At 39.0% G+C, this 144,179-nt stretch overlaps 6 protein-coding genes and 1 pseudogene across 7 annotated transcripts; 1 reads left to right on the forward strand and 6 right to left on the reverse strand.

Moving 5' to 3' along the window:
- Positions 1–709: 709 nt before the first annotated feature.
- LOC138878989 (uncharacterized) lies at positions 710–1,039 on the reverse strand. The gene has a single exon (XM_070158561.1). It carries the CDS (start codon positions 1,037–1,039, stop codon positions 710–712), a length of 330 nt encoding a protein of 109 aa, XP_070014662.1.
- Positions 1,040–2,175: 1,136 nt separating this feature from the next.
- On the reverse strand, positions 2,176–16,034 carry LOC104211172 (uncharacterized). Of its 2 annotated transcripts, none has more exons than XM_070159979.1 (13): positions 15,903–16,034; positions 10,882–11,277; positions 10,606–10,792; positions 9,714–9,948; positions 9,555–9,623; positions 8,549–8,650; positions 8,361–8,401; positions 5,612–5,745; positions 4,936–4,999; positions 4,762–4,858; positions 4,534–4,673; positions 2,775–2,797; positions 2,176–2,667 (listed from the first exon to the last, which is right to left on the reverse strand). In XM_070159979.1, the coding sequence occupies exons 2-13, from the start codon at positions 11,274–11,276 to the stop codon at positions 2,571–2,573; spliced, it is 1,584 nt and encodes a 527-aa protein (XP_070016080.1). In that variant the 5' UTR covers position 11,277; positions 15,903–16,034; the 3' UTR covers positions 2,176–2,570. The 2 variants fall into 2 exon arrangements, with proteins under 2 accessions (XP_070016080.1, XP_070016081.1); XM_070159980.1 differs by lacking the exon at positions 15,903–16,034 and adding an exon at positions 15,480–15,890.
- Positions 16,035–23,674: 7,640 nt separating this feature from the next.
- LOC104211170 (uncharacterized) lies at positions 23,675–28,060 on the reverse strand. The gene is made up of 6 exons (XM_070160814.1): positions 28,027–28,060; positions 26,368–26,431; positions 26,194–26,290; positions 25,945–26,105; positions 24,183–24,205; positions 23,675–24,075 (listed from the first exon to the last, which is right to left on the reverse strand). The coding sequence occupies exons 2-6, from the start codon at positions 26,386–26,388 to the stop codon at positions 23,979–23,981; spliced, it is 399 nt and encodes a 132-aa protein (XP_070016915.1). The 5' UTR covers positions 26,389–26,431; positions 28,027–28,060; the 3' UTR covers positions 23,675–23,978.
- An 879-nt stretch (positions 28,061–28,939) lies between these two features.
- On the reverse strand, positions 28,940–31,252 carry LOC138880435 (uncharacterized). The gene is made up of 5 exons (XM_070160577.1): positions 31,213–31,252; positions 30,321–30,555; positions 30,165–30,233; positions 29,159–29,260; positions 28,940–29,013 (listed from the first exon to the last, which is right to left on the reverse strand). The coding sequence occupies exons 2-5, from the start codon at positions 30,550–30,552 to the stop codon at positions 28,955–28,957; spliced, it is 462 nt and encodes a 153-aa protein (XP_070016678.1). The 5' UTR covers positions 30,553–30,555; positions 31,213–31,252; the 3' UTR covers positions 28,940–28,954.
- A 24,334-nt stretch (positions 31,253–55,586) lies between these two features.
- Positions 55,587–71,122, reverse strand: LOC104219799 (apyrase-like; annotated as a pseudogene).
- A 4,901-nt stretch (positions 71,123–76,023) lies between these two features.
- LOC138878990 (uncharacterized mitochondrial protein AtMg00810-like) lies at positions 76,024–76,554 on the forward strand. The gene has a single exon (XM_070158562.1). The coding sequence runs from the start codon at positions 76,024–76,026 to the stop codon at positions 76,552–76,554; it is 531 nt and encodes a 176-aa protein (XP_070014663.1).
- A 47,180-nt stretch (positions 76,555–123,734) lies between these two features.
- Positions 123,735–124,985, reverse strand: LOC138878991 (uncharacterized). Its single transcript, XM_070158563.1, has one exon. It carries the CDS (start codon positions 124,983–124,985, stop codon positions 123,735–123,737), a length of 1,251 nt encoding a protein of 416 aa, XP_070014664.1.
- Between the last annotated feature and the right edge of the window lie 19,194 nt (positions 124,986–144,179).

Genomic DNA, 144,179 nt, shown 5'->3' on the forward strand with positions numbered 1-144,179 from the left:
CCACTCCAAGCCCGCCCTGTCGCACCCTTCCAAAACAGAATTTTGATTGGCCCCGTCGCTCTTCCCTTGCTCATCTTATGCATAACCCCCTCTACCTCTTCAACTTTTATACGCCTACAATACCCAAAGTCTCGACGACTCTCGGATTGTTCCAAGTCACCCTACTCAATGTTCATATCCCCATCTTCGTACATGATTGCATGGAAGTAAGTCTGTCATCTCTGTCGAATATGTGCCTCATCCAGCAAAACTCTATCTTCCTCGTCTTTGATGCACTTCACTTGGTCCAGGTCACGGGCCTTCCTTTCTCTCGCTTTGGCTGGCCTATACAACTTTTACCCATGCATTTGCCCTAAAGTTCTTCATACAGTTCAAACGTTACAGTCTTCGTCGTCGTAATAACCAGTAACTTTGCTTTCTTTTTAGCCACCTTATACCGCTCCATATTCATTATCTTCTCCTCCTCGTCCACGCTCTCCAAAAACTTCAAATACATCGCTTTCTCGGCTTCCTCTTTACCTTCGACTTCTCCATTCCACCACTAATCCCCCTTGTGACCACTAGAGTAGCCCTTCAAGACCGCTAATACCTCTCTAGCAACCTCTAATGCAATTCGCTTTCGTGGTTCACATACCTCTCGCGCCCCCCTCTACTCCTCCATGCCCCATAGCCAGCAACTTATCTCCCAACTCCTGGGCTTCGTCTTTAGTCAAAGCTCCCCCACTTGATAACTTAAATTAGTTATCACCAAATCAAAAGCTTTAGCAAAATCCAATAGTGAATCCAGTAGCGAAGTTCCTCCTCCGTTTCTAATTCCAAAAGCAAAGTCGCCATGCACATTATCATAACCCCCAAAATCGCCCCAATGTGGCCATTGAAATCTCATCCTATGAAAAGTTTCTGTGTGCGGAACACCAAGCACAACCTCATCCAAATTCTCCCAAAAATGCCTTTTGATCTCCTCGTCCAAGCCCACTTGGGAAGCATACGCACTAACCACATTTAAAGTAAATTCCCCAACAACTAGTTTAATAATCATCAGTCTATTGTTCCCCCTCCTAACCTCCACCACTAGCTCCTTGAGATTCTTATCAACCAAAATACCTACCCCATTCTTGCCCCCACGCGTCTAGAGTACCATAGTCTAAACATGTCTATATCTCGTGCCTTAACTCCCACCTATCTAGTCTCCTCGAGACAAGTTATATTGATCTTCCTCTTATGGAGAATCTTTGCTAACTCTATAGACTTTCCCGTCAAAGTCCTTATGTTCCAAGACCCAACTCTCAGCTTGGGGACTCCCTTACCACCCTTACTCCCCCTTGCCATCGACCCCACCCCCCCTCCTGAGAACATGACCTTACCTACCATCATTCACTACAACCACTATAATCTAAGTCACACTAAGCAAGCACTATCACAAAACTAATGTACTAGAAATGGTAGTTGCAGGTAGATAAGCGAGACAAAATTCACTAATCTAAAGCCCGCAAGCAAATATAGTAACCGCAATTAGATCACAATGACAAATAAAGAACACATTAGGAACAAAAGAAACAGATTGTAACAGAGCATATCGAAAACAGAATATAAAAAAACAAGAATAGAAGAGCCTGGATTTTTAAACAGAGGAATAATAGTCGACGAAGACAATGGAGCTCGCTGGAAATCTATCCGGAGTTGTTGGATCACATCAGAAGTGGCTTGAGATCTAATGGGACATGTCCAGTTGAGGGGGTGTCCACCAATGATGCAAAATCTAACCGGAAACCTAAATGTATTAATGCTCACGCGCCCCGGTGCATGACTGAATCTCGCCGGAGCTCAGTCAGCCTTATTCACTGTACGCAGGCTCGAAAACACGCACCCATACACACGCAAAGAGAGGGAGAACGAAGGGGATAGAGAGAGAGAGGCAGAAAGAGGAGAAAGAAAGCGTCGCCGCTGATGAGGTCGCTGGCGGTGGGAGAAGTGTAAAGAGAAGACATGAAAAGAAGGGGAAGAAAAAGAAAAGAGAGGAAAGGAGAGATGGGGGAAAAGGGAAGAGATGAGAGAGAGGGGACCTACCTTGCGATGGGAGGGTAGTCGGAGGCGGCTTTGTTGGTCGCCGATTGTTTAGGACCGTTAGAAAACGGTAGTTACCCTACAAATAAATTTTGCCCCTATTTCAAGAAATTTCGTACAAATACGCACAGATATAAACCATACATTTTTTGTCGCAGTCATATTTCATAACAAGAAGGTAGTAACACAACAACAAAAAAAGAAAAAGAGAAACATTTCCCTTCTGTCACTAACTTCCTCTCTAACTGGCAGCTCCACCATCCCACTCATCCTACACAAGTAAATTTACTTGAGAAAAGGGCAATTTTATTTCAAATCTAGCACATGGGCTGAAAACTAAATTTGGAAAAGAAGATATGAAACAAAATTTGATTTATATTTTCTACAAATATTAGGCCAAATCAAATAAATCTCCGGTATGTTGAGGGTCCATGAAAACCTTATATTGCTTTAGGCCCCTCATGACCTGCATTGTCAAAGACAGCATTCGGTAAAGTTGCATCTGATCATGAACCACCAGTTCCAGAAGCACCCTCAGTTTGTTTTTTCTCCCGTTGTTTCTCCCGTTTTTTCTTGTTTTTCAATGCATTCTTGCTCAGCTCCCTATATTCATGTGAAATACGGAATGATGTATAGCAACTTAATAGTTTGAACATCCGAAATATTACAAAAGAAAAACAAAAAAAGAGGAAAAGTGCATTGAAGCTTACCCTGAAGAACTTCCTCCAAATAACTGTCAAAATGAAACAGATGCTTACTATTAGCATACTAGTGGCGCAAACTAAAGGAGAAAAATATAACTGGAAATAACGCATGGATGAACTTTCAGATGACATGTATATACAAATTATGACGTTTTGAAAGTAGCTAATAAACCATCACGTTGTTACCACATTGCAAGTTTATCATCAGAATGTGTCCCGTAAAGGTAACTATATCCTTGTGCAGTAAACATATTTTTTCGAAAAGTTCTGCGTTGAGATTAACTTCTGAAGAAATGTTTCAGAGAATATCTATATTATTCTTTGTGAAATCCTATCTCTAAGTATTTTTATCCATATCCTGAAAATAATTATGTTTGTTTTCCAGAACAAAGTCTATTCAGAAAAGCAGTATCTTTTCAGTTCAGGAAACCTTCCAAAGCTTTTTTATATTCAAATGGGGTAGAGATCAGTGAGTGAGAGAACATATTTGCAAAGTTCAGGATCCTCTTGCCCGGGCAAAAAGAAGAGGAATGATCAAGCAAGAAGTGCCAAATGTGTAATTTATTATCAGTTCCATCGCGTTCAGCCCCACCTAAGAGTGGTATCTTTTTTAGTTACATAGAGAAAATGAATTATAATAAAATTCACAACTTGTGTATTTGCTCCCTCCAAATGGTAGACTGTCTAACCTCACCTTTTTTCTTCTCATTTTCTAAGGAAGAGAGTTCTAAAGGAAAATGAGCTGCCAATAAAGATTGGACAGTAATAACTGAAATATCAGATTTGGCTTTAAAATTTCAGGAAATGTTTTACAGAAAAGAAGGAAAGATAAAGATCCATGTAATTACTTGTAGAATAATTAAGCTCAACACATCTAATGCATTATTACACACCTAAGTTCCTTTTATTCTCTACAGGTTGATTGCTATCGAACTAAACCATATGAAATTTATAGAGAACAAGAGCTATTCATATTCGATAAAGGACCTTAATATTCTTTTGGGATTCAGTCACCTACATGTCTTAAGGAGTCAGAAATAGAGTTCATCACAGAAAGGTAGAGAAGGGACGCTTCATTCAAGAAAATTAAACATGCATTTTGGGCTAGCCTTTTTATTTTTTCTTATTATTTACCAGCATTAAATCCAATTCACAATTGACATGGCATTAACCATTATGAGGATAATGTTAAGTCCAAAGATTGGGTATATGGAGTAACCATTCTAGCCAAATTGTGGGAAGAGAATATCTTAACAATAGCAAGAGTATGAAAATCGAACACCTTTACTTTCTTGAAACTTTGTTACAATATAATATTACTGAAGAAGTTTTTTACAAGGGAACCAACTTAATAAATATTCTAGTTGCTGTATACAAGGTCAGTTAACTTCACAAAGGTAATGGCTGTGCAGAAAACCCACTAGTGAGTAATCATCATATTAAAACATACCATATCATTTATGTAATGTAGTTTATACATTGTAATATAGAAGGAAATAACATAGCATATTCATAATGTCAGTGTTCTCCATTGGGAAATTAAAAGTATTAACTCCCCAGGCATGACATTCAAAATGCTCAACAAAGTTATTTTGCTCTAAGAATGTAGTTAAATGCCAAAAAATTCATTGAAATTATTAGATTGAATACCAATTATGGTAAGGTATAAGCACTTTATACACCAGCTTGGTGTGCTATCAATGAATACCTCCGACTTATCAGAAGAAAAAAGATTTAAGTAATCAATAAAGTATCCCTTCCATACCTCTGCTTGAACCGCAGCAGCAACCTTCGCATGAGGTGGACGATAAGCAGCAGGTTTTGCTGCAGGAGGATTGGCAGGTGTAGCCTTCGGAACGGCCTGGGTAGCTTTTGGAATGGCCTGGGTAGCTTTTGATCCTTTCCCTGGAAAGACATTTTGGTTTCAGCTCCCATTATAACAATTACATGGGCATTACATCAAACTTTGTTACAAGATTTAAACAGGAGGAACCTGGCGCTTTAGCTTCATCTATTTTCACCGAGCCAACTGCCTTAACAAGGTCTTCAATGTCACCAAATTTTTCTACTGACTCTGGCTTCCAATCAACCTGTCAGAGGAGTGAACAAAGAAGTAAGCAGGCAGAGCAAGTTTGTTCGCAGAAAAAAAATTAGCAAGGCTATTAACCTGATACAATCTGTCAAACATCTTCTTGAAGTACAATGATCCATTGTGGTGAAAAATTTTAACCCTTCAAAAACATGAAAGAATGAGCATTAGCTATCATGTATTTAATAACAAAATTGCTAAATATATCTGCTTGCATAAACCTGGCACTCCACTTTCTCTCATTCCAAACAAAGGCAACAATTTTTTGATGGTAAAACAAAATTCGGTCTTTTAGCCAATGAACCCATTGCCTCACTCTTCCCACAAAGGCAACATTAGGCATGCTCACTAGCTTCTCATTCTTTAGAATCACCGAAGGCTTCTCAACATAATTATAAGTTCATGCAATTGCATTAGGGCCATAATTCAACAGGTCCATTTTTAGCAAGGAAGATAGATAATAATTGCTATAACAAACCTACAGGTGGATTAACATCAGCATCTGAAAAGTTGACTTGAGATTAAAGATTTAAGACATTATAAAATCAATAGATTGAAAGAAGTCAAGTGGTCCAGACAGCTATCAAGATATTCTGATATGGTATAAAATGGGGCAAAATGCACCAACTGTGATGCATTAAATTGTCTTATCATTGCAAGCTACAAATTGAAAAATTTGTACACTCGGTTCTCAAGTTACCGTTTAGCCAAAGCACATTCTTTTAAAAACAAAATCAGCAAAACATATGCATACCCATTATCAACTTGAAGGCGAGGAGCTGTTGTGGCAGTCATAAAGTACCGACCATCAGGAGACCATTCACTTGTCACTGACAATTCAGCCCTTGTAGTTCCAAGCTGCTTCTTTTCCTTGTAGTCCCAGAATGCCTGAAGTCATGACTAATCGCTTAAAAGCTAAGCTAAATAAGCAGAAGAAACTTGTAATTCAAGATCGCAGGCAAGCATCACTCTATGAATCAACTAAGATTTAGTAGGAACTTTCTCAACCTCCAGGTAGACATGGCAAAATACAGTAGTCTAAATTGTTCAGACAACTACCATAAATGAAGGTCAAGGTGCAGGCAGGCTGCACTTGCCAGAGTGGTTTATTAGCACAAATATGAGTAGAAGCTGCTGAACCAACAACCCAAATAACAAGAATGGAGGACTAAGAGATATAGGCAATAGTTTGCCAATTTGAACAACTAAAACTACAAGCCTAAGACGATTATTTAAGTGCCATATACTAAAGGAGCTCATTTTAATGAGATAAAAGAAACCATCTGACTACACAAATCACCATATCTTCCCTTTCTTTTATAGCGAGGATGTCTAGGCCAGCTTGCGTGCACGTAAACTATTTCATCGGGTACCTATTACCTTCCACTAGCATAGGTACCGGTCAACTCTGTCTATCAAGCTTAGGTAGATGGGAAGAAATTACCTAATGCTTCTTGTCTCGGCTAGAATTTGAACCCTGATCTCTAAGGTTGCACCCACTTAAGGTCACACCCTTGGGTGCTACATAAATCACTATCTCTTATTTTCTTGTGACCAAAATTATCCAATCCCTATGACATAATTGAAGGAGGCCAAAATGTCTGAGGAAATGAAATTGATGAACAGACCAGGGGAAGGAATTGAGCTTGCTGTAAAATTTACCCGAAAAAGCTGTCAGAATGAGATCTTTGAACATCTGTTCGTCATAAAAATCACGGGATATTCTATTCATCGAGAAAATTCACCCAAAAAAACTAGAGAACAATTGAAAATCACTGGAGATTGTCGCAGGTTATAATTGAGGCTTATGGTGCAGGATAATCCTATTGAAAGTGGGTGTACAGTAAGATCTTTGTCAGCAAAAGACACTACCGTCATAAGCTAGGCAAAACCACTGGAAAAATATGAAAGATGGATGGGATGATTCGCAGGTAGTCGACCCCAGTGGGTCGGAATATTAATTAACCTTACAGGAAAAAAAGAGGAAGTAGGAACTTTTTGAGCCATGCTGAATTAGGGTTCAGGTGATCGAAATTAGTTAGGCTGGGAATGGAATCAACTGCCATGAAAGCAAGAAATTCACTGAATTGTCTGAATAGAGTTCACGCGCTGAGCAGATGGAGTGGATCTCCTAATAAAAATCTGCAACCTAGTCAGTGCATTACCTCCACTTAAGACATGGCTTCTCAAATTTTGTTTGCTGAAATATTCTTGGTTTCGTGGTATGTTGGTTGATGCATAACACTCACAAGAAGCAAAGAAGACTCAAATAAACAAGACGGTTTTAGGAATAATATGCAGTGAATGACATTATCTTATCTCGAATATTACTGGTTTCGTGGTATGTTGGTTGATGCATAACACTCACAAGAAGCAAAGAAGACTCAAATAAACAAGACGGTTTTAGGAATAATATGCAGTGAATGACATTATCTTATCTCGAATATTACTGGTAAATGCATAGTAATTTCTAATAAAAGCTTAGATGTCATATGAAATATAAGAGAAACAAGGATAAAAGACCGAGAGAATGAGCGAAGAATAACGACTTACGCATTAATCCCTTTATAGGGACACTTTATGTACATGGTTGTTTTACCCACCTGATACAACATTTTTTTAAGAGTAGATGATACTACATTAATAAGTATATATTTTAGATGAGTATATTATATCACTCCCTCTGTCCCAATTTATGTGATACACTTTCCTTTTTAGTCTTTCCCAAAAAGAATATACATATTTAGAAACAATTTAACTTTAAACTTCCCATTTTACCCTTGATGAGATGATTTATAGCCACACGAATATACGACCTGTTTCAGACCACAAGTTCAAGTCTTTCTTTCTTTCTTACGCTCCACAAGCAATCAAACAACATCACATAAAATGGGACGGAGAGTGTAAATATTATTGTTTGCACTTAACTATCTAACACTAACTATACTAACTATCTGATAATTCCATTGGGTTTTGTTTTGCACAGGGAGAATCAAATGGTCATATACACCAATTATGTTGATCGCTATATGTTCTAAAGAATCTCCTCGAGCATGATTTGCTAAGCAGCAAGCTTAGAATAGTTAAAAGTTTGGCATGCCTCCAATGAAGCTGATCATTTTGTGTTCTATTTAGCACTTAAATCTAGTATTCTACTTCCTTGATCTTATTTTATATGAGATTCTTTTCTTTTTGTTCTATCTCGAAAAGATTGACTCCTTTAACATCCCTATTTTACTCTTAATCACATGAATTAGGATGCTACTTGATATCAAAGCTGATTTTAAATTAGAAAAACTACACATCAAGGGATATGTCGAACTCTTTCCATCTCTCGTTTAATTGTTGGTAATAAGGGAAATGTTGGTACTTTGATTATGTTTAGCCTATGTGTCAAAAGTCTTCTTTTTTTTATAGGTAGTAGCAATCCATGATATTTGAAACAGATAAGAGTTGTGGACATTTCCCACTTCTGAATATAGTAATCATCTAGATATACATACCATGTCTCCTGGTAAGTTACCAAAGCCTGCCAAGCATATAACTGTAGAACAAGGATTAAGGCAAGCAAAAGCAGTAACTGCAGATGGAAATAAACTAGCAGGCTGAACTAGCCCCCTTTTTTCCAATGACCAACTAGAAACAATGATGACAAATTAGAAAAAGAATGTCTTTTCGAAGAAAAGGATACAGTTCCCCAGCGGATTCCATCTGATAGTGTTGTATGGGCCTGTTCCAAGCTCAAGCAGAGGATTGCACTTCTTGTCGAACACCGTGGCCATAGCAGGCATAACTAAGTGATTTAAGGAATAACAGCAGCATCCAGAAAATATATGAAACAATGGATTCAAGAAAAAATATAGGAATTCTAGCTGCATATATTTTTAATAACAGAGGTGTCGAGGCTATTTTGCACCTTCAACCAATCCACCGAGAACCTACTACTTACGACAAGCATAGGTATCAAGTAACTCTACCAGCTAATGCTTAGGCATGGAATAAATTTACCTAGTGTCATTTCTCCTATATTTGAGCCTTGGTTCCCAAGGTTGTTACTCTAACTCCTCGATTGCTGTGGCATTGCTTTGAAGGCGGATACTAGTTGCAAATTAATCTTTGAACAAATCCACTCGAGGGAGGAAATAAAAGCTTCTTTATTAGGACTACATTTAGACCCTATTAATGAACAGAGCGCATGTTCAGTGAGTATATAAAAGCAATGATCTAACGCACTTCACCTTGGACCTCCTCTGTAAGTTGAAGAGCAAAAAGAATATGTGTGCCAGATGTCCTCCACCATTTAACACTTGTCTCACATTTTTTATTGTGTATTACTCCTCTTAAGCGAGAGAGAAGATTTTAAATGAAATAATTAAAGAAAAACAGTAACACCCAGAACCACGAATGAGAGAATACTGGAAGAACCAAGCTCTAAGCTTTAGCAACTAGTTATAAGTGCGCATATATTCAAACTTCTACGGCGTCTAGAAAAAAGTTGCATCCAACTTCAAACTTTGTAACATTTCTTCCAAATATTCTTGTCTTCAACTTATATGGTTTTTCACAACAAGTGTGTAACATTTCCATAGACTCTTTTTACTCTTCTTTTTTTCCCTTTTCTCTAAGGCTTTCTTTTCATTTTTTATAACAATTTCAGAAGCCTTGAGGTTGGGTTTTGGGGTGTTGGTAAAGGATACAACCATAAACAACTGCAAATTCTTTACCCGAATAGGACCATTGAACATCATGAATAGGGCCTTCTTTACCTGCAACATGCCCAAAGGATCAGTAAGTCGCAAATTCACTCATTCAACACATAACTTTGGCTGAAGATTAAGAAGATGAAAACAACATACGGAGAGGAACAAGCCCTTCATGGGTCCCATCAGTAGTCAAGTAGTTCAACTTTGATTCTCCGTAGTAGCTTTGGTTTGTTTTATCAACATCTGATTGGACCACCACTAGAAGCCCTGTAGAACCAGAGTTCCAGCTCAGTTGCACAGTTGAGCAGCGGAAGAAGCTGCGTCGAGCAACAGCTTGACTTTGTAAGTCCTTTCCACATGCATATATCTGAACACTGGCTGGCATTCCCTGCATAAATTAATTTTCCAAAAGGTTAAATGGGAACCCTGAGAACTGGCAGCCTTAAGCACACGATACTTGAAAATTTTTATGTTGTGTTGTAATCTGGTTGCACGAAACTAAGGAAGTATTTTACTCTTCTATTACGCCTATTGGTTTTTGGATATTACTGTGCCGAAAAGAATTCCAAAATATTCAGGCAACTTTTCAGATTCACTTTGTTGCCTACTCTCGAGTAGCTTCCCCTCAGCTTTCACTACAACAAACACATTGTCCTGTGCTGTGCAGAAATACAACTCTTTAAAACCAGCAAGACAGCTTGTGGATATCTGGATTACTATGCACCTCCCCGTATAGAATACGTTATGAAAGCCTGCCATATATTCCCAAAGCCTCAAGTGTATTTTTTATTACATTAAGGAGCAGCTTGAACAACTACTGGAAAAAGCTTTTGAATTTATAGAGAAACTTTTAGGATGGAGTGCACTTCAATGAAACTTGACTGAATGTGCTCGGCATTAGTTTGTGTCAAGTTCTCTAACAACAAGCATACTATGGATTAGTTAAAAAGTCAGGAGGCATATCAAAATGCACATTCATCGTCAAGAGTATAATACATGGATGTTTCAAATTGATAATTTAATGAGTATCCAATAATTTTTAGACCTTGGATTCTGGAACAAATGCAGCCACGTAGGATCCAGGGGCTTTAGAAAGCTCCAATGCAGCAATCGCAGGAACTCGCAGCCGATTAACAAATCCCTTAGAGAAATCCCTAGGATCAAAAAATTGGATCTCATTTGTTGCCAATCGACATGCAACAGTTTCGTCAGAACTGAAACGCACGGAAGGCCTGAAAAAATCAGAGTGCAAGTGAATAAAATACTCTGAAATTCTGAGCATCAATTTCCACATAGACAGCCAAAACACAAGAAAATTTACCATGTAACTTTTGTCATATTTTTCTGGAAGAGTTGGTAAACATATTCACCATTTTCTATCTTCCACAAGACCACGTTCTTATCCTGAGGAGATGAACATTTCTGGAAGGTCTGAAGATAAGTTCCACGAGGAGAGATGACAGCTGCAAGAACGTTTGGGACATTAAAAGACCTAATCTCTTTCAATGTTTTGCAATCAAAGATGCTAATTATGGAGTCTGATTTTGTAACCATGAGTTTGGACCCATCTTCACTGAACTTTGCACTGGTACAAGGAACCCTATCAAGCTTGATACCAGGTTGACCGCTTGGGAAAGGTGGTCCATTCCATATAGCAAAACCCTCTGGTTCTCTTACTAAAATATCCAACGAGGAGGAAGGCTCTACAACCGCCATCCTATAGTGTCAAATATAAAAGCAACGTTAGCCCATACCAGAATTAACATCAGTCAGATTCACGGATGTTGAAACAATTCAGAGTTTGTACTTGCTACATACAATGTCAGTTTACTATCCTCCAAAAGTTTTGGGACTTCATCTAAACGGAAGAAAGTATTTTCCATAAAAAAAGTTTTTTCGTGAAAATATTTCACTATGAGACATCATTTTCTGAATAATTTTCCAGTGTTTAGTTGGGCGTAAAAGTATGTGACATAGTAATGCAACGAGGCCTAGTACTGAACTTTTTTTGTGGATTGTGTCTGCTCCTGCTCCTGCTTCTGTTGTATATTTTTATACAAAGTTTCAAAAAAATTATGGTTAATGTTAATCGTTTGCACTTTTAGTACAGTTCTTTACATTTATATTCTAGTTTGATTGGTAGTTTTCTTTTGTTAAGCGTAAGAATCCATTTCATGTTAAAAAATATATATTTTTAATTGAGTCCTTAAATTATTCATCACTATTTGATTCAATTATCATCAATATATTTTAGTAAATAATAGATTTCTCAAAGGGCAATTGATTTGATAGTGTTACGTTGAAAATGTGATCGCCGGAATATGTGTTTGGTAGTGTATGTCTTATATTTGAGAAAAAACTGAAAAACCGACATAAACCGTATCGAGAAAAAACGACTTAATTGGTTTGGTTTGGTTTGGTTCTAATATTTGAAAAACCGACTTACTTGGTTTGGTTTCTTTTTATAGAAAAACTGATCCAAACCGAACCATGAACACCCTTAACCATGACGGGCTGCAACTGGGGCACGGGCACCAATATATGTGCCAGAATCTTGAGGCCTCTTGGCCTCCCTCTCGTAAAAATAGCACGGTATAGCCAGTTTTCGAACTGGTCATTCAAAAATAGCCATCGTTTACCAAGTCAATGAAAAATAGCCACTATTTTGCTGCAACAGAGACCGGTCTAGCAAAATATACTAGAGTTCGGTGCACCTGTGTATGAACTCCAGCATATTATGCTGGACTGGTATACTTTGTTGGCTCCAGTATAATATACTGGAGCACTGGTGCTCCAAACTCCAGTATATTATGCTGGACCGGTATACTTGCTGGAACTCCAGTATATTATGCTGGAGTTCTAATGTACTTATGCTGGAACTCCATCATATTATGCTGGAGTTTCAACATACTTATCTTGGAACTCCAGTATAATATGCTGGAGTTCAAGTATACTTATGCTGGAACTCCAGCATAATATACTGACGTATTTTTCAGGTTTTGAACAGTGTTTTCGCTCAGTTTTATCTTTAGATGAAAAGTGGCTAAATTTCGATTACTTTTGAAACTGGGCTATTTTTGAACGACCAGTTGTAAATCTGGCTATTTTTGAATTTTCTCCTCTCTCCCAGGCCCATATGCCCTCCAATCTCCTAGCGATGCTGGTATGGGATGTCAATACCTAACTCCCGAGCCATGCTGAATCTAATACTCTTGTTGAGCCTCTCGATTCTGTCAGTGAGACTAAATGTGCTCCACTTTAGCATACTTAAGGAACTAAATATACTCAGGGTTATATTTGAGGGACCAAAATAGACCTAACATCAAACACAAGGGACAATATTGGCCAAAAACTCCTCTTTCTATGATTCAGATTTTCCTTTTCCCTTTATATTAGTTACTGCACCTATGCACTGTCTTTTGCGAGTTAGAAACTTGGAATCCCCAATTACTAATTTCTCTATTCCCTTTTTAGAGGAGTTCTTCCTCTCTCAACATTTCAATAAAATTCCAAAGAAAGAGAAAACAAATGACTAAAATTGCTCTATAGGACAAAAGTAACCCCTTTAGGCTGCAAACTCAAGTTCTCCGTCTCGTCGCCTCCCATTATCAGTCTACACAAAATCGGAAAATAGCTCAAGTGAGCAGACAACAGTGAATACTGTGTTGCGAAGTACACTCGCTCCAACTTTTACTGTATCATCTCAAGTATAATTTCACGGTAAATTGGTTTCATCTTTTGTTTCTGTTATGCACCCCAATGCACATTTAAAGCATCCCTAATATTTGATTTGTGTTGATATTTTCACTTAATTACCTGGTTATTTTAGAGCTCATTGGTCCTTTAAAATCAAGTGGAGAAAGTGAAATCATTTTTCCTTCAGTATACACAGCAAAGAATTGGCTTCTATTTGTTTCCTGTAGGTAATATGTTTTAGAGATTTTCTTTTGTGTATAGTTTTTTATTAGTAGGTCAAAGAATCACGCTTGCGCAAAAACAACAACAACAACAAAACCAATGAGTTCCCACAAGTGGAGTCTGTGGAGGGTAGTGTGCACGCGGACCTTACCTCTAACTTGGGAGGGTAGAGAGTCTAATCATGCTTGCGCAGATACTTAAATTAATCCACTAGAGAAGTCTGCTCTGGTGGATTTGATATTTAACAAGGGTAGTCACCCTTATTAAAAGTTTAGGTTTTGATACTGTGGCTGATACTTTCTCCATCAATGTCATTATTAGTTTCAGGAGTGCTTGAGATTAATAGCTCAGTGAGCCACTCCAAGCCCGCCCTGTCGCACCCTTCCAAAACAGAATTTTGACTGGCCCCGTCGCTCTTCCCTTGCTCATCTTATGCATAACCCCCTCTACCTCCTCAACTTTTATACGCCTACAATACCCAAAGTCTCGACGACTCTCGGATTGTTCCAAGTCACCCTACTCAATGTTCATATCCCCATCTTCGTACATGATTGCATGGAAGTAAGTCTGTCATCTCTGTCGAATATGTGCCTCATCCAGCAAAACTCTATCTTCCTCGTCTTTGATGCACTTCACTTGGTCCAGGTCACGGGCCTTCCTTTCTCTCACCTTGGCTGGCCTATACAACTTTTACCCATGCATTTGCCCTAAAGTTTTTCATACAGTTCAAACGCTACAGTCTTCGTCGTCGTAATAACCGGTAACTTTGCTTCCTTTTTAGCCACCTTATACCGCTCCATATTCATTATCTTCTCCTCCTCGTCCACGCTCTCCAAAAACTTCAAATACATCGCTTTCTCGGCTTCCTCTTTACCTTCGACCTCTCCATTCCACCACTAATCCCCCTTGTGATCACTAGAGTAGCCCTTCAAGACCGCTAATACCTCTCTAGCAACCTCCAATGCAATTCGCTTTCATGGTTCACATACCTCTCGCGCCCCCACTACTCCTCCATGCCCCATAGCCAGCAACTTATCTCCCAACTCCTGGGCTTCGTCTTTAGTCAAAGCTCCCCCACTTGATAACTTAAATTAGTTATCACCAAATCAAAAGCTTTAGCAAAATCCAATAGTGAATCCAGTAGCGAAGTTCCTCCTCCGTTTCTAATTCCAAAAGCAAAGTCGCCATGCACATTATCATAACCCCCAAAATCGCCCCAATGTGGCCATTGAAATCTCATCCTATGAAAAGTTTCTCAGTGTGCGGAACACCAAGCACAACTTCATCCAAATTCTCCCAAAAATGCCTTTTGATCTCCTCGTCCAAGCCCACTTGGGAAGCGTACGCACTAATCACGTTTAAAGTAAATTCCCCAACAACTAGTTTAATAATCATTAGTCTATTGTTCACCCTCCTAACCTCCACCACTAGCTCCTTGAGATCCCTATCAACCAAAATACCTACCCCATTCTTGCCCCCACGCGTCTAGAGTACCATAGTCTAAACATGTCTATATCTCGTGCCTTAACTCCCATCTATCTAGTCTCCTCGAGACAAGTTATATTGATCTTCCTCTTATGGAGAATCTTTGCTAACTCTATAGACTTTCCCGTCAAAGTCCTTATGTTCCGAGACCCAACTCTCAGCTTGGGGACTCCCTTACCACCCTTACTCCCCCTTGCCATCGACCCCACCCCCCCTCCTGAGAACATGACCTTACCTACCATCATTCACTACAACCACTATAATCTAAGTCACACTAAGCAAGCACTATCACAAAACTAATGTACTAGAAATGGTAGTTGCAGGTAGATAAGCGAGACAAAATTCACTAATCTAAAGCCCGCAAGCAAATATAGTAACCGCAATTAGAACACAATGACAAATAAAGAACACATTAGGAACAGAAGAAACAGATTGTAACAGAGCATATCGAAAACAGAATATAACAAAACAAGAATAGAAGAGCCTGGTTTTTTAAACAGAGGAATAATAGTCGACCAAGACAATGGAGCTCGCTGGAAATCTATCCGGAGTTGTTGGATCACGTCAGAAGTGGCTTGAGATCAAATGGGACATGTCCAGTTGAGGGGGTGTCCACCAGTGATGCAAAATCTAGCCGGAAACCTAACTGTATTAATGCTCACGCGCCGGTGCATGACTGAATCTCGCCGGAGCTCAGTCAGCCCTGTTCACTGTACGCAGGCTCGAAAACACGCACCCATACACACGCAAAGAGAGGGAGAACGAAGGGGATAGAGAGAGAGAGGCAGAAAGAGGAGAAAGAAAGCGTCGCCGCTGATGAGGTCGCTGGCGGTGGGAGAAGTGTAAAGAGAAAACGTAAAAAGAAGGGGAAGAAAAAGAAAAGAGAGGAAAGGAGAGAGATGGGGGAAAGAGGGAAGAGATGAGAGAGAGGGGACCTACCTTGCGATGGGAGGGTAGTCGGAGGCGGCTTTGTTGGTCGCCGATTGTTTAGGACCGTTAGAAAACGGTAGTTACCCTACGAATAAATTTTGCCCCTATTTCAAGAAATTTCGTACAAATACGCACAGATATAAGCCATACGTTTTTTGTCGCAGTCATCTATCTATATAGAATAGTAAAGGTAAAACAATAGTAGAATGTCAAATGACACAACCACAATTCAAGAAGTGTTAAATTTTAGGACAAACTTTCAATATATTTGGAAATTCAAAAATAATTTAAAATAGAAAATAATTTGAATTTTTTGAACCTTCCCACTTAACTACAACATGGACTCCCATGTTGGATTCAAACTCCTTTTGGGCATTTTTTTAAAATTATTTACTAAACCTTAAATTAAAAAAAAAATTAATCCAAGTCTAAATCATTAAATTTACTTTTTCAGACGTTGCGAGAATGTAATGAAATACTTTTTAAAAATTAATTTACATATTTGATATTGAATTTTTTAAAATTATTTATTAACCCTGAAAATTTAAGAACATAATAATTACTCCAAGTCTAACTTATTAAATATACTTTTTCAGTCGTTGCGAGAATGTAGTGAAATAGTTATAAAAAATTATTGTACATATTTGATATTGTATCTTATCATCTAAAAGACAACACGGTAATAAGCTTAATAGCCTGTTTGGGGTGTGTGTTCATTTTCCTTTAAAAATTTTTATTTTGTATTACCCCAAAATCTCCCACATTTATAAATGTCCCACGTTTGTTGGAAATGGGAGAAATTTATTCGTTCAGTTACTTTATTTTTTATAAAACTTGGCAATTACGAATAAATAAAAACTTTCTTCCATTGTTGGAATCAACAATTTTTACAATTTATTTACGAAGAAAAAGGAGAAAAATCTATATATTATTAAAATGAGAGGAAAAGTCTTCACAGGTTATTATTACTTCACACAAAATAAAATATTTAATAATGAAATAATCACAACATACACAGTAAAGAACGTAAAAATTAAAACTTTATATTGAAAATAAATACTATATTTTCTATCTATATATAATAGGAGAGGCAAAACAAAGATGGGATGATAAGTGTCATCACTAGAAAAATTCTCATTTTTAAAACCAAAATATATCTACATATCTTCTATCCTCTATATATTATTAAAATGAGAGGAAAAAGCCATCTCCTTAAGCCAAGTGTCATAATCAGAATATGTCACATGGTACTTTAGGACAAGCCTCCAAAAAAATAGGTGCTATAAATAAAATTATTTGAAAAGCAACTACTTCAAAATTAATAGAGTTAGTTAATACACGTTTTTCTGGATAGAATTTGTTAGTTTTGAATCTATGTTTTTGAGTAATGATATAGAAATATGAATATTTTTTCTTGAAACATGACCATTTTGTCTCCTAAATAGTTATTCCAACTATTAAGCACGTATTAGGATATTTCGTTGTTTTTTATTTTTGATATATTTATATATTTTATATAGTATTAAAAGGAAAAATAGACATGTAGTTTAAACTCAAATTCAAATTCAGTTGTTTGGTTATGAGTGCTCCGAAATGTTTGCACCATTTTCTCTCCTGTATAGTTATCCCAACTTTTGAAATGTTTAAAATCCAATAACATAGTTTTTACCTCCTTATTTTCAGGAAAAAGCAGGCTACATGAGTTGCACATTATTCTAACTTAATTGTTTTTAAACAAATTGAAAAGTCCCCCTTACATATTCTCTTAATTAATAATTAATAATTAATAATTAATAGTAATAATAATTACACCCTATTCTTTTTAAAAAAAATTATTTAAAATAAATTCTTGCCCTTTTTTTTTGGGCTAAATTATATAGAGATTCTTTATAGATTAATATTAATTCAAGCTTATCAAGTGTCCTAATAAAAAGTTCTAAATTTGTTTTGAAATATGCAAAGTCTTAACTTAAGATTAACCGTGCAGCCGTAATCTAAGGCACATTTAGGACTCTTTTTTTGAGAAGTTATCAATTTTTTTATATTAACGTTTTAAACTAACTTTTTTAATAAAATAGCGTAGTTGAACTACTCCTTTATAGAGAAAAAATTGCAGATTGTTTACATTAATTTTGTAAACTTAAAATAACTTTTAATTATACTTTTGAATTCAAAGCGGTTACAATTTCTCAGATTTATCCTAAACCCATCCCTTACAATTTTTCTCTCTTCTTTTCAATCTATTTTCTTTTTTTCTCAGTAACCTTATGAATTTTTTCTCTTTCTCTTTTGCTTTCTTTATTCTAAAAATCTTAGTAATGGTCGCAGCCTCGAGAGAATGACTTGATAAGATTCAAGATACATGTGAAGTGAAAGATAATATTGGTGATACCACTTTTTTTATTTATTTATTGAGAAGCTGAAAAATTAATCGATTGCAAAAAGATTAGTGGATCACATCGAATCATTATCAAGTAATGTTCTTCTACAACTTACATTATTGTGCAGTTGTGTAATATTTATTCCCGAACTATATGATCACGATAATATAATTTTTTTTAAACTTTCTAAGAAATGTAAAACTATAATGGCTAATGATTGTAAGGAGGCGGACGAAATTGTTGTAGCAAAAGTGTGTTTTCATAAACATATATATATTTTTTGATGTTGTAATTTATATTTTTTACTTTTCAGCAATTTAATTTTAAGGTTTTTTATTTGAATTTCACAGGAAGATGACGCATCAATTAATGCTAATGGGGATTTTAGTTCTCCTTCCATTACTAAATATTATTTAATGAACATTTGTTGATAATATGTTTGGTTGAGTATTTTTTTATTATTATTTTTTATTGAAAAAGTTATGATTTCAACTTTTTATTTTTATGTTTGTGTTGCAATTTACGAACTTAGAGTCTCATCAAGTATTGATTATGAGGTTAATGACGAAGCCACAACAATTAAGGTATGATTTAGTTAACTTTAAGCTTCTTAAATTGTTTATTTTAGTTCTCCTTCCATTACTAAATATTATTTAATGAACATTTGTTGATAATATGTTTGGTTGAGTATTTTTTTTTATTATTTTGTATTGAAAAAGTTATGATTTCAACTTTTTATTTTTATGTTTGTGTTGCAATTTACGAACTTAGAGTCTCATCAAGTATTGATTATGAGGTTAATGATGAAGCCACAACAATTAAGCATGATTTAGTTAACTTTAAGCTTCTTAAATTGTTTAATATTATGGGTATTACTTTTATGTGTTATCCTGTTAGTTTTTTTTTCTGTGTTAATATTTTTATTAATCCATTTGATTTATTAATTTTAGAAATCTTAAGATAATTTAGTCATGCCATTCAATGAAGATGTGTATAACTATACAAATGCGTTTAGAGGCTAAAATGAGAAATAATATACCAACTACTTTGTAAAATCATGAGCCATCTCAAGTTTATTATTGGGAAGTTAGAAGCAAAAGTTTATTTTCATGTTGCATATGATTTTAATATAATATTTTAAAATATCGATATAATTTATAAAATAATAGTAACTCAAATCTTTGTTTATAAGTTATAAAAAATTCAAGCAATTAAGTAAAATCATGCTAAAAGATTGTTAAATTATTACATTGAGATGCCACCAATATTCATAGGTCTATCTCAAGTTTGGATTGATTTACATTATTTATGCTGATATAATATTTATTTTATAAATTTAAAGAATGAAGCAATCTTGAGTAATAAAATAGAAGTATTAAAATAATTTAGATTTAAGGAATGTAAAATATCTATTTATATTATATTAACAGAGGAATGATAGGCAAGGACATAAGTGAAAAAGTGAAAAATAATCGTACGATAAAGTACTTAAAACTGTAAACACAATATATATACAACAAGAAAAAAATATACAAATAAAAAATCATCTAAAAGTATTATAGTAAAAAATGCATATAAGTACAAAACTGAAAAATAATCGTATGATAAGGTACGCAAAAGTGCAACACAAAATATATGCAACAAGAAAAAAAAGTATACGAATAAAAAATTATAGTGTGGAAATATATAGAAGATAAGGCATATTTGAATTTGCTATGAGAAAGTCTTTGAGTTATGATTCAACAAAACATACTTTATGGATAAGGTTATCTAACTGAAATCTTAATAGATGTTAAATGAAAATAAATATAATTTAAATTCATGTGTAGATAATATCAATAACTAAAACTAAAATTAAATATATCATATTGGAAACAAAATATAAGTAGTTCCAAATAATTATTTATTATAAGTAAAATGCTAAATAAAAAAATCAACTAAAAGTATTATAGTAAAAAATGCATATAAGAGGATGACAGGGATTATGTGAGGAATTTATGATTTTGAATAATTTGTAAAACAAATAAAGTAAATAATTATATAATGTTCAAAGTTATGGTTAACAAATTTAAACAGTGAATAAAGTTTATATATTGATTTTTTTTATTAGTGTTAACTAATATAACCATTCGAGGTGCCAAATATGTTAGCATTCTTTCATGTAAGCTTTACAATATTATTTTATAATATGCTAAATCTTAAAATTATTTAATAAACCTGTATATTCATGATTACATTTATTAATTGCCTGCGCATTGCGCGGGTATGTATACTAGTATCTAATTAAAAGGAGAGGAAAAAAACACCATATTGAACCAAGTGGCACTTCAGCACAAAGCTCCAAAAATTTTGGAGTTTGAAAATATTATATATATATATATATATATATATATATATATATATATATATATATAAAAGTCTGAAACAAATAATGATAAAATAGAGGATAACTAATCTAATCCTCTAACTCACGTTCTCACTTCCCATCCCCCATTTCACTTGCACGTTCACTTGCACAGAACCACCTGCATACATGCACACTGAAATATAGGACATTACACGGCAAAAAAAAGGAGCGAGAACACATATTAAATAATTATCATCTTTGTAAACACATTTACAATGAATCCTTTCATTTTATCTCTACCTGTTTCTTAGAGGATAACTGTCGTAATAGAGAAGAAATTATTACTCTATGCTATGACTAGGATAGAAGAACGAGTTGATTTGGGTAAGGAAACGTCGAACAACCAAGGTTCTAAGAGAACTTTCTTCTACATCGAAAGCAAGCATATAGATAAGGGAACTTTACTTTTTGTAAATAACACTTCTTCACCTCCTTTACATTTTAAATTTTGTTTATTTTGTGTTTATATTTTTGTTTCTACATCAAGATGTTGCCCAGATTCTTATGTGTTTACTAACGTTATTTGGCTTAAAATCTCCTCTTATTTTAACTGCATCTTTTGTGGATCTATCTTCATTCTTCCTCTAAATAAACTAATTTTTTTCTTTTGTTTAATTTTAGGCGCAATATGGGATTATCACCATCGATAAAGTCAAACCATTTAATAAAGAAGATTAAGATTTGCTACAACTGAAAAAGAAAATTATTTCATATGACAAAGAAAATGATTGTGTTCATTCTACTGTCGGTTTTGTGCATCCTTCAATTAACCAATTTTTGCATTTTTCTTCTACATTTTCAAACTTGCATATTAAGTGTTGATTCTTATGCTTATTCTTCATTTGCAGATCTCTAATTGTAAGAAATATTACATAATCACTTTTAATTATAGCATCATACTATCTTCTTATGAATAAGCATTTCTCGAGAATAATAATAATTGAAAAACTTCCAACTTCACAACTAAATGATCAAGATGTTTAGAAATTCTCTTATGAAAAGAGAAACATTCAGTAACATCTATATTTTCATAAAATTTGGCTAGGAGATAATTGTTGTTATTTGAGGATTTAACACTTTGCAAACTATCTTTTAATATGAGTCAAAATTTGATGCAGATGCTCAGGCGAACTTTGCTCATGAGATTAAAAACTTTGTTGTAGACTTGGAGTTGGTCATTTCATGCCATCATCGATGTTTTATCTAACTTCATTTGTTAATATAGATGTTCAAATTCAGGAGGAGATAGAAAAATGAAAAAAGGTACTTGAGAATGACTCATGGAAGAAAAATATCGTGACGGTACAAACAAGAATTTCTACGTGCTAACCACCAAGATTTGTATTCTCTCAAAAAGCTCGAAAGTTCAAAGTTTAAAGAAAATTGTATCAAAACTAGAAGAAGTGTATCACAAAAGATGTTGTTGACACAAATTTTAAAAAGTTGGTTAACCAAACTCATTGATTCGCATAACTTGGTGAAGAAAAAATAGAACGCTGATTAAGAATCTGCAACACAATTATTGACTCTAAATAGCAATTATTTAACCAAATAACTCTAAGACCCCTATAGGGAGTTTAGGACTAAATAAATAAAGGCCATGCACCTATAATAAATTACTCTTTTCAATATATGGGTTACTCAGTATTGTGTGCTCATGTTCCTGATTGATTTATTGGGGAAATAATCTTAGATCCCAACTTTAAAAACACGCAATGAGAGAAAGTGAGTCTTTGATTTAATAGACAAAATTAATGTTTAGCTACTCCTTCCATCCCAGTTAAGTTTATATGAGGGTTGACCTATTTGGAGAGTCAAACAACTCTTTCTTTGACTATGATTTTCTTCAACTCTTTCATACATTGTGAATGATTAATTACGTAGACTTGTAGTACTTTTTATGTAATTTTTAAATATGTAAATTCTATTAAAAATTGCTCAAATAATCTATGCTTGAAATTGAATCAAAGATAAAGATGTTTGACTCCCCAAGTAGGTCAACCCTCATACAAATTGGAACCGAGGGACTATATATTATGTGATATGGATGGTACGAACAAAGGTATGAAGCCATATCTTCCGGTATCACTACTTTGTTGGTATATGTATGTGTGTACGTTCGAATGTTCAATTATAGAGTGCAACAAGATGATTCGCTCGAGAAGATGCAGGTTTATGTCCCCTCTATTCACATTATCATTCTGCCACGATTCACCTTAAACCCATTAATCGGATGCTCCAAACTTTACAATCATTCTATGATAACAGAAATTCATATGGACAAAATTTATGTGTGTGTTTTATGTGTGCGTCTAATTAAGTTTATTAAGCAATTTGTAACTTTATCAAGAGGTGCAAAACTATGCTAAAGATATATGATCGAAACTCGTGCGAGTTTGCCATGACATATGTGGCTGAAAGTTGATGGGAAGACATAGAAATATCAAAAGTATAAACATTGAAAAACTAAAAAACAAATTGTTCATTGCTTTTCTTTTGGAAATTTTCTAAGCAATTTTAGTTTATTTATAATTGATTAGGATACCAAGGGCCTATATGAGTGGAGTTGCTATACTACATAATGTTTTACGCATGACGAAAACTATAACGAGTGTCAGATGCCAGATATTATTAACAAGCAAAATAAAGGATCCATGTTACAACTATTATGCTTTAGATAAGTTCTTCGGTCATAGTTATGTTAAGCTAATTATGCTTTACTATGATGAACGCATAAATAATACTATAAAATAATTTCAACTTTCAATTTTTGTTTTCTTTACTTTACAACATCCGCGTATTAAGCGGGTACTATATAAAAGTAAGAACTTTACGTGTGTCATTGTGCCAACTGTCTCTATTTAACTATATCCGTAAATTTTACATTTATCTAAAAATAAGATTACAATTTTTCTTCTAATATTTTTCACACATCGCGCGGGCACTATACTAGTATTTCATAACCAGAAGGTAGTAACACAACAACAAAAAAAGAAAAAGAGAAACATTTCCCTTCTGTCACTAACTTCCTCTCTAACTGGCAGCTCCACCATCCCACTCATCCAACACAAGTAAATTTACTTGAGAAAAGGGCAATTTTATTTCAAATCTAGCACATGGGCTGAAAACTAAATTTGGAAAGAAGATATGAAACAAAATTTGATTTATATTTTCTACAAATATTAGGCCAAATCAAATAAATCTCCGGTATGTTGAGGGTCCATGAAAACCTTATATTGCTTTAGGCCCCTCATGACCTGCATTGTCAAAGACAGCATTCTGTAAAGTTGCATCTGATCATGAACCACCAGTTCCAGAAGCACCCTCAGTTTGTTTTTTCTCCCGTTGTTTCTCCCGCTTTTTCTTGTTTTTCAATGCATTCTTGCTCAGCTCCCTATATTCATGTGAAATACGGAATGATGTATAGCAACTTAATAGTTTGAACATCCGAAATATTACAAAAGAAAAACAAAAAAAGAGGAAAAGTGCATTGAAGCTTACCCTGAAGAACTTCCTCCAAATAACTGTCAAAATGAAACAGATGCTTACTATTAGCATACTAGTGGCGCAAACTAAAGGAGAAAAATATAACTGGAAATAACGCATGGATGAACTTTCAGATGACATGTATATACAAATTATGACGTTTTGAAAGTAGCTAATAAACCATCATGTTGTTACCACATTGCAAGTTTATCATCAGAATGTGTCCCGTAAAGGTAACTATATCCTAATGCAGTAAACATATTTTTTCGAAAAGTTCTGCGTTGAGATTAACTTCTGAAGAAATGTTTCAGAGAATATCTATATTATTCTTTGTGAAATCCTATCTCTAAGTATTTTTTATCCATATCCTGAAAATAATTATGTTTGTTTTCCAGAACAAAGTCTATTCAGAAAAGCAGTATCTTTTCAGTTCAGGAAACCTTCCAAAGCTTTTTTATAGTCAAATGGGGTGGAGATCAGTGAGTGAGAGAACATATTTGCAAAGTTCAGGATCCTCTTGCCCGGGCAAAAAGAAGAGGAATGATCAAGCAAGAAGTGCCAAATGTGTAATTTATTATCAGTTCCATCGCGTTCAGCCCCACCTAAGAGTGGTATCTTTTTTAGTTACATAGAGAAAATGAATTACAATAAAATTCACAACTTGTGTATTTGCTCCCTCCAAATGGTATACTGTCTAACCTCACCTTTTTTCTTCTCATTTTCTAAGGAAGAGAGTTCTAAAGGAAAATGAGCTGCCAATAAAGATTGGACAGTAATAACTGAAATATCAGATTTGGCTTTAAAATTTCAGGAAATGTTTTACAGAAAAGAAGGAAAGATAAAGATCCATGTAATTACTTGTAGAATAATTAAGCTCAACACATCTAATGCATTATATTACACACCTAAGTTCCTTTTATTCTCTACAGGTTGATTGCTATCGAACTAAACCATATGAAATTTATAGAGAACAAGAGCTATTCATATTCGATAAAGGACCTTAATATTCTTTTGGGATTCAGTCACCTACATGTCTTAAGGAGTCAGAAATAGAGTTCATCACAGAAAGGTAGAGAAGGGATGCTTCATTCAAGAAAATTAAACATGCATTTTGGGCTAGCCTTTTTATTTTTTCTTATTATTTACCAGCATTAAATCCAATTCACAATTGACATGGCATTAACCATTATGAGGATAATGTTAAGTCCAAAGATTGGGTATATGGAGTAACCATTCTAGCCAAATTGTGGGAAGAGAATATCTTAACAATAGCAAGAGTATGAAAATCGAACACCTTTACTTTCTTGAAACTTTGTTACAATATAATATTACTGAAGAAATTTTTTACAAGGGAACCAACTTAATAAATATTCTAGTTGCTGTATACAAGGTCAGTTAACTTCACAAAGGTAATGGCTGTGCAGAAAACCCACTAGTGAGTAATCATCATATTAAAACATACCATATCATTTATGTAATGTAGTTTATACATTGTAATATAGAAGGAAATAACATAGCATATTCATAATGTCAGTGTTCTCCATTGGGAAATTAAAAGTATTAACTCCCCAGGCATGACATTCAAAATGCTCAACAAAGTTATTTTGCTCTAAGAATGTAGTTAAATGCCAAAAAATTCATTGAAATTATTAGATTGAATACCAATTATGGTAAGGTATAAGCACTTTATACACCAGCTTGGTGTGCTATCAATGAATACCTCCGACTTATCAGAAGAAAAAAGTTTTAAGTAATCAATAAAGTATCCCTTCCATACCTCTGCTTGAACCGCAGCAGCAACCTTCGCATGAGGTGGACGATAAGCAGCAGGTTTTGCTGCAGGAGGATTGGCAGGTGTAGCCTTCGGAACGGCCTGGGTAGCTTTTGGAACGGCCTGGGTAGCTTTTGGAACGGCCTGGGTAGCTTTTGATCCTTTCCCTGGAAAGACATTTTGGTTTCAGCTCCCATTATAACAATTACATGGGCATTACATCAAACTTTGTTACAAGATTTAAACAGGAGGAACCTGGCGCTTTAGCTTCATCTATTTTCACCGAGCCAACTGCCTTAACAAGGTCTTCATTGTCACCAAATTTTTCTACTAACTCTGGCTTCCAATCAACCTGTCAGAGGAGTGAACAAAGAAGTAAGCAGGCAGAGCAAGTTGGTTCGCAGAAAAAAAATTAGCAAGGCTATTAACCTTATACAATCTGTCAAACATCTTCTTGAAGTACAATGATCCATTGTGGTGAAAAATTTTAACCCTTCAAAAACATGAAAGAATGAGCATTAGCTATCATGTATTTAATAACAAAATTGCCAAATATATCTGCTTGCATAAACCTGGCACTCCACTTTCTCTCATTCCAAACAAAGGCAACAATTTTTTGATGGTAAAACAAAATTCGGTCTTTTAGCCAATGAACCCATTGCCTCACTCTTCCCACAAAGGCAACATTAGGCATGCTCACTAGCTTCTCATTCTTTAGAATCACCGAAGGCTTCTCAACATAATTATAAGTTCATGCAGTTGCATTAGGGCCATAATTCAACAGGTCCATTTTTAGTAAGGAAGATAGATAATAATTGCTATAACAAACCTACAGGTGGATTAACATCAGCATCTGAAAAGTTGACCACTAGATTAAAGATTTAAGACATTATAAAATCAATAGATTGAAAGAAGTCAAGTGGTCCAGACAGCTATCAAGATATTCTGATATGGTATAAAATGGGGCAAAATGCACCAACTGTGATGCATTAAATTGTCTTATCATTGCAAGCTACAAATTGAAAAATTTGTACACTAGCATAGGTACCGGCCAACTCTGTCTATCAAGCTTAGGTAGATGGGAAGAAATTACCTAATGCTTCTTGTCTCGGCTAGAATTTGAACCCTGATCTCTAAGGTTGCACCCACTTAAGGCCACACCCTTGGGTGCTACATAAATCACTATCTCTTATTTTCTTGTGACCAAATTATCCAATCCCTATGACATAATTGAAGGAGGCCAAAATGTCTGAGGAAATGGTTGGAAATTGATGAACAGACCAGGGGAAGGAATTGAGCTTGCTGTAAAATTTACCCGAAAAAGCTGTCAGAATGAGATCTTTGAACATCTGTTCGTCATAAAAATCACGGGATATTCTATTCATCGAGAAAATTCACCCAAAAAAACTAGAGAATAATTGAAAATCACTGGAGATTGTCGCAGGTTATAATTGAGGCTTATGGTGCAGGATAATCCTATTGAAAGTGGGTGTACAGTAAGATCTTTGTCAGCAAAAGACACTACCGTCATAAGCTAGGCAAAACCACTGGAAAAATATGAAAGATGGATGGGATGATTCGCAGGTAGTCGACCCCAGTGGGTCGGAATATTAATTAACCTTACAGGAAAAAAAGAGGAAGTAGGAACTTTTTGAGCCATGCTGAATTAGGGTTCAGGTGATCGAAATTAGTTAGGCTGGGAATGGAAATCAACTGCCATGAAAGCAAGAAATTCACTGAATTGTCTGAATAGAGTTCACGCGCTGAGCAGATGGAGTGGATCTCCTAATAAAAATCTGCAACCTAGTCAGTGCATTACCTCCACTTAAGACATGGCTTCTCAAATTTTGTTTGCTGAAATATTCTTGGTTTCGTGGTATGTTGGTTGATGCATAACACTCACAAGAAGCAAAGAAGACTCAAATAAACAAGACGGTTTTAGGAATAATATGCAGTGAATGACATTATCTTATCTCGAATATTACTGGTAAATGCATAGTAATTTCTAATAAAAGCTTAGATGTCATATGAAATATAAGAGAAACAAGGATAAAAGACCGAGAGAATGAGCGAAGAATAACGACTTACGCACTAATCCCTTTATAGGGACACTTTATGTACATGGTTGTTTTACCCACCTGATACAACATTTTTTTAAGAGTAGATGATACTACATTAATAAATATATATTTTAGATGAGTATATTATATCACTCCCTCTGTCCCAATTTATGTGATACACTTTCCTTTTTAGTCTTTCCCAAAAAGAATATACATATTTAGAAACAATTTAACTTTAAACTTCCCATTTTACCCTTGATGAGATGATTTATAGCCACACGAATATACGACCTGTTTCAGACCACAAGTTCAAGTCTTTCTTTCTTTCTTACGCTCCACAAGCAATCAAACAACATCACATAAAATGGGACGGAGAGTGTAAATATTATTGTTTGCACTTAACTATCTAACACTAACTATACTAACTATCTGATAATTCCATTGGGTTTTGTTTTGCACAGGGAGAATCAAATGGTCATATACACCAATTATGTTGATCGCTATATGTTCTAAAGAATCTCCTCGAGCATGATTTGCTAAGCAGCAAGCTTAGAATAGTTAAAAGTTTGGCATGCCTCCAATGAAGCTGATCATTTTGTGTTCTATTTAGCACTTAAATCTGGTATTCTACTTCCTTGATCTTATTTTATATGAGATTCTTTTCTTTTTGTTCTATCTCGAAAAGATTGACTCCTTTAACATCCCTATTTTACTCTTAATCACATGAATTAGGATGCTACTTGATATCAAAGCTGATTTTAAATTAGAAAAACTACACATCAAGGGAGTCGAACTCTTTCCATCTCTCGTTTAATTGTTGGTAATAAGGGAAATGTTGGTACTTTGATTATGTTTAGCCTATGTGTCAAAAGTCTTTTTTTTTTATAGGTAGTAGCAATCCATGATATTTGAAACAGATAAGAGTTGTGGACATTTCCCACTTCTGAATATAGTAATCATCTAGATATACATACCATGTCTCCTGGTAAGTTACCAAAGCCTGCCAAGCATATAACTGTAGAACAAGGATTAAGGCAAGCAAAAGCAGTAACTGCAGATGGAAATAAACTAGCAGGCTGAACTAGCCCTTTTTTCCAATGACCAACTAGAAACAATGATGACAAATTAGAAAAAGAATGTCTTTTCGAAGAAAAGGATACAGTTCCCCAGCGGATTCCATTTGATAGTGTTGTATGGGCCTGTTCCAAGCTCAAGCAGAGGATTGCACTTCTTGTCGAACACCGTGGCCATAGCAGGCATAACTAAGTGATTTAAGGAATAACAGCAGCATCCAGAAAATATATGAAACAATGGATTCAAGAAAAAATATAGGAATTCTAGCTGCATATATTTTTAATAACAGAGGTGTCGAGGCTATTTTGCACCTTCAACCAATCCACCGAGAACCTACTACTTACGACAAGCATAGGTATCAAGTAACTCTACCAGCTAATGCTTAGGCATGGAATAAATTTACCTAGTGTCATTTCTCCTATATTTGAGCCTTGGTTCCCAAGGTTGTTACTCTAACTCCTCGATTGCTGTGGCATTGCTTTGAAGGCGGATACTAGTTGCAAATTAATCTTTGAACAAATCCACTCGAGGGAGGAAATAAAAGCTTCTTTATTAGGACTACATTTAGACCCTATTAATGAACAGAGCGCATGTTCAGTGAGTATATAAAAGCAATGATCTAACGCACTTCACCTTGGACCTCCTCTGTAAGTTGAAGAGCAAAAAGAATATGTGTGCCAGATGTCCTCCACCATTTAACACTTGTCTCACATTTTTTATTGTGTATTACTCCTCTTAAGCGAGAGAGAAGATTTTAAACGAAATAATTAAAGAAAAACAGTAACACCCAGAACCACGAATGAGAGAATACTGGAAGAACCAAGCTCTAAGCTTTAGCAACTAGTTATAAGTGTGCATATATTCAAACTTCTACGGCGTCTAGAAAAAAGTTGCATCCAACTTCAAACTTTGTAACATTTCTTCCAAATATTCTTGTCTTCAACTTGTATGGTTTTTCACAACAAGTGTGTAACATTTCCATAGACTCTTTTCACTCTTCTTTTTTTCCCTTTTCTCTAAGGCTTTCTTTTCATTTTTTATAACAATTTCAGAAGCCTTGAGGTTGGGTTTTGGGGTGTTGGTAAAGGATACAACCATAAACAACTGCAAATTCTTTACCCGAATAGGACCATTGAACATCATGAATAGGGCCGTCTTTACCTGCAACATGCCCAAGGATCAGTAAGTCGCAAATTCACTCATTCAACACAACTTTGGCTGAAGATTAAGAAGATGAAAACAACATACGGAGAGGAACAAGCCCTTCATGGGTCCCATCAATAGTCAAGTAGTTCAACTTTGATTCTCCGTAGTAGCTTTGGTTTGTTTTATCAACATCTGATTGGACCACCACTAGAAGCCCTGTAGAACCAGAGTTCCAGCTCAGTTGCACAGTTGAGCAGCGGAAGAAGCTGCGTCGAGCAACAGCTTGACTTTGTAAGTCCTTTCCACATGCATATATCTGAACACTGGCTGGCATTCCCTGCATAAATTAATTTTCCAAAAGGTTAAATGGGAACCTTGAGAACTGGCAGCCTTAAGCACACGATACTTGAAGAATTTTATGTTGTGTTGTAATCTGGTTGCACGAAACTAAGGAAGTATTTTACTCTTCTATTACGCCTATTTGGTTTTTGGATATTACTGTGCCGAAAAGAATTCCAAAATATTCAGGCAACTTTTCAGATTCACTTTGTTGACTACTCTCGAGTAGCTTCCCCTCAGCTTTCACTACAACAAACACATTGTCCTGTGCTGTGCAGAAATACAACTCTTTAAAACCAGCAAGACAGCTTGTGCATATCTGGATTACTATGCACCTCCCGTATAGAATACGTTATGAAAGCCTGCCATATATTCCCAAAGCCTCAAGTGTATTTTTTATTACATTAAGGAGCAGCTTGAACAACTACTGGAAAAAGCTTTTGAATTTATAGAGAAACTTTTAGGATGGAGTGCACTTCAATGAGACTTGACTGAATGTGCTCGGCATTAGTTTGTGTCAAGTTCTCTAACAACAAGCATACTATGGATTAGTTAAAAAGTCAGGAGGCATATCAAAATGCACATTCATCGTCAAGAGTATAATACATGGATGTTTCAAATTGATAATTTAATGAGTATCCAATAATTTTTAGACCTTGGATTCTGGAACAAATGCAGCCACGTAGGATCCAGGGGCTTTAAACCATGGAATTCACACCATAAACTAGGATCTCTCTGACTGGGGTCCGACCGAATTGGTTTTGGAAACCTTGCTTCCTTTATGTTCCTCATGGTAGACACCAACTTGAGGAGCATAAAACACACTATAAAAAAATAAGCTCGTGCTACGTCAAAGATAGTATAGAAAGTATCGTCTCTACAGGAATTGAACTAAATAATGTTCAAGTGATTTTTAGTTAAATGTTATCCAAGATGATTAACACTTTTATTGAAAATGATTATGAACTAAAATTAACTACAAAAACAAAAGTAATTGACAATTGATCACGAAGAACTAGAGATTAGCAGAGTTGGTTTGTTATCGGTGTGAGAATAAGGATCATGACATGATAGGTGCAAAATTATTATCCTAGAATTGATACTGTTAAATTTCACTCTTAATATTCTATTGATTCTCACTAATTCAACAGGTTATTTTCCTATTGTTTTGATTCAGGTTTCTCTCTCGATTAAACCTAAATCGTTCAAATAAGCTAATATGAAGTGCAATGAAACTTGCAAGAATCTATTGGTAGGAATGATATAAAAGAAACTTCTCGCAAATATTTCTCAATCTTAATGAAAATGGTAGATCACAAATCTCTTTCGATTACTTTAAATAAGTACCAAAATAAATTAAGGCATGCGTTGCAACAATATTCCATATTGTGCTCCTATTCAGATAAAACACGATAATGAATAAAATTACAACTAGATTTAAAGCTCCTCCAATAAATTCAAGTAATCAAATCCATAGATAAAAATTAAATCATCAAATCATATCAAACCTTAAGGTAAACTACTCCATAATCATGGAGGAAGTCATCACAAATAGAATTAAAGAAGTAAAAAAATCAATTCAACATTACAATCCAAACTCTAGTATTGAATTGGTGAAAAGATGATGAAATCTTGTGTCTTGAAGCGTCCAATGCTCTCCAAAAGTTCCCTAAGTCAAACGTCCTCTCAAAATCGTATTTTTGGTGTATTTTATATCTTGTAGTAATGGGCCAAAACAAAACTATCCTCTCAAGCCGAATTAGGAAAAGTTGTGCGAAATATTATACAGGTGTGTCATGCCATGCGTTGTGCTAGTGCACTTTTCCAGAGAGTTGATTTTTTTCAAAAGTCTGCCTCTACACTACCATGTCGCACCCCATGTGGCACGGTAGTGCAAATTTCTTAGAGTTCCGCATTTTGTCACTTTTTAAAATCCAGAATTAGTTCTCGACCCCCGAACGTGATTCCGTTTTAGTTTCTTGGGCTTCTACTCAGATTTCAAAGCTCTAATTCATTGATTTAGCTACACAATCGCTTCCTAAAGCGAAACCGCCCTCTACAAAGAATAATACACGTGATAAGTACAAATCTTCGTCATTTAAGCTCAAACACGAATAAAGTTTAGTATTTAGAGTACAAAATATAACTAAAACACATATTCCTAGCCTATCATCAACACCCCACACTTAAACTATTGCTCATCCTCGAGCAATCTCACTATACTTCAGATAAAGACGACTTTTTTTAAACAACTCTCCTAACTCATCATGCCAAGAATATTTAAAGCATACTAAGAACCCTATCGTAACAACTCAGCCTCAAGACTCAACTAAAAAGCACCAAGTATTTCTCAAAACCTGCTTAGCTATTTCTCACGACTCCAGTTTTTTCCGTAGGATGTTGTGATGGCACCTAGTCTCTAAGACTAGGTAAGCCTAACATTCATGCAGAATAACTAAAATAATAATTAAAGTCTCAAAACTCAAAAAATAATATAAGAAAATCTCCACAACTCAACATATATATAATTGCCAAAAACCCCGCGAAATACAAGTTACAAGCTCTATGAAGTGGTACTGAATATCTCTATACATCAGTATTTAATAAAGGATAAGGAAATAAAATAATCTAGGTAGAGGGGGACTCTGAGGCCTGCGGACGGCAACATGTATACCTTGAAGTCTCCGCAGCTGAGCTCCAGCTAATACCTGGGCTGATAAGAGGTACCTGGATCTGAACAAAAAGATGTATAGAAACGTAGCATGAGTACACCATATGGTACCCAGTAAGTATCAAGCCTAACCTAGGTAGAGTAGTGACGAGGTCAGGTCAAGGCCCTACTGAAATATATAAGAAAAAATATACAAGTGTAGGGCCGTGTAGTAATGATAGTAATGAAATTGAAACAACAAATAGCATATCAAGGTTAGCTATGCAGAACTAAAGCAAATAGTGCAACATGGAGAAAAATAAGGAATGATATGCTAAGGAAACAAAACAACCAAAGGCAAGTGCAGCAATAGAAAAATACCAACAAGAGTCACTACCGAGGTACCGCCTCGTAGTTTCATATCACAAAAATAATTCAGAACCTTTCCTTATATCACCGCGGGAGTCTTGCATTTAGTTTTGAAAATTATTTTCCGAAATAGCATCCTGCGCTTTAGCCCACCTTATCATACTGCATGACTTCTAGTAGTTCCCCTACTAGCCATGCGTATCAAGCCCACCTTATCTCACCGCATATGTTTCAACCCCAAAATTTTATATCACCACATGCGTATCAATATTACAATATATCACAAATCGCACCTCAAGTGCCCATATCACAACTTGCCAAATAAATCAACAATAATAGAGTTTTCACAATAAAGAGCCCATAGGCCAACCACAATGTACACAAGAGTCTCAACAATAACAACCGAAAGTGAATAACTCGATAGAATAGTATTTCACAACTTAACACTTTGCCTCAATATAAATCACGGCCATTATGACTCAATACCAGTTTCAACAACAAGATATTCCAAGAATAACAACTTCAAGTAAAGAATACAACGGTTAAATAATGAATATGGAATAAAGGAAACAAGAACCTCAACTAAACATGTAGAGCAATTAACAAGCAAGAGATAAGACAAGTAGAACATGTGAAAATAGGCTAATGATGATGAATGTAACATGACAAGAGAACTCAATTAAGACATGAAGGGAATCTAAATAGCTAAAACCGGTAAATTTTCATATTTAGCCTATGTACACACTCGTCACCTTGCGTACACAGCTTCCACACATCACAATTATCACAAAACCACACCAATCCTAAGGGGTAATTCCCCCACACAAAGTTACGCAAGATACTTACCTCAAAACATGCTACTCAATCCACTAGTAGGCCTTTCCCTCGATAATCCAACTCGGAATGGCTTGAATCTAGCCAAAACAACTTCATACTATAAATATAAACTATAGAAAACTATTTCGAACAACAAATTTACGATCTTTGCAAAGAAATAAAAAGTCAACTCAAAAAGTCAAACTAGGACCGTGCCTCGGAACCCGACAAAAATTAATAAATCCTAACACTTATTGATAATGAGTCCAACCATACAATAGTTACTCAAATTCGACCTCAAATCGCCTTTCAAATCCTCAAATTTCCGCCTAAGAAGTTTCACAAATATTTCCCAAAATTTCCAACTCAAAACACAAATTAAATGATATAAATAATAATATATTCGTGTAATTTAACCAAAATCGAGTTAGGAATTCTTACCCCAATGTTTTCCTTGAAAATCTCCAGAAAAATCGCCTCATACCAAGCTCTCTAAGTCCAAAAAGAGATTATGAAAATCGAACCCCCAACTTAGGCCTTTCTGCCCAGGGATTCCGCATTTGTGGCCTTTTAGTCGCACTTGCAATACCGCACATGTGGAAAAACCATCGCAGATGCAGTTCCCACTAAGGTCAGGGTTTTTTCATTTGCAGACAAGAATCGTGCACCTACGAACGCGCGCCTACGGAAGATCTCCGCTTCTGCGATGCCAGGGCTGGCTAGCCCCTTCTGCTTCTGCGGTGCTTCTCTCGCACCTGCGATCCCAGCTGGGAAAATACATCTTTGATTCTATGATCAATTGCTCGCTTTTGCAAGTCCACACCTGCAGCCAATCCCTTCGCAGGTACAATGACACCAGGTGGCTGAAAACTTCAGCAATGAGATTAAGTCCAAAATTGATCTCTAAATCACACCCGGGGCCCCTGGTGCCTGTCCGAATATACCAACAAGTTCCAAAACACATAACCAAACTACTCGAGGCTAAAAACCACATAAAACAACATCGATTCTACGAATCGCAACCCCAAATCAAGCTGAAACCCCAATTAAAACTATGAACTTCTGAATTCTGAAACCAATGCCGATTTATACCAAAACAACTCCGATTGACTTCAAATTTTGCACACAAGTCATAAATGACATGACAAACCTATTAAAACTTCCGGAATCGAAATCCGACCCCGATATCAAGAAGGTCAAACTCCCAAACCTTTCAAACCTTCAAGTTTCTAACTTTTGCCACTTCACGCCAAAATGATCTACGAACCTTCAAATCAACATCCGGACACGCTCCTAAGTCTAAAGTCACCATACTGAGCTATTGGAACCATCAAAACTCCATTACGGAGTCCTCTACACAAAAGTCAAACTATGGTCAACTCTTTCAACTTAAAGCTCTAACTTAGGGACTATATGTCCCATTTCACTCCGAAACTCACCCGAAATCAAAATCAAACACCTCTGGTAGTCACGTATCCATAATACAACATAGAGGAGGAAATAAATAGGGGATCGGGGCTAAATTACTCAAAACGATCGGTTGGTTTGTTACATCTTCCCCCTCTTAAAACAAACATACGTCCTCGAACGAGTATAGAGACATACCTGAAGTGGTAAAAAGATGAGGATAACGGCTACGCATATCATGATCGGTCTCCCAAGTCGCCTCCTCGACTGGTTGGCCCCTCCACTGAAGTAATATTCTTCGACCTCAACTTTCGGACCTGCCTGTCCAAAATGGCCATCGACTCCTCAACATAAGACAAATCCTTGTCCAACTGAACTGAGCTGAAATCCAACACATGAGACGGATCACCGTGATACTTCCAGAGCATAAAAACATGGAATACTAGATGAACTACAGCTAGACTAGGTGGCAGTGCAAGCTTGTAGGCTACCTCTCTAATCCTTTCAAGAATCTTAAAATGCCTGATATACTTAGGGCTTAACTTGCCCTTCTTCCCAAACCTCATAAAACCCTTCATGGAAGAAACTCAGAGAAAGACTCACTCCCCAACCATGAATGCAATATCGAGAACCTTACGATCTGCATAACTCTTCTGTCGAGATTGGGCTGTGCGAAGCCGATCTTGAATCAATTTAACTTTTTCCAAAGCATCCTGAACCAAGTCTATACCCAATAGCCTAGCCTCTCCCGGCTCAAACCAACCCATCGGAGACCGACATCTCCCCCTATACAAGGCCTCATACTGAGCCATCTGAATGCTCGACTAGTAGCTATTGTTGTAGGCAAACTCCACAAAGCATCGAGAACCGATCCCAAAAACCCCCAAACTCCATCACGCATGCACATAGCATATCCTCCAACATCTGAATAGTGCGCTCAGACTGTCCGTCCATCTGAGGGTGAAATGTTGTACTAAACTTAACCCTCGTGCCTAACTCTCAGTGTACGACCCTCCAAAACCGCGATATAAATTGCGTACCCCGGTTAGAGATGATGGATACTGGCATGCCAAGCAGTTTGACAATCTCACAAATATAGACCTAAGCCATCTACTATGAAGAATAAGTAGTCACCATTGGAATGAAATGAGCCGACTTGGTCAACCACAATCACCCATACTGTATAGAACTTCCTCTGAGTCCATGGGAACGCAACAACAAAATTCATAGTAACCTTCTCTCATTTCCACTATAGAATCTCTAGCTTCTGAAGCAATCCACCTGGCCGTTGATGCGCATACTTCACCTGCTGACAATTTAGGCACCGAGCTACATACTCCATTATATTCTTCTTCATGCTCCTCCACGAATAGCACTGCCTCAAGTCCTGATACATCTTAGCAACACCCAGATGAATGAAGTATTGCGAACTATGGGCCTCTTGAAGAATCGACTAACTCAAACCATCTATATTGGGCACACATAGCCTGCACTGCATCCGTAATACTCTGTCATCCCCAATAGTGACATCCTTGGCATCGGTATGTTGAACCATGTCCTTGAGGACAAGCAGATGTTAATCGTTTGCACTTTTAGTACAGTTCTTTACATTTATATTCTAGTTTGATTGGTAGTTTTATTTTGTTAAGTGTAAGAATCCATTTCATGTTAAAAATATATATATTTTTAATTGAGTCCTTAAATTATTCATCACTATTTGATTCAATTATCATCAATATATTTTAGTAAATAATAGATTTCTCAAAGGGCAATTGATTTGATAGTGTTACGTTGAAAATGTGATCGCCGGAATATGTGTTTGGTAGTGTATGTCTTATATTTGAGAAAAAACCGATAAAAAACCGAAAAACCGACAAAACCCGACATAAACCGTATCGAGAAAAAACCTACTTAATTGGTTTGGTTTGGTTTGGTTCTAATATTTGAAAAAATGACTTACTTGGTTTGGTTTCTTTTTATGGAAAAACTGATCCAAACCGAACCATGAACACCCCTAACCATGACGGGCTGCAACTGGGGCACGGGCACCAATATATGTGCTAGAAACTTGAGGCCTCTTGGCCTCCCTCTCGTAAAAATAGCACGGTATAGCCAGTTTTCGAACTGGTCATTCAAAAATAGCCAGCGTTTACCAAGTCAATGAAAAATAGCCATTATTTTGCTGCAACAGAGACCGGTCCAGCAGAATATACTAGAGTTCAGTGCACCTGTGTATGAACTCCAGCATATTATGCTGGACTGGTATACTTTGTTGGCTCCAGTATAATATACTAGAGCACTGGTGCTCCAAACTCTAGTATATTATGCTGGACCGGTATACTTGCTGGAACTCCAGTATATTATGCTGGAGTTCTAGTGTACTTATGCTGAAACTCCATCATATTATGGTGGAGTTTCAACATACTTATCCTGGAACTCCAGTATAATATGCTGGAGTTCAAGTATACTTATGCTGGAACTCCAGCATAATATACTGGCGTATTTTTCAGGTTTTGAACAGTGTTTTCGCTCAGTTTTATCTTTAGATGAAAAGTGGCTAAATTTTGATTACTTTTGAAACTGGGCTATTTTTGAACGACCAGTTGTAAATCTGGCTATTTTTGAATTTCTCCTCTCTCTCCCAGGCCCATATTCCCTCCAATCTCCTATCGATGCTGGTATGGGATGTCAATACCTAACTCCCGAGCCATGCTGAATCTAATACTCTGGTTGAGCCTCTCGATTCTGTCAGTGAGGCTAAATGTGCTCCACTTTAGCATACTTAAGGAACTAAATATACTCAGGGTTATATTTGAGGGACCAAAATAGACCTAACATCAAACACAAGGGACAATATTGGCCAAAAACTCCTCTTTCTATGATTCAGATTTTCCTTTTCCCTTTATATTAGTTACTGCACCTATGCAATGTCTTTTGCGAGTTAGAAACTTGGAATCCCCAATTACTAATTTCTCTATTCCCTTTTTAGAGGAGTTCTTCCTCTCTCAACATTTCAATAAAATTCCAAAGAAAGAGAAAACAAATGACTAAAATTTCTCTATAGGACAAAAGTAACCCCCTTAGGCTGCAAACTCCAGTTCTCCGTCTCGTCGCCTCCAATTATCAGTCTACACAAAATCGGAAAATAGCTCAAGTGAGCAGACAACAGTGAATACTGTGTTGCGAAGTACACTCGCTCCAACTTTTACTGCATCATCTCAAGTATAATTTCACGGTAAATTGATTTCATCTTTTGTTTCTGTTATGCAAGCCCCAATGCACATTTAAAGCATCCCTAATATTTGATTTGTGTTGATATTTTCACTTAATTACCTGGTTATTTTAGAGCTCATTGGTCCTTTAAAATCAAGTGGAGAAAGTGAAATCATTTTTCCTTCAGTATACACAGCAAAGAATTGGCTTCTATTTGTTTCCTGTAGGTAATATGTTTTAGAGATTTTCTTTTGTGTATAGTTTTTTATTAGTAGGTCAAAGAATCACGCTTGCGCAAAAACAACAACAACAACAAAATCAGTGAGTTCCCACAAATGGAGTCTGTAGAGGGTAGTGTGCACGCGGACCTTACCCCTAACTTGGGAGGGTAGAGAGCCGAATCATGCTTGCGCAGATACTTAAATTAATCCACTAGAGAAGTCTGCTCTGGTGGATTTGATATTTAACAAGGGTAGTCACCCTTATTAAAAGTTTAGGTTTTGATATTGTGGTTGATACTTTCTCCGTCAATGTCATTATTAGTTTCAGGAGTGCTTGAGATTAATAAAAGGTTGGACATTTAATTAGTACTCAATCCGCCCTATTTTTTGTGGCATTGGTTTACTAGGTACAAAGTTTAAGAAAGTAAGATAAGCTTTTGAAACTTGTGGTCTAAAACAAGGCATAGATATTTGTGTGGCTATAGATCATCTCATTAAGGGTAAAATGAGGAAGTTTAAAGTTAATTTTTTTTCTAAATATAGAAAGGTGTCATTATTTATGGGTTACACTAAAAAGAAAATTGCGGCACATAAATTGGGACAGAGGGAGTAGTTTATTGCGTGTTTTAGTTTCAATATTACCTTGAGTTGAGAACCCATGCTTTTCCTGGCATTTGGTTGTTGGGCAAATCTGTGTTTCCTACAGCTTTACCTGAGTTGTGAAAAATGTTTTCTTCCACGGAATATATTTTTAGCTGAAAGGTGGAATTGATTACCTTTTACTTATTGGGTGGAAGTCATCTTCTTTTGCAGATATCCCAGCTTTTACTCCATGTCACTTATTTCAGTCAATACTTAAGACATTATTCGAACATTTAATACTGTCACTACAAGATGATCTTCGTATCTTTTTTTGATGAAGTAAGAGAATTTCATTAAATGGCATATAGAAGATGCATGGCAAAAATATACAACAGAAGCAGGAGCAGGAGCAGACACAATCCACAAAAAAAGTTCAGTACTAGGCCTCGTTGCATTACTATGTCACATACTTTTACGCCCAACTAAACACTGGAAAATTATTCAGAAAATGATGTCTCATAGTGAAATATTTTCACGAAAAAACTTTTTTTATGGAAAATACTTTCTTCCGTTTAGATGAAGTCCCAAAACTTTTGGAGGATAGTAAACTGACATTGTATGTAGCAAGTACAAACTCTGAATTGTTTCAACATCCGTGAATCTGACTGATGTTAATTCTGGTATGGGCTAACGTTGCTTTTATATTTGACACTATTGGATGGCGGTTGTAGAGCCTTCCTCCTCGTTGGATATTTTAGTAAGAGAACCAGAGGGTTTTGTTATATGGAATGGACCACCTTTCCCAAGGGGTCAACCTGGTATCAAGCTTGATAGGGTTCCTTGTACCAGTGCAAAGTTCAGTGAAGATGGGTCCAAACTCATGGTTACAAAATCAGACTCCATAATTAGCATCTTTGATTGCAAAACATTGAAAGAGATTAGGTCTTTTAATGTCCCAAACGTTCTTGTAGCTGTCATCTCTCCTTGTGGAACTTATCTTCAGACCTTCCAGAAATGTTCATCTCCTCAGGATAAGAACGTGGTCTTGTGGAAGATAGAAAATGGTGAATATGTTTACCAACTCTTCCAGAAAAATATGACAAAAGTTACATGGTAAATTTTCTTGTGTTTTGGCTGTCTATGTGGAAATTGATGCTCAGAATTTCAGAGTATTTTATTCACTTGCACTCTGATTTTTTCAGGCCTCCCGTACGTTTCAGTTCTGACGAAACTGTAACCATAATTTTTTTGAAACTTTGTATCAAAATATACATATATATATATATATATATATATATATATATATATATATATATATATGTGTGTGTGTGTGTGTGTGTGTGTGTGTGTGTGTGTAATAATAAATTTAAAATAACTACTCCTATAGTCGGTTTGGTTCGTTTTTTTCGGTTATTTTTTGATTAAAACTAAATCTAAACCAAATTTGATCGGTTTTTAAAATTCAAAACCAAAAAGTATCTATTTTTTTGGTCGGTTTGGTTTGGTTCGATTTTTCGGATTTTTATGAACACCCCTAGTCATGGTAGAAGCTATGTGAGTCTTCTTGTTCATTCATCACTTCCAGCTTCCAGCGGTATTCCAGCTAATCCCAAGCCTCAGGTTGTCCATTATGCATTACCATTATCTAGTGCACCTCCTGCACGGGGTGCTTTCAACAGTTAGTCCAGCCGACTATGCCCGGGCTAATTCCAGCAGTCGCGTCCTCCAAGAGCTTATTTTGAATTTGGTGACACTCGCCATATGGTGAGGAACTGCCCCAGACTCAAGAGGGGTGCACCTCTACAAACTACTCAGGCCCCACGTATTCCACGGGGCCCTCAGGCTTCACAAGCCGTAGTTACCACACCAGTTGCCACTCGACCTGCATAACTAGCTAGAGGTGGAGGCCGAGCAGTTAGAGGTCGCCTTAGAGGGGGAGGCCCGACCAGATGTTATGCTCTTCCTATTAGGACAGAGACGGTTGCATTCGACTCAGTTATCACAGGTATTGTTCCGGTTTGTCATAGAGATGCATCAGTCTTATTTGATCCAGGCTCCACTTATTCCTATGTATCATCACTTTGCTCCATATTTGGGTATATCCCGTGATTCCTTATGTTCTCCTGTCTATGTGTCCATGCCAGTGGGAGATTCCATTATTGTTGGCCGTGTGCATCGGTCGTGTTTAGTTATTCTTGGTGGTTTTGAGACCAACGCTGATCTATTATTGCTCAATATGGTAGATTTTGATGTTATTTGAGCATGGACTGGTTGTCACTCTATCATGCTATTCTTGATTGTCACGCCAAGACGGTGATATTGGCTATGCCAGGTTTACCGCGGTTGGAGTGGAGGGGTACTTTAGATTATGTTCCTAGCAGAGTTATGTCCTTCCTTAAAGCACAGTGGATGGTTGGGAAGGGATGTGATGTATATCTAGACTATGTGAGGGATGTTAGTGTCAATGCTCCTAGCGTTGAGTCAGTTCCGGTAGTAAGGGATTATCTATATGTATTTCTGGCGGATCTTCTAGGCATGCTGCCCAACAAGGATATCGATTTTGGTATTGATTTGTTACCGGGCACTTAGCCCATTTCTTTCCACCATATCGTATGGCCCCATCAGAGCTGAAGGATCAGTTGTAAGAGTTTCTTGATAAGGGCTTCATTTGGCCCAGTGTGTCACCTTGGGTTGCTTTGGTCTTGTTTATAAAGAAGAAAGACGGTTCTATGCGTATGTGTATTGATTATCGCCTGTTGAACAAGGTTACAGTGAAGAACAGGTATCCATTGTCATGCATTGATGACCTATTTGATCAGTTACAGGGTGCCAAAGTGTTCTCAAAGATTTATTTGCGGTCAGGCGATCATCAATTGAAGATTCGGGAGTCGGATATTCTGAAGACTTCCTTCAAGACTCGGTATGGTCATTACGAGTTCCTTGTAATGTCATTTAGGCTGACCAACACCCCAGCAACATTCATGCACTTGATGAATAGTGTATTACAACCCTATCTTGACTCATTCATCATTATGTATATTGATGACATCTTGGTGTACTCCCAGAGCTGGGAGGATCATGAACTGCACCTGAGGACTGTGCTCCAGACCTTGATAGAAAAGAAGTTGTATGCAAAATTTTCAAAATGTGAATTCTGGCTTGAGTCGATGGCATTTTTGGGTCATGCAGTATCGAGTGAGGGGATCAAGGTAGATCCGAAGAAGATTGAAGCAGTGTAGAGCTGGACCAGGTTGTCTTCAGCTACTAAGATCTAGAGTTTTCATGGTTTGGCAGGGTATTACCATTTATTCGTAGAAGGTTTCTTATCTATTGCTGCACTTAGGACCAGATTGACTAAGAAGGGTGGACCGAGGAGTCTAAGGAGAGCTTTCAAAAGCTCAAGACTGTTTTGACTATAGCCCCAGTATTGGTGTTTCATATGGGTTTAGAGTCTTACATTATGTACTGTGATGCGTTGCATTTTAGCCTTGGTGCGGTGTTGATGCAAGACGGTAGGGTGATTGCCTATGCGTCTAGACAAGTAAAGGTACATAAGAAGAATTATCATGTCCACGACCTTGAGTTAGCAGCTATTGTTTATGCCTTGAAGATTTGGCGGCACTATTTGTACAGTGTCCCTTGTGAAGTCTATACTGACCACCGGAGTCTACAACATCTGTTCAAATAGAAGGATCTTAACTTGCGGAAATGGAGATGGTTAGAGTTACTTAAGGACTATGATATCACTATTTTATATCATCCCGAAAAGGCCAATGTGGTGGATGATGCCATGAGTCGAAAGGCGGAAGGCTTGGGCAGTTTAGCATATCTACCGGCAGCGGAAAGGCCATTAGCATTAAATGTTCAGGACTTGGCCAACCAGTTTGTTAGATTGGATGTTTCGGAGTCGAGTCGAGTTTTGGCATGTGTGGTTTCTTGGTCTTCTCTATATGATCGTATCAGAGAACGTCAGTATGAAAACCGCCGTTTCGGCACAGTTTATATACAATTCAAATAATATCAAAGCGGTAAAAGCATCATTTAGCACATTGAGTTAAAACATGTAATAAAATCAGATAATAAATAAAGCCAAATAATAACAATTATTCTAAGCTCGAATTCTTAACCCTGAACCAGTGGTTCTGGGTCAACAATAGTCCCCAGCGGAGTCGCCAGAGCTGTCACACCTCCTTTTTCCGCACCCGAGAGGGTACAAGGGAGTTTTTTCCAATTAAAGGACAATCAAAACGGGATTGGTTTGTTTATTTCAGAGTCGCCACTTGGGAGATTTAGGGTGTCCCAAGTCACCAATTTTAATCCCAAATCGAGGAAAAGAATGACTCCATATTACAGTCTGCGTACCAGAAATCCGGATAAGGAATTCTGTTAACCCGGGAGAAGGTGTTAGGCATTCCCGAGTTCCGTGGTTCTAGCACGGTCGCTCAACTGTTATATTCGGCTTGATTATCTGATTTTATACAAATATGAACTTATGTGCAAATTTTAACCTTTTACCGCTTTCATAATTATTATTATTATTTTTTTACAAGGAATTGCAACGTCGTGAAAACATATCTCGAATCACGTTACATCAATGCACACGCGGTTGTTGACATATCTCGACTCGGTTGAGATTTGGATTTGGGTCACATAAATGTGCACCCGAGTTTAAGAAAATAAATTATTAAAGGCGCGCCTAAAGCAACTAGCGTCTTGTTATTTTGGGGAAGACCGTAAAATTCGCTAAACGGCTTGTCCCGAATTCCAAGTATTTTAATATATACATTTAGAGGGCCCCACAGCTTGTATTTTTATTTGGCGAGGCTCATCTCATTCTTATTTTTAAAAGGATATCCTATAGCAGCTACGTTTCTTGTCGCGTTTGTCTCTACTAATCGAAAGCAGAAATAGCCCTAGTTAATTACATGCTTGCCGGTTATTTATAGCAGGATTCAGAATGCTTTTATATAAGCTGAGTAGTATGCAACAACACAGCAACAGCAGGTAAGCAGCAATCAACAATCAACAACAAACAATCAGCAACAATGTCACCAATAGTCCACAAATAAACAGCAGCAGTCTCAACAACAAGGAAAACCCAATAGGTGGTCGAGCACCAAGTAAACAATCCCAGACGCAGAGTAGCAAAACAGCAGAAACACCCAGAATACTCAATGTAACAGCAACAACAAACCAATGATCACAAACAGCTCGGCAAATAACCAACAACAATTGGCAAAGACAGCTCGACCAACTTAAACTCTTAGGCAATTTTCAGACAGTGTTTGGTTACAGTATTCTGGAATTTTCTTTATGTTTCTTTCAGTTTTTCGAACTTAAAACCTCTCTCAAGACTAAAAAATGTCCAGCCCCTTTTATGTTCTGAAACAGCTTATTTATAAGCTAATAACCCAGTACAGTCAAGCTGCCTGGATCCTGCAAATTGCAGTCTGCCCATACCCCTCAGCTTCTCATGCCCAAAGGCATTTTTCTTGGTAAACTTAATCATCCCCCATGCTTTGTCCTATTGCTCTAATCAAGAGTTATGGGTTTAAAGTATTCATTTAATCCCCATGCTCTTGTGTTTTGTTCCCCATTATCATTAGGCTAATAGTATTTTAATTGACACTTGACAACTCCTTTAATCCTGAACCCTTAATCAATTTCTTCCCTCAACCAAAGCTATCCCACAGACCCTTGATCATTGCTGCCTTGCCCCACCCTTTCATTCTATTGTATCTACCAGTTACTAGTTCGAATCCCCCCTCCCACAGCTAACAAACGACCATTCAACAAAATCAACCAGTAAGAGTTAGGTCGTTTGTTATTCGATGCTGTGAAACTAACGACAACATGTGTCGAGTCGACTTTTCGAGTTATAATGTATACTAACTAGTCACTGATCGACTGAACTCAAAACAGAACAAATGAGTGATTCAGGCATTTTTCCGAACAACGATGGAACTTTACGACACTTAATTATTTGACGACGTTACTCAAATCGACTATACGAACTAATATACGTAACAATTAATCGACAAACAACACAGACTAAACAAGGCACCAATTCATTTCAAAACTCGGGGCATTTAACATGGAGTTTATGAAACTTAACTGGTCGACAACATCAATCGAAGCGACTAAACATCTTATAACACTCAATTAATATTTGAGAAAAGAAATCGACCGAACAAAAGGGTCTTTGAAGATGGACAGAAAATAATCAAAACAAATCTAAAACAAATCCACAAACATATGCATAACACCTAAACAAAAGGCAAGAAAAGACGATTACATCGGAAACTTACCTCAAACGAAAATAGGTTTGGTTTTTTAGGGTTCTTGAACTCAGATTTGGGATTCGACAAGTTCTGCTTGTATTTGATCGGAACCAAAGCTGATTAGGGCCTGAGGGACGTTAGGGGAGTGACTAGGGTGAATTTGGGGCTCATCCGGTGACTTAAGGTTTTGGCTCGAATCTTTGATCGAAGATTCGAGCACCTTGGAGGTGATTCGAAGTTAGGTGATTAGGGATTTGTGTTCAGGGGGGCTCGTAGGTCCAGTGGTGTAACTATGGTAGCCACTGGCACCCTAGCCGCCGGATCTATGCTGAAAGGGCACCAGGGCGGCTGCTAGGGTTTCGGGGGTTTTGGGTCCCTTCTGAGAGAGACGAAGGAGCGGGGTGGGTGCTTGGATAGAGGGCGGGGGTAAAAGGGTTAGGTTTATATATGCATTGAGGGTTTAGATCCTGGCCGTTGGATCAAGTGATATCTAAGGCCAGGATCTATTCACTTGGGAAGAACGACATCGTTTAGGTGTGTGGTGGGTGGGACCGGGTGAGGGACTAGACCGGGTCATGTTAAACGGGTCTGGGGGTGTGATCCTGGCCGTTGATCCATTTGAGATCAACGGCCCAGCTTAACCGGGACAAAACGATGCCGTTTGGACACCTTTAAGGGGACGGACCATTTTGCTCATTGGGCCAGCTTGTTTTGGGCCTATTTTGTTTAATTTTCTGGCCTAAAACTGAGTATCCTCCTTTCTTTTCCACTTTAATTTAAACAAAACTCTTAAATAAAACAAAAATAAAATTGTACACCCACAAATTAACATTTAATGAGAATCAACCAATGACAAAAAACACTTATGCATATATTTTTGATTTTCTTTTTTCTTTTTGGAGTAATTCCCGTGAAGCAAAATTCACGTGCTTACAAGTGCTATCAGGCGACAGTGAGAAGAGAAATGAGAGAGGTCGACTAGCGAAAACCCGCAAAGGGCGCTGTCGGCCGAAAAGATGATTTCACCTCAGAAAGTTCTGGCAAGGTTCCCTGGTTTAGAAACATATATCCGTTTTTGGTTCATGAGGAAATGCAAGTTCATGAGGGTCGGGCATCCAGTCCAAAAAATATGTCATGTCAATTTAAAGTCAGCATATGCCTCAGATAAGTCTTTCTTTTCCCCGAAAGGGACGCTTCTCTTTCAAATTCGTTTCTCCGCTCTTTGTTTACCTTTCCTTGAATCCCTTTCGTTTTAACCCTAAATTCCAAAATGTGTTAGAAAGAAAAGGTGGCAGGACCGGTTTCACAGAGCTCTGTCTAGCAAGAAGTGAAGAAAATACTCAGCCTCAGTGGTGCGTTAGTCCAATCCCGACTGATCATGATGTTGACTACCTCCAAAGTAAAAAAAAAGGAAAAAAAAACAAAAGGGGGTCGCCCCAGTAAAAATTCCCACTGAGTCTTCCCTAGTAAAAATCCCCAAGCGGAATGAGATGGAAGAACCAAAGCCTTACACGGGCGAATCATCACGAAATTCAAAAATCCGAGTCTGATCAGTTCGAAAGGGGGTCGCCTGTGAATCCAATCAATGGCGGAGTTTCTCAACAGAAATGAGGCCGAGACCAAGCAATTGGAACGAGCAAGGCCACCGAACCAACCACCGTTTTCAAACTGACAATTGTTCTTTGTTTGGAGAATTGAAACAGGTGCAATCCAAAGCAATCATGCAAGAAGCACGTGCCACCCAAAGGGAAAAGAAATGCACAAGTGCAAGAAACAGCTTTGCAACAAGGAATCAACCCAAAAGGGAAGTTTCCCCCAAATTCTCTCCTGCATTTTTTACTAAACAAAAAATAAAAAAATTAAAATAATAATAATAAAAAAAAAATATATAAAAAAACGAAAAGAGAAATAAGGAGAAAAATCCAAAAAAAAGGGTTAGTTTAGAAGCCCCAAAATCAATCTTTCACCTGTTGCCAACATTAGGGCTCCAATCCCTAAGTTGAGATTTTAGACATAGGGCATCCATTCCCTAGTCGCCTTTATCAATATTAGGGCTCCAATCCCTAAGTTGAGATTTTAGACATAGGGCCTCCATTCCCTAGTCGCCTTTATCAATATTAGGGCTCCAATCCCTAAGTTGAGATTTTAGACATAGGGCATCCATTCCCCAGTCGCCTTTATCAATATTAGGGCTCCAATCCCTAAGTTGAGATTTTAGACATAGGACCTCCATTCTCTAGTCGCCTTTATCAATATTAGGGCTCCAATCCCTAAATTTTGATTTTAGACATAGGGCATCCATTCCCTAGTCGCCTTTTGCCAACATTAGGGCTCTAATCCCTAAGTTGAAATTTTTAGACATAGGGCCTCCATTCCCTAGTCACCTTTAGCCGACATTAGGGCTCCAATCCCTGAGTTGGGCAATTTTTCTTTTAGCCGACTTAGGGCTCCAATACCTGAGTTGAGCGATTCCCTTTAGCCGACATTAGGGCTACAATCCCTGAGTTGAGCAGTTTTCTTTAGACGACATTAGGGCTCCAATCCCTGAGTTGAGCGATTTTCTTTTAGCCGACATTAGGGCTCCAATCCCTGAGTTGAGCGATTTTCCTTTAGCCGACATTAGGGCTCCAATCCCTGAGTTGAGTGATTTTCTTTTAGCCGACATTAGGGCTCCAATCCCTGAGTTGAGCGATTTTCTTTTAGCCGACATTAGGGCTCCAATCCCTGAGTTGAGCGATTTTCTTTTAGCCGACATTAGGGCTCCAATCCCTGAGTTGAGCGATTTTCTTTTAGCCGACATTAGGGCTCCAATCCCTGAGTTGAGCGATTTTCTTTTAGCCGACATTAGGGCTCCAATCCCTGAGATGAGCGATTTTCTTTTAGCCGACATTAGGGCTCCAATCCCTGAGTTGAGCGATTTTCTTTTAGCCGACATTAGGGCTCCAATCCCTGAGTTGAGCGATTTTCATTTTAGCCGACATTAGGGCTCCAATCCCTGAGTTGAGCGATTTTCTTTTAGCCGACATTAGGGCTCCAATCCCTGAGTTAAGCAATTTTCTTTTAGCCGATATTAGGGCTCCAATCCCTGAGTTGAGCGATTTTCCTTTAGCCGACATTAGGGCTCCAATCCCTGTGTTGAGCGATTTTCTTTTAGCCGACATTAGGGCTCCAATCCCTGAGTTGAGCGATTTTTCTTTTAGCCGACATTAGGGATCCAATCCCTGAGTTGAGCAGTTTTCATTAGCCGACATTAGGGCTCCAATCCCTGAGTTGAGCGATTTTCTTTTAGCCGACATTAGGGCTCCAATCCCTGAGTTGAGCAATTTTCTTTTAGCCGACATTGGGGCTCCAATCCCTGAGTTGAGCGATTTTTCTTTTAGCCGACATTAGGGCTCCAATCCCTGAGTTGAGCGATTTTCTTTTAGCCGACATTAGGGCTCCAATCCCTGAGTTGAGCGATTTTTCTTTTAGCCAACATTAGGGCTCCAATCCCTGAGTTGAGCGATTTTCTTTTAGCCGACATTAGGGCTCCAATCCCTGAGATGAGCGATTCCTTTTAGCCGACATTAGGGCTCCAATCCCTGAGTTGAGTGATTTTTCTTTTTGCCGACATTAGGGCTCCAATCCCTGAGTTGAGCAATTTTCTGTTAGCCGACATTAGGGCTCCAATCCCTGAATTGAGCGTTTTTACCTTTTGCAAACATTAGGGCTCCAATCCCTGAGTTGCGCCTTTTAGACTTGAGGTTTCCAATCCCCTCATCAATTCTGTAGATTTTTATGGCAATTAACACACGAAATTTTCCTAGTGAAACTGGGGCAGAAAATTTCGTTCGTTTGTTTTGTTGTCTCAGCATGTCTGACATCGAGGCGCATGGATCGAGATGACCTACGGAGTGAGTCTCAATTCAGAATAAAGAAAGGAAGTAAAAACAAAAAAAGAAGAAGATGTTCCCAAATACTGGAGCAAATAAAGTGCGGATCGCTCAAAATCTGATTGAAGTCCCGAGCTCCGCCAATCCCGTCTTACTCAATGCTACAGAAATAAACAAGCGCCTACAACTTGCGAGCATCAAGATTTGGATCGAATTCTACAAGCAGAATCAGCTAAGCCCCAAGATCAAGTTGTGAAAGAATTATAGATAGGAATCTTGTTACTAGTGGTTGACAGGCATAAGTAGTTAGTTCAGTTTCAATTTTCTTTGGTTGTAATAAGGAGGTCGGTAAAGCAGTAGCGGCAACAGCAACAACAGTAACAGCAAGCATTGCAATCCCATGGTAGTCCCAGCTACCAAAACTTCCCGAACTACATTAACCTGATTCCTGTTTAGCCCAGGATATGTAGGAAATCTTTGAAGCTAAGATTCGGTCAAATCTTTCAAAAAATGTGCTTCACACGGAGTATTCCAACGGGCAAAAATCGCTCATATCCGCTCACTTTATCTTTGCACGAAAACCTTGCATGTTTTCGAACAAAGAGGGGCAGTTGTGAGCACGTGATTTTTGTTTCCACGACAATTACTCCAAAAGAAATCGAAAAAATAAAACAAATTGTCTTTGTGTATAATTTTGAGTATTTGCATGGCATTTTTGATAGCTATTTGTAGTTTTGTCTTTGATTGTTTGTTTTATTAATTAAAATACAAAAAAAGTGTTGCGTGTAAATTTAGGATCTTATTCTACTATTTGGAATTAACTAAATCATATTGGGTTTTTAAATGAATGAAAATCACAAAAAATATTATTTTTGGTAATTTTGTCATTTTTAGCGTTTAATGATTGATTTTGTTTAATTAATATATGATATTGTGTGTTAATTATTACTAAAAAATCAATTAATGTCTGTATGATATAATTTTAATTTTATAATTTATTTTTAGGATTTTTGTAAATTCAGATTTTTAATTAGAAATTAAAGAAGGAAAAGAAAAGAGTGCAAAAATTGAGAAAAGATTCGGACCTGGGCTCATTTTTAAACCCAAAGAAATCAGGCTCAAACACATTGATCCAATCCGTCCCCCAGATACAAAAAACGACGCCGTTTTGGCACCTTCCATCTGAACCGTTGGTCAAACAGATCCAACGGTTCAGTTCAGGTCTCTCATTAATCCAAACGACGCCGTTTAGGCATGACCAATCAGAGTCATTCATCCCATCCAATCCAACGGCTCCAGGTTTTCCCTAGATACCCGACCCACTGATACCCGGATTGACCCATTCCCAACATTAAACCAAACAACGCCGTCCCTTTAAGATAAAAGATCAAGGCCGTTGATCATCAATGATCCAACGGCCGAAATTCAACTCCCCGTCCCGTATATAAACTTTCCTCTCTTACCCTCATGCCCCCTAAGCCAGACCCCCCTCCCTCATCCTCGTCTCTTTCAGAGACTGAATCCAAACACCGCCTCTCCACCCCTCACCATAAACCAGGCGTCAACGATGCCGGTGACCACCAGATTAACACCCCTAGTGCTCCTCGACCCCCTGGACACGGATCTGCAAACCGTTAGTTTCAAATCTTCCCCCATCGTCTCGAATCTTCATTTGAAGATTCGAGCCAAACCTCAGCCTATGCCGATCCACCCCAACTGTACACCAGTTACTCCCCTGACCTCCCTCGTGACCAAACCAAGCCTGGTTTGGTTCGAATCTAACCAGAAAAGCTCGAACCCCTAATCTGAGCCCCAAGAACCCTAGAAATCCAAAACCTGGGGGTTTGTCCAATTAAATGAAGAGTTGGGATCTAATAGACCTTAATCGAGGTGTTCTCAGTTGAGAACACTTCGATTAAAGTCCGTTCAACCCCAAAATAAGTCCGAGTCAGAATCCAAGACGGGTTCGTCTAACCTTCAATTTCTTAAGGTATTTTTCTTTTCCTTGTTAGTTCCATGTTTTGTCTATGTCTGTTTATGTGTTTAAATGTCAGCTTGAGTTTGTTTTCATTTGTGTCGACTATTCTGTCCACCTCGCCCGGATCTTTTATTTGGTCGAAATTTTCGTCTGTTCATTGATGAGTGTATGTGTTTAAACTATATAATCGATTGGAATGAGTTTGATCGATTAATTAGTTTCCAGGGAAATTCTTTGTTTTTGTCAGTACAACTTGAATCACTTGTTAATACTGTTCGATTCTAATCATTTGCTATTGATTGTATGTGTTGTAATTCGCATAGTCGATTCGATATATGTCGTCGATTAGTTTCAATTTTGAATGGTAATAATCTGACTCATGCTGTTTAATTTTTTTTACTGAGGCATTGTTTGAATCAGCTGTGAATTGATTATAGCTGTTTGTAGTTTGTTAGTTGAATCAAGAATCATTTAAGGATTGGTTATAGCTGCAATTTTTAATGAAGATTTCAGAGTTAAGTTTAAGTAGACTGCCAGTTGAGTATGGGTTGAACCATTAGAGTAATCTATAGTGCAAATACACCCTGGTTGACATCTTTAAAGATGAGAAGTCAGATGTAGGATGAGTTTAATAATAAAAAGCTGAAAATGCACATGAGAATGGTAGTGGAACCTGCTGTACAGTAGGTTATGCACTACATTTTGAACTTCAGAAGATTAAAAATAGAAAAAAACTCCATGCCTAGTCAATCTTAAGTGGAAATGACAGCCATTAAGAGTTATTTTAAGCCATGAGCAGCCTGTCTTTGAGGGGGGGGGGGGTTTCTTCTCTTCTAATAGATATAAAAAGAGAACCAAAAAATAAAAACAGGGGAGACGGAAAAAGATTGAAGGAGACTGAGTAGACTGAGAGGGCAGAGGGATTGAAAAGAAAAAGGGGGCTGGAGAACAAAACTTCAAAAGAGAGGGATAAATTGAAAACACCAACTGGACTTCTGGCCTGTTTGAAAATTGCTCCAAATTGGTTTCTTTCTGGTTGTCTATGTTTTCTGTTTTAGTTACAAATCTTCAAAAAAAATCACAAATCCTTGTATCTGGAAAGAATAGTTTGAGTTTTGGGTATTTGGAAGTTTGGTATAAGCTGCTTTGATCTTGGAGTCCTGTTACTGCTGTTGTTGTTTCGTTGCTGCTTCTTCTCCCGCTGTTGCATTTTTCAGCTCACTTCATTTGTTCCATTTGTTGCAATCAGGTACACATTCGAACCAAGCTGTGATGTAACTTTGAGTTGAAAGATTGAAAAATGGAAGTATTCATGCTTTGGCTTTCACATTTGTGCTTATGTAGTTTACCCCGCATCTGTGTTTTCAAAAATAGACACTAGTTGATGTGTAATTAATCTAAGTTTACTTTTGTTCGATACCGTTTGAGAAGATAAACTGTATAATTTGATTGGGTTTTGGCTTGTCAATGAATTATCTAGTTTTGCTAAATTTTGTTTAGTCAATAACTTTAATAACGCCACTAGTTTAAATGAAAGCTATAACAACAGAATTAACTAGTTTTAGATCCGTTATCTTACAATTAATAGTTAAACAGTTGAGTAGTGGACTAATTTCGATTTCATCTATATTTAGTTTTTGTTTTGTTTTGGGCTGGTGTAATTTGGAATTGGCATTAATACAGCTGCTTAGTATAGTTTAATACGATTCAGGTTCATACAACATTAGATACCTTATTCCTAGACCGTGAGTCGTAATTCAATTCGTGCTTAAAGAAATCCATTAATAACTCACGTAGTTTAGTTTAATTGGCATGAGTTGATTTCGAACAAGGTTTGTTAGAGTTCCTTTAAATGTAATAGATTTTCAAAGTGTCGATTAAGTTTAACAACCCTCGAACGTGTTGGTAGTCAAGGTTGGTTCATTTTCAATTAGTTTCTTTTTTTTTTGAAAAAAAAAATAATTAGTTCCAATGGTTCAATTCGTCTAATAATGTGAAGCCTAAATTAGTTAAAGAATAATTTGTTTGTTTCGACAATAGCCTTTGTCAATTCCATATTTTATTTATAATTTCGTTTCCATTTGGTAATGTTCAATTATAGAATAAGGCACGAAATAATCCCCCGCTTTACAAATTCGAGTGCAATCTCCCGTTAGCATCTTTTGCAGTCTAATAATTAATAAGAGGCCAGAGTTTGCCAAGCATGTAATTTAATTAGCGTATATTTTCTTCTTTCCCCTTTTTTTAGAGACGAACATAATAGAAAAAATGTAGTCACTGTAGGTTTATCCTTTTAAGAATAAAAATGAGACAAGCCTCGCCAAATACAAATGCAAATTGCGGGGCCCTCAATAATTGGTCGTAATAAATATTTAGATTTCTTGGGATGGACTGTTTAGTGAATTTCACTGCCTTTCCCAAAGATAATAACGCGTTAGACTCTTTAGGCGCGATTTAATTAAATTACCTTCTTAAATTCGGGTGCGCATTTATGTGACCCAAATCCAAATCTCAACGGAGTCGGAATGTATTAGCAACCACGGGCGCATCGATTGTGACGTGGTCGAGATGCATTTTCACGACGTTGCAATTCCATAAAAAAATAAATAATAATAAAAGCGGTTTAAACTTAATAAAAGCACACAAGTCATGATTGTATTAAAAATCAGATATTTAGCCATTATAACAATTTAAGCGACCGTGCTAGAACCATGGGATTCGGGGGTGCCTAACACCTTCCCTCGGGTCAACAAAATTCCTTACTTAGAATTTCTGGTTCGCAGACTTCATTTGGAAAGTCGAAAATTTCCTCGATTTGGGATTCAAGATAAACCGGTGACTTGGGACACCAAAAGCCAAACTTTTCCCAAGTGCCGACTCTGAATTAAATAAATAATCTCATTTCGAATATTGTCACTTAAATTGGAAAAACTCTCTCGCGCATTTATCCTTCGGGGCAGATGCGGAAAAATGAGGTGTGACAGCTCTGGCGACTCTGCTGGGGACTTAAAGCCCCGTGGAGGGTTTTTTTTTAAAACAAAAATAAGATAAAATTCCATCAGCAAAAACGGTATATCTGCACCATTTGTGTAATGGTAGGGGCATATTTCTTGAGTTGAGGGCTATATTTACACCTTTGCCCTTTCTTCCTCTTATCTATCAGGAGTTCAGTTCAACAACACCAAATTTTTTTTATTTCATGCGGGCGAATTCTTAACAATATTTACAGAGTTAAAGTCTATAATTAAGAATCTAAGTTTAATCTCTTCTTTTATTCGGTTTTTTCGAGTACTATGGTAATAATATCGAAGAGCTAAGACCAGAAATTGTACATACTTCCTCTTTTTCCCACGTAATCAACAAGGGAAACAGAGAAGATCTAATTTGAATATAGCATGAAATCCTTAGGACTTTGAACTCGTAATATTACAATTCAAATTCGTGACAGCTTGACTATTGGTTGTTCTATTGGAGCCATAAAATGTGCACAATTTGTATGTTGGAAAAGAGATTTTACTTAAGTAAGAAAATCAAAACCATCAAGTTATGCTCATTATAATATCAAGTAACTGAAAGTACAAGATAAAGAACAAAATAAAGGGCATGACATAATTGTTACAATTTATTGAATGGCATAACACTAATATGATGATATTCTAGTCTTCTTTGAAGATGAAGAAACTAAATCAATGGCACATCCCAGCGGCCAAGCTGCTCTAACAAGATAATTTTTGTATTTGACATCACGCATCACTATAATGTCTTTGTATGGATTTAGTCCTGTCCAAAGTTGCTTCAAGAAAAATAAAAGGCAAAGTAAGGGTAAAAAGGACAAGTACCAAATTATTTATGTTAGATTAATAGTGCATTTAACTTAAATACACTAACAGTAAAATAATAACTTACCGAATCCATCGACAAGCAAAGTGTAATCATATACCAAGTCAATGCATAAGTATGGGATATTTCTGTCTTGAGTGTTTGGAAATATTGATTTTATTTCTGCTGCTTTTGTCTTGCAAACAACTTTAGCTGCATTTAGGTACTGAATTGGCTTTGCTATAGCTGATGGAAATTTGCTATCGACAATGCCAACCTACAATGCATATTGAGCCCCATTAGTCGAGCTTAAAAATAAACTGAATTGATTTAATCAAATCACAAGAAGTATAAACATCACATCAACTGCAACTACTATGTTTCAAGACAAAATAAGTTGGAGTCGGCCATGTGCTTATTATCCATGTCGCTCTATGTTGGGCTAAATCACTCCGCAGATACTCTTAACATGTGGTGTGATATCGTCCAATTTGAGCCAAACTCACACGATTTTTTCTCTAAAATGCCTCACACCATTAAGAGATGTATACACCTTATATGTGTTAGGTGTTTGTCTGATTTTCTTACCATATTTAATTTTCCTATCTTTTGAAGGAAACCAACATATTTACCATAATTAATTTTTCCTTTTTCGAAAAGAAACATATAATTCCTCCATGTTTGGCTAGTCTTTTTTCTATTAGGAAAAGGTTTTAGACTTCTATAAATTGAGGATCCTTCTCGTTCAATAGCATCCACAATGTAGCCATACGGGATTTGAGAGCCTTATTTAGTGTGCCACTTGTGTTTGCCTCTTTTTGAGGTTGTTTTCTCGATATTTCGTACTCTCTTTTATATAGCGGATTGCTCATCTCCACCTGTGGACGTATGTCAAATTGACCAAACCACATTAAATATTTATGTCTCTTATTTATCGTCATTTAAGGTTTGCTTTATTAGTTTTCGCATGAAACCTGATTATTTCGGTCCTAATAATATGTAGGCTTCCAATGTTTTCAGCTACTAATATGAGACTTTGTTCGTATACCCAACACACTGTTTATGAACATCAAAACACATAATGTAGTACTTATGTATGATTATTGATTTGGCACTGTCGATTCTAACCTATATTTCTTCCTTTTCTTTTTTATAATTTTGTGGAATTGTTGAATCTAATCACAACTTTTACCTGAGCACCAACACCATAGAAAGCTGATGAAACATGCACAGTCTTGGTTCCAGCACCACCTCCACCATTCCAAACTCCATTGAATGTGCAGTTCTTGTAATTGCATGGTGCTCTAATTTTAAGTGCTTTCCTAGTTAATCTTCTGCATTTTTTCAAGCTAGTACCACTTGGTGGAGCTTTTACTTTGTAGTTCACTCCTCCATATGAGTAGTAGCCTTGAAAAAAGCAAAATGATGCTCTTGTATTAGTGCATTTAATTTGACTAATTACTTATAAGTAGCCTATAAGATACTCCCTCCGGTTCAAAATAAGTGATTTTTTGGATGTTTTCACACAGATTAAGAAATCCACCTTTTAACATTAGTTAGCAATGGAATTGCCCATATTAACCTTTACTATCTCACATAAACACTCCTAACACATATTCCAATACTATTTACTCCAAGGACAATATAGGAAAGAAATAATTAATTCATTCTTGAAATCTGGAAAAATCACTTATTTTGGACAACAAGAAAAAGGCCAAAAAATCACTTATTTTGGACCGGAGGGAGTATATCGTTAGCGCATATAACTTAAATTCTTAGCATATTAGAACAATGTTTCTCGTATTATTGAGAATATTTTCAATTATATTGTTGTAAATGATCATAGGCAAAAATTCATAAGAAATTAGAGATATATATACCATCATATCCTTCCAAGGCACAAGGATTACTTTAGTTTCTTGAAGTCTTGAAAATCTCAGCACGACCAGCTAGTTGTCCATAGTTCAAGTAACTGCGTACAATATATCCTCGTCAGATTTTACGCTCTCAATATATACTCATTTTTAGGTAACATGATTGTGTAAAGTTCTTTACGCTGCTCGTTAATTAGACTTTTTATATAAATGTTTTTATCTCAGTGCTATATTTATTATAGTGAAAAAAAAGTTGATCTTAGATTTATTTTTGTGACATAAGAGGAATACAAACCTGTGGACATAAAGGTTGTAATCTTTTGACATACGACGCATCATTCAAATTTCTGCCCTATCAACTTTCGATGGTAGGATAGTGGCCTACTGTTAGACCCCTGACAAAGCTGATCGGCAAGCGGCACGGCAGTGGCAAGGATTTTGGCATGATGGCCTTGCCATTGGCCTATGTGCGAGGGAAAATCAACATGCAAGACAATGCGGGGGTGTTGTCAATGGCAACAAATTGTTGCTAAGCAAGTGAGACGGACTACACTTGCATTTGAGGGCTAAGGTGCGACGGACTACACCAAAGCAAGAGGGGGCTGCGTACAAGCAAGGCCAAGACCTTGACGGAACTAGGCGGGCTGGATGGGAGCTTGACAAGCCAAAACGGGAAAGACCTCGGCGCTAAAGTGAGGCAGCTTAGTGCCAAGGCAGTGGCATTGGCAATGTGGTGTTGCCATGACTTAGGTGAGCGGACTGGCACCTAAGTTAATTGTGGGCAAATGACTTGGCAAAGGGAAGGGCATCAAGGCTTGGTGACTTGATGTTAAAATCAGCATGGGCAACGGGCAGACTTGATCAAGTAGGGGCGACTTGACAAGGACAAGCAACTGTGGCAGCGGATTGGCGTGCGGCTAAGTCAAGGGTGACGAGCTGTGGCGATGGCATTGAGCGGGAGCAGTGTCAAAGGCTAAGGCTGGGCGCAAAGTCAGCCTTAGACGTGCAGCAGCTGGCCAAGAAACACGCACATGCAGTGCACATGAAGTGGTTTTCAAGTGTGCTGTGCACATGCCAAGCAGTTGGCGGTTACAACCCATGTCCAAGAGTTGCTGATTAAATGGCTGAGTCTTTGCACGGTTTTGGGGGCATGTTAGAGACATGTTCCCCACGTTTTGATCATGGGGATCACTTCCTATCAGTTGGGGGATGTCAACTGAACATAGGAGACTCTTTGGGGCTGACTACACTATAAATATGTGTGTTAGCAGCCTTAAAAACGGGCTAAGTACCTAGGGAGGGAAATGTCTGAAAGATAGACATAGGGTTGTCTATTTTGTGGCTTGAGCATGGCAAATTATGTGCCATTGCCTTGCCAAACGAGTGGCAGCACGAGTAGCCTTAGGCAGGGGCTTTTATAGGGCTAATTCGTGCAAGTGTAGGCCATTTTTGTGAGTTGGTGCCTGCCAAGGGTGGCAGCACCTTGCCTAACTCGAGATTTTCCTTTGTAATTTGATTTATTATAAAAGGTTGGGAAAGAGTTCCCGTAAATCTGTGTTGCCTTTGTTTTTCTTGTTGCCTTTAAATTATTCTAAGTGTTGAACCTCGGAACCGAACGAAAATTGGGTAAGGCTGAGGTCAAGTGGGGACTTGACTGCCGCACATCGGGCAGCATTTTCGGCGGACAGAAATTGCCGGTGTGACAGCATACGCCATTTGGACTGAGCCACCTCCTAGATCAATTGTTGCTGTGGTACTTTTATAGTTTTTACCCAAATTTCCCAATAGATAATTTATTGCCACCTGTATATTAATAAACACCAACAAATCAAAATTAATACTGGAAGATATATTCAAGTATTCAACTTGATAATGGCTTATTACATAAAAGATTTACCATTAACTATTCATAACAAGTCTGATTTGGTACTTTGAAGGAATAAAGTAAATAGAGTAGTTTGATGTAAAATGTTAAATATACTGAATAGTAATATATATCTTTTGAAATATCTTATGTACATAAGTTTAATACTTATTTTTTAACTTTTAAGGTATCATTAAAAGAGTTTAAATCATATATACCAGTTGTGTAAGATTTTTTACATTATTTGGTCATTTTTAACTGTTGTAACAGGTAACTTGTCTTATTTTTAAGATTATAAATCTCACATCTTAAGAAGAATCACTTTAGATAACTTAAAGTGTATAAATATTTTGTTACATTACCTTTTGTTAGTGTATCTAACTTAAACTGAAAAATAAAAACTTATCAAAAAAAAAAAGGAGAAAGAAAAAGAAGAAAAGAAAGTATTTTGCTGTAATTAACTTACCCACATGTAAGAGCCTTCTTGAGTTCCATCAAGAATACTGACCCATTGATCTTTTGTATGGAAGGTGCTTTCATTTTTGACTAAATCTCTCACCTTTTAAAATTGAAGAGGCCAAAAAGTCTTAATTAATAAATTAGTAAAAGAAGGATTAATTTTTTAATTATGAAAAACTAAATAAATTTTATTCAAATAATTATATAATTAAGATCTAATCTTAACATATATATTATATATACCGCTTGTAAAATCTTTTCTGCTGCGTCGCCTTTTAACATCCCCAGTCCTGTTGTTGCCTGAAAATGATAAAGGAAAGTCAAACCTCTCTATAACAACCTCGTTTATTCCGAATATTTTTGAATGTTATAACGAAGTATTGCTATAGAGAACATATATTATAACATAACATAAAAATTGGTTTCGGAAAAGCATGACTTTTATAGTGAAATGTTGTTATAAAGAGGTATAACTGTAATAATTAAACAAGTCACTTTATTCTATGATTCTATTTACGAAAAAGAAAAGTGAAGGGCCATTAGCGTTTTAGATTTAATTTGGACCCATGTACTTTTATTCTATGGTGATAAATTGTACTATATGCTGATAGGATTTAACTTAAAAAGTTGTTATACTATCAATGCACTTTAATTTATTGTAACAAGTCAGTTGACTTATTTTTTCAAATTATTAATTATACTTATATTTATAATTATTTTTAAGTAATCTGATAATATAAAAATTACTTTGCATTGTCACTTTATAGAAGTTTTGATCATACACCGATAACAAGTAAGATCTCATCCCATTTTTCACAAGGTAGGGATAAAGTCTATGTTCACTACATTAAGTGAGGTTATACTGAATTTATTGTCGTTGTTGTTGAAGACAACCATTCATCCCAAAACATAGTACCTATGACTTGGTACAAAATAAGCTTACTTAGCTTTTTAGTACAGTACTCTTTGTCGTAATCAGTTTATAAAAGTTAAACTCGTGTTAATATATGCTAATTAAGTAGTAAATAATACTGACCCCAAGTTCGAGGGGAGTTTCGGACTGCAATTCTTTAGGAACAGCACCTTCAGCTCCCTTTAGAAGTGGTTTTAAGGAGTTGGCTGCAGCCTTAGGATCATCTGCATATGAACTTAGACCTGGATTTGTCTGCGAAAAGGTGAATTAAACTCATATCATAAGATTTTGATGGTAATGAAGGATTGCGTATAGGTGTTCGTAACACGCAGCGGAAGATAATAACAATCCTAGGCAGAACTTTTCGTGTTTAAAATTTATTTACATGTCAAAGATCGGATCAAAGACGTACCTGGTGAAGAGAGTCTCGTTTCAAAATTTCTTCGATAGTGCGAAGATTCTATGCGTATCCACACCGAGACTGATTCTTGCTATCAACTCTTTGATCAATGAAACCCGCGAACAAATTGAACAAAAAAATATTGTGTTGAAATTTTTCTCAAAAATCTCAACTCAATGTTAGAAGAACAAGAAACGCTTTTCTTGTAATTGTATTTTCTCTCTTGGCTTTGTATTGTACTCTTACGTTTTCACAAAACATTTTTCTTCTCAAGAATTTTGTGCGGCTCATGCACCTCCGTTCCATTTTTTTCGTATATCCCCGTGTTTGACAATATATATATATATATATATATATATATATATATATATATATATATATATATATATATATATATATATATATATATATATATATATATATATATATACATGAAGTTGCACCACTTTTCCAATAGGACAAGGAAAGGTTTAGAGGCGTTGGTTATTTTTTTATCCTTCACAAAGTCAATTCCTAAATTGGAATTATGGATGGAAAAATTCAATCCCATTCTAAATAGGATTTGTAGGCCGACACGTCCTTCTAGGACTTATGTTGATCCAATTCAAAATTGGATTCAACTTTCAATCCTTTTATTGATATTTCATATACAATCTTATATGAAACATTAATTATATATATCACATATATATTTCAATTAAGAGATATAATTTATTTTTCTATTTCAAATAGAAAGCTTCAATTTGTTCATAATATTAATTATATCCTCTGTGCTAGCAAAGAATATAATAATATTTCATTTGGACTAACTAACTAAAATTATTTGACTAATTAAATTCTTTAATTTAATTAACAAATAATAAAGTAATTAATCCTTTAGCAAAGATCAGAACACTCGTTAGTGTGCGACCCCATAGGTTCAATACTAAACCGGTAGCAAATTGATCACATCAATATACTAATCAAGGGTGGCGTCTAACAACACTCCTTAACGACCGGATAGCATAAAGTATACAATTTACTCTCAAGAACCCGTAGAAGAATAATGTAGTAATTCCTTCTGTCCTTATAGCTCTGGATCACCATAGGATATGGTTCAACTGTCAAGTCATAATAGGCGACCAACTATGTATTCATGTCAAATATAATCGACCATCGAATGACCTAAGAAACTCTTTTCTTCTTTCATTCAATTGCCCTGACCAAGGTCTTAATTTGGTCGTTTATAATTCATGACAACATGGAGCTTAACTCATTACCAAGAGTTGACAAATTCCATCTTGATCAATCACTAATTCTACAAGTATTCAATCGTACCCAATATCCTTTCAACTATCGCCCTAGGGCCATAGGTGTCTAGTATTAAAGCACAACAAATAACTTGTCAATTACTATGACGATCTCAGGTCAAAGGAAACTCTTACATCACATTCTTCAAGAGAATATCCTACTGACAGTTTATGGTAATTCTAACCATTAGGAATTATCCAATGAGTCAGTTCAATGATCATATCTCTATATGCATTATCTATCTATGTGATTCAGTTAATGAGGTCAACTAATTTTTATCCCATAAAGACAATCACATAAATTTTGATCTAACCGGATTATTACTGTCCAAGTTAATAATCCTACGATCAAGAACAAATTTAGATTAAATTGTAAGAAACTTTGCTCTCATTATCATGATCTCTATCACGATGACAAATCTCAAAATTTAATCAAGGACTTTATCAAATTAATCAAATAATTAATAATAACTATGATAAAAGAATGCCATATATTTTTATATCAAATAACGTTCACAAAAATATGTTCAAATCATCAAATATGAGATTGGATCTAGGGCATATCTACTATATCCCTAACAATCTCCCACTTGCACTAGAGCCAATCGCTCTTGTACTTCATTCCCAATTTTCACTTGTGCTTGTCAAACTCCTTTGCACCAAGAGTTTTAGTGAATGGGTATGGAGCATTTTCCTTTCCATCATTCTTTTGAATCTAGACGTCTCCACGTCCAACGATTTCTCTTATCAAGTGATCCCTTGGCAGAACGTGTTTGGATTTTTGGTGTAATTTTGGTTCTTTTACTTGAGCAATGGCTCCAGTGTTGTCACACAATAATGGAATTGTACATTCTATTTAAGGAACCACACCAAGTTCAGTTAAGAACTTTTTCATCCATACAGCTTTCTTAGCAGCTTCACTAGCTACTATATATTCTGCTTTAGTCACTGAATCAGCTACTGTAGCTTGTTTGAAACTTTTCCAACTCACTGCACCACCATTTAAGGTAAATACATAACCAGAAATAGATTTGCTATTATCTCTATCTGAAGAGAAACTTGCATCAGTATAACCTTCAAGTTTTAACTCAGAATCTCCATAGATGAGGAATTGGTCTTTAGTCCTTCTTAAGTACTTAAGAATGGTCTTCACCACCATCCAATGTTCCTCACTAGGATTTTCCTGATAGCGGCTAGTCACTCCAAGTGCATAAGCCACATCAGGACGTGTACATGTCATGGTATACATGATAGCTCCCACTACACTAGCGTATGTGATCTTACTCATGCGTTCTCTCTGTTCAGGTATTTTAGGACAATCCTCCCTACTTAGAGTAATTCCAGTGCCTATCGGTAGATAGCCTATTTTGGAATTATCTATGTTATACCTCTTTAAGATGGTATCAATGTACAAAGACTGGGAAAGTCCAATCAGCTTCCTAGATCTATCTCTATAGGTCTTTATTCCTAATATATAAGCTGCTTCTCCCAAGTCTTACATTGAGAATTGTTCAGATATCCAAATCTTGGTACTTTGCAATGCCGGTATGTCATTCCCTATGAGCAATATATCATCAACATACAACACTAGGAATATAATTGTGCTCCCGCTAACCTTTTTCTACACACAAGGTTCTTCTTCGCATCTAACAAAATTGAACTTTTCAATTATCTTGTTAAAGCGAATATTCCAACTTCGAGAAGCTTGCTTTAGTCCATAAATAGATCTTTGTAGCTTGCAAATTTTATTATGATCAGACGAAGATGTGAAACCTTCAGGTTGTGTCATGTACACATCCTCTTCTAGCTCACCATTAAGGAAAGCTATTTTCACATCCATTTGCCATATTTCATGATCATAGTATGCTGCTATAGCAAAAAAAATCCGAATAGATTTGAGCATTGCCACGGGAGAGAAAGTCTCGTCATAGTCGACTCCTTCTTTCTGACGATATCCCTTGGCAACAAGACGGGCTTTGTAGGTCTCCACCTTTCTGTCTGCTCCAATCTTTTTTTTAAAAATCCATTTACAACCAATAGGTTTTATATCTTTTGAAGGTTCAACTAAAGTCCATACTTTATTTTCCTTCATGGATTCCATTTCGGATTCCATGGCCTTTTGCCACTTCTCATAATCAGAACTTTGTATAGCCTCTTTATAGGTCTTAGGGTCGTCATCATTATGATCAATCTCATTTGATACATCATCTTGTGCCATTAAATTTAATCTAGTTGGTACATGACGTTCTCGTGTAGACCTTCGAAGAGGTACTTGTACAACTTGTTCACCTTGTGCTGGATTTGGTTGTTGTTCAATCTGGTTTGGAACTGGTTTATTAACCTGTTCTTGAACTTCATTTAGTTCTTGAACTTCAACCGTTGAAGATGACAACTTCCTTGGCAACTTCAAAACATCCAATAAAGGTTCTTCAACTTGGGTCTCATGATCTTTATATTGTGTTGATTCATTAGTTTCTTGATCTTCATCAAGTTCTATTTCTCCATTATAATTTCCTTCTAAAAGAAATTCCCTATCCAAAAAGGTTGCTCTTCTGGCCACAAACACTTTATGGTTAGAAGGGTGATAGAAATAATATCCCATTGTTTCCTTGGGATACCCAATGAACCTACACTTATCAGATCTTGAGTCAAGTTTATCAGACTGTAGTCTCTTAACATAAGCTAGACAACCCCAAACTTTAATATGTTTAAGGTTAGGCTTACATCCTTTCCATTCTCATATGGTGTTGCAGAGACTGACTTAGTGGGAACTTTATTAAGTAAGTATGTTGCTGCTTCCAAACCATATCCCCATAAATTTATTAGAAGATCAGTGAACCCCATCATAGATCTCACCATATCTAATAAGGTTCGATTTCTCCTTTCAGACACCCCATTGTGTTGTGGTGTTCCTGGAGGTGTCCATTGTGAGAGAATCTCATTCTCTTTGAGATATCTGGTAAAATCTTCACTAAGATATTCTCCACCTCTATCAGACCTTAGTACTTTGATACTTTTACCAGTCTGCTTCTCAACTTCACTACGGAACCTTTTGAACATTTCAAAAGATTCAGACTTGTGTTTCATAAGATACACAAATCCATATCTTGACATATCATCAGTGAAGGTGATGAAGTAAGAATATCCACCTCTAGCTTGAATTTTCATGGGCCCACAAACATCTGTATGAATTAGTCCCAATAATTCAGAAGCTCTTTCTCCACTTCCAGTAAATGGAGATTTGGTCATTTTTCCTTTGAGACAAGATTCACAAGTTGGATATGATTCAAAATCATACTTGTCAAGGTACCCTTCCTTGTACAACTTGTTAATTCTCTTCTCTCCAATATGACCAAGCCTACAATGCCAAAAGTATGCCTGATTTACATGATCATCTCTTTTCCTCTTAAGACTTGAAACATGCATAATCAAATTAACATTCACATTAGGTAAGACATAAACATCATGTTGGAGATAGCCTATTCACATATAAATTATCACCATAATAAATAGAGCAAATACCATTGCCTATGTTAATGAGAAAACCACGTTTGTCTAACATAGAAACTGAAATTATGTTCGAAACAAATTTAGGAACGTAATAACAATCATCCAACATAAGTACTTTGCCAGTAGGAATTATTAAAGAAATTGATCCTACAGCTACGACCGCAACTTTTGCACCATTTCCAACTTGTAGATTAACTTCTCCTTTCCTTAGCCTCCTACTTATCTTGAACCCTTGCAACATATTACAGATGTTATAACCACTGCCAGTATCTAATACCCACAGTGAAGAATTAGTAGTTAGCTAAAGAAACCTTGAAAACATTTTTTATTAATGTCTCACCTTGTTTCTTGTCCTTTAGAGTTGCAAGATACTCCTTGCAGTTTCTCTTCCAATGCTCTTTTTTCTTACAGTGAAAACATTCAACATCATATACTGACTGCAAGATCAAATCTTCAGAAAGCTCTTTATCAATCTTGTACCCCAACTTCTCATGTTCTTCGGTAAAAACAATCATATGATTGACAAAGGGTCCAACTGGAGAGTTTTCAATGTCCAACTATGTATCAGCCATCTTCTTAAGATATTCAATGATTGCAGTTGGATCCATATTCTGATGTTTCCTCTGGAGTTCAGAACTCATAGAAGTGAGAATGGTGTGTTTAATAGCAAGGCATTCTTCCAAGTATTTTTGATAAACCAGTGCCTTGAACATCATTCTCTGGTGGGATTATCTTTGCAGGCTTATCGATCACATCGATGAGCTTTTCATGCATGAGAACAATTCTCAAATTTCTATACCAGTCATCAAAGTTTGGTCCTACCAACTTGTTGGTCTCAAGTATTTCGAGCAGTGATATAACAGACATACTGAGAAATCTAAAATATAAAAAAGAAAAGGCAATAATATAAGAACATATTTGCATATATCATAAAGACATGAACTTTTATCTAAATGATATTTCCACTAATTATTTTAAACTATTTACCCTCATTATAGTTTACGAAATCTTTATTTCTATTAGTGGAGTAAAGGAATCCTTTAACAATATGTATGAGCCCCTTGGAAGTCAAGTCGTTTCTCACATATATTTTAAAGGTAGGTACTCTTACCAATTGTATCCCCATACAATTTCCTTAAATAGCTCTATGTCAAATAGTCCCCTGGTAGTCAGGTCGATCCTATTGGTATAGTTGAGTTCAACCATCATGATAGCAAAGAACTTATTAAATTTTATACTCCCTCGGGTGGTCCAGGCGTCTAGTGTAAAATTGAATAATTCTTTCAATCCATACATCTAATGCAATAAATAATTTTAACATATTCTCGAACTATAAGTCTCCTGGTAGTCAGGCCTCTCCTTATAAACAAGAAATAAGTAAAATTATTTACCTTGATGGATAGCTCTATAATAAAATATCTTAATATTTTATTATTTAAGAACTCAAATTTTAGTAAGAGGGAATTGTTACTAAAGCAATTTTTAATAACATGCAGATCAAATCTTTTATAACATGTGAATTTAGTTCAAGTTGTCTACATGCTTAGTCCTAAATTAATTTACATCACATGTAATAAATAATTCAAAATTATGTAATGAACAAGCACGTGACATAAAACAAAATTCAACATTCTTCTAACATGTTTAATCTATATATCACATATATCCCAAAAACTAATTCATGCTATAATATCATTATTAATTAACATCTCATGAACTAATAACAATTAAAATAACAGTAGAATCCAATAACCTATTATAGATTGCCGTCGTATCTAATACAAAATTTCAAATTTAAGTTACGAACTATCTCAATAGTTTAACTAACATGTATACATATTTTATTCACAATAAAATAATATCAATCCATATGCATTCAAACAATTTGACTATAGCTCAAGACACATGTATTATGGTTTGAGCGCTTCAAATATAATTTTAAAATATTTTGTAAATTAATCTTAGACACAATAAACCACAACTCTGATACCACTGAAGGATTGCGTATAGGTGTTCGTAACACGCAGCGGAAGACAATAACAATCCTAGGCAGAACTTTTCGTGTTTAAAATTTATTTACATGTCAAAGATCGGATCTAAGACGTACCTGGTGAAGAGAGTCTTGTTTCAAAATTTTCTCGATAGTGCGAAGACTCTATGCGTATCCACACCGAGACTGATTCTTGCTATCAACTTTTTGATCAATGAAACCCGCGAACAAATTGAACAAAAAAATATTGTGTTAGAAATTTTTCTCAAAAATCTCAACTCAATGTTAGAAGAACAAGAAACACTTTTCTTGTAATTGTATTTTCTCTCTTAGCTTTGTATTGTACTCTTACGTTTTCACAAAGAATTTTTCTTCTCAAGAATTTTGTGCGGCTCATGCAGCTCCGTTCCATTTTTTTCGTATATCCCCGTGTTTGACATTATATATATATATATATATATATATATATATATATACATGAAGTTGCAACACTTTTCCAATAGGATAAGGAAAAGTTTAGAGGCGTTGGTTATTTTTTTATCTTCTCAAAGTCAATTCCAAAATTGGAATTATGGATGGAAAAATTCAATCCCATTCTAAATAGGATTTGTAGGCCGACACGTCCTTTTAGGACTTATGTTGATCCAATTCAAAATTGGATTCAACTTTCAATCCTTTTATTGATATTTCATAGACAATCTTATATGAAACATTAATTATATATATATATATATATATATATATATATATATATATATATATATATATCACATATATATTTCAATTAAGAGATATAATTTATTTTTCTATTCCAAATAGAAAACTTCAATTTGTTCACAATATTAATTATATCCTCTGTGCTAGCAAAGAATATAATAATATTTCATTTGGACTAACTAACTAAAATTATTTGACTAATTAAATTCTTTAATTTAATTAACAAATAATAAAGTAATTAATCCTTTAGCAAAGATCAGAACACTCGTTAGTGTGCGACACCATAGGTTCAATACTAAACCGGTAGCAAATTGATCACATCAATATACTAATCAAGGGTGGCGTCTAGCAACACTCCTTAACGACCGGATAGCATGAAGTATACAATTTACTCTCAAGAACCCGTAGATGAATAATGTAGTAATTCCTTCTGTCCTTATAGCTCTGGATCACCCTAGGATATGGTTAAACCGTCAAGTCCTAATAGACGACCAACTATATGTTCATGTCAAATATAATCGACCATTGAATGACCTAAGAAACTCTTTTCTTCTTTCATTCAATTGCCCTGGCCAAGGTCTTAATTTGATCGTTTATAATTCATGACAACATGGAGCTTAAACTCATTACCAAGAGTTGACAAATTCCATTTTGATCAATCACTAATTCTACAAGTATTCAATCGTACCCAATATCCTTTCAACTATCGCCCTAGGGCCATAGATGTCTAGTATTAAAGCACAACAAATAACTTGTCAATTACTATGACGATCTCAGGTCAAAAGAAACTCTTACATCACATTCTTCAAGAGAATATCCTACTGACAGTTTATGGTAATTCTAACCATTAGGAATTATCTAACGAGTCAGTTCAATGATCATATCTCTATATGCATCATCTATCTATGTGATTCAGTTAATGAGATCAACTAATCTTTATCCCATAAAGATAATCACATAAATATTGATCTAACCGGATTATTACTGTCCAAATTAATAATCCTACGATCAAGAACAAATTTAGATTAAATTGTAAGAGACTTTGCTCTCATTATCATGATCTCTATCACGATGACAAATCTCAAAATTTAATCAAGGACCTTATCAAATTAATCAAATAATTAATAATAACTATGATAAAAGAATGCCATATATTTTTATATCAAATAACGTTCACAAAAATATGTTCAAATCATCAAATATGAGATTGGATCTAGGGCATATCTACTATATCCCTAACAGGTAAAAAGTAAAGAAGAAAAAGAAATTTGTGAGTTAAAACTTCATATATGATAAATTTTAGAAACAATCTTGTAATCCATTTAATTATATGGTGAGCATTTTTTTTGTCAATTGGAATCTACCTTAGGTGGAGTACTTATCAAATAAATTAGAGGGGTGTTTTTCTAAGCTTATATATAAGCTGGTCAAAATGGCTTATAAGCAAATTTTGGCTTATCTATACGTTTGGTAAATATCCAAAGTGCTTATAAGTCTAGTGCTTATAAGCTAAAATCAGCCATAAGATCATAAGTTGGTCAACCCCAACTTAATGTTTTTCTGCTTATAAACACTATTACTTTGACCAAGACTTTTACTAGTTTATCTTTAATAATATTTTTTTAATTCACAAAATACTTTCCTCAAAATAAATTTTCTAACTTTCTCTTTGTTCCATATCCGTTGTTCATCCTTTTCTTTACAAAGAGACTTTTTAATTTATAATCTTTTATTAAAAAAATTAAGGTTTAGTCATTTTAATAAGAGAACAGTTTATCTGCTTATTATCAGCTTCAGTACATCTATCCAAACACGTAAATGCTTAATTAAAAAAAAAATTAATTTTAGCACTTAAAAATATTTTTCAGCACTTCAAGGTTATCAGTAATTCAAGCTCTTAGATGTGAGGCAAGGAAACGTGTTAGTTTAGTGTCTCCAAGTATAGTCTCAACCCAAGTTAAACTCCTAACATTTTATACCTTTTACCTTTTTCTTTAGGATTTACGTTATATATATTATTATCGAATTTTAACTTGTTTTAAACTAACAAAAGCGACTTTCACTACTTAAGATAAGTCAAAAAAAAAAAAAAATACCGGCATGAAAAACTCGATATTGTTGCCAATAGGAAGAAGTTCCAAATTCTCATTGAAACGAAAGACATTAACTCTGCTGCCTGTACTTCCAGCATCAAATATTACTGCATAACTCTCTGATTCATGCTCATCAAAAGATGCCTCCTCAACGGTTTATGGGCATTTGCACTGGAGAAAAAACTAAGGGGCAAAAGCAAAAGTATTGCCAAAGATATAAAAACGAAATGAGTATTTTGGTTCAGCATTTTTCCGTTTGCCCCTTTAATTTGACGATCTTCTGCAAAAGCAAAATACACAAGTTAAAGAGAAAAATATTCAATAGTTGAGTTTTGAGTTCTTGATTTGCCAAGTAATTAACAACCGTTAGGGCATGATGGTGGATTCAGAATTTAGATGATGTGAGATTTGAGCTGAACAAATAAGTATTAAAATCGTATATGTAACTCTATCTATAGTTGTTTCCACACATGCACCGATGCACGCATATAGGAACGTTTGACCTTATATCACTAAATTCTCCATTGCTAGGACTAGTGCATGAGTTTTTACTGTACTTAATGATGATGGAGAGTTCAAACTCTATCAATTCAATAGTTGACTTTTGAGTTCCTGAGATGGTAGGTGTGTAATTTGAGCTAAACAAATAAGTTTTAAAATTGTATATGTAACTCTATCTATATTTGTTTTCGCGCTTGTGCACATATATGAATGTTTGACCTCATAGCACTAAATTTTCTCGAAACAAACACATGAGCCCCTAGTTGGATTCGCCATTGCTAGGGCTAGTGCATGAATTTGTATTGGAGTTAACAATAGTTGAGAGTTTAAACTCCATCAGTACCATAACATTTCTTTCCCTTTTCCCCTCCCTCATTGTAATAAAAAAAAATAAAAAAGTACGAGAAAGAGAAGGGGAGGGGAGTTACCTTTCTATGTTTGTGGGAAGAAGATGATTAAACAAATGGTAGACCTTGTGCTCTTATATAAACTCCTCCATATTATAACACAAAGAAGAATCACTCGTGAAACATGTGATACTACTATTATATTTTATTACAAATAAACATAATGATTTTGACATACCAAGTATTTCTTTTTTCTGCTTAAGATATTGTTAAAGAAAGTATACTTCAAAGTTCGTAAAGGCAGTTCTGTAATATCACCATATTGGTTAGTTATTCTGTTACTACACTGTTAACAGATTTAGTTAGTTAGTTAATTTAGATTAATTAAGTTTAAGCTAATTAGATAGTATAAATAATGTTGTACATTATTATTTTTTAGTAAGTTCAATAATAAAAAATTGATTACTTCTCTCTCTACTATTTTCTCTCTTACTTTCTTCTATCTTCTTCTGCTGCATCTTCTTCTTCACTGTCACTGATTTGTGACTGTCATTCTTCTCCTAATCAGTTCATGGTATCAGAGCACTCAAAGCTAAGTCTATACAGCTTTGATTGGAATAAAGTTTTTGCAAGTTCAATTCAAGTTTGTTGATTCTTGGTTGTATCGAAAAATTCAAGAACTAAGAAATGAGATTAAACAATAATCAAGAGGACGAGTCTCAGCTGAATCAAGACAATTCTCATCCAAATCAAACCACTAGAGGGACTTCTCAACAAGCAGGTATCGATTACAATCATCCTCTATTTCTTCATCCTTCAGATGTCAGTGGAATACAGATTATCTCATTCCAGCTGACTGGAATTGAGAATTACTCTGTGTGGTATTGTTCCATGCGAGTAGCACTGCTAGGAAGGAACAAATTAGGATTGGTGGATGGTTCTTGTAGGAAAGAAAATTTTCCTGCCACTTTGTGGAACCATTGGGAGAGAGTAAATGCTATTGTACTTTCTTGGATCATTTCCGTGAATAGTAGCCTTCTTGGTAGTATAATGTATGCATCTAATGCTCAGACAGTCTGGGATGATCTATATGAACGATTCTATAAAGTAGATGATGCAAGAACTTTTAACTTGCACAAAGAAATTGCCACTCTTACTCAAGGCACTTCATCTGTGTTTGTGTATTATTCAAACTTGAAGGACATGTGGGAGGAGTTTGAAGCATTAATTTCAGTTCCTGGTTGTGATTGTTCAAGGTCTAGAGATTTTGTGGTTTACTTACAGAAACTAAAGGTATACCAGTTTCTTATGGGTCTCAATGAGTCCTACTCTCAAGCGAGGAGTCAAATTCTTATGAGACGCCCACTCCCAACAGTAAATCAAGCATACTTAATGGTTATAAGTGATGAAAGTCAAAAGGCAGTGACTGCTACTTCTGGAATTTTAGGTGCAAATCCAGCTATTACTACAGAGAATTATGATATAGCAATGTATACAAAAAATATGGGGAATCAAAGATATAAAAGGAACTATAATGTTCAATGTGATTTCTGCAAACTTAGAGGTCATAGTAAAGAAAATTGTTTCAAGATAGTTGGCTATCCTCCAGATTTCAAATTTAAAAAGAAAGGGCCAGTATCCTATAACAGTGGAACTAGAGGTACAGGAGGTCCATCAGCTTATAATGTTCTTGCAGAAATTTTACATCACCAGCCTAAAGTGAACTCAATAGAAACTTATCAACAGGCATCTCAGATGACAAATGGTCAAAACATGGGCCACACTGATAATTCACATTCAATGCCTCAGATAGGAGCATTCACAAAAGATCAATATGAGCAGATATTACAAATTCTAAACAAAACTAACACAGAAGGCAACAACAATAACTCTACAGCAAATATAGCAAGTATGAGTACTGCTTTGTTAGTTTCAAATTGTCCAAAAGAATGGATCATTGATACTGGTGCAACTAACCACATGGTGTCTGATATTAACATGTTAAATCAGGACCCTATAGTTGAAAATACTAACCCTAAGAGAGTATGTCTTCCTAATTGTGAAATTTCAAATGTTACTCACACTGGAGCTAGTTCAATATCTGCTAGAAGTACACTTAGCAATATTTTTCATTTGCTTCAATTCAAATTTAATCTAATGTCTGTGTCAAAAATGACTAAGGAACTAGCCTGTGCAGCAACCTTCTACCCTCATTTTTGTATTTTTCAGGATCTCTTCAATGGGAGGGTGAAGTAGATTGGTAAAGAAAGAGATGGCCTATACATTCTACTGAGTCAACTTGCTAATAAAGATATGAATTTCAGCCTTCTTGTAAAGGAAGTGCTTAGTGCAGAAGATATAAGCCCGTGTCATCAAAGATTTGGTCATGTGACTTTGTCTGTTCTTAGAAAAATGGTTCAGAATAAAACTGAGTCTATAGCAGAAGTATTAAATAAATGCAATGTGTGTCCATGTGCAAAACAAGTCAGGTTACCTTTTCAAGCAAGTTGTATTAAAAGTACTGAGTGCTTTGAACTAATTCATATGGATATTTGGGGGTCTTATAAGGTTCCTACATTTGATGGAAATGGGTTTTTCTTGACCATAGTTGATAACTACTCTAGAATGACATGGATTTACTTGTTAAAATTGAAGTCTGATGTGTGTGTTATCATTCAGTATTTTCTAAATTTTGTTCAAACACAATTCAATAAAATAGTTAAAACAATAAGAAAAGACAATGGCACAGAATTTGTTAATACTATCTACAGTAATCTGTTTAAGAAATTAGGCATTATTCATCAGAGAACATGTGCCTATACTCCTCAACAAAATGGAGTAGCTAAGAGAAAACATAGACATATACTAGAAATAACTAGAGCTATTAGATTTCAGGCCAATATACCTATTAAATTATGGGGTCATTGTGTTCTAGCTGTTGTATACATAATTAATAGACTGCCTTCATCAGTTATAGGAGTTTCACCCTTTGAAAAATTATACAAAAAGAAACCTTCACTGATTCATTTAAGAGTTATAGGGTGTCTTTGTTATGCCAAAATTATACAAGAATCAGACAAACTAAAACCAAGAGCTAAGTCTACAATATTAATGGGCTACTCAGAGGTACAAAAAGGTTATGTCTTATATGATTTAGCTACTAATTCTTTCTTTGTAAGCAGTAATGTTATTTTCAGGGAAGATGTATTTTCATTCAGGAATATTACTACATCTTCATCTACTATATTTGTATCCCAACCTAACTTAGAAAACTTGAGGATTACAATCAACAACTTGTTGGTCTTTCTCAGCCTGCAAACACTCAAGTCTATGAAGCAGACTATACAGATATAAATGCAGAAGAGGTTTCTAACTCAAACTCACAAGCCATCCCAGAATCTGCCACTGCAAATCTACAACAGGATCACTCAATAACTAGTCTTCCTACTGCTTCAGTAGATAATCAGCAGAATCAACAAAACAACACTACTAGAAGATCTGGCAGGGAAAAACATCCTCCAATATGGATGAAGGACTTTGTTTCCTTAAATGTGCATCATGATGTCAACTATCCAATATCAAACTATCTATCTTATGAAAATATTTCACCAAAGTATCAAGCCTACATATCTACATTTTCCACAACAACTGAACCAAACTCTTATGCAGAAGCAGTTAGAGATCCTAGATGGGTTGATGCAATAAAATCAGAGATTGAAGCCCTTGAAAACAACAACACCTGGGAAGTTGTCTCTTTGCTAGAAGGAAAAATTATTATAGGGTGCAAGTGGATATACAAAATCAAATATAAGGCTACAGGAGAAATAGAGAGATTCAAAGCTAGACTTGTAGCTAAAGGCTATAGTTAAAGAGAAGGTATAGATTATCAAGGAACCTTCTCTCCAGTAGTTAAAATGGTAATAGTTAGAACTGTATTACCAATTGTAGCCTCTAGAAAATGGCATGTGCATCAGATGGATGTCTACAATGCATTCTTGCAAGGTGATCTCCATGATGTGATATACATGGATCTTCCACAAGGATTTAAGAGTCAGGAGGAGTGTAAACATGTGTGCAGACTCAAAAAATCCTTGTATAAACTTAAACAGGCACCAAGGCAGTGGAACTCAAAACTGACAAAAGCCTTATTGAAGTTTCAATTCAAACAAAGCCCTTATGATCATTCATTATTTGTTAAGAAAACTGAATGGAACTATTGTTGTGGTAGTATATATAGATGATATGCTTCTAGCTGGAAACAATCTGAATCTGATACAAGATACAAAAGAGTTACCTTCAAAATGAAGGATCTAGGAGAACTAAAGTATTTTCTTGGAATAGAATTTGCAAGGTCAAAGCAAGGAATCCTAATGCATCAAAGAAAGTATTCTTTGGAACTAATATCTGAATTTGGATTAGCAGCATCTAAACCTGTCAGCACACCTATGGACACAAACATAAAACTCACTACGAGAGAATTTGATGAACATTTCTGCCAAGACAAACTAACAGAAGATGATGTACTAGCAGATCAAGGTAGTTACCAAAGACTCATAAGTAAACTATTATACTTAACTATTACTAGACCTGACATCTCCTATAGTGTTCAAACTCTTAGTCAGTACCTATACCGGCCAAAAAAGTCTCATATGGAAGCTGCATTACAAATTGTGAAATACATCAAGAGTCAACCAGGACAAGGTATCCTTATGTCTAGCCATAACAATGAAACAATCACAGCTTATTGTGATGCTGATTGGGCAGCCTGCTCACACTCTAGAAAATCAGTTACAGGCTATTTAATCAAGCTAGGAGAATCCCTGATTTCATGAAAATCTAAGAAACAGACTACAATTTCAAGAAGTTCTACTGAAGCAGAATACAAGAGTCTAGCATCTACTGTTGCTGAATTAACATGGCTACTGGAGTTATTAAAAGAAATTGATGTGAAAAATGATCAACCAATTACTATCTTTTGTGATAGTAAAGCTGCCATTCAAATAGCAGCCAACCCAGTCTATCATGAAAGAACAAAATACATAGAAATAGATTGTCACTTTATAAGGGAAAAGATTCAACTAGGAATGGTCAAAATTGAGTACATCTCTACAAAGGAACAACCTGCAGATATATTCACAAAAGGACTGAGCAAATTTCAGCATCAATATCTAATTTCCAAGCTAGGGACATTTAATGTGTTTATGCCCCCTAGCTTGAGGGGGAGTGTTAAAGAAAGTATACTTCAAAGTTCATAAGGGCGGTTCTTTAATATCACTATATTGGTTAGTTATTCTGTTACTACACTGTTAACAGATTTAGTTAGTTAGTTAATTTAGATTATTTAAGTTTAAGCTAGTTAGATAGTATAAATAATGTTGTACATTATTATTTTTCAGTAAGTTCAATAATAAAAAATTGATTACTTCTCTCTCAACTATTTTTTCTCTTACTTTCTTCTATCTTCTTCTGCTGCATCTTCTTCTTCACTCAAGTCATTGATTTGTAACTGTCATTCTTCTCTCGATCAGTTCAGATATTAATATTCCGTCTGTCCGATGAGAATATCAAATTAAAAGGCGATCCACTTTCTGTAATTATTGCATTATGACCCAAAGAAGAGTTACTCATGTAAACATGTGATATTTCTATTACACAATTAAACCTAATGACTTTATAATGTACCAATAAAATATAGGGCGGCCAGTAGCTTTAATTGCCAGTTTCATTTGTAATTTTCCTCCTACCATAGATCACATGGTATGGATTTTTTGTAATGAAAAGTTACATAATATTTTATATTATATATAGAACAACTTAATGTGAAGATATCAAAATCTTATACAATGTTCATCCAAATAGTTAAAACTAATATTCTTATGCCAATACAAGAACATTTTTGTTGTTTCAGCACATTCGATAAATTCGCTCGAGCTAGAGGCGGATCCAGGATTTAAACTATATGGGTTTAACCTTTAAGGTTTTTAGCATTAATCATTATTTTTTAAATTTATGAGTTCATATCTACTATTTATTGTAATTTTAATAAATTATTGACTTCAAATTGTCTTTCATGAACCAAGACCACCTCCTCAAGGCTTGCAATCTTCTGGAATATATCCCCATATGTAGCTCTGCTCCAGGTAGATAGTGCTCGTTTAAGCTTCTTTAACTTGTAGTTAAAAATGCAGAAAGGGTTAGCACTAAAATCAGCATTCCAATTCTCCTTTACTACATCTTTGAAGGTTTCATGCTTTGTCCAGAAGTTAAGAAATCTGAATGACTTCTTAATTGAAGGAGTTTCTATATCACATTTTAACATCATTGGGCAATGGTCAGACCCAATTTTGGATAGGTGAGTAATCTCCAATCTAGGAAAGGTCTGTTGTAATTCATTATTGCCAAGACATCTGTCCAATCTTTTAAAAATGCAGTCCTCCTCTGATCTTCCATTCCAACATGTAAATATGCTTCCTTTAAAACCCAAGTCTGTCTAGTTGCAGGTATTGATGCAGTGTCTGAAGTCGTCTACTTCAATGAGAGAAACTGGCAAGCCCCCAAATTTCTCTTCCTCATCCCATATCACATTAAAGTCGCCTCCGACTAGCCAAGGTACTGTCATATCTGATGCCATTGCATATAATGAATCCCACAGTTCTATTCTTTCAGTGCGATCGCATTTGGCATAGACTAGTGTAAGGATGAGCTCAACATGTATTTCAGAGTGCATTAATCTCAAAGTCAGTTGTTGAGTCATGTTATATAAAATAGTAACCTCAAAAATTTCATCAATAAAAGCCCAAATCTTGTTTGACACATTCACCACAGCCTGTGCCAAACCAATTCTTGCTCTATACCTCTCCATTTTGTGAGACTGTTGCATAGGCTCAAGGATTCCTATGAATTCAAAATGATATTTTCTGTGCATTGTAATCAGCCTTTCAAATGCTTGCATTGTGTTTACTGACCTAACATTCCATATAATGACATCCATTAAATGTTTTGGGATTTGGACAGTGTTCTCCTTGTTTGTACTCCACTAACTGGGACAGTAGAAGTCTCTTTTGACTGTTTCTTTTTTCCTTTTGTTGTAGATTTTACTAGTTCAATAAGCCTTGGCGACAGATCTCCTTGCTTGGCAACATTAAAGAAATTTTGTGCAGTGGAGTCCTCATCCATGTCTCTACCTTTAAGTTCTGCGTGGTTAACTTGATCATGTGCTTCTAGTGCTTCTTTTGATGTAAATATATCCTCTACCTGGTTGATAAGTTCAGCATTTTTTTCAGCATGTTCATTGGTCAAGAGCATTGTATTATTCGATGGAACGATACTTCCTGCTACATCCTGCACGGTGCTCAATGGAACAGTACTTCTTGCATAAACCTGCACTGTCTTAGCTCGGTTCTTGTCTGCATTCTTGTCTTGTTTCTTGTCTGCATTTTCAGCTTCTTTCAAAACATTACTAATAGCATTATGTGAAGTCCCTCCTGGATCTATAATATTAATGTTTCCCTCTTTTGCTGCTGCTGCATTTGTGCATTCACTGATGCTTTGAATATTGATTGCATTGGCATTACCATTAACACTTTGATCCTCATCTTCCACTTCATTTCCTCCAAATTCTTCATCACTATGCATTGTATCTGGAATCTGACCATCTGCTAAGTCTTCCTCTGTTTGGTTGAGCCATAATCTCCCTCCTTCCCATCTTTCTTTTTCATTGGTCCTGAATTTCTCAAAATCTGTATCTTCAACAAATTCATTTTCTTTGTTGTTTGCTAATTTTTGTTCAACTTTGGTGTCCTGTGAAGGAATGTCTTGACATGAAGTATTGACTTGAACTAGATTATTTTTGAATGTCATTTGTACCTAGTGGGCAGTTGACTCATTGTGAAAATGCTGTTCATTCCCCAAATCTTTTTGTACACAACCAGATGTTGATTCCCTATTTGCTGCATGATTTCTTATTGCTGTAGTTGTATTGTTACCAAGAACCATTTCTTCCCTTGTGCAGCAGTACCTTCTACTTGTTTGCCTTTGTTTAGTCCCCTATTGTCGCGAACTTCCTTCCATTGAGGGCCTGCATTACCAACTACCTTACCGTTAGTAAGGATCATCAAAGGAGCATTATGTTTTGCAGGTTTCGTAGTGCCTTGTTTCACATTTTTGACATTTTCCTGCTGCTGGACATTTTTGCTTTCCCTTAAATCAGGATTAATTCTCCAACACTCAAGCATGTCATGGCCTTGTAACTTGCACTCTTTAAAGTACTTTGGCAAATAGTCATAGTTGATGGTTACCCATTCAGTTCTTATATCCCCATTTACTTCATTGACAATGTCCATTCGAACTTTCTTGGGAACGTCAGCTACCGGCTTCACCAACACTTTAACACGAGCACAACTAGGTCTAGTTTTCTTGACAGTAGACAAATCCAAGTGAAGTGGTTTACCTACAGTAGAAGCTAGAGAGAACAATCATTCTTTGACAAAATAGGTAGGCAGTAAATTAGGGAATGAAATCCAAGCCATTACCTTAGGTGTCTCCTCTCCAACTTTAAATTTTGCATAATAGATCAAAGTTCTTAGTTGATATTCATCCCCATGCTTATCCTTAATATAGTACACACCTTTCGATGAGAAATCTATGTAATCTTGCCATAATGAAAATCAAATCAAAATGTGCCTGTCACGAAGATATCCAATGTTGCATTCAGCTTTGATACCACACTGCATTGGAACAATTCGACGTATTTCATTGATATCTGGCCATCCGTATGAAAATTTGCACACAACTTCCTGTTGCAGTCCTTCCATATAGTTCATACGTTCCACTTTTGATTATGTAAAGCATACAGTTGGTTGTCCTTGAAAGAATTGAGCTTGTCTTGGAGGAATTGGATCAACTACTGCTTCTCGATCTTGCTTTGTCGAATTACTGGGTGTAGGTTTTACAGCGTTTGCATAATCCATAGGTTTTGGAACATTAATTGTTGCCGTGCCTTGCTGAGTGAGGTCAAGAGGTTGACTAGATGGCCCAGCCAAAGATGGAAGCTGGCCACTGGCCGCAGTGGCCATGGCAGCACTGTGTTGATTTTTAAGCAAAACAACTAAAAAATTTTCTTCAATAATCCAGTAGAAAGAAGAAAGAAAAACTGGTAATACAGAACTATGAAACTAACCCACCATTTCTGTCCAAGGAAATAGAAAAATCATGGAACAAAATCTGAAAAACTGGGTGCTACAGTGACGCGAGTTTTTAAAATCCAGATTTGTTACCGATGGCTATTGATTTGAGGATGCAACCAACTGGAGATTGTCCACAAGGAGAAGAGGGTTCTTTTGAGACCAATCTTTCTTTCTTTTCCCTTTTTCTTTTCCCTTTTTATCTCTATTTTTCTTTTCTTTTTTTTTTGAATTTTCCTTTTGGTATGAACCTTTTCAAATAAACCTATTGGGACATAAACCGCTTTTTTTTTTCTTTTTTTTATGACTCTAACTTGATTCCAAAAAAGGGAATGTTAAAGAAACTAGTACAGGCTCAAGAGGGTATCAAATGGTATAAGTGTTTGGGTAGCTGAAAGAGGGCCTCCCAATCCCTGAAAATTCCAAGTACAACACATGCAACTTAAAATAAAAATTGAAGATCATGCACAATATTTCTTTTGCGGCTTTGGCGTTGATGTCACTGATATGTCTTCTACTTTCCTTTTGTGCCTTGTCAAGTACAGAACCCTCGTTGGGTGATTCACTTTTCACAATGGATATCCTCCATCAATTCGGAGAAAACTTCCTTGACTTTATCTTGTTACTTGAGGTGCACTTGAACTCAAAGTTGCTTGCTTCAAATCGTCCGGATGCATTTTCCTTTAACGAATTCTTGCCGTCCTATTAACTTCCCAAATTATCTTCTCCAGTTTCACACAGTTCGGGCTTCAAATGATTTCAAAATTATCTACCCCAGTTTCACACAGTTTGGGCATCAAATGATCTCAAAATTAAGTACTTATTTCCTCCAAATGTCCATATCATCTTCAAAATTGTTTCATTGCTTCATGATTAAATTGACTTATAAGACCAGGCCTAGAATTATGTGTGCATGTCATGTCACTAGAGAGAGCAAGAAAAGAACTATAAAAGGAGAAGAGAACTAAACAGAAATGACTAGAAATAACAGAAAACAGAAAATTACATCAGACAAACGATGAAGGGGTTAGAACAACAAAACAAGCACCAACTGGGGTTACAACCCTGGAACAAACCTAGACAACACTAAACAAGTTACTATAACTAAACAAACTAGGAAAAATAAAAGGATAGAAGGGTTTGAGCCACAAGACAATTTCCGGATTACAACCCTGAAATAAACCGGATAACAGAAATGACAACAAAATAAACCACCAAGACTCCTCCCTGGCTAACCAAGAAAGGAACATATTTCCAATCACCAATCTCAGCATCTTATCCACTGAGTTCCGCATCAACATTACTAGGACCTTCACAAGTCTTCATCACATTGAGTTTAGCAAATTGCGTTTGGGTCCCTTTTGCTGGCTCATTCTTAAAATCAATCTCTGATAGCGCTGAAAGCTTCGTAGCATGTGGACCTCCGAGGATCTCAGAAGAATTCTCATATTCCTTTTCAAAATAAATCATACCCACCATATGCGTCTCATTATGAACATGCGATGGACTTTGGCTAGTGTCTGCTGCATCTGGATTTTGCACGACAATGCACCTACATCAATAAGCTTCTGAATTGCTTTTTTCAGGTGCCAACACTCTTCTGTAATGTGACCCGGGGCATTAGAGCAACATGCGCACCTTTGAGAAAAATCAAACTTCTTTGGCAGAGGGTTTGACATTTTTATCTGAATCGGCTTCAACATGTCCAACTGCCTCAACCTTTGGAACAAACTGGCATATGATTTTCCCATAAGGGTGAAAGCCTTTTCTTTTTTCAGTAGTCTTTTCAGTTTATATTCCGGCCTCGGTTGGAACCTTTTGCGGGCAGGTGGCTAATATGCTTGAGGGGGAGGGTAAGACATTTGGGGAAGTGGTGCGGGCCATCGTGGGACTCGGAGATGTGGAGAACGTGGTGGTGCATTGCGGACGGGGTATCGGGGAAGTGATGTACAATTTTGGGGGTTCTGTGAAGAGAAGTAGCAGTGGGGAGGATTACAAGGATATCCACGGGGTCAACATTGAGGCTGAAAGCATTTAGGAAGAACGACCACTGGACCCTGTCGTCGGCGGGGCTCAACAACATCGTTTCTATCAATGGGAGGACTATCTCGATCAACTTGTTCGTTCCATCCGAGCCAAAAATCCCTAAAATTGGGTTTCCTTTCCATCTGAGATAGGGAGGAGCAGTCTGGGATAATGTCTATATTGTACTGAAAGTGTCGCACAAAATCTTGAGCCATGTCACCCAATGTATGCCACTTACCGACATCTTGACGATTATGCCATTCCAAAGCTGCCCCAGTCAAGCTCTCACTGAAATACGCCATCAACAAATCATCTTTCTAGATAACACTTCTCATTTCCCTACAATAAACCCTCAGGTGGGCTACCGGATCTCCATACCCATCATACAAGTTAAATTTTGTCACTTTAAATCCCGCGGGCAGGCGAACGTCAGGGGACACAGACAATTCTTTGTAAGCCATGCTACACTGGTCTCCCATTCCTTGCTTGTTCTTTAAGGGCTGTTCTATGCCTTTCAGCCTCCTGGGTATCCCATCTCTTCCTGTGAACTTTTCATTTTCAACATGAGGCTCATCCCGCAGGCCCTGCTTGTATGAGTTGGGAACCTTGTGGGCAACCTCTGAGGGGTAATATTGGGCATCATGAGCTTTGCGTAGGTGTTCATTGTTGGGGATAGTGGATGTGATAGGAGGGCGCTTTTGGGAAAGGATAGTTGGAGGATGAGTGAGGGAGCTACTAGGGTGGTTGGGAAAGTTGTGATAAGCGGGTGGATCTGGAAAGTATGGAGGATCATCTGGCATTGTGTCCGGAGTTTGTGTAAGGGCAACATCTAGGAAGCTAGGTGGTGGCGGGGTTGGTGCCTTCCCAGTCCTCCAAGCCTGATACATGTTCGCTATGTATTGTCTTAACATCTTTACCTCTTCAATAAACCCATTGTCCTGTTCAACTGACTGCTTTCGAGCACCGGTATCAACTAACTCAGTTCTGTTGTTGTCTGCCATTACCTTTTGACTTTGTGTTGTAGAGAAGAGTTACCACTTTAAAAACCACAAACCAACCACCCTTCTGCTATGAATATAACAAAATAAAGCCATCGCGTTAGCGTTAGGGCATTTAACATAAGATAACCTCACTTTATATGCAATGCACCTAGCCACAGTTATCGGTTCTAAAATGACTTCGAGGGTACAAAGGTCAGTTGGCATCATCCCAATTTGTTCATTTCAACCTCTCTTTTCTTTGTTTTTCTAGCACTTCTTAGATCGCTCATTTTCCTTCTCCTTTTTCTTTCTGATTATCGCTCTTTTTCTTCCTTCTCATTTCTCACATCCCATGACTACACCTTTTTTTTTCTTTTTTTATTTTATTTTAATAATAAAAATAATAATTCTATCGAACCCTATGTAGGTTGCCTACGTATCATGACGCTGCATGAATCAGATCTTTGTGTAGTTCTGGAAGATCGGGAATAAAGTAAACAAACCAATGTTCTCCTTTTCTTTTCCTTTCTTTTTCCTTCTTTTTTTTTACCTTGATGACTACTCTGATGAGAAAAGAGAAATAAAAGAAGGAAAACCCTTTTTTTGAATTGTGTAAACTGAATGCTCTATAACCTATTCTAACCTCATGCTTAACGAGCATGTATTTTTTTTGAAGCAAATACTCTATTAAGGAAAAATCCTAGAAGAGAAAAATATTTTTTGACCCTTTTTTTTGGAAGGAAATCTAAAATATAAACCAAAGAAAAATATTTTGAATTTTCATTTGATATCCTGATACAAGATTTCAAAACAAGCAATGAAAAAGATAAAATAAAATGTTTTTGGATTTCAATTTGATTGCCTAAAGGAAGAAACTTTAAACAAAGATAAAGTATGTTTTTTTTTCTTATATGTATAGTATCCTTAATTTCTTTTTTATTAATTTCCCAAAGAATAATCTCAAAAGAAAATCTTTTTGGATTTTTGGAATTAATATCTTAAAGAAAACTTTTTAAAGAAGTACCAAAAGAAAATTCTTTTTTTTTTTTTGGATTTTTAGTCTTAATGTACTAAAAGGAAATATAAAAGAAATTTTTTATTCTAGATATTTATTTCCTAAGGAAAACCACAAGAGACTTTTTTGAACTTCTAGAGTTAGTATTCTAAAGAAAACATCTAACAGAAACTAAAAACGCAATATCTCTTCTTTTTTTTGGATTTTTGAGTTACAACACACTTTTTCAATTATAAAGTAGGAAGTACAATAATAAAAAACTCGACATTACTGTACAAAACTAAAAAATAAAAGACGACATAAAATGAAGAACAGACTCAAAACATAAAAAATAATAAATAAATAAATCTCCTTAAGCAACTGCTGCATGAGCGATCTTATGAGAAAATCCACACCTGTATGAGAAAATTAAGACCAAATAAAGTTAAAGACCTAGAACGCTATGTGAGACAATAACCTTTCTTGTTGGACACATTCAAGACCCGATAGTGACTATTTTTCTAAAATTAACCTATGTGGCTAAAAGTGGCTAAAAATAAAAAATTTGGCTAAGACCCCACAAAGCCAACAACCTAAGATTTACTAGGAAGACCGGACCCTATGTGGGTTGCCTACGTATCACGCCCCGAAAGGCGAGAATCTGGTATTCGTAGTTCGGGCAGATTGGATAGGGCGAGAATTAAAACAAAACAACTAATTTAGAGAAAAATATATTTTTTGTCTTTTCCTTGAAAATGATGAAACATGCAACATCTTTTGGATTTCTTTTTCCTTCTTTTTTTTTTGATTTTTGATTTTCGAAAAATTATGAAAAAGTGCAAAATCTTTTTGATTTTTTTTTTTGATTTTCTAATTTTCGAAAAATGATGAAAAAGAGCAAAATCTTTTTTTTTTTTTGAATTTTCAAACTCCTTTTTTTCAACAGCATAATTGGGCCCAACTCGCTTTATCTTCACAATTCACTCTCTTTTTTTCGTTCTTTTTTTTTCTTTTTTCTTTTTTTTTCCATTCATTTTTTTCCATTTGCCCTCAACTATCATTGGTCCACCAAATGACTCTTTTACCCTTGAATAAATGCAACTTGTAGCACATAGGATGCATCAAGATGGTTTGTTATTTTGGGTACATCTGTCCTAGACGGACTCAACCCCTGTGTTGAGTCCCCTAAGTCAAATGCACGTGATGCAACAAACGTTCCTACAAGGGATCCGGCATGAGGCTATGTTATTCTGGGTTTAAAACCTGGGTTTATTTGTTCTAGACCTGGCTTACTCGAGCGGACAACTCGAGCCGGGGGGGGGGGGTAGCGTACCTGGAATACAGAAGCTTCACTGACTTTGCAACTTGTCTGAACCTCGTTCTAAAATTGGAATGACTCCAACAGAAGAGAAGTCACAAGAAGTGCATACTTCCTAGATGATTTAGAAGACTCAGAGAGAGGAGGGATTCATAACAATTTATATACACTTCAACCATATCAAAGCGGTAAAAAGCAACATTTAGCACATTAGGCCCAAACATGTAATAAAAGTCAGATAATAAAGCCAAATATAACAATTATTCTAAGCTCGAATTCATGAACCCTGAACCAGAAGTTCTGGATTCTTGTCCCCAACAGAGTCCCAGAGCTTTCATACCTCCTTTTTCACCTACGCTCCTCTTCCGGGGGTGTAAGTGAAAAAGGAGGGGTGACATTCTTTGTCGTGCATGGATGACTTATTTGACCAGCTTCAGGGAGCTTTAGTGATCTTTAAGATTGACTTGAGTTCTGGGTATCACTAGTTGAATATCCGAGACTCAAATATTCTAAAGACAACATTCAGGCATTTGATGAACAGTGTGTTCCACATATCTTGATTTGTTTGTCATAGTATTTATTGATGAAATCCTAGTGTACTCACGTAGCCAGGAAGAGCATGCACAACATCTAAGGATTGTACTACAGAGGTTGAGTGAGCAGAAGCTTTATGAGGGAGCAGGATTGTACTACAGAGGTTGTTCTACAAGTGTATGTTTTGGCTCCGTTCGGTGGAGTTTTTGGGGCACATGGTGTCCAGTAAGGGGATTAAGGTGGATCCGAAGTATGCCATAAAATTTTACCTAAAAACCCAGGATTTTGTGGCACCGAGTTAGATTATATGCTAACTTTTTAGGCTGAGCAATTTGTGGGTGAGCTGAAGAAACTTTTAGAAATGCAGGGCATTTTGTGTGGCCAGCTATGCGTTTGCAGAATTGATCTGCGGATCGCAAATCTGCCGCGGAGTTAAGTAGAAATCTAAGTTAATCTTTGGACCAATATGCGGTCCATTATGTGGTCGCATAATCATTTCACGGGCCCCATAATCCATTGCAAACCCCACACAAAAATTCCTGGTGGGATGTACTGCGACGCATTACGTGACCGCAGACTAGTCGTAGAGTGAAGCTAAAAATGTCAGTTCCGGAGGGCCTATTATGTAGTTGCATATGCGACCACAGATCTGTATCGGGGCTCCTATTTATCTAATTTTTGAACCCGACCCCATCCTAATATAACACCTTTGGGGGTCATTTTACAAGGCAAAGTCTTATATTTCTTGAGAGAGAATGCCATAGAGTGAGAAAGGGAGTTCCTAAAATCATAATTCATCAATTCTTGCTCAAAGTTGAGGAATTTCCAAGAAGAATTGTTCACCTTAAGAGGTAAGATTCTACACCCTAACTCCAAATTTCAAAATTTAACTAGAAGTGGGCAATTAGTAAGATAGTTCATAGGTATGGGAGTTGTTCATCTTGCATGCATATGTTAACAAATGGTGTATGAAGAATGTGAGATAAAAATTGTAAAGAGTGGGTTGTGGGATGATGGGATCCTCCATAAAGGGGACCTTGAAACCTTAATGCACACTTAGTGTTTGATAAAATGCTCAAATGAGCTAGAACGATGATCATGGCCCTAATTTTAGTTCACTTTGTTATATTTCTAAAATAGATTGGTGTTGGTAAGATTCCTAGAACATTTTAGGGTGTACGGGAGCTAAGTTAAGGTATGTACAACTAAACTCTTCTCTTAGAATTGAAACCCACAATATCCTTGTAAGTCCCGAGTTGCTCACTGTGAATTGAATATTCCAAATAAGCTTGTATCAAAAGATATCCATGTTCAATATGTAATTTAAATGCTCTTGTTATGTTGTACTCTTATTGGAAGAATGAGTTCAAAGTAGGGGTTCTATGTCCAAATGCCATGACATGATCAAATGAAAACTTATGGTAATTGTGTAAGAAATCTCGATGTGCGTAGGACTCTTATTTGTTCACATGTGTGCTTAAATTTCATGAATAGAAATGCCATATTGTTGGAAATCTATGATGATTGTTGAAAGTAAAAAGGTCATGCACAAAATACGAAATATGAGATACAAAGCGAGAAATATTAAAAGTGAATATGAAACATGACCAATATGCCATGTGAAATAATATAATTGTGGTTGATTTATCGCATGAGATGGTCTAACCGATCAGGTCGAGATCAGACGCCATGTCGTACACATGGCAGTGACTGTGTTGGAAATTGTAATTATGGTTGATGTCTCATATGAGATGGCCTAGCTGATCGGGTCGTGATCGGACGCCATGCCTTACACATGGTGGTGATGTATCAAAAAATTGTAGTTTAAATTATAAATGTGGTTGATGTCTCATATAATATGGCTGACTTGATCAGGTCATGATCAAACACCATGCCTTACACATGGTGGTGACTATATTGGGAATTGAAATCAAAATTGGGAATAATGGCATATCGGTACTAAAGACTTCCCCAACTTAAAAATATAGGAATTTAACCGAAACCTTATCTTGTCCCTAATTTGATTTTTGGTAATTGTTCAAGTCTTTAACTGATTATTATGATTGTCCTTACTTGCATTATTGTTCGTTCTTTTGAGAGGGTTCTTAGTCATATATACTAGTATTATTCGGCAGTACTAACGTCCCTTTTGCTGAGGGCGCCGCATCTTTAAATGGATGCAGGTGGTTCCATAGCAAGTAGTGCTGAGCAGTGATAGTTGTGCATCCTTTTCGTAGCAAACTTGGTGAGCCCCACTTCATCACGGGGTCATGTGTCTTTTGTTCATTTTATTATCATGTTTTGAGGTACAACTGGAGCCTTTTTCCGGCTCTACTGTTGTGCTCTTTGTAATTATTAGAGGCTCCATATACATAGTATGGGTCGTATGTTGGTGTTTGAAAAAGGCAAACAATTTTATTTTTTGAATCACCGTTCCATTTTAGACTATGGAAATGTATGTATTTTGAGACATGGAAAAAAGGATGTAACTAATGAAACGATTTGGAATTTTATACATGATATCCTTATTGTCTAATTAATGAAAATATGTCATCTCTTGATCATGGGGGAGTTGGTAGAAAATCTCTAACATGCTTGCTTGACAGGGTTCACTCGGTTGAGCGTCGGTCGCGCTCCCCGAGTTTGGGGCGTGAGACAAAGAAGATTGAAGTGGTTCAGTGTTGGCCAAAACCATTTTTAGCTACTAATATTCGGAGTTTTCTCAGCTTGGACGAATATTATCATCGCTTCAGGGATGGTTTCTCGTACATTCTAGCACCTTTGACCAAGTTGACCCAAAAGGGTGCTACATTCAGGTGGTCGGATGAGTGTGAAAAGAGATTTCAGAAGCTCTAGACTGCATTACCACAACTCTAATTCTAGTGTTACATTCAGCATCAGTTCTTATACAGCATATTGTGATGCTTCTCGAATTGGGATTGGATGTTTCTTGATGCAAGAGGGTAGAGAGATTGCTTATGCTTCATGCCAGTTGATGCCTCATGAGAAGAACTACATTGTTCATGATTTGGAGCTGGCAGCCATCTTTCATGCATTAATGATTTGGAAGCATTATCTCTATGATGTGTCTTGGAGGTATTTACAGATCATCCGAGTCTTCAGCACTTGTTCAAACAAAAGGATCTAAATTTGAGGTAGCGGAGATGGTTGGAGCCGCTAAAGGACTGTGATTTTACCATTTTGTATCACCTCGAGAAGGCCAATGTGGTGGCTTATGCCTTGAGTAGAAAGGCGGTGAGTATAGGTAGCTTTGCATAAATTCCTATTGGTGAGAGACCGTTGCATCAGATTTTCATGCCTTGGCCAATTAGTTCGTGAGGTTAGATGTTTAAAGCCTAGTTTGAGTGGTTTTTCGGTCTTCCTTATATGATTGCATTAGAGTGCGCTCGTATGATGACCCCCATTTGCTTGTCCTTAAGGACTCAGTTTAGTACAGTCATGCCAAGGAGGTTTCTATTAGGGATGATGGGGTGTTGCGAATGCAGGGTCAGATTTGTGTACCCAATGTGGATAGGCTACGTGAGATGAGTATTGAGGAGGCCCACAGTTTGAGGTATTCCATTCATCCAGGTGCCGCGAAGATGTATCAAGACTTGAGGCAGTACTATTAGTGGAGGAGAATGAAGAAATATATAATGGGGTTTGTAGCTCGGTGCTTAAATTGTCAATAGGTGAAGTACGAGCACCAACGTACAGGAGGTTTGCTTTAAAGGCTTGAGATTACTTAATGGAAATGGGAGCGTATCACCATGGACTTCGTAGTTGGACTCCCACAGACATTGAGGAAATTTGATGCTATTTGAGTGATTGTGGAACGATTGACGAAGTCCACGCATTTCATTCTAGTTGGTACGTCCTATTCTTCGGAGCGGTTGGATGAGATATATATCTGCAAAAGTGTTTGCCTTCATGGTGTGCCAGTGTCCATTATTTTAGATCGGGGCACACAGTTCACATCTTAATTTTTTAGAGCAGTGCAGCGAGAGTTAGGCACATAGGTAGAGTTGATTACACCATTCCACCCTTAGAAGGACGGACAGTCTGAGTGCACTATTCAGATATTGGAGTATATGCTACGCTCTTATGTCATGTATTTCAGGGGTTCTTGGGATCAGTTTATGTTGCTTGCCGAGTTTTCCAACAACAACGACTACCAATCGGGTATTCAGATGGCTCCGTATGTGGCCATGTATGAGAGGCGGTGCCGGTCTCCGGTTGGTTGGTTTAAGCCTGGTGAGGCTAGTCTATTCGGTATTGACTTGGTTCAGGATGCTTTGGAAAAGGTTAAGTTGATTCAGGATCGACTTTGCACCGCATAGTCTAGACAGAAGAGTTACGCCGATCGGAAGGTTCATAATGTTGCCTACATGTTGGGGGAGAAGGTATTTGCTTACCTTGAAAATGGTAATTACAATTAGATTTGATTTTGTGGTTCTAAAAATACGTGATTTATTTTTATGCTAGTTTTTAGGCAATAGATTCTAAGTGTGAGACTGGAAAATAAGGTAAGAACTCGAAAGTTTTTGATAAAACCGAGTGGTTGAGAATCGGGGCCTCGAGCTAGGTTATACGGGGCCTCGAGGTCGATCTAGGTTCTAAGTTGTGACCGACCGATAAAGGTCTAACAGTTTTGAGAGCTTTGATGGAGGCTCTTTATTGTCAATAATGAGCATTAATGAAGAACAAAATATAGAAAACAATAAATGTAAGCAATAAATGTAAGTAGTGAAATCGAGAGAATATGTTTAAGTTAGAGAGCATAGAGAATATTCTTATTGTTGTATTGAATGTTGTATATAATGTTGTGTGTGCAAAAAATACCAAGGGTCTCCTTTATATAGAAGGGGAAATCCCAACATAGTATATGTGCATTTATTACAAAAATATATGGCTGGTACAACCATTTAATGCCAAGGTACGGGCTTGATCTGGACTAATAGGTCAACTTTAGTCACGTCCCTTGAGAACTTCCCGTTAGTCCATCATAGCCGCCGATTTGCACCGCCCCAATGTCGATTATTGAGAACCCTCAGGGTCGACCCCTGAGTTGAACTTCGATCCTTCTGGGAGCAGTTTTTACGAGGTACCTCAACGGTCACAAAATCGGAACCTCTGATTTTTGCCGTATACAGATAGTCCCCGTGTTTCTTAGATTAAAATGATAAGAAACAATTTTGACACTAATCTCCTCAAGCCTCATGTGATGGAATCATGCTTATGATGTAATCTTTTGTGATAAGTGAGATGTCCCATCGGTACATTTTTCTAGAAGCATTCAATGTAGAGGCGGTTTATTTTCTCAAAGCGATAATATCACCGCCGATCCGTCTCCCAAAAAGCATTGACTACGCCTGTCGATACGTTTCCCAAAGGCATTGATTGCATCATTGGTTACGCTGCCATATTTCTATAAATGGAAGCTTTCCTGAATCAAAATTTCATTCAGTCATTCTTCAACAACCTTTAACTCCCTTATTCTCTTCATCCTCATCCAACTCTATTTCCCATCGGTGGTCGTAAGGTCACACGGAAGTGTTCTCGCCATTTATGTTATGGGTCTTTCTCAGAGCTTTCCCTACTGAGTGGGATTGCCTTGATTTGTTGTTGTTGTTGTTGTTGGGTCGAAATAATGAGAGAGGAATCTCAAATTATATTCATATAAGAGGATATGTGGACCGTAAACTGCTGCTCACCTCTCTTAACTTCCACCTGGTGTGGCGCTTCACTCCTTTTGCTTTCCATGGAGTAAGGTGGTGCCATCTACTAACTTTTGCATCCCACACCGGTGCAATATCTCAAGAAGTGGCTTCCCAATAGTAGTGTTGGCGAGACCCATACTCACCAAAATTTTCACCCAGCCACTTCTTCAGATTTTTCTGCTTCTTCGTCGTTTTCTACTTCTTCATCATTTTCTTCTTCTTCTTCATATTTTTCCGCTTTGGATGAGGTTCTCGAAGATGTAATTTGGAAGGTCGAGATGGGGTCTTCGGGGGAATGGTTATCGCAGAAATCTCCCCCGAGGGTGTACCTCCGAGAGTAGATTAGACTGTTAGCTGTTATTATTATTATTTGCTTCTTTACTTCTGTGTGAGGACCCTCTGCGGGCTTTTGTAATCATCGTTTATTAATACAAAAATATTTCTTCAATTTGTCTCTGATTTATATTGGATTTCCCTTTATTTGTGTTTGTGAAGAATCTGAGCACATGACTCTACCGATTGGGCTAAATACCGGGCCCGGGCGTAGGTATTTCCTCGTTTCCTTATTGGTTAATATGATATTCCTTGGAACCCTTTTCCATTCCTCGGACTGAGCTCGGAGTGAATTGATACAAACTTAGGCCGTCGGGACCCCTAAATTCAAATTGAGTGAGAACAGGGCGTCAAATTTTAGAACGAAATTTAGCTTTTAGGCCCTATTGATAGTCCTCGAGGGAGAATTTGCTCAAACGCCTTAGAATAAAGATAGCCCTAAGACTTTTACATACAGTCCCCCAAGTGGGAGTTAGCTCAAACTCGGGAAGCCTAAAAAACTTGATTTGAACTTAGAGCGATGATAGCCTAAGGCATTATAGATTGACCCCAGATGAGGATACGCCTGGACTCGGATGGCCCCTGGACTAAAGTAATTGAGAGAGCATTTAACTTGATCTGAAGGTGAAAATAACTCTAAGGCTTTATTAGTAATTCTCGAGTGAGAACTGGCTCGGGCTCAGGTAGCTCGAGGGCCGAAGAATCGGGTGGAAAACCCACACTTGTAATAGCATGAACCCTTGAGATAGGGTACCACCTCAAGGTTAGGTTTATAGGGAATAGCTCCTTAGAGCTTATTTTTCATTTTGATAGAGATCCTCGAGATCGGGCACCATCTCAACGCTTGGAATGATATTGATGGTTCCTTAGAGCCTATTCTCATTTTGACAGAGATCCTCGAGATCGGGCACCATCACGAGGCTTAGAGTGATTTTGATGGCTCCTTAGAGCCTATTTTTACGATAGCAAGGATCCTCGAGATCGGGTACCATCTGGTGGCTAGGTTAATGTGGGGTTTTTGATCCCTCGAACGTTGTACGCCAGTGTTAATCATACGACATGGTCATGAAATAATCAAGGTGATCCTGCCGGTACATCTCCACAAAAGTCATAATGGCCTAGTCGGAATTAATTGGCCTTGTAGGGTAGGCTGACAGTCACCGCTTGCTCTATATATGAGTTTATTTCCTTCTTTTATGAGGATTTCTCTACTTTGAGTCGCTATCCCTTTTCATAGAGTTCTTCTTCCTTGTATCAACTTTTCCATCATTTTAATTCAAAGTTTTCACCTGAGTTTTCATTTTCTTTCTCTTGTTTTATTATAGCCATGGCTTCCACGCCTAAATCCGTTCACCAAGAAGAAGAGGGTTTTGTTTCTTCTTCTCGCTCAATCAGTGGTACACCGCCGGTGTCTGGCGAGCCAATCTCAAGATGCTTTGTCTCGAGAAGGGACCTTTCGCTAGAGAGGCCTCCCAATGTCGAGGTCTATTGGGATCATGCATCAAGGTTTACTTCATCAATAGGAGAGGAACACCTCGAGGCAGTGAGGAGAGACAGTGGATGGGGAGAAAAGGTGGTAATGCCGGTACCCTCCCCGGAAGAGAACATTACGGCTCATACAGAGGGATTTTTACATGTATACACGTACCCTTTCACATTGGGTCGTACTTGACTTCTGTCAAAGATATCGTGCTACCCTGGCATAGGTTCACCCATCGTACTGGAGGACAGTGTTGATGATGAGGTTTTTTGCGAAAGAAGCCGGGCTCGAGTTCACCCTTAGCCATCCACCAGATTTTACCAACCCTTTCATTGTCGAGGCCTGATAGCTTTGCGATGCTGATCCGCCAGACCCTTCATTGTTGATGATGAAGAAAATGGGGACCAAGGATAGATGAATCGATTCATCCGAGTAAGGACTGTTTTATATGGTAAAATCGGAGGGGCCGATTTCTCGCCATTAAGGTACGTTCGGCGAGTCATATTGGTGTTCTGAGGCTGCAGGATTGCAGTCAAACTCTCTTCCCCGAGGTTCATTCATGTCCGACCCAACATATATTCCGAGGGTGGGGAACTCCTGAGGCGAGCAACTAGCATCAGCAGAGTCTAGTACCGTGCCAAGCCGTCCCATCCCCGTGCCTTTACACTTAATGCATTATGTACTATATTGTATTCCCCCTCCTATATAAAGGGGATCCCCACCATCTTGTAAAGTGCTGCTATTGCTCTATCCACTCTACACAAGATCAATAATATCTCTCTCTCTCTCTTATCTCTCTAAGTCACTTGCTCGAGGCTACTCTTTCCATTTATTGCTTTCATACTTGTTCTTCATTTATCGCTGTGTATTGGCTATGAAGAGCCTTCTTTAATCATATCTTAACTGTTATCCCTTTCCCGGTTACTCCCAATAGCTTGAGCTCGAGCCAGATATCGACTACGAGGTCTTTCATCGACCACTTCGAAGCCCGGGTAGCAAGCCCCTCGGTTCGATCGCTGCCTCATTTTAACTCGTATTTGATCATTAAACTTCATACGCCTAGCATCAACTACTCTAACAACTAGCATAAAAATAGATCACGTATTTTTAGAGTCCCATTTACAAATTTAATTGTTGTTATCATTTTCACAGTAAACATTTTGGTGCCCACCATGGGGCTAAACATAATAGTGATTATTTTCTTGCTGGTTTCATTACACAAATGCAAGTTATCTTTCACATTTTTTCTTGTCCAAGTTCTTCTGATTTCAGGTCAGAATGTCTGGCTCGGTAAATAGAGTTGATAATGACTACCTCGAAAATCACGATGAGAACGGTGTGGTTGTTCCCGTCGTTGGTGCGCCACCACAGAACATCGATAACGCACCTGAACAAATTCCAGCGGACGCGGGTTCGCAAGACACGCAACAGGTCGACGAAACCTCACACACCAATGGAAGCATACAATATGGCGACCAACAGGAAACCCAAAAGATACCCGCTCGGGAAGTACAGGAAGTTAGTCTTCACAATTTTTTTGAAATGTTGCAGGCACAACAGTTGGCTATCGCTCAGTTGCGAAGCCACCCGAAGACTCCCAATACAATAGCGCCGGAAACTACTCCCCCAGCCGAACAGGTTCCAGAGAGGTCAAGCAACAATCGATCAATAGCCGATCCTGCCATCGTGAAAATGCTGGAGGACCTCACCAAAAGGATCGAGTTGGGCGAGAAAATGATAGCAGCCAACGATAAGAAGGTCGAAACTTATAACTTCAGAGTCGACCAAATCTCGGGTGCGCCCCCGGTCCTGGAAGGTGTAGGTTCGAGGAAGTTTGTGCAATGACCATTCACAGAGGAAGCGGCTCCGAAACTCATTCCAAAGATCTTCAGAATTCCAAAACTCCCAAAATACAATGGGACCTGGTATCCCAACGAACACGTCATTGCCTATACGTGCGTGGTAAAAGGCAATGACATAAAAGACGATGAGATCGAGTCTGTCTTACTGAAGAAGTTTGGAGAAACGCTCTCGAAAGGGGCCATGATGTGGTACCACAGCCTAGCCCCCAATTACATAGATGCGTTTGCCATGCTAGCAGACTCCTTCGTAACGGCGCACGCCAGTGCCATCAAGGTAGCAACAAGGAAGTCCGACGTATTCAAGATTAAGCAGGGGGAGAACGAAATGCTGCGAGAATTCATGTCTTTTTTCTAGATAGAACGAATATAACTACCCCCGGTATCTGATGGCTGGGTAGTCTAGGCCTTCACTCAAGGCCTGAATGAACGAAGCTCAGTGGCCTCAAGGCAGCTGAAAGAGAATCTGATCGAGAATACCACCGTAACCTGGTCGGACGTCCACTATCGATACCAGTCAAAGATTAGGGTCGAGGACGACTAACTAGGAGCCCCTTCGGGCTCAGTATACCCGAGCAGACTCTTAGCAAAGGTGTCAAGATCAAATAAAGAGAGGTACTACCCGTACCCCGATGATAGGAGGAATGCTCCGAAATGAAATCTGCCTCGCAACGACGGATTGGTAAACCGAGGATAGAACGCTCGGGGACCCCTCAACAAAGGTGGCTTCGACGGGAACACGGGGGCATCAGGGGCACCTCGCCTATCAGAGTACAACTTCAACATTGATGTATCAGACATCGTGTTTGCCATTAGCAAAATCAGAGATGCCAGATGGCCTAGGCATGTACACTTAAATCCTTCCCAAAGGAACTACAACTTGATTTGTGAGTTTCACAAATCGCACGGGCACAGGATCGAGGATTGCAGGCAACTCCGAGAGAAAGTGGCCCGACTGCTCGATAACAGGCACCTTCATAAATATTTTTCAACAATCGGGCTAAAAACTAGTCCCGAGAAAGAGAAACAACCAAAAAGAACAAAGAAGACGAGCCTCAACATGTCGTCCACACGATTTTTTGATGCTCGGCCCCAGACGCATTCAAATAGAGAACCACATAGCATCCGCCAAACGAACGCCAAAACCCGAAAGTGCCATCGCCGCCAAGGTATAATCACCTCTACCTTTTTCTATCTTTTACTTCACGGTAACTCTTGCGTAGGCCAGCGACCAAGGCAATCGAGACGCCGCTCCGGCTCGAGGGCCCTGAGGTTTCAAAGCATCCATTGCACTTTTTTCCTTTGATCGGTTTTTTATCCCGAAATGGGTTTTAGCCGACAAGGTTTTAAATGAGGCAACGTCCACGTACTGGACTTTCTTTGTAATCAACCCTGAAAAACAAGGTTCCAATAGGAAATGATGTACCGGGCCAAATGGTTGAATGAACTGTGTCCGCATAAGCCGGGCTTACGGCAACACAACGGCATGTATTCACGCCAAGTAATCAAAGAATATCTTTCACCAAAAACATCTCATACTCCAAAAGAAAGTTCAGCATGCTCAGAGCAAGGATCCCCCCCAAGTACGTCTTGAAATACTCGGAGACTTAGCGTCAACAATTTGGCATTTGCACGACCTCAGGGTCGGAGCTCCGGACTTATAAGGCCCCAACAAGGTAGTTTCGAGCTCACGAGTAATGGTCCTCAGGCCTAATCAAACTCGATGACTCGGAGACTGCCGTCAATCGCCATTACCTGGAAAACCCGAGGCCGTAAAACCTCAAGAGGGCAGACTTGGTCTAGCCAGATCTATTTTACGCAGCAACAAAAACTGTAAGAACTCAATGGCATGAAAATACTGTAAGATCTCAATGGTAAAATCATTTCAAAAAGTCCTTAACGAGAGGAAAACAAAGCCTACATATGCCCACGGGCAAAAGCGTAAATGCCATTGTTGCAAGCCAAACGAGCCTTAGGGCCTCACACTAAAAGGTCGCAACGACCAATAACATAAGAGACACTGTCGCTAGCTTGAAAATTGAAAATTTGAGGATCAAAATGAGCTCGAGTCGTAACCCAATTCGGAGACCGGATCCAATATAGTTAACTACACATGCCTAAGGGCACAGCGTAAGTGCCATCATCGCTAGCTCCACAAGCCTCAGGGCCACATACGTAAAATGTCGCTTCGACCCAACACATAAGACCAATTGTCGCCAGCCCATGCAGACATAAAACTTGAGGGTGGATTGAGCTCGAGTCAAAGCCCGACTCAGAAACGGAACCCAAAAATGTTTAAAATGCGTATGCCCAAGTGCAAAAAAATAAAAGCCGTTGTCGCTGGCCTAACGAACATCAGGGCTATATTATAGGTTCAGAGATTTCTACTAATCCAAAGGTCAAATCGAACCGATTAAGATCTTGACAAACAAGAGTACAGAAGATACAAATTGTGGGGTTCCCCCTCTTATTTTTACGTACTGGCGGAAAAGCGCAAGCTCAGTCTACAACATATTATGAAAGCTATGTACACAAGAAGAAAGCAGGGAATAAACGGTTCCCCCTTTGGCAACTATGGTCCGGTGGCTCCCTCCTAACCGTCTTCAGTATCGGACAGAAGGAACTTGGCATCATACTCCTCTCCTTTGGCTTGCTCGATCTCCCCCGAGAGATCGAAGCCCATGACATGAATCTCCTCAAGGATTTTCCTCCGAGTTATGCACCTCGGATACTCCTTGCTATTGCTTGCACGATCAAGGGCCCTCTTCAGCTCAGCTTTAGCAACGGCAGCACTCCTCGAATAGGCTGCCACATTTTGTCCCGCCCTGGTATCACTCATCACAAACTCAGCCCGGACATTCACCACATCGGTTTTCGCCTTCGAAAGCTCGGACGAAAGCCTTGTGATCATTTTCACCCGAGCAGAATCGTTCGCACGAACGGTCTGAATTTACGCCTCAAGAGCAGAATTTCTAGCATGAGCCCTCTCTCTGGAAACAAGATGGGAACTCGCATGTGCCTGCAACTCGTTGAATTCGCATTTGACTCGGCCAACCTCACTCTAGATCTGTCCCAACTCATCTGCCTTGTCCTTCGACTGAAACATCAAAACATCAAGACGCCAAGATAGAAAGGGAGTGCAAGCCAGCATGAAATACAGGATACCAGTTATTCCAGGCGTATCTCACAGGTCCAGTCCCGGTCCACCTCATGCCGTAAGGAAATGAGCTCGCTTTACTTTGTCGTACAATGAAACTTGAGGGATTTCTCCCTATCCAAAGCCTCCCGCAACGGGGCCTCACTACAAAGCAACTCGGATTTTAGATTGTCGAAGGCTTGTGAAAGATAGCCAGATAAGGAAAAAGAAGAGGGGAAAAGGAGAAGCACGGAGCAGGAACAATCTTACAGCAATCAAAACTCACCATGAGGCCAAAACGCTGAGCCTCGCCGAAGGCCAAAGCAACATCCAATGGCATACCATTTTCAGAAGGTGACCGATCGACCGAATCATTTCTCCTTAACCGCTGAGAGGGAGCCGCCTCACTACAAGACTTTTGGCACCCCGGAATATCTTTCCTTTTATCAACACTCCTTGATCCCGAGCCTAGTAATCGCTCCTCCTCCCCCAGGGGACACGACCTCACTTCGAAATGACCCCCGGCACCTGCGATAGTTAACTCAAATAAACTGGCAAGAAAAGCTCCATTTTTTGAGAGGCAGAGCGCTGGGCACCTACCATGATGCTTCGCCTCCCATCTCCTTTTGGACAGATCTTGCCAGCGGTGCCTATCATAAATCGAGAAAGCTTCCAGCTTACGAGACCACTCAGCTAAATCAGGGACCTCGCTCGGCGACCAATGAGTAGCTACAAATAAAGAATAGGAAGATATCATTACGGAGCCTACCTCCGGTCAAAACGATGATAGTTTGTATGCGGCACTTACGTGTGAAGTTCCATTTCTCAGGAAATTGAAAAAACTCTCCAGGAATGACGTCGGTCGTTCGAATCCGAACGAACCGACTCATCCAATCCCGATCCTCGTCCTCCTTACTGCCGACTACATGAGCTTGGATAGATCGACGCTGAAGAGCAATCAGGCCCCGATAGCGCAATAGCCGATATAACCTCACGAGATGGCTAAGGGTAAACTCTATCCCGGCCTTGTCGGAAAAATATCTCATTGCCTGCACTATTCTCCAAAGGGAGGGATGAACTTGTGCCAGTATTTTCTGATATCTCCAACAAAAATTGAGCACGACCCGGTGTGAAAACATGCATGTATACGCACAAAAATCCCTCAACATATTGCAAAACGCTCTCCTCGGGGGAATGTACTTGTAAAATCACGCCTTCCCCCATCTGCAGTCTTTTCTGATAATCTCGACGATTTCCTCCCCCATTGATAAAATGATCCTCGACACATGCTGCCGATGACCCAGAACATTGGGAGGTTTCCCCAGCGTAACAGCTCTTCTTGAGGCAGGGCATCCTGAGCCTCACTCACCTGACATCGGAGGCAAGTCGCTGGCGCCAACCGAATATGGAACGCAGAAGGGACTCCCCTTTACCCGATGATCGGATGTCGACGTAGCAGCCATGGCCACGAAAAAGTTGGGGGGAGAAATGAGGATCTAAGCAAAATTATTTTGAAATAGGGGAGCGGAAGGACAAACACAAAGCGCCAGGATCTGTGGAAGAGATAGCCTTTTCAAAATAGCAAATTCACCATTGGAGAGACGGATGAACAAATATATATGGGCAAAGCAACAACTGCCCGCCTACCTAAGAGGGCCAATTAATTCTGGCCACATTAACGTCACCCTCTCCTAGGGAAACGTACTGGCAGAATCACCCCGGGACCTTTTTATGGGATAATACAAATATTGTTACCCCACGTAACTCAAAAAACTGTGAGGCCTCGGGGAGTCCCCCGACGTCACAAGCATCAGTCCGAGAGAAGCTGTCGATTTAACCCCGAGACATGGCCAGTTTCAGGGCCCCGACTGCTCAGTTACGAAGCCACCCGAAGACTCCCAGCACAATAGCGCCGGAAACTACTCCCCCAGCAGAACAGGTACCATAGAGGTCAAGCAACAATCTATCAATAGCCGATTCTACCATCGTGAAAATGCTGGAGGACCTCACCAAAAGGATCGAGTTGGGCGAGAAAATGATAGCAGCCAACGATAAAAAGGTCAAAACTTATAACTTCAGAGTCGACCAAATCCCGGGTGCACCCCCGGTCCTGAAAGGTATAGATTCGAGGAAGTTTGTGCAATGACCGTTCACAGAGGAAGCGGCTCCGAAACCCATTCCAAAGAAGTTCAGAATTCCAGAACTCCCAAAATACAATGGGACCTCGTATCCCAACGAACACGTCACTGCCTATACGTGCGTGGTGAAAGGCAACGACATAAAAGACGATGAGATCGAGTCCGTCTTACTGAAGAAGTTTGGAGAAACACTTTCGAAGGGGTCTATGATGTGGTACTACAACCTAGTTCCCAATTCCATAGATATGTTTGCCATGCTAGCAGACTCCTTCGTAATGGCGCACGCCGGCGCCATCAAGGTAGCAACAAGGAAGTCCGACGTATTCAAGATTAAGCAGGGGGAGAACGAAATGCTGCAAGAATTCATGTCTCGTTTCTAGATAGAACGAATAGACCTACCCCTGGTCTCTGATGGCTGGGTAGTGCAGGCCTTCACTCAATGCCTGAATTAACGAAGCTCAGTGGCCTCAAGGCAGCTGAAAGAGAATCTGATCGAGAATCCCACCGTAACCTGGTCGGACGTCCACAATCGATACCATCAAAGATTAAGGTTGAGGACGACCAAATGGGAGCCCCTTCGGGATCAGTATACCCAAGCAGACTCTTAGCGAAGGTGTAAAGATCAAATAAAGAGAGGTACTACACGTACCCCGATGATAGGAGGAACTCTCCGAAATGAAATCCGCCTCGCAACGACGAATTGGTAAACCAAGGATAGAACCCTCGGGTACCCCTCAACAAATGTGTCTTCGACAGGGACACGGGGGCATCAAGGGCACCTCTCCTATCAGAGTACAACTTCAACATTGATGTATTGGACATCATGTTCGCCATTAGCAAAATCAGAGACGCCAGATGGCCTAGGCCTGTACACTCGGATCCTTCCCAAAGGAACTACAACTTGATTTGTGAGTTTCACAACTCGCACGGGCACAGGACCGAGGATTGCAGGCAACTCCGAGAGAAAGTGTCCCGACTACTCGATAACGGGCACCTTCATAAATTTCTCAACAATCGGGCTAAAAACTAGTCCCGAGAAAGAGAAACAACCAAAAAGAACAAAGCAGACGAGCCCCAATATGTCGTCCACACAATTTTTTGATGCTCGGCCCCGGACGTATTCAAATAGAGAACCACATAGCATCCATCAAACGAACGCCAGAACCCGAAAGTGCCATCGCTGCCAAGGTATAATCACCTCTACCTTTTTCTATCTTTTGCTTCACGGTAACTCTTGCGTAGGCCAACAACCAAGGCAATCGAGACGCCGCTCCGGCTCGAGGGCCCTGAGGTTTCAAAGTTTCCATTTCACTCTTTTCCTTTGATCGGTTTTTTATCCCGAAATGGGTTTTAGCCGGCATGGTTTTTAACGAGGCAACGTCCACATACCTCCTAAGAAGGATTCAGTAAGCTTACTGGACTTTCTTTGCAATCAACCCCGTACAGGGAAATGACAAATGAGGTTCCAATAGGAAATGATGTACCAGGCGAAAAGGTTGAATGAACCGTGTCCGCATAAGCCGGGCTTACGGCAACATAACGGCATGTATTCACGCCAAGCAATCAAAGAATATATTTCACCAAAAGCATGTCGTACTCCAAAAGAAAGTTCAGCATGCTCACTGCAATGATCCACCCCCCCAAGTACGTCCTAAAATACTCAGAGACTTAGCGTCAACAATTTGGCACCCACACGACCTCAGAGTCGGAACTCCGGACTCATAAGGCCCCAACGAGGCAGTTTCGAGCTCACGAGTAATGGTCTTCGGGCCTAAGCAAACTCAATGACTCGGAGTCTGCCATCAATCGCCATTTACTGGAAAACCCGAGGCCGTAAAACCCCAAGCGGGCAGACTCGGTCTAGCTCGATCTATTTTACGCAGCAACAAAAACTGTAAGAACTCAACGCCATGAAAACACTGTAAGATCTCAATGGTAAAATCATTTCAAAAAGTCCTTAACGAGAGGAAAACAAAGCCTACATATGCCCACGGGCAAAAGCATAAGTGCCATTGTTGCCAGCCAAACGAACGTTAGGGCCACACACTAAAAGGTCGCAACGACCAACAGCATAAGAGCCACTGTCGCTAGCTTGAAAATTGAAAACTTGAGGATCAAAATGAGCTTGAGTTGTAACCCAATTCGGAGACCGGATCCAATATAGTTAACTACACATGCCTAAGGGCACAGCGTAAGTGCCATCATCGCTAGCTCCGCAAGCCTCAGGGTCACATACATAAAAGGTCGCTTCGACCCAACGCGTAAGAGCCATTGTCGCCAGCCCATGCAGACGTAAAACTTGAGGGTGAATTGAGCTCGATTCAAAGCCCGACTCAGAAACTGAACCCAAAAATGTTTAAAATGCATATGCCCAAGGGCAAAAAATTAAAAGCCGTTGTCGCCGGCCTAACGAACATCTGGGCTATATTATAGGTTCGGAGATTTCTACTAATCCAAAGGTCGAATTGAACCGATTGAGATCTTGACGAACAAGAGTACAAAAGATACAAATTGTGGGGTCCCCCCTCTTATTTTTACGTACTGGAGGAAAAGTGCAAGCTCAGTCTACAACATATTATGAAAGCTATGTACACAAGAAGAAGGCAGGGAATAAACGATTCCCCCTTCGGCAACTATGGTCTGGTAGCTCCCTCCTAACTGTCTTCAGTATGGGACAGAAGGAACTTGGCATCATATTCCTTTCCTTTGGCTAGCTCGATCTCCCCCGAGAGATCGAAGCCCCTGGCATGAATCTCCTCAAGGATTTTCCTCCTAGTTCTGCACCTTGGATACTCCTTGCTATTGCTTGCACAATCAAGGGCCCTCTTCAGCTCAACTTTAGCAACGACAACACTCCTAGAATAGGCTGCCACATTTTGTCCCGCCCTGGTATTACTCATCACAACCTCGGCCCAGACATTCACCACCTCAGTTTTCGCCTTCGAAAGCTCGGACGAAAGCCTTGCGATCATTTTCGCCCAAGTAGAATCATTCGCACGAACGGTCTGGATTTACGCCTCACGAGTAGAAACCCTAGCATGATCCCTCTCTCTGGCCACAAGATGGGCACTCGCATGCGCTTGCAACTCATTGAATTCGCATTTGACTCGGCCAACCTCACTCCAGAGCTGTCACAACTCATCCGCCTTGTCCTTCAACTGAAACATCAAAACATTAAGACGCCAAGATAGAAAGGGAGTTCAAGCCAGCATGAAATACAGGATACAAGTTATTCCAAGCGTATCTCACGGGTCCGGCCCCGGTCCACCTCACGCCGTAAGGAAACGAGCTCGCTTTACTTTGCCGTACAAAGAAGCCTGAGGGATTTCTCCCTATCCAAAGCCTCCCGCAACGGGGCCTCACTATGAAGCAGCTCTGATTTAAGCCTATCGAAGGCTTGTGAAAGAAATCCAGATAAGGAAAACGAAGAGGGGAAAAGGAGAAGCACGGAGCCAGAACAATCTTACAGCAATCAAAACTCACCATGAGGCCAAAACGCTGAGCCTCGCCGAAGGCCGAAGCAACGTCCAATGGCGTACCACTTTCAGAAGGTGACCGATCGACCGAATCGTTTCTCCTTAACCGCTGAGAGGGAGCCACCTCACTACAAGACTTTTGGGACCCTGGAATATCTTTCCTTTTATCAACACTCCTTGATCCTGAGCCTAGTAATCTCTCCTCCTCCCCCGGGGGACACGGCCTCACTTCAAAAGGACCCCTGGCACCTGCGATAGTTAAATCAAATAAACCGTCAAGAAAAGTTTCATTTTTTGAGAGGCAGAGCCCTAGGCACCTACCATGATGCTTCGCCTCCCATCTCCCTTTGGACAGATCTTACCACCGGTGCCTATCATAAATCGAGCAAGCTGCCAGCTTACGAGACCACTCGGTAAATCAGGGACCTCTCTCGACGACAAATGAATTGTTACAAATAAAGAATAGGAAGATATCGTTACGGAGCCTACCTCCGGTCAAAACGATGATAGTTTGTACGAGGCACTTACATGTGAAGTTCCATTTCTTAGGAAATTGAAAAAACTCTCCAGGAATGACATCGGTCGTTCAAATCCGAACGAACTGACTCATCTAATCCCGATCCTCGTCCTCCTCACTGCCGACTACAGGAGCTTGGATAGATTGACGTTGAAGAGCAATCAGGCCCCGGTAGTGCAATAGCCGATATAACCTCACGAGATGGCTAAGGGTAAACTCTATCCTGGCCTTGTCGGAAAAATATCTCATTGCTTGCACTATTCTCCAAAGGGAGGGATGAACCTATGCCAGTATTACCTGATATCTCCAACAGAAATTGAGCACGACCCGGTCGGGGGAACCCGACGCGAAACTATGCATGTATACGCACAAAAATCCCTCAACATATGTCAAAACGCTCTCCTCGGGGGAAGGTACTTGCAATATCACACCTTCCCCCATCCACAATCTTTTCTGATAATCTCGAGGTTTTCCTCCCCCCACTGATAAAATGATCCTCGACACATGCTCTCCATGGCCCGGAACATTGGGAGGTTTCCCCAGCGTAACAACTCTCCTTGAGGCAGTGCATCCCGAGCCTTGCTTACCTGACATTAGAGGCGAGCCACTGGCGCCAACTGAATGCAGAACGCAAGAGGGACTCCCCTTTACCCGATGATCTGACGTCGACGTAGTAGCCATGGCCACTACAAAGTGGGGGGGGGGGAGAAATGAGGATCTGAGCAAAAATTTTCTGAAATAGGGGAGCGGAAGGACTAACACAAAGCACCAGGATCTGTGGAAGAGATAGCCTTTTCAAAACAACAAATTAGCCATTAGAGATACGGATGAACAAATATATAGGGGCAAAGCAACAACTGCCCACCTACCTAAGAGGGCTAATTAATTCTGGCCGTATTAACGTCACCCTCTCCTAGGGAAACGTACTGGCAGAATCACCCCGGGCCCTTTTTATGGGATAATACCAATATTATTACCCCACGTAACTCAAAAAACTGTGAGGCCTCGGGGATTCCACCGACGTAACGAGCATCACTCCGAGAGAAGCTGTCAATTTAACCCCGAGACATGGCCAGTTTCAGGGTCCCGGCTGCTCCGAAAGCAAAGGGGCAAAGAAAGAAGAGACTAAAAAGAAAAAAAGGGATGACGGAATGAAAACCCCCCTTTTACATTGTCAAAAAATATCTTTACACAACCCATCCCCCTAGGGGCCTCATACAAAGGGAAATAAAAGGGATGCAAAATGACTTGGAGACTACTTCTCATTGCTATTATCTTTTCCCTCATCAGGGGCAACTAAAAGCGCTAGTTCTTCCTCCACTTCACGGGCTTCCTTGAGATCAGGTAACAGGTCGATGCCTCTAGCTTCGATTTCCTCTAGGGTTTCTCTCCCCGCCTCTACCTTGGCATGCTTAATAGCTCGGGTTAGTTTCTACTTAGCTACTATTGATATGTCACGAGATATTCTATATGTCGTGGCTGTATCTTCCTGATAAGTGGCAGTGTTTTGTTAGACCTCGGACTTAGCTGCGGCCAAGGCAGCAACCTCCTTGCGAGCATCCTTGAGAAGATCCCGGGATATTGCCAACTCCCCGGCGGATATTTCATTTTTCTCCCTCAGCTCGGAGATCTCCGAATTTAGTTGGTTAATCTGCGAGCCACTCTATTTGGCCTGCAAAAGAAAGGTAAGCAAATATATGTGGGAACATGTGAATAAAAGTCGGGCACGAGCAAGGTGAAATACCTGAGCAGCAAGATCGGCCTTCTCCCAGAGCGTCGTTTCCAAAGCGGCTCGCAGTTCTCCTAGTTCTTTCCCTCCCCGGGCAGAGCAGGCCTCCGAATCCCGCAGCTTCAAGGTAACTTTCTTACACTCCTTTAAATGATAAGAAAACTCCCCACAGAGCCGAAGATTAGCATGATTGTACATCTCCTTGCATTACGGCATAATAGAAAAGTTAGAAAGATAGAGAATGACGTTCGAGGATGAAAGAAATGCACGAGAAATGGCTATCACCTGATACATGAACTTCTCCGCCGCTTTGACGGTGCCCGAAATATCAAGATCGGCGCTATCACTAACACTATCAAAGATGTTGGCAATAGAGCCTCCCTCTTGGAGAGGAATCCCCGCTGTGACGCCCATCATCCTTTGAGCATCTCGCAGTTCCCCTAACGAGACCTGGAAGCATGAAAAGAACTCATTCATGTCGTTGACTTCTCCATGAGGCAACCCATGTTCCTGAAAAGCTCTGAGATCCAACCCCTCAGGATCAATGTCAGCGGTTCCCCTGGCAAAAACTGCATCGAATCCAGTTGCGCGATTTGAAGCTATATCACCATCCTCTTCGAGGGTCCCCGGTTAACGAGGCCGACCAAATTTAACCATTTTGGACTCAGCAGCCTCAGACCAAGGCACCTGTGAGGCTCTCACATTCAACCTTGTCCTCCACTCTAGTGGGCATTCGTCATCATCCTCTCCCTCGGTGTCATGATTCACCTCTGAAGTTGAAGTAGAAGTACCAGTAGCTACCCGATGCTCGAGTGACCTTGTTTTCTTTGCTGCAGGAAGGAAAATAGTTGTCTTGCTTTTTCTCTTATTGCACATGTTAGGCTCCAAAGCCCCTACCTCGCCACCAAGGGGCAGCCTCATATGCATATTCTTGCCAAGACCTACACCAGCGCAGTTACCGCAAGACGCTTTAACTAATGGCTGAGGAAGAAACACAAGTACAAGGCATGGGCGGTAAAGGAACTTTACCATGATTTTTGCCACCCAACGTTTCTTGGTCAGGTCAGTCCAATACCGAACATGATATGGGAACCTCTCGTCCAACCGCTTGATCCATTCCGAAAAATCTGGAACCGCCTCCGGGTACCAAGCAGCGGCTGCAGGAAGCACAAAAAGATCATTATTTCGAAAGAAAAAATAGTTGAAAAACGGCTAAGGGAAAAAATTGCTTACACCGGGCATTCTACCTCTCCAGAAAATGCATCCTCTAGGCCGGAATGATATCCGAGGTCTTTACCCAGATAAACCTGCTCATCCATCCCCGATCCTTTCCTTCGTCGACGCTCGAGAAAAAGATTTTTTGGGCCGATGGCGGAGCCTGATTAAGCTCAATAAAATCGAGGGTTGTACACCCTGATCAGATGATTGAGGGTAAACATCTCACCCTCAACCCCTTTGGTGAAATGGCGAAGCATCAACACTATCCTACAAAAAGAAGGGTAGATCTGGCCAAGCGTCACTTGGTATCGGTCGCAGAAGTTAAGGATAACCGGGTCTATCTCCAGGGGAGAGGACTCGGAAGAATTACCGGGATCCAAGGTTAATGGGTAGGTATAAACATGAAGGAAGTAGGCCTTATGGTCCGTTATATTATAATTGGGACCGGGAATCTCCACCCCCAATGCCTCACTCCATCAACAGTCCGTCCTCACCTTGCTAGTATTGGTCATGACGCTAACATATCGGGACACATGCTCGCACCGGCCCGGTGTAGATTAAGTGGTATCGACTCTAAAATCCTTTGATATATCGAGATCAGATAGGGTAAACTATTCCAAAGAGGGACTAGTTCCTTTTTAGGCGATCAGGATGATGATGCAGCGTCATTCCGCTGGGGAACCGTCCTAGAAGTCCTACCCATGTCAATGGTAAAAATTCTTCTATAAAAAGATGAAAGAATGTAAAAGACAAAGGATTCTGACTCGTGAGCTTGGAAATGGGGTGAAAGTAAGAAGTGTCAATCAGTCGATGCATTTATAGGAACTGCTTGGGGAGCAGAAAGGACAAGCCAATGGCAGTTCGTGGGTTCCTCGATTATCGCACCTGATGGAGGCCTTGCACAGTTCTCTGGAGCATGGCATTTAATTCTCTTAAATGATTTACTTCATGTCAATGATGACCTCCGGACAATGGTTCAAAATCGTTTCCTATTACTTCGTTCTAGGAAATGCGGAGACTATCTATGTACGGTGAAATCGGAGGGACTGATTTCTCATCATTAAGATACATTCGGGGAGTCATATTGGTATCTAAAGGCTGCGGGACTGCGGTCAAGCTCCCTTCCCTGAGGTTCATTCATGTCTGACCCAACATCCGAGGGTGTGGAACTCCCGAGGCGAGCAACTAGCATCAGCAGAGTCTAGTATCGTGCCTAGCTGTTCCATCCCCGTGTCTTTACACTTAATGCATTCAGTACTATATTGTATTCCCCCTCTTATATAAAAGGGATCCTCAACATCTTGTAAAGGGTTGTTGTTTCTCTATCCACTCTACACAGGATCAATAATATCTCTCTCTCCTCAAGGCCACTCTTTCCATTTATTGTTTTCATCCTTGTTCTTCCTTTATCGCTTGGTATTGTCCATGAAGAGCCTTCTTTAATCATATCTTAACTGTAATCCCTTTCCTGGTTACTCCCGATATCTTGAGCCGGATATCGACCCCGAGGTCTTTCATTGACCACTCCGAAGATCAAGTAGCAAGCCCCTCGATTCAATCACTGCCTCGTTTTAGCTCGTATTTCACCATTAAACTTCATACGCCTAGTATCAACTTCTCTAACAACTAGCATAAAAATAGATCACGTAGAGTCCTATTTACAAATTTTATTGTTGTTACCATTTTCATGATAAAAAACTATCGATGTTATCCCCGAGGAGTTCCTGTTGTTTCTTGAGAAATGGAATGTTACACCTAATTGGTACACTTGTGTTCTTGTCATTTTTGCTCATGAAGGAGACGGATTCTGTAAAGACGTTTTTTTTTCTTTTTGCAGCAACCCCGTGGATCCATACGAGGTTCCCGACCTAGCGGATTGGGCTTGGAAACTGGTAGCATGTTCGACCTATGATGAGAGCAAGTGGTGGGATCTATCCAAGGGTATATGGGAGGCAAAATACCACGGTACGTGCTGTGTGATTTGCTTTCTTTGGAGGGCACTCTATGTGTACTAACCTCATCACTGTAGGGATTGGAGAGTTTCCTGAGGTGAGATTGTTCTCCCTTGGAGAGGAGGAGGGGCCGTTGGCTTCAGGACGGAGGAGTAATAACAAACAGAAGGAACCCTCGCAGGGCGAAGGCACTCATAGCGATATAAGTCCTACCCAAAGGCCTAGAGAAGATGTCTCGACTGAGCCTGCAACACTCGAGGCTTTTGGCCTTGGGAAAATGGTGCCTCCTTTGCCATCGTCTTCTTTTCCCATCAAATGTACTTTGAGGGACAAGGATCTTTTGCCGCCGTCTTCTCTTCCCGTCAAAGGTACTTCGAGGGACAAGGATTTATTGCTATCGTCTTCTCTTCCCATCGAAGGTACTTCGAGAGGTGTTCGAGGACAGGGGTCGCCTGGCTCAAGCGAGGTCTCGAACAATCACGTTCCTATTAGGAGGGATTCTACTGGGGGCAACAAAACCGGGCCGGTAGGTGTGCGTTTGACCTTTGAGGAGGCTCAACGGCTCTGTTCCATGGTGAGTTTTGGCCGATCGTATTAGTTTTTCAGTTTTGCACTCCCACTTTCTTATTGAGCTCCTTTTTCATAGGCCTTTGACAAGCTCAAGTCCGAGCTGCTCCGCCGTAAAGCCAGGTTGAGGAAAGCCTTGGATGGGGAGAAATCCCTCAGGCTTCTTTGAGATAAGAGGGCAGATGAGCTGGTATTCCTGCTGTATGAAGCAAATCGTAGCCTGAACTACGAAAGCTACCTTGATAAATAGGTAACCTTTGCCTAGAGGGAATACATGCTTCTTCTTCAATCCTCAGGGATTAATATTTTGACACCTCAGTTATAGAGCAAGGCAAAGGATTTGGAACGCCTTTGGGGCGAGGTCGGCCAGGCCAAACATGAGTGTAGCGAGCTAAGGGCTTATATAGATGCCCACGTTGCGACCAAGAAGAGTGCTCTGGCCAAGGTTCTGCGCTCGAGGTGTAGATCCGGAACTCTTGTGAGAATAGCTCGGTTCAGACGAGCAGGATTGCAAGGCTCGAGTTTGACCTTTTGGAGATGAAGGCTGAGGTCATAAACGCCCAGGCTGAAGCTGAAAAGATCCAGTCTAAGGCAGATAAGAAAGTGGTCGTTTATTTAAAAGACGTTGGTGACGTTCGAGCAAAGTTGAGAGATGCTTCCGATCGAGAGAGCAGAAGCAATGAATATGCCCGATGCAAATCTCAAAGATAAACCCTCGAAGTGATTCACGCCAGGTAATTCAATCTCTCAGAAGAGATAGCGCAGGCCAAGGCGAACGAATACGATGTCAAATTCCTCTTGTCTGATGTCGAAGATAGTGGAGAAGAGGCTGATGGGGTCACAGTCCCTGAGGGAAAAATTGACTAGGCTTTTTTCTACTTGATTCTTTGTACAGTGTTCTTAGAGAACTTTGTAAATGTAGCCTTTCAATATTCTATGCATGCATATATGTAACGAAACCTTTTGGTTTTCTCCTTTTTTCACTTTCTACTTGCTCGTGTATGTCTTTCTTTATCTTGAGTTTTGACATTTTGTTAATGATTAGCTAGACGAATTGGCCTTTGAGTAAAAACTCTTAAGTTTGCAACTCAGCCCTAAGGCTTGTTGGGATGGCTCGTAGGCTCCTAGGTGTTGGGTCGGTATGACCTCTAATATAGGCTGCCACTGGACTCTTACGCATTTGCCCTTAGGTGTTTTTAGTTAAATGTTTCGGGCTCAGTCTCCGAGTCGAATTTCGATTCGACCTCATTGACCCTTCAGTTTTTAAGCTGTACCTTAGGCTCTTACGCATTGGGTCAGTACGACCTCTTAATATAGGTTGGTGACAATGTCTATTACACTTTAGGTCGGTACGACCTTTAATCTTAAGCTGGCGACTGTGGCTCTTACGTATTGGGTCGGTACGACCTTTTAATATAGGCTCGCGATAGTGGCTCTTACACTTTGGGTCGGTATGACTTTTTAATATAGGCTGGCGATAGTGGATCTTACGCTTTGGATCGGTACGACCTCTTATGTAGGCTTTATTTTTCCTCGCTAAAGACTTTTTGAAGTTTTTGTGTTCACCCGACTCTTTGATGGTTCGATAAGAATCTCGATTGTGAGCCGTTAGGTAGTGATAATTGAGCACCTCATAAGGTTTTGCTCGACGACTTAAATGCTTCGAAGCCTATTGTTTGGAGCTTATATGATCGAAGCTCTTTTATTATGCCGAGGGTAGCCTGATTAACCGGTTATTTTCGAAATTTTTCAAAGTAATTGAAGGCTTGTGATTTTATAGCGACGGTCGGGCGTCCCCGAGTCGCGTGAGTTTGGCCAGAGTTTTTTAGTTCTCGAGTGAAGTAGTTTCGGTATCTATATCGAGGGTATGCCTTTTTAGGTGTCTTATAAGTTCGGATATATAGCCTTAACTTTAAGATTGGGATTATGACTTTTGTAAGGTCTTACAAATTTTAACATGTCTTTCTTGAGGTCTTATAGATAAGTTTACTTGGTACAAGTATGGTTCATGCCTTGCTTGAGGTCTTACAGATAAATTTACTTGGTACAAGTATGGTTTATGCCTTACTTGAGGTTTTACAGTTTTAGTGTTTCCGCATGGAGGGCTTTTGGACTCGAGGTTGACCACCTAGGGTCTTACGACCTTGAGTTTCTGATAGTTCAAGGGGATGATAGTCGATGACAGTCCCCGAGACATCGAAACATTTTTGGCTCTGGAGCCATTCTTTTGTAAACTTGGTGTTGCCTCGTTGAGGGCTTATGAGTTTGATGATAGTCCCCGAGTGTTCGGAAATTTTTGGCTTCCTTGCGAAAGTATCAGACTTCTTTGAAGCATAAAGCATTTTGATGGATAAGGAAATATTCTTTGATTGCTTGGCACAAGTATTAAAGCGTTTTGATGGAGGAGGAAACATTCTTTGATTACTTGACACAAGTATACATGTTTTTTCCATCAAGGGCTCAATTATTCTATGCGGACACGATTCGTTCGCCCGTTTGGCCCGATACATCATTTTACTACTGAGACCCTTTTCGACTTATCTTGACTTTTTCGAGAAGGTGATCTTCCGAGGGGATGCCCCCTAGTGTTCGAGGTTGACTAAAGAGAAGCCTTGAACACTTGTGAAATTTTCCTTAGGTAGCATATAAATGTTGCCTCGTTAAAAACATTATCGGTAAAACCATTCTTGGGATAAAACCCGATCGAAGGAAAAGAGTGCAACACATGCTTTGAAGCCTTAAGGTTTTCGAGCTGTACAGTGCTTTGACTTGTTCTAATCAGACACCTGTATAAAGGTTAGTGTAAAATGTAAATAAAAAGGGAGATGGTTATACCTTAGTGGTGATGGCGCTTTGAGCATCGATATGTTTGCTTCGGGGACACGACACGGTCCTTTGCTTATTTTATTCGGATGTAGACGAGAATGTGTCTCGTGATTGCTACTTCAATGTTTTCTTATCCTTTGGCTCCTTCAATGTTGGGGGCGTTGACGACGGTGCCACATCGTGCACAACGAACATTTCCCTTGCTGCATGTTGTTCCCCACACACAGGTTTTATTCCGTCCTTCATCGAAAACTTCATCACTAGATGAAGGGTTGATGGTACTGCTCCCATGCAGTGTATCCATGACCTTCCGAGCAAGGCGTTGTACCTCATGTCTCCTTCGATGAAATGGAATTTGGCATTTTAGGTCGTGCCGGCCGCGTTGACCGGGAGGGTGATTTCCCCTTTCATTGTTTTGCTCGCCATGTTGAATCCGTTGAGGACTCGAGAGTTGGGCACGATTTGGTCTAGCAGCCCGAGCTGCTCCACCACCCTCTACATGATAATGTTGGCCGAGCTACCTGGATCCACAAGTACACGTTTAATTTGAAATGTATTCACAAGAAAGAATATTACCAATGCATCATTATGAGGCTAAGACAGGGCCTCGATGTCCTCGTTGCTGAATGTGAGAGCGTCCTCGGGTATGTAACCTTGAGTTCGCTTTTCCCTGGTGATGGATATTTTTGTTCTTCTGATAGTGGGTTCCTGTGGGACGTCAATTCCTCCATGATCATATGGATGACATGTTCCCGCTCATCTGTTTCATTCTTCCTGTTTGCCTCTTTCTCTCGGAACTGATTTTTGGCTCGGTCGTTAAGGAACTCTCGGAGGGGCCCTTTGCTGAGTAGTCGGGCTACTTCTACTCGGAGTTGTCTGCAATCTTCGGTCCTATGATTCTATGTGCCATGAAATTTGCACACTAAGTTGGGGTTCCTCTACGACGGATCTGATAGTATAGTTCTTGGCTACCTGGTGTCTCTGATTTTACTGATGGCAGATACGATGTCTGAAACATCAATGTTGAAGTTGTATTCCGACAGGCTTGGTGCCTTTGTCGGTCCTGTGTGTCTATTGAATTTGACTCTGCGTACGAGTCATCAAGGATTTTGACATCAGTCTGTTCTTCAATCATTTTAGGGTATGTTACGCCTTGGGGCGTTTCTCCTATCTTCGATGTATGGTTGGTACCTTTCCTTGTTTGTCTTTGGCTCCTTTGCCAAGAGACTACTTGGATATACCGAGCCCGATAGGGCTCCTAGTTGGTCGTCCTCGACCATAATCTTCGACTAACATCGGTTATGGACATCCGACCAAGTCACATCGGGGTATCCAACCAAATTCTTCTTCTGCTGCTTTGAAGCCACCGAGTTTCGCTCATTCAAGCCTTGGATGAAGGCCTGCACTGCCCAGTCATAGGAGACCGGTGGTAATTCCATTCGCTCCATTTGAACGCGAGATATGAACTCCCGTAGCATCTTGTTTTCCCTTTGTTTGATTTTGAAGACGTCGGATTTTCTTGTTGCCACCTCGATGTCACCGGCATGTGCCTTTATGAAAGAGTCTACCAGCATGGCAAATGAGTTTATTGAATTCAGAGCTAGGTTGTGACACCACATCATGGCCCCTTTCGAGAGTGTTTCTCCAAACTTTTTTAGCAGGACGGATTCAATCTCGTCATCCCTCAGGTCATTACCCTTCACCGCACAAGTGTAAGCAGTGACGTACTCATTGGGATCTGATGTTAAGTTGTACTTCAGAAGGTCGGGCACTCTGAATTTCTTCGGGATAGTCTTTGGAGCGGCATTTGATGAGAATGGATTTTGTACGAATTTCTTTGAATCAGCAAAAGTTCAGTTGGGTATGACTGGGAAACTTCAAATTTGATCTTTAGAGCCGAGATAATTTGAGGCTCGAGCCATGCGAATAAGTAGTATTTGTTTTGATCTCTCGCTTTTAGCCATTCACTGCCCCAATTGTTTGTTGGGTCCAGTCTCCGAGTCGCATTGTGACTGGTGCTTCAATTGACCTTTAAGCTTTCTTCTGCCTGCATGGGCAAATGATGATGGCTCTTTGGGCTTTGAGTTAAAGGAGAAACTCAAGGAGGTGAAAGAAGAAAAAATAAGCTGAAAGATAAATTTAAGTGGTTGGAGCAGAGAATACTAGGCGGTCGTGACTAAACAATGACATGTACATGTTGAGCGTAGTAGTGTATCTTTATGTTTCCCGTGTCATATGTTTTCGTTAGTTGTACTGAATTTAAGTTATGTTAGGTTTACTATATTTGTGTTTGTGTTGTAGTGTTAAAATAAAATTGTTGTTCAAATTGTGTTAAAATAAAATTGTTGTTAAAATAAAATTCTTGTTATTATTTAAATAATGTATTATTTACATAAAATACAAAAAAAAACCAATGTGTCCCACAGTCTGTGTGCTTCAATGCAGTCGATGGCCTGAGGCGCTTTGCTCATGGTTGCTAATTAATCGAATAATTGCTCTCGTAGTACTCTCCTGAATTACTACTCGCCTATTCAAATAGATTAACACATATATTCTTATAGAGTTAATCTATTAAGAATGCATTATGATTAACTCACCAATCCTATTGCGTTCTAATTAACTCACCCTTTTTGTGACTTGCCGGGGTGGTTGGTTTGGTTCCGGGGATATTTCGGAATGAATTTGGACACTTAGTCCCAAGTTTGGAAGCTTGAGTTGAAAGAGTTGACCATATGTTGACTTATGCGTAAACAACACCAGAACGGAATTTTGATGGTTTCGATAGCTTCTATGCTAATTTTGGACTTAGGAGTATGTCCAGATATTAATTTGGAGGTCCATAGGTCGTTTTGGCTTAAATTGGCGAAAGTTGAAAAGTTAAAAGTTTTTAAAGTTGAGAAGTTTAACTGAGATTTGACTTTATTAATACCGAGCTCGGATTTTTATTCCAGAAGTTGGAATAGGTCCGTTGTATCAATTTTGACTTTTGTGCAAAATTTGAGGTCAATTGGAGTTGGTTTAGTGTGTTTCGGTATTGGTTTTAGATGTTAGAAGTTCAATTGTTCATTAGACTTGAATTGAGGTACGATTCATGTTTTCGATGATGTTTGATGTGATTTGAGGCTTCTACAAAGGTTGTTTAATGTTTTCGAACCTGTTGGTATGTTTCGATGAGGTCCCGGGGGCCTCGGGTGTGATTCAGATAATGTTCGGCTCATTTTGGACTTGTTGGACTACTGTAGTTGCTCTATTTGGTTTCCTTATACGTGTTCGTGAGGGCAGGCTCGCGATCGCGAAGAGTATTTGGGTGACTGGTGAAGATTGTTCTTCGCGTTCGCGAGAATTGGGACGCGTTCGCAGAGGTTCGGTGAGTTGTGCATCGCGAACACGTGAAGAATGTCGCATTCGCAATAAAGGGAGGTCAGGCTCTGGGTGGCAGGTGCTTGTTGATCGCGATCGTGAGGCATGGACCGCAATCATGAAGCTTCAAGGTAATTGTTCACTATGTTCGCGACAGGGAATTGGCATTTGCGTAAGAGGATTTTTCCATTGGGAAATTTTGTGCTTCGCGAATGCTAGGCATGTTTCGTGTTCGCGAAGGAGGAGCACCTGGGCAGATTTTTTTATATGTAAATCCAGTAGGCATTGTGCCTAGGGTTAGTTTTCATATATGAAAAAGAAAGTACAGCGAATGAGGGAGACATAAACTTTACCTCTAAGTCAGTGGTAGGTACCAAAAGGTCATCTTCTCTAAAATAACCAGTTGGTACCAAACAAAAGTGAGGAGTTAGACCTAAGTATAAATACCATTTGTCTATCAAAACAAGATAACCTAATGGTTTACAATAACAAACTATAAGGAGTGTTAGGTCAACTATAAAACTAGGATGGAAGGACTTGTTGCATTTACAAGCAATCCTATAAATTAAATAAAAGGAAGCCCCCCACTATGTGTAGTGACAAAATTATAGTTATACAACATAAGGGGGAAAAGATAAGGTACAATACAAGTGTTTACGGTGAAAATGGTAATAACAATTAAATTTGTTGATGGGACTCTAAAAATACGTGATCTATTTTTATGCTAGTTTATTAAGCAGTTGATGCTAAGTGTGTGAGATCTAAGACGAAATGGAGTTAAGGAGGGAGCCACAATCAAACCGATAGGATAGCTACTCGGGGCCTGAGGCTTGTCGATCCTGGGCCTCGAGGTCGATCCTGGGCCTCGATTACGAGCTAGCAAAGGCAGTTGATATATGACTAACGGCTATAATAAAATCAATGAAGGCTCTTTATGGCCAATGATAAGCAATAAATGAAGAACAAGTATGAAGACGATAAATGGAAGCAATAATATTAGGGGGAATGTGTTAGAGATTGAAATAGAGAGCTCTTATATATTTTCGTGTGAAGTAAATGAAATGACCAACCTTTACAAAGTAATAGGGATCCCCTTTATATAGGAGGGAAATCCCATCATAGTACAACAAGTATTAATTACAAAGATATGGAGATATGACCACTAGATGACACCCTGCTTGGGTCTTCGAGTATCTCTCTAGGCTTTGTCAGTCCTAGCCACGTGCCTTGGGAACTCCCCGTTTTCGCCATGGGTATGGTTGATATTATCACAATACCGAGTGTCGGCGAACCTCAAGGTAAGAGTCTCGGTCGTAGCCTTGTAGCCTCGGGACTTCGAGACGGTCTTCCGAGGTGCTTTGATAATGAGAAATTGGACCCTCCGATTTCATCGTATACAGATAGTACGCGTGTTTCTTAGAGAGGAGTGATAAGAAACGATTTTGACACCCAACACTTCGGACTTCCCGCAGTGATGTCACACTGACGATATCGTACTTACGATGTAAGTCTCCACGATAACTGGTACATCCTATGGAGTTGTTTTTTTAGCGTCATTCAATGTGCTGCCAATTCCCATTCTTCAAGGCGACCGTATCGCCGTCGATCCAGTTTTCAATGGTGCATTGATTGCGCATGTCGATACATCTTCTAAAGGAATTGATGGCATTGTAGGCCACACTATCATCCCCTATAAATTGGGCCTTTCCATGCTAACTTTTTATTCAAGTGTTTCTCAACATCTTTTCATTCCTTTCTTCTCATTCTCATTATCCTTCTCTTATTGTTATTCTCCATATTTGGGGTTTCTACCCTTAAGATCTTACGGTGGCGTTCTTACCAGTCGTGCCATAGCCTTTTACCTGGTCTTTGCTATGTCGAGCGGGATTATACTGTCTCGTTGTATTTGTTATTATTGTTACAACTGTCAATGTTGTCGTCGTTAGACCGAGGTAACGAGATGAAAGAGGTCGGCCTGTTCCGACTTGGGGGAATATTTGGACTCTACACCGCTGCTCGGGAGAGTGTTCAGACTATACACTGCTACTCACTCTGCTACCCTGGCCTGGTGTTGCACTTCATCCCTCGGGTCTTCTCCCAAGGGATAAAATGGCGCACGGCCGTTAAGCTCGCATGGCACGATGTCCTGGAAGGTGGACCCAGAGCGGCCGTGCGAGTAGGGTTGAGGCTCGCCAAATCTTTAACCTTTGGCTTCGGCGGTCTATGTCTCTTGTTTCTGCTTCTTTTACATCACCTTCCTCTTTTTTTCCTTCCCGCTTTCCACTTCTTCATCTTTGCCCTTGGAGATATTGCTCCGTGGGATTGAACTGGGAACCTAGAGGAGGTGGCGGTCGAAGGTATCACTGTCGAGGATGCATGGTCGAGGGGGTAGAGCTCGGAGATGCTGATACTGGAGATGAACCTTCAAGAGTAGATTAGGTCCCAGGCTTTCACTATATGTGTACCCGCTCACTTCTTTGTTTCTGTGTAAGGACCCCTCGTGGGCTTTTGTAATCATATGTAAGGACCCCTCATGGGCTTTTGTAATTGAATGTTTCATGAATACAAAGATATTTTCTCCAATTTATCTTCGATGCTTGCTATATTCTTTTATGTTTGTGGAGACTCTGAATGCATGGCTCTGTCTATTGTTGCCAATACCAAACTCGGGTGCGAGTATTCTTTTTAGCCTTTGGTCGATTAATATGGCCTTGCGCGGAACCCTTTGTGATCCCTTGGATCGAACCTAAATCGGGCCGATGTACTCGGGTCACTAGGACCTTCACTTCGAGTAGAATGAAAGTAACATTTTGGGCCTTGGAATCATGGTTTATTACTTAAACTACGTGGTAACCTTTGAGAAGAAATTTGCTCGGAGGCATGTGGACAAGGACTGCCTTTGATCTCTCGAGGGCAGTCCCCGAGCAGAGGTTCGTTCAAATTCAGACCACTTGGAAACTCGCTCTGGGTTTAGTATAAATAGCCTTAGCGCGCTGTAGATAGATCTTGAAAGAGGGTTTGTCCGATCTCAGACGGTACCCTGAGGCCAAGGCCATACGGGTGGAGTGTAAATGCTTATTTCCTTGGAGCCTGATTCCCTTTTGACAAAAAACCCCACGAGGCCGAGTATCACCTCGGGTCTCGTAATGATGCCATTGGCTTCCTAGAGCCTAACCTTCCCTTTGATGGAGATCCAAATATAGTGCTAAAATCGGTTTACAGTAAAGAAGCAAGAAATCTTTAAAGAAAAGTCATTGACAAACTCAGAATCCTTCCAGATCTACAAAGATCGGGACAGATTCATATCCAAAGGTTAGGGTTTTGAGGAGAAAGGGGGGGAGGGGGTAAAGAGAACCTTGTTTTGAACTAGAGATTTGAACCGTAGAACTTCAATAGAAATTACTCACAAACCATGGAGGAACTCCTGAAGAGCCTTGAATGAGATCTAGACCAGATCTCTTCGAGGTTCTTCTACAAAAACCACATAATCGAACAACCAGGGAGATATGAGACAAGTAGATGCTTCGTACAGCCATAGGACGCGATAAATCTGACAGGGATTCAAAGGATTAGGGCTGATTTTGGGTGACAGCGATTGGAGATTAGGGTTTAGGTTGAGAGAACTTGAGAGAGGAGAGGAACAGATGACGGCGGTGAAAGGAGAAAAATTATTAGGGTTTGGGGGGGGGTATAGGCTAGTTTATTTTAGGTAAGGGGAGATTTGGACCGTTGATCAAAGTGATCAACTGCCAGGATCTAACAAGAACCGGGTCGGGTAGATTTGTTAGGGTCAGATGGGATTTGGGCTTGGGTTTTGGTTTGGTTTGAAATTGGGTATTTTCAAGGGCTATATTTTAAATACTCGATTAATTTAGTAAAAAAAATTTATAAAATAATTTAAAAATGATAAAAATGTGATTTGTGTGTGAAAATGTTTAGAAATACTTAATATTATAAAAATATGAAAAGCCACTTTATGTATGGATAATATAATTTTGCATATATATAGGCTATTGTTGCAAAAATACATAATTCTAGCCTAAAAATGCAAATGTGATTATAAAAATGCAATTAAAATATTTGAACACTTATATGAGCATAAATGATGAATTTAGATGATTAAGTGATTATAAAGTAATATGAGGGATAATTGTTGAATATTTATATAATTAAAAATGTAGAAATAAATTGATTCAAGGCCTTTAAAAATTATAGAAAAATTGTAAAAATACTTGTGCATGTTTGTAAATGCATGTACAATATTTTGAAAGTATGTATGCATATTTAAAATATATGAGAGAAAAAATTGGGTATCAACAACTACCCATCTTTACCCGGGAAGGATGAAAGAGTTTTCGAGTAAAGAAATGATGGTCAATTTTGACCGAATGGGATGTTTTGAAAGATAGAGGCCAAACTCTGGACTTTGAGCTGCCTAAATATCCCTAGTTTTACAGGAATCAGGCCATGTGTAGTTCCAGATTCATTGGCGGTATATACCAATGAAGTAATTACAAGAACGAACACGAGATTTCGGACTGGATGCAAGAGTGGTTATGGTGAACGGTTAAGTTTGAGATAGCTTGAAGGAACTGGAGCAAGGTTTCTCCTACTAGGATAGCGGTTGCTTGCTGGTCACCTGCAGATAAAGAGATGCTACAGGCATGTATTTGTGCGAAAATTTAATCATGATGCAGATTCCCTTTGGACCATGAAGGTTGTCTTCAGACGATTAAGGATGACGTCCTCAGACCATGATGTCCTAGGACATGAATTGTTTAGTAGAGTATTCGTAGGCCATGAAATGACGTTCTCGGGCCATGAAGATGGTGCCTCCGAACCATGACGCCTTTGAATAATGCTATGCAGATTTGAGGGATCCTCAAGCCATGGCATGGTGTCTTCCGGCTATGAGGATGATGCCTTTTAGACTATGACGCCTTTGGATGGGTTGGAGATATTTCAGCCCATGAGATATAATAATATAATGTTACCAAGACAAGGCTTAGTCTTGTGAAAGGAAGGGCAGAGCTTAGCCCAATTGAAAAGCAAATAGACAGTACCAGAATAGAGTAATATTTATGTAAGGAGGTACAGTGCTTAGTCACATGCAAATGTGGAGGAAAGGATTAGCCTCATGCAGATATGGAGGCAAGGATTATCCTCATACAGGTATGGAGGCAGACAAGGATTAGCCTCATACCAATATGGAGGTAAGGATTAGCATCATGCAAATATGGAGGAAAGGATTAGCCTCATGCAAATATGGATGCAAGGATTAGCCTCATGCAAATATGGAGGCAGGGATTAGCCTCATGTAAATGTGGAGGCAAAGATTATCCTCATGCAAATAGGGAGGCAGGTATTAGCCTCATGCAGATAAGGAGGCAAAGATTAGCCTCATGCAAATATGGAGGCAGGGATTAGCCTCATACAAATATGGAGGCAGAGATTAGCCTTGTGCAAGTATGGAGCCAAGGGTTAGCCTCGTGCAATTATGGAGACAGGGATTAGCCTCGTACAAGTATGGAGGCAAGGGTTAGCCTCATGCAAGTATGGAGGTAGGGATTAGCCTTATGTAGATATGGAGGCAAGGATTAGCCTCATGCAGATAGGGAGACAAGGATTAGCCTGATGCAGATATGGAGGCAAGGATTAGCCTCATGTAGATATGGAGGCAAGGATTAGCCTCATGCAGATATGGAGGCAAGGATTAGCCTCATGCAGATAGGGAGGCAAGGATTAGCCTCATATAGATATGGAGGCAAGGATTAGCCTCATGCAGATAGGGAGGTAAGGATTAGCCTCATGCAAATATGGAAGCAGGGATTAGCCTCATGCAAATATGGTGGCAGGGATTAGCCTCATGCAGATATAGAGGCAAGGATTAGCCTCATGCAAGTATGCGGGACAGGGCTTAGTCCCATGCAAAGAGCGAGTAGAAAATAAAAGTAGTATATTTCTTAGCTGGAGATATATATTCTATGTCTGATGGCCTGATTGGTAGTGATCTTGTTACGTGTGTACATGTTTGCGAATGATATCACTACGTCAGATGTGCCTGCGCTCAAAGAAAAATTGTAAGTTTTGTGAGGGGGAGGATGGTTCGTGCCTTCGTCCGCTGGCCTTGTTTTGCTCCATTCTGGAGTCCTTTTCGAGTTTCCCTAGGTAGAACCTGACTGTTACGGAAATAGAGTTTTCGAAAATATGCAATTATTGATAAAAATAGAGTCATTTTAGAAACATATTGATATATCAAGTGATTTTTAGATGAACTAGTGACTGTAACACATTTCAGAGACATTGCAGTTTTCTCATGTTAGAATTTTGAGGGTCCTCCTCAAAATTCTGCCCCAGTTTATTAGATGATCCCTCAGCTGTTTGCGGATAATGAGCCTTGTTGAACCTTCTTCGGAATTTTGAGAATCCTTCTCAACATTCTGCCCCAGTTTCTTAACCGATTTCTGACTGTTTGGTATATGTTAGCACTGGCTGGACTTGCTCCAGAATTTTGAGGGCCCTCCTCAAAATTCTTCCCCAGTTTTTGATTTTGGGAGAAAATGAAAATTTTATTATGATATGACCGAACCCATAAGGCTGCCTACGTATCCTCTCTTAAACGGGAATCATATCAAGCGTAGTTCAATTACATCAAATGAGGAAATAATCTAAGCATAGTATCTCTTGACTGCGTCTGAGTTGATTGGTTTGGGCCAGATTTCTCTGTCCATTTTTGTGAGTATGAATGCTCCTCCTATTAACACACTGTGAACCATGTAAGGACCTTGCCATTTGGGAGAGAATTTCCCTTTGGCTTTATCTTGATGTGGGAAGATCTTCTTCAGCACTAACTGTCCTAGTGCAAATTGCCTTGGTTTGACCCTTTTGTTGAAAGCTCTAGACATTCTGTTCTGGTAAAGCTGACCGTGACATATTGCGTTCATCTTTTTTTCATCTATGAGGGCCAATTGTTCATAGTGGCTCTTTATCCATTCTGCATCGCTGAGTTCAACCTCCTTTATGATTCTAAAAGAAGGAATCTCTACCTCGGCTGGGATTACAGCCTCGGTACCATAAACCAGCAAGTAGATGGTTGCGCCGGTTGATGTGCGAACCGTGGTGCGGTATCCCAATAGAGCAAAAGGAAGCTTCTCGTGCAACTTTTTGCGGTTTTCTACCATCTTCCTTAGTATCTTCTTGATGTTTTTGTTGGCGGCCTCTACATCTCTATTCATCTGAGGTCTATAGGCTATGGAATTCATGTATTTGATTTTGAAAGTTTCACATATGGATTTCATGAGATCACTATTGAGGTTAGCAGCGTTATCAGTAACAATGAACTCGGGAACTCCGAACCGGCAAACGATACAATCTTTGAAAAAATCTGCGATGACCTTCTTGGTTACAGCTTTGTAAGATGCAGCCTCTACCCACTTTGTGAAGTAATCGATGGCTACCAGAATAAACCTGTGCCCATTTGAAGAAGTGGGCTCGATTGGACCGATGACATCCATTCCCCAGGCGGCACATGGCCAAGGTAAGCTTGTTGCATTGAGCTCATTCGACGACACTTTTATCATGTCGGCATGCACTTGGCATTGGTAGCATGTCCCATCATGTATTTCCCCAAGTAGCTTAGAAGCCTCTTTTGCGTTGACACATCTCAGAAGTCCCAAACCAGGAGTTCTTCTGTACAAATTTTCTCCTCCATAGAAGAAGTGATTGGACAATCTCCGGAGTATGCGCTTCTGAGTGTGGTTTGCATGCTCCGAATATTCTCCTTTCGCCAAATACTCCTTGATGTCATGGAACCAAGGTTTTCCATCTGTTTCTTCTTTAACATGGTCACAATATGTCGGTTGATTATGAATTCTCACCGGGATAGGATTAATGTAATTCTTATCTAGATGTTGTATCATGGATGATAAAGTGACCAATGCATCGACGAACTCATTCTAAATTCTGGGCACATGTCGGAACTCTATCTTCGTGAACCTCTTTCTCAATTCCTACACATGGTGCAGATATAGCAATATCTTGGAATTCTTGGTGGCCCATTCTTCTTGTACCTGGTGCACAAGCAAAACTGAATCACCGATTACCAGCAGCTCCTGAATATTCATGTCGATTGCCATGTTGAGTCCTAGTATGCAGGCTTCATATTCCGCCATGTTGTTGGTGCAGGAAAATCTGAGTTTAGCAGATACCGGATAATGTTGACCTATTTCTGATACCTAAACTGCTCCAATGCCCACTCCTTTGAAGTTTGTAGCTCTGTCAAAGAACATCCTCCAATCATCGCACACTTCGGTAATGTCTTCCCCTACGAATGACACTTCTTCATCAGGAAAATACATTTTCAAGGGGTTGTATTCTCCTCCCACCGGATTTTCAGCAAGATGATCTGTCAATGCTTGTGCTTTGACCGCCTTTTGAGTTACATAGATGATATCAAACTCACTTAATAGTATCTACCACTTGGCCAACTTTCCAGTCGGCATGGGTTTCTGAAATATATACTTTAAAGGGTCCATCCTGGATTTGAGGTATGTGGTGTAGGCACAGAAGTAATGCCTCAATTTCTGAGCTATCCAGGTGAAAGCACAGCAAGTGCGTTCCAGCAGAGAGTATCGTGCTTCGTAAGGTGTAAACTTCTTACTAAAATAGTATATGGCTTGCTCCTTTCTCCCTGTCTCATCATGTTGTCCAAGAACACATCTGATGACTCCATCCAATACAGATAGATTGAGTAGCAAAGGTCGCCCTGGTTCCGACGGGACCAGAACTGGTGGTGTGGACAGGTACTTTTTGATCTTGCCAAAAGCTTTCTGACAATCCTCGGTCCAGCTTGTCTCAGCATCTTTCCTCAGCATCTTAAAGATGGGTTCACACATGACTGTGGAATATGCTATGAAGCGACTGATATAGTTGAGACGTCCTAGGAAGCTCATCACGTCCTTCTTGCTCCTAGGTGGCGGTAACTCCTAAATAGCCTTGACTTTAGACGGATCCAGCTCGATCCCTCGACGACTGACAATGAATCCCAGTAACTTTCCTGCAGGGACCCCGAATGCACAATTTGTGGGGTTTAGTTTCAAGTTGTACCTCCTTAACTTGTCAAAGAACTTTCTCAAGTCTACTATGTGATTTGCGGCCCTCTTGGATTTGATAATGACATCGTCCACATACACCTCTATTTCTTTGTGTATCATATCAAGGAAGATGGTTGTCATGGCTCTCATGTAAGTAGCCCCATCATTCTTTAGACTGAATGGCATCATCTTGTAGCAGTATACCCCCCATGATGTAATAAAAGCGGCTTTCTCTACGTCTTCTTCGTCCATCGAGATCTGGTGATAACCTGCGAAGCAATCTACAAAGGATTAGATATCATGCTTGGCGCAATTATCGATCGGGATATGTATATTCGGCAGTGGGAAGTCATCCTTGGGTGCTTGGTGCAATTGTCGATCGGGATATGTATATTCGGCAGTGGGAAGTCATCCTTGGGACTAGATCTGTTTAAATTTCGATAGTCAACATATACTCTGACTTTCCCATCTTTCTTCAGAACTGGCACAATGTTGGCTAACCAAGTTGGGTACTCAACTACCTTGAGAACTTTAGCTTTGATATGCTTAGTAACTTCCTCCTTGATTTTCAGGCTCATATCTGGTTTGAATTTTCTGAGTTTCTGCTTCACCGGCGGACACATGGGATTAGTAGGCAACTTCTGAGCCACTATGGACGTGCTCAAGCAGTCATGTCATCATATGACCATGCAAAAATGTCATCATATTCCCTTAAAATGGATGTACTCCTAGTTCTCTGTTGGCGATAAGTGAATGCTGATGCGAGTCTCCTTGACGGTCTCGATGTCCCCCAAATTTACTGCTTCGGTTTCGTCCAAGTTGGACTTAGGCTTATTCTCAAAGTTTTCAACTTCCCTGACAACTTCCTCAAGTATCTCATCTTCTTCATCTAAATCACTATTCTCATGTTGCGTTGCCTTATTACATGTCACAGTCACCGGTTCATCAGGAAAAGTAATAATAACATTTAGAAAGAAAAATATGAAAGATACTAATATATAATAAAGAGCAATGCATTTGATTAATACTAAAAAATATCCGGACAAGTACGACTCGATGAATCGAGCATTTATTTTGAAACAAGTAAATCTTTAAAATAAAGTTACTAAAAATCTTAAATGCTTAGAATGGCTACAGAAATAAAATATGCCAAGCTACCTAGGGACTCGGCGGGCCCGGGATGGTATGGCGGTCAAGTTTCTGAGAACACCTCTCTTCTCCATGGTCTGAATTGTAAGGCCTTCTTCCCCCTCCTCCACAATTATTACACTACAGTCCATGTCTTTGTCCTCCAAGAACAAATTCTTCAGCCCAACTAATGCTTCCTCTTCTACAGTTCCCCATATTGTATCAGCTTGGTGAAAAACTTGATCTAGACGTGGCATTGGTTGCTCGAGAGGGTAGTACGGCCCACGCCATAGAGGAGATCAATCATTATACTCTTTCCATGTGTACTGATATCCGAGCCCAAAGGTAGTACCGTGACCCTTCAGCTGTATCGGTTTAGTATACCCTGGAGATTCTTCCCAAGCCCTTTACCGGGTTCATACCCAGACCATGCCAGTATGCTCTCTATTTTGCTGCTCCACCATTTTTCTTTCTCGATGGCGTTGACACATTTAATGTGATTATAGGTTTCCTCTCCTAGCTTTCTTCTGTTTCCGATAACCGGGATGGTTTGGCTGGTGTAAATGGGGTTACTTCCATCTCCGTGAATTATCACCTCCTAATGATTCCATTCGAATTTCACGGCTTGATGTAGTGTGGATGCCATGGACCCAGTGACATGGATCCATGGTCGGCCCAACAGAAGATTGTATGAGGCCGGTATGTCAAGAACTTGAAATTCGACGTCGAACCAAGTTGGCCCCATCTGTAGGCAAAGGTTAATTTCCCCGATCATGGCCCTTTGATACCCATTGAAAGCTTTCATGTTCATGCTTCCTACCCGTATTTCATGAAAACCTTTGTCCAACCTTTTTAGAGTGTACAACGGACAAATAATGAGGCTCGAACCTCCATCAATCAAGATCCTAGCGATGAATTTGTCCACAAATTGCACTGTGATATGCAAAGCTCGGTTGTGATTCAATCCTTCAGGTGGTAGCTCATCCTCATGGAAGATTATTTTATAACTTTCCAGCACATGTCCTACCATGTTGGTCATCTCCCTGCCGGTGATGTTGTTGGGTACATAAGCTTTGCTCAACACCTTCATTAAAGCGTACTTATGTGCCTCTAAATTTTGCAACAGTGACAAGATGGATATCTGAGCTGGGGTTTTGTTCAAATGGTCAATCACAGAATACTCCCTTACTTATACTTTCCTCCAAAGATCATCTAGCCCTGTTTCAATGACAGGTTGCTTGGTAGTGGCATCCTTACTTGGTCCTCCCAAATGTTCAGGTGTATAGACCCTTCCGGTCCTAGTCATTCCTTGTGCAGTATCAGATTCTTCTACTTTCGCCTTCCCTTTCCGCCGAGCTTCGGCAACATAATCCCAAGGTATTTCTTTTGAGTGGAAAGGAGGTGTGGTTGGTGTTGTCACTATGAAAGGTGTAACCACTTCTACTTCAAATGGAGTAGGGGTGGCCGCAGGCGGAGCCACTTTTACCTCAAATGGAACTGATGCAGCTACCTCAACCTCGATTGGTTACTGAGTCTGTACTACAATAGGATTAAGTGTGACCGAGGGTTTAAAGTCATTGCCCTCCTGAATAAGCCCAATCGACCCCTCAGAGTCCCATTCTTCGTTCGCCTTTATCATATGTAACCCACCACCTCTATGATCAGGGAGGGGGTTGTTGCGGACATTGGGTGCAGCTTCCTTCGCCTGTATGACCTTGTTGTCAATTAGCGTCTGGATCTTATCTTTCAATGTTCGGCACTCATCAGTGGTGTCCCCTTCATACCGGAATGGTACGCACAAGTTTTGTTTGGGCTGACCCATTGGGATGGATTTTTTAATGCCACAACGGGAACAGGAGTGATGTAACCTGCAGCTTTCAACCTCTCATACAACTGGTCGATGGGTTCAGCAATGGCGGTGTATTGTCTGGGTGGCTTGCGATCAAAATTGGATCGTGGTCTTAAATAATTTTGGCGAGTTGGGGGTTATTGAAAATGAGATGGTTGGGAATTATAGGTATGATAGACAGTGGCTATTTGGGAATATCAGAGAGATGATGGTTGATATGTAAGTGGTGGTGGTTGTATGTGGATGGTGGTGTTTGATAGGTGGGTGGAGGTGTTTGATAGGTGAGTGGAGATTTCGGGCCTTGAGCCACCATCACTTCTCCAACGTCCTTCTTCTTTGATATGCCGCCTGATTGCAATGCTTTATTTATGGCCTGTAATGCCTCAAAATTCGTTACTATCCCGGTTTTGATACCTTCCTCAATTCTTTCCCCAAGCTTGATGATATAAGAGACTTTATGGTTTTCAATCACCATTAATCTTTCATAATATTGTGGATCCTGTGCTCTGACGAAAAACTTGTTTATTTGTTCCTCGTCCAAAGATGGCCTGACCTTGGCCGCTTCCGACCTCCAATGAGTAGCATACTCCCGAAAGGTTTCGGTGGGTTTCTTCTTAAGATACTGGATGTAGAAAACATCTAGTGTATTCTCTATATTGAACCTAAACTGGTCCATGAAATCTGACGTCATACTCACCGAATTGGACTATTTCTTGGGATCTTGACTGATGTACCAGGACAAAGCATCTCCAGTAAGACTCCTCATAAAGAGTTTCATCCGGATCTTTTCATCTTTCCCGACCCCGACAAGCTTGTCACAATAGGTCCTCAAATGAACCCTGGGATCACCTGTACCGTCAATCATCTCAAACTTGGGAGGTTTTATCCCTCTGGAAGTTCTACATCTTGTTGTATGCATAGGTCTTCATAGTTCAAACCTTCTATTCCCTTATCGCCTTCGACACCCTGAACTCGACTTGTCAACTTCTTGAGTTCTTCAGCCATGTTTTTAATGAGCAGGTCCTTCTCTGAAGATTATGGTGTATAGGAGATTGGTTGGATAGAGTGAGGTACGGTTTCCACGTATATAGGGTTTTGGTGAGTGCCAGGTGCCTGGGTGTAATGGTGGTCATTAGTAGAGTTTTGAGGGTCAGGAATGGGTTGTGGTGTATTTTTGGGAGTATGATAAGTGGCGGTTGGTGGGTACTAAATTGGTTGACGGTGGTGTTGTGGTGGAGTTGGTATTAGTATTGGATTAAGATTTTGGGGTGGGGTTGCATATTGATGCGGTGCAGGAGGGTTTTGCGGATGTTGGTTTGGTGTGTTTTGGGGAGGTGCTGGGTTCTTTGCGTTTTGTTAGTTGATATCGGGGACATTTAGGGTGAGTGATAAGTTTGTCAAGTTGTGGACCTACTCAAGCTCTCCCTGCAGCTCCAATATCTTTTGTTCCAACCTCAAGACTAGATCATTTGGTGCTGGGGTACTCCGACCGTTTGAAGTTTCTGCGTTCTCAGCATTATCCTTTCGAATACCACTTAAGTCGTCCATTTTTGCTTTTCGTTTACCTTTTGTATTACTTGGAGGAGGAGGAGGTGGAAGGCCTCTAGATCTGGTGTGATATGTTGATGATGCCAGTATGAGCGAGCCAACCTTAGGGGATGGGAATAAAGAATAAAGAAAAACAAAAAGATAAACAAGTCAGTAAGGATTCTGAAATGTTTGCAGTATTTAAACACATATTGCGGGAATGTAAATTTACATCCTAATTTGGGAACCTCATTGTGCCCTAAGTAGGCCTAGCGACAAATACATTTGGAGAAATTTAGTGCCAATAATTGCCTCATTTCATTAATGTAAAAAAATAAACACCCCAAAACGAAACTAAACAAAATAATGTTGCTAATGGCACTTGGCCTTATTATATTTGAAAAGCAAGTAGATCTAATCTATTTGGTCCCGGAAGGACCCTCTCCAGACTGGATGCTCTTGTCGATCAACTCAACCAACTCGCGCAGGTTCAACAGCAGGAATGCCCTTGCCAGATGCCCTCCTTCATTTCTCTCATCGTCCTGGCTGTCAGTGACCTTTTTTCTCATCTTCCCTTCTAACTCCATTAAACTGTACTCCAAATATTCCAGCCTCTAACTGGATTTAACAGCTCTTTCTTTCCACCCGTTAATCATCTTCATATCAGCCTTATGCAGCGCCATATGCTCAGCTTCAGATTCTCGTACTCTTTTCCGCAGCTTGTTGTACTTCACCTCTGCCTCCCTCGTCTATGACCCTATTTCCTGGCCCATCCTTTGGCTCAACGACCCTAGTTATGTTGTCCTCCAGCCATGACGGGTAAAGATATGAGTGGCCCGCATGATATCGGTCTGGCTCAATAGTATCCTTCTCCACAATAATCTTTAAGGTCCACATATGTGGTGCTTCATTCTTATACGGGATGGCGTCACCTAGGAAATTGGCTCTGAAGTGACACATTTTAGCGACCCATGGTATGACTTGTCTCATAACCCTGAGAGGAGCGTAAGGGTATATTCCCTTCAAACCAATCAACACCAAGTGTGGAAAATCTCTAGATCTGATGATGAATTCATCGGTAGGGAACCACTCGAACATCCGTTGGACTTGATCCTCGGTCAAATTTTCGAAAAGTTGTACTCATCTCGCAACGTCCTCTAGCTAAGCAAATATGTCTGGAATATAGTTCATTCTTTTGGGATGATGGAAGACTATGTGATCATTCCATGACCTTCGCAGAAATTCTTGACGGTATTGTCCCTTTTAGAGATATTCCAACAACCAGACCTGTAGCAGCAAGTTGCAACCCTCGAAGAACCTGAAACCCTTCTGGCATTGCTCCAAAGCCCGGTACATGTCTGCAACGATCATAGGGACGATAGTGTACGTCTCCCCCTCGATCCCGTCCATCAGAGTTTTGGTTACCATGACCTGCCTAGTATGGATCCTATCCTCTTGGATTGGGAATACCAGCATGCCCAAGAAACACATAATAAACACAAAGACCCTATGATGAATCCAACCTAAAGAAGTGATTGAGAACTCATCATCAAAAATATGGTAGGAACTGTTTTGACCGTATCTTTCAAAAAGGAACTCAAAAGGTATATGGGAGTCCTTTAGGCATTTCAAGTTGTCATTCTTCTTCAGCCCTATCATCTTAAAAAATACTCTAGCGGTGAGATTTTCAGGTGCCAACAGATTAGGGCTATACCAAGGTAACCCAACAAATCCTCCTATTTCTTCTAGAAGGGGTGTCATTTCTATGTTCCCAAAACGGAACACAACCCTTTCCTTGTCCCAAAACATAGTTGTAGCCTCGATCAGCATTTTGTTGAGCTGAAGGTCCAACAGAGAAGGCAAGTTTCCTAAGACTCGTTTCACATGGTTTTGGTCACATGAAGGAAGATCCCTCCACCAATATAGCAAGAGTGAGGGTGTGCTAACCATACCGAATCTGGGGACCTCGTGCCTCATTTTCTGCAAAACAAAGAGAGTTAAGCCCTTTCCCCTTCCAGGTTCATCTATTTATACAGTAATGATTAGCATATTGGCATCTGTTTCTCAAAATTAATGCACATAATCGTGGTTACGTCCGTTGGGATTATCTAAAATCCGATGGACTTTTGGACAAGGCTTGTCTTAAAGGGTTATTATGCGGACAACATATTAACCCGACTAGGTTTGACCATGATGCATGTACAATTAACCAGAGTAAAGTTGCAATAGAGGTATAGACTTGGACCCTCAAGCGGACAACTTGAGGGGGAAAGGCACGAAACCGTCGAACGCACCGCTGATCGACTAGTTTTACCGTAAATACACCTTTATAAATTTAAAGGGTAATATATAGGAAGAACGCAAACACTCATCAAGAGTTGCTATAGGATTAATTACGCACGAGTGGAATATGATGTTGAGCATGATTTATGTAACAATAAATAGCATGTTGTCAAGTATTTGCGCATAAGAAATGATAAATGTGGTATTTAAATAATTGAAAGACGGTTACAGAAAGGAAAACAAAGAGACAAATCAGTTTCAGGAATAAAAGAATCATAAATACTTGAAAAAAATAGACAGTTAAATTCAAATAAGGGGAAAGGGTACGTGGGATAGAGCATGCTTGGACTAATTCACAAAAGATAAGTTTGTTATGGTAAGAGCCTAAAAATATCCCAGCAGAGTCGCCATGCTGTCACGCCCCCTTTTTTCCCTTTTTGACGGGGATATCCGGGTTTCGACATTCATGGGGGGAAATAACTCGTTTCCTTTTGGGAATTGGGTATTTGAAGAGTCGCCACCAAACGGATTATGGTGCGTTAGGGCACCTGGCGTAATTAACTCGTAACTAGTTTGCATTACCAGAGATTAGGGTAAGGGCTCGAAATAACCTTTAGGGGAAGGTGTTAGGCATCCCTCGAGGTCCAGAACGGTGGGTCCCAGCAGAACTTAAACTATGTGAATTAGTCGTTTTAAAAAATAAACAGTTTTAACACATACTTGCAAATAAAGACATGTCTTGACATTCTAAATGCATGTATGATTCAAGTAATGAAAACATGGGAAAAGGTTTGAGCAATTTTCACATATGTAAAGGAAAGTAAATTATTTAAACAACGGAAGTTGGGAAAGAGGGGTCCTAGGTTGGTTAGCCTACAGGATCATACCCACACAATGCCCGGTAATCACTCCTCAATAAGGGGCTACACGTGACATTAGCGCATAGTCATCATATCATTACTACCCAATTCCCTCCCCTTAGTCATAGCCTAAAGCGTTCTAGCAACCTTGAAAGATATCATATGCATGCGCTACCCGTCTCTTCCTTGTGGCCCTGGAGGTATTTAGGACCTTTAATTTAGGTGGTTCTACACCATCCTAAGGTACTTAAAGGAAAAAAATCTAGGCGTCAACTAAAACAATTAGGACTGCATTAAAGAGGAAACAATTAAAGGCTCACATTTTACCTCCACAAACAAAGCAAGTAAGTGCACGTCTCAAACAACAGTTTTCAGATATTTAAGAGGAACTCTAGAACAGGATATCTAGTTGAGCAGAGAATATGCAGTACTGAATTTGGACCAAAGTGTCAAAGACCTATTCAACGTGCCTACTAATTTTAGATCTGTTGAATATGAGCAGTCACAGATAACAGAGCATAGTTTTACAGTTGCAGGGTTTTTAATCGCCCTATAGGCATGCCTAGGCGTATAATAGTGATGTCCTATGAGAATGGTATCTTATTGATTAGGAATGCAATAAGATAGTGAACAACTTTTAAACAGGTAATTTGGATCCTATAGGTATGCTCTCTAGCCGTATTAATTAAGGCAGCGTTGAAAACTTATTAAAGAAACGAATAGATTAGTTAATTAAACCGATTCAAAATCGACAAACATGAATTGAAGTTAAACTGATTTTAGGTTTTATAGGCATGATTTCTAATTAAATATAAGGCGAAGCAAGCACAATTTATTTGACCAAAGCGAAATCCCTATAGGCATGATTTTTATTAAAGTTGATTTAGATCCTATAGGCATGATCTCTATTATTAAAACTGATTTGGATCCTATAGGCATGACTTCTAATTGTGAAAGTAAAGCAAGCAGAATTTATTTGAACCAAAGCAGATCCTATATGCATGATTTCTACTAAAGCTAATTTAAACCCTATGGGCATGTTATCTACTTGTGTCAAAGCAAAAGCAAACGGAATTCATTTGAACCAAAGTAGATCCTATAGGCATATTTTCTAACTAACACATTTTTGAACCAAATGAACCTTTATAGGCATGTCATCTAGCAAAACACATTTGAATTGAAATGGACCCTATAGACATGTTATCTACCCCAACTTTACCCACAGTATGTGACTACCCACCCTTTTTACTAATCACTCCAATGTTTGTTTACAATAATTATTACAGATCAAGAATTGAATATAAATTATATAAATAGAATAGAAGTTAAGTTATAAGGAGCCTGAAATAGGCCCAAAACAATGCTGGTGTACCAAGCCTTCACTAGTCTCAAATGCCCAAAGTTCCATAGCCCAATTCATGTCTAGGTGTGTCAAAGTTCCCTAAGGACCTCAAGGATACCGGACAGTGCTCACACCCAGACTTTCATCAAACAAAGACTGATTATGTGCGGTTTGGAAGTGCCAGCCCTGATATGTCAGAGTTCAGAGAGATCTCAAGGGTCTCAAAGTAGTACATATACCCGAGGGACGAGACTTAGTAATCTAAGAGTAATGTGAGAGTGCATAGTGATTTGAAAGAGTTTGGTAAACAGTATAAAGAAAGGTCTTATGAGTGAAAAGAGTTTTCTGAAAACCTTTACTGGTTTGAGTAAAACAGTAGTTGGTAAAGCATGAAAGAGAACATCTTGAAATCAGAATACCAATCCCAGAACAGCTTCAGAAAAACACTTTGGAAAACAGACTTCACACAAGGAGAAAGGGGTAGGGGACACCTATAATGCACCTTAGTGATAGCAAACAAATACACAAATTCCTCAAGAAGTTATGGAATTGACAAGTTAGTTACAAAGATATGTTAAGAACACATAGGTCTTAGACACAAACAGGATCTCATTAGTGAAGTAGAGTAAGTTAGGCTTAGATGAATAGGCTAAACAAGCACTTCATGAAGCATTCAAGGTTTTAGAAATACTAACCACATACAGAACGAGTAGAATTTAGACATGTTGGGTAAGACAAACAATGCAGTTTGGACATACTGGTGAACAAATAGGATTCATGCAATCATCTAAAGTAGGATGGGGCATGCTAAACAGTATACTAGTTATAGCTTTTAACAGAACAAACTTAAACATACTGAGTGATACAGTAATTAGGCAGTATAATCTAGGCATGTTGATTACATATTGAGCACATAGTAAATAGGACTGGGAACCACAACTAATGAATTGCAGCAACAAAGAAACACATAGTTTTGGAATGGGAATTGAATCAGGACATACCAGTTGAGGAAAGAATACAGAGTATAGAGCAGAGATGGTGCAAATAGCCAGCATTGGCTTACAGCCCGCTGGATTAGTGAGAATTGCAAGTGACAGAAGAGAATAGAGAGCCTTTTAGAGAGTGAGAGTATAGATGAACTAGTGTTCGTGTATCTAGAAGTGAGGAGTAAAGGAGAGTATATATAGCAGTTAAGAGCAAGGAAAATAAGGTAAAGGGAATCAACCATTCTGCAATTAAGGAAGCCACATAATCAATTATACACCAATTAGTGTAATTTTCCCTTAATTAAGGGTAATTAACCAACGGTATTTAAGGAAAGAAAATCACATAAGCAATTAGGGGTAAATAGACAGAAGTTTAATTAAGGAAATGATCAGTAAATATCAAAGTTAATCGAATAAGGCAAGAAAGCTAATCAAGATTGTAAATAAAGGAAATAGTGAGGAATTAGCACATAGGTCTTAACGTAACAAATTGATAATGAAGAATCCAAATCAATTACTGATTTAAGGAGAAAAGTATAGGTTTACCATGAATAGGCAAGAAATGAACATACACGCGTAGAATCAGTAGAAAAGTCAAACCAAAAACATTAATAGAAGCACATTAGGATAAAAAAATCAAAAGACACCAAATTAGGCTAAAGAAGAGTCACAGAAACCAAAGCATAGGACAAAGTCAGTGCACAAGTAACTCAGAAACCAAACGAAATGTTGAAAAAATTAGGGTTTTTAGCATAAACTAGTTAGGATTAAAGCAAACCTTACAAAATCGGCTAGAACACATAAGAAACAGAAGGTTAAACACTCAAAATTATTAAACCTTTTGGAGAAAGAAAATTTCGGGAAGCCCTAGTTTGAAAACACTTAAAGAAGAAAACTGGAAGGTGTGTCAACATACAGAGATTCGAACAAACAGAAGTCATAGAAGTCAAAAACCCGAAGTATTGTTGTGTTTAAAATCGTTCAGTAGTAGAGGAATAAGGGAAACCTAAATAAAAATCACAGAAACTTGAAAACATTTAAAGTATGCAGAGATTCAAACAGTATATAGCAAAGAACCCAAAATATAGTGCTAAAATCGGTTAACAGTAAAGAAACAGGAAATATATAAAGAAAAGTCATTGACAAACTCAGTCCAGATCTACAAAGATCGGGACAGATTCATGTCCAAAGGTTAGGGTTTTGAGAAGAAAGGGGGGGGAGATAAAGAGAACCTGGTTTTGAATAAGAGATTTGAACCATAGAACTTCAATGGAAATTACTCACAAACCATGGACGAACTCCTGAAGAGCCTTGAACAAGATCTAGACCAGATCTCTTCGAGGTTCTTCTACAAAAACCACATAATCGAATAACCAGGGAGATAGGAGACAAGTAGAAGCTTCGTACAGTCATAGGACGCCATAGATCGGACAGAGATTCAAAGGATTAAGGCTGATTTTGGGTGACGGCGATTGGAGATTAGGATTTAGATTGAGAGCATTTGAGAGAGGAGAGGAACAGATGACGGCGGTGAAAGGAGAAAAATGATTAGGGTTTGGGGGGTATAAGTTAGTTTATTTTAGGTTAGAGGGGATCTGGACCGTTGATCAAAATGATCAACGGTTAGGATCTAACAAGAACAGGGTCGGGTAGATTTATTAGGGTTAGATGTGATTTGGGCTTGGGTTTTGGGCTGGTTTGAAATTGGGTCTTTCTAGGGCTATATTTTAAATACTCGATTAATTCAGTAAAACAATTTTATAAAATAATTTATAGATGATAAAAATGTGATTTGTGTGTGAAAATGTTTAGAAATACTTACTTAATATTATAAAAATATGAAAATCCATTTTCTGTATGGATAATATAATTTTGCATATATATAGGCTATTATTGCAAAAATACATAATTCTAGCCTAAAAATGCAAATGTGATTGTAAAAATGCAATTAAAATATTTGAACACTTATATGAGCATAAATGATGAATTTAGATGATTAAATCATCATAAAGTAATATGAGGGATAATTATTAAATATTTATATAATTTAAAATGTAGAAATAAATTTATTCAAGACCTTTAAAAATTATAGAGAAATTGTAAAAATACTTGGACATGTTTGTAAATGCATGTACAATATTTTGAAAGTATGTATGCATATTTAAAATATATGAGAGAAAAAATTGGGTATCAACAACTCCTAACTCTATTAATTCATTTGCTATGTTGGCGGACGCCTTCGTGAAGGCACACGCCGGGACCATAAAGGTGCCACAAGAAAATCAAACGTGTTCAAGATAAAACAAAGGGACGACGAAATGCTAAGAGAGTTCGTGTCCCAATTTCATATGGAAAGGATGGAATTAGCCCCGGTCTCCTATGACTGGGCGATTCAGGCATTTATGCAAGGTTTGAATGAAATAAGCTCGATAGCATCTCGACAGCTAAAGTAGAACTTGATCGAGTATCCAGCTATGACATGGTCGGATGTGCATAATCGGTATCAGTCAAAAATTAGGGTCAAGGATGACCAGTTGGGAGCCCCCTTGGGCTCAGCTCACCCAAACAGGATCATAGCCAGGCCCCCGAGGGACACAGACTGTGGACCAAGATTCAACAAGGAAAGATATCAACCGTACGTCAAAGACAGAAGGATCGTTTCAAGGTGCAATGCACCTCGGAATGATCGAAGAATAGATCGAGGCCAAAGCTCCCGGGGATTCGTGGGCAAAATCGGGTCCGACAGGCGCTCGGATCCAGTAGAGGCCCCCAAGTTATCAGAATACAACTTCAGTGTTGACACATCAAGTATCATCTCGGCCATTGGCAAAATTAAATATACTAGATGGCCCAAGCCCATACAGACATATCCCTCTCAGAGAAAACCCAACTTAATGTGTAAGTACCATGGTACTCACGGGCATACGACCGAGGATTGCAGACAACTCAGAGAGGAAGTAGCTTGACTATTCAACGAGGGCCACTTTCGTGAATTTCTCAGTGATCTGGCAAAAAACCATTTCCGAGAAAGAGATGCAAATAGAAAGAATGAACCTGAAAAACACCAACATGTCATTCACATGATCATCGAAGGAGTCGATGTCCCAGATGGACCTACATTCAAAAGCACTAAAGTGTCCATCACGAAGGAAATGACTTTGAGTTATGTGCCCGAGGACGCCCTATCATTTTGCAACAAGGAAGCAGAAGATGTATACCAGCCTCACAACGACGCCGTGGTGATCTCTATCCTTTTGAATAAAATTCAGGTTAAACGTTTTATTAGTGGATCCAGGTAGCTCGGCGAACATAATCAGATCGAGGGTCGTGAAATAACTCGGTTTGCAAGATCAGATTGTACCTGCATCCCGGGTGCTGAATGGCTTCAACATTGTAAGTGAAACAACGAAGGAAGAAATTATCTTGCCTATAAACGTAACCGGGACCATACAAGATACCAGATTCCATGTCATCGAAGGTGACATGAGGTATAACACACTCCTCGGGAGGCCGTGGATACACAATATGAGGGTAGTGCCTTCGACTTTCCATCAGATGATGAAGTTCTCGACTGAGCAAGGAGTGAAAACATTCCACAGAGAAAAGCATGATGCAAAAGAGATGTTCGCAGTCGAGGAAGTGGTGCCGATACCGGAACCCTTGACCTCGGAGACATCGACCTCCAAAAGTAAGCATGTGGCAAAGTAGTAGTCACAGCTCCGAGCCTTGACGGAAGCGGAACAACATGTAATCGGAGGCGAAGAAAGGAATTCTCCAGATCCTCGAACACTCGTTGTTCACAGAAAGCCCGACGCTACCAAGCCAACCACTGAAAGTAAAGGTACACCTGAGAACGGGAAGTAGTCCCCGCTCTCAGGAAAAAATTCATTTAGTTTCTTGTTAACGATATAGAGCACATTGCATCGATATGACAGTGATTCAGCTTGATAGATAAATAGGTAAAATAATTAAAACTTATATTGATGATATGACTATTTAATTCCTTGTGCGCAGAGGACAACTTTAATTCATTTGTAGGAAATAGTCTACTCTTCGGGGAAATACGACACGAAGCTCATTCCAGAAAGGCGTTCTCTCGGAGTTGGGGCAACTAAGCTTCTTGGCCTTCGTGGCATCAAATCAGGGCACCAAAGTCATCCCCGACCAGGCCAAGATCCTCGAAGATTTCTTGGTCACGGACAGCAAGATCTCGGAGTCATTGTTAAAGAAACTTACAGGCTCGGAACAATAGAGGATTTCAAAGGCTCATGCTCTCGAGAACGCCCCTTTATACACAAAGGCGGAAGGTTATAAAGCATATGTTGCACTTTTTTCCATTAGCTCGAATTTTATCCCAAATTGGTTTTACCGGCAATGTTTTTAACGAGGCAACGCCTATATGCTACCCGAGAAACGGCCAACAAGTATTCAAGGCTTCTTATCAATCAACCTCGAATACTGGGGGGGCTTTACCCTCGGAGATTACATTTTTGAGAAAAATATTTCACGCCTAAATGGGCCTCGATAGGAAAACTTTGTAACGTGCCAATCGATCAAACGAGCCGTGTCCGTATAGAATAGTCGAGCCCCGACAGTTAAACATGTACGCATGTATCGACTATTTGAAGAAATGCTCAGGTTATATCAAAAATACTTTGTGTCTCATACAAGCAGTACACTTACAATCCTACGGGAAATGGCTTAAAAGCTAAAACATAAAAGCACCCCGGGTACTCAGGGAGTGCCATCGAAATTCGAATTAATAAGACCTCAAAGAGGCACTCAAAATTCGAATTAATAAGACCTCAAAGAGGCACCTCTTCGAAACAAAGGCCAAGGCCAATATTCTCGAGGTTTAACTTCTCAAGCAAGTTTGGAAAGTTATCGGGGAACAAGTCCAAGTGGCATACCCAAAGGCTACGACCATACTAAAGACTATGATCATATAAAGGCTACGGGCAAATAAAGGACTACGGTCATATAAAGGCTACGGCCAAATAATGTGGCTCGTAGACGTCCGACTTCTGATATAAATTAAAAGGCCTTCAAACACTTTGTAGAAATCGGTTAAATCAGGCTACCCTCGGCAAAAGCAAAATACAAAGGGATTCGATAAATTCAGCCCTCGAAAATTCCAAGGGTTTCGGCAACATCGGCCCTTGGAAACACCTCAAGAGGTGTTTGACTATGTTTACACAAACAAATATCTAATAAGGTTCCGTTTTGTTGAACCCTCAAAAAACCTACGGGTGCGAAAAACACGTGTTAATGCATAATTTTCACTAAGTCTTTTAAGCCGAAATAACGAAAAATTATACAGCCATTCTAAGAGGCCGAATAGGCCCGACATAAGAGCCTAAGGTCCAATATATAAGAGCCTAAGGGCCAATATATAAGAGCATAAGGGCCAATATGTAAGAGCCTCAGGGCCAACCTCGAAAGGCTTAAGGGCCTAAAACTTATAGTTCGAGACTCTGCTTTCGTTTCGATTTGGACTCGAGGTTCACAATATCCCGAGCGAACAACAAATTTATTTAAACTTGGCTCGATAATTATTATAAATATCTAAGGGTTTATAATACCCGAACCAATCCCCAAACCAGTCATTCAAATGAAATTTTCCATAAATAAAGGCAATGTCGAATACAGGTCATATTAAAACCACGACTAGCCAAAGACAAGATAAACGTCCTCCTCGCATTTCCAAAAGATGATTACAGAAAATATTTACACAAGGGAGGCTTACAAGGAAACAAAATAAAGTGACCTAAAACTATTTCGGGGACACGCCCTTAGCAGATGCATCTTCAGGAGTCGCATCTTAGGGGGACCCATCCTCGGCGGCTTTATCCCCGTCTCCTTCACCCTCGGAGGCACTGGCTCAATCATCCTCATCGGTAAGTAGAGCGGTCGCCTCTTCTTCCAAAGCCTCATCCGCTTCAATATCGGCTGAAAGATCGAAGCCGCGAGCATGTATCTTTTCGAAAGTCATCCTCCGGGATTGTCGCCTAGCATGGTCGAGGGCATTTGACAACTTAACCTCTGCCGTAGAAGAGATCTCCCTTGCCCGAGCATTAGCTTCCTCGGCATCGGCTCAATATGAAGCCATAATTGCCGCAACATTAGATTTGGCCTTGGCTAGCTCAGTAGTAGATCTGATTTTAAGCCCTTCAATTTCAAGTCCCTGAGCTAGGCTCTCCTCCTTTGCGCCTCAAAGCTAGCGTTCAAACAAAATTAACTGCTCTTTTAGAGTTTCCTTATCAGAAGCAAGATCATCCATACCTCGCCTCAACCCTAAGGCATCGGCTTCTTTTATCTTAAGCTCCTCCCGGAGCTGCGCCTCCACCTCGGCTTTCTCACTGAACTGCAAAATTAACGATGTCAGCCACTAAAACAAAATGAGTGTGTAACAAAATCTCGGGAACTATATTACCTTCTCAACATACTCGGCTCGATCTTGGCACACTCGCATCAACTCAACTCGAAGATTGTGGATCTCCAACTCCTTTTTAGCATATAAGGATTTAACGGCGCCCCTCTCCTCCAAAGTCTTCTTAAGCTCGATATCACACCGAGCAAGATCATCTCAAGACTTGGAAAATGCCTTCTTATGGAGCACCGCAACTTTCATAAAAGGGAGGAAAGAACATTCAGAACAACTAAAACAACGGCGCAGGCATAAAAACAGAAAACTTACTTGTTCAAAAATGAAGAAAGCATTTGGGTCGGCGCCGTCTTCAAACCCTGCAAGGCATTCTTGAAAGATATAGTGCCCTTCATGGCTTGCTTGCACTCCAGAAGATCTCATATTCGCAGCCTCCTAGATTTGTCCCTCGGAGAACTCAAGGCCAATGGGAGAATCATCCACGTTGATCACCCTGAGTGATCCGCTCAGGGTATTTTCTTTTATTTGGAGAGGCTCGGGGTTAGGACGTTCGGCCTCGCCCTCTTAACGATCTCCTAAATGAGGCGCCTTCTTTCTGGACAATGGTTCGGGGACCTTGTTCGAACTTCCTTCGGAGATCTCTTTAGCTCTAGAGTGGGCCTCATCGACCGCCACTAACTCGATAGGCTTCGAAGCATCAGCATTCTTTCCTTTACAGTTTACTAACATGCAATCATCATCTTCTTCTTCCTCCTGTTCCCGAAGGCGTTGGGCCGCTTCCGGAGATAAGGCCGCTGCGTTGGCCTTGGGCTTACGAGCCACACTCTTCTTTGGCTTTATGGGATTTTCAGATGCCTTTCTTCTTCTTTTTCTTTCTTTGGGAGGTTTCAAAGCCTCCATATTACCAGTTGGAGCTGGCCTCAATTCAACAATGTCCCACAGACCTGCATAAAATCAAGATTAGTGTCCTGTAATAGAAACACTGGAAAACAATCGAAGAACTCACCATGGTTTTTTGCCTCCCATCGACCCTTGGCCAAGTCTCGTCAGCAACGCTCCGAGTAAGTAGAGGCGGAGAACAACTTTCGGACCCATCCCTCGAGGTCCGAGACTCCACCGAGAAACCAAGCAGTGGCTATATCAACATAAAGAGTTTAAGACAAAGGAAAATATAAAGTCGAGAGAATAAAAGGAAGCAGGGTATTCTCACGCTTCCTGTTCCACTCCTCGGGGAACGACATCCAACCAGCTGGAATGAGATCGGAGGTCTTGACTCGGACAAACCGGCTCATCCACCCATGGTCTTTGTCATCATCAATACTAACAAACAGAGATTTTGAGTACCGGCGTTGCAATTTTATCAAGCCCCCGCAATAACGTCAGGGACTGTATAGTCTGATAAGGTGATCGAGGGTGAAGGACATCCCTTTGATTTGCATCGAAAATAATCTGATTAAGTAAACAATTCTCCAGAAGGAGGGGTAGATCTGGCAGAGGGTCAATCGGTATCTTTGGTAGAAATCGAGGATAACTAGGTCTATGGGACCCTGAGTTGGAATTGCAGGGCCCAACGTAAACAGGTAAGTATATACGCTTAAGTACCCCGCCTTAAAAGTAGTAATATCCTCCTCGGGGGAAGGAATTACTATTTTCTTATTGTC

The sequence above is a fragment of the Nicotiana sylvestris genome, chromosome 10 (genome assembly GCF_000393655.2).
Source record: "Nicotiana sylvestris chromosome 10, ASM39365v2, whole genome shotgun sequence".
NCBI classification, from domain to species: Eukaryota; Viridiplantae; Streptophyta; class Magnoliopsida; order Solanales; family Solanaceae; genus Nicotiana; species Nicotiana sylvestris.

Bases quoted from the DNA above. Each gene is read 5' to 3' on its own strand.
- LOC104211172 (XM_070159979.1), bottom strand. From the start codon at position 11,276: ATGGCGGTTGTAGAGCCTTCCTCCTCGTTGGATATTTTAGTAAGAGAA. The intron at 8,402-8,548 runs GTATCCTTTTCT...CTTGTTCTACAG, and splicing joins ATGGAATCCGCTGGGGAACT to TTATATGCTTGGCAGGCTTT. The intron at 2,798-4,533 runs GTATGGAAGGGA...TCATTTTGACAG, and splicing joins CTGCTGCGGTTCAAGCAGAG to TTATTTGGAGGAAGTTCTTC.
- LOC104211170 (XM_070160814.1), bottom strand. From the start codon at position 26,388: ATGTTTGACAGATTGTATAAG. The intron at 26,291-26,367 runs GTTAATAGCCTT...CTCCTCTGACAG, and splicing joins TGTTTGACAGATTGTATAAG to GTTGATTGGAAGCCAGAGTT. The intron at 26,106-26,193 runs GTTCCTCCTGTT...ATGTCTTTCCAG, and splicing joins AGATGAAGCTAAAGCGCCAG to GGAAAGGATCAAAAGCTACC.
- LOC138878989 (XM_070158561.1), bottom strand. From the start codon at position 1,039: ATGATTATTAAACTAGTTGTTGGGGAATTTACTTTAAATGTGGTTAGT.
- LOC138878991 (XM_070158563.1), bottom strand. From the start codon at position 124,985: ATGATACAACATCTAGATAAGAATTACATTAATCCTATCCCGGTGAGA.
- LOC138878990 (XM_070158562.1), top strand. From the start codon at position 76,024: ATGAAGGATCTAGGAGAACTAAAGTATTTTCTTGGAATAGAATTTGCA.
- LOC138880435 (XM_070160577.1), bottom strand. From the start codon at position 30,552: ATGCCAGCCAGTGTTCAGATATATGCATGTGGAAAGGACTTACAAAGT. The intron at 29,261-30,164 runs GTATCCTTTACC...TAAATCACTTAG, and splicing joins ATTTGCAGTTGTTTATGGTT to TTATGCCTGCTATGGCCACG. The intron at 29,014-29,158 runs GTATCCTTTTCT...CTTGTTCTACAG, and splicing joins ATGGAATCCGCTGGGGAACT to TTATATGCTTGGCAGGCTTT.